The 113,127-nt window shown below is 40.3% G+C and overlaps 1 protein-coding gene across 1 annotated transcript; it reads left to right on the forward strand.

The window, feature by feature from the left end:
• Nucleotides 1–5,517: 5,517 nt before the first annotated feature.
• On the forward strand, nt 5,518–111,170 carry PCNT (pericentrin). Its single transcript, XM_075711194.1, has 52 exons — nt 5,518–5,571; nt 11,188–11,385; nt 13,368–13,418; nt 14,355–14,534; nt 15,938–16,081; nt 17,915–20,404; nt 20,490–20,582; nt 20,794–20,970; nt 22,014–22,269; nt 24,201–24,259; nt 24,436–24,610; nt 26,439–26,575; nt 27,110–27,221; nt 28,926–28,958; nt 30,396–30,660; nt 30,923–31,010; nt 32,251–32,467; nt 33,743–33,981; nt 35,908–36,383; nt 37,868–38,444; nt 39,559–39,792; nt 41,511–41,675; nt 44,440–44,586; nt 46,150–46,301; nt 47,115–47,329; nt 47,788–47,999; nt 49,485–49,647; nt 50,872–51,015; nt 60,462–60,691; nt 61,142–61,261; nt 62,762–62,989; nt 66,641–66,811; nt 67,804–67,956; nt 68,895–69,065; nt 69,334–70,452; nt 76,053–76,574; nt 77,501–77,606; nt 78,030–78,184; nt 84,890–85,087; nt 85,346–85,519; nt 86,156–86,351; nt 87,035–87,248; nt 87,959–88,109; nt 90,426–91,142; nt 91,871–92,151; nt 92,891–92,993; nt 96,293–96,457; nt 97,635–97,873; nt 98,824–98,912; nt 100,420–100,573; nt 104,087–104,214; nt 111,127–111,170. Exons 1-52 carry the CDS (start codon nt 5,518–5,520, stop codon nt 111,168–111,170), a joined length of 13,281 nt encoding a protein of 4,426 aa, XP_075567309.1.
• Nucleotides 111,171–113,127: the final 1,957 nt, after the last annotated feature.

The raw sequence follows: 113,127 nt of genomic DNA on the forward strand, positions 1-113,127 counted from the left end.
TGATAGCAACATTTATCGCACTTTTGATGTAGCCCTTCATAGGAGTTTTCATCACCAGGTAGTAACTAAAAACTCAAAAAATTAAGGAGCATAGCTGGAACTCATCCCCAGATGAGTAAAAGAGTAAAAATGCTATGGTATAACATCCTTTTGCTTACCATCTCCCAAGCAATCTGTAGGGTGCCTCCCTCTCCCAGGAAAGCCCTACCAGCATAAAAAACAGGACAACATTTATCAGGGACATCCATAAAACCAACACCAAGGCATGAGGAAGAAGCCAGGTAGCAGATACTCATTCTCAGTATCATACTTTAAGTCTAGTTCTGCTCCTAAGAGAGCAAAGTTACAATCCCTTCCTTACTTGAAGGCCATAGCAACATGCAGCTGAGTGACTGCTTGCAGCTGGAGTAGCTGATAGATGCTTGTAGGGAGCTGTGTGGGAGCAGCATGGATCACCTCCTCCAGCTGTGACCCACACTGTGTGTGCAATCTGTCCTTAAAAATACACAGGCTGGTAGTCACTGGAGACATTACAGAAACTGAGACATGGACATCCCAAAAATAGCTGTGCCGTGTCAGAGCTGGGGCTCAGCTTTCTTTGGCAGGGCTCATTTGTGAATTCTACGAGTGTCACGGCAGAACAGAAAACCCTCTCATCTGCCAGCAGTTTTACTGAGAAACAGCTCTGTGTACATTTTTGTACTTTAAAACCCCAATAGATTTCTTTTCTGTTATCTCTAACACCTTTGATCCCTTCATCTTTTGGGCAGCTGCAACAGCCTTTGACAAGGAGTTTCCTATTTATCTTAAAATTAGGCATAGTTACGTAAACTGCATAAGTATAATTTACTTAAGTGTCAGGCAAAAAAAAGGATTACATTTAGACTGTTTTAAATCTAGATTTCTGAGAAATTTATTGGAAAACTTCACATAATTTGTTATGCGAAATATATATATGACTGTTCTCCATGCACTTTTTCCATACCATTTGCAACTTACATTCCTGTATCATATTCCCATTCAGGTGTCTCTTTTCTAAGGAAGACACCTATTTAATTCATCCTCAAATAGCAGATTTTCCTTACTCATTGATCTCATAACATGGCTGGGATAGTGCAACTGCCTGCCGGACTGCTCTCATCCCCACCTCTTGGCCTCCACTATTGGCCACTCTCAGAAGGTGCTGCATCAGCTCCACCTTTGACAACACCGTGGCTGTGTGTCTGTTTATACGGCCTCATGTTTATCCTAGTTGCTTCTCTCTGTACCTTTCTAGTTCATAAACCCTTTTGTGATGTGGTGACCAGGGTTGTGGGCAGCATTTGGGCAGTGATGTAGCAAAGCAAAATGCGTTGGTGTCTCCAGACAACAGCAACAAGCCTGCTATTAGTCATTGCTGATGCTGTAGTAGCCTTTTTGAGTGATGATGAATATTGATTAGATGTTTTACCATCAACTGCTTTAATAAAGAGCCCGCTAGAAGTTAAATTTCTAGAGCCTTCACTGCAATATGAATAGGGGCTTACAAGAGAGGTTGGCAAAAAGAACCAAGTATTCCGTTAAAAATACAGCACCAGTGTTAAGCACCTGAGTTGACTATAGAGGAAAGGAAGAGAGAGAGACTTCTGCTTGATGTGAGGGGTATCCCAGAAAAAGTCTAATACTAGGTAAAAAAATGCTTTCCAGCAAATCTTCTAAGGGATCTTTCTTTTCCCACACTTATGGATGCCCTGGTCACAGTGGGATCCCTACTCTAGGGACATCTTGTAACCTGCTCATTAATGACTTGCCAGAAATCTGCCAGCCAGACACAAGAGGATCTTGCTGAAAGGGAAGATACAGTTGCAGTGAATCACAAACTAGGGATCACACATGAACATCATGATGCAAAAGAGCAAAACCAGGCAAATTTAATTGTGCAAAGGATTAACAGGAGGGTTATATGCATCTCACAGGAGATGATTATTCTGCTTTATTTAGCAGCGAAGTCAGAGTTTGCATACTGTGCCTAATATTACACAGGATGGTTTAAGAAAGTCCAGGAAAAAAAAAAGATAAAAATGGTACATTTACAAAGTGTAAGTTCTGAGGAAGACTTGGAAGAACTGTCTTTCTTCAGTTAGTAAGTAGATGGTGAGGAGAGGACAGGCTAGCAATCTTTAAATAAATGAAAAGATACAATCAAGATCAGGGTGGGGTTTTTCTGTCTGAAAAGACTGGGCAAGAAGCATTTGACTTTGTGAGGGAGAGGAAATCCTGATAAAAACAAGAAAAAATCTGAATTACACAGTAAGATAAATGATGGAACAGCTATCTAAGGAAAAACTTCCACAGAAGTTGTTTAAAAACAATATAGAAAAACAACTGTGATGAACATTGTAGGGCTGTTAGACCCCTCCTCAGATACAAGAATGGATTAGATAACCCGGTGAGGTCCATACCAGTACTACATTTCTACAATGTCTTTTATTGATTTTGATACATTATGCCCTTAATTTTAAACACGATGATTTCTAAAACACAATATAAAAAGAACCAAACAAACTGACAGACCTGGAAGTATCTGGAGACAATAAACTTTCATGCTCTGGTTCCACAGGGGCAGTCTTTATCATTTCACTCTTAGAAGAGTGTTTTAATTTATTAAAAGAGAGTTAAAAAATAAAAAAAAGAAACACACACAAAAAAATCACCAGTGGAGAAGCACATATAATTTCCTTCCAATCAACTCTCTGCTTCTACCAGTTGTAATATTGCAAATTAGCAGCTGAGAGCTCTTGTTAGGCTGCTTGGTGGTTACAAGCATTGTAAAAAAGTCCTATCTGCATTTGAAGATAAACATATGAATAAAACTTATTCTACAATTAGAGTTATTTCATGCTGTATTATTAGTTATTTCACTGTCATATAACAATGTACCTTGTTGGTTTTTACTGTTATTTCTGAAAACAGTGATCCTAGTTCGAACCAAATTATACTTACGATTAAGTCTTCTTACTTATGATTAAGTACACAATACTAATCATATACTATACTTATGGTTATTGTCTTCTTATACGACAATGGCAAACCACTAATCTCTGCAAACGCTGCTCATTTATTTGTAGATATGTTGCAGCGGCACCCCAAGTTCTCAGTAAGGTTTTGTTACCAGCCTGATCTTAGTGCAACATTATCAGTGCTACTGCTAATTTCATCACGGTATAAATGACCTCTACTGCTTTTATGGTTATGTCAGGTAGGATTGGCCCCAGCAGAAACAGAGATGATGGCCCCACTACCCTGCCTGGCTGGCTTCAGCTCCCCCACCGCAAAGCTGCACTAACAGTGCAGAACCGTAGTCCAGCTGCTGGCACGATAATTTGGGTAGTACCCAAATGGTGTTGCTGGTGTTGGCTGATAGCCAGCCAGCTGACATGCTGCCGGAGACAGGTCCCTTTCAAATATTTCCACTTGAGTCAATTAAATTATATTAGCACTAGAAATCCTGATATTTTAACAGACAGACAGGAATATAAGAAAATATAATACATGAATTGGTTATTTAAAAAAAAAAGAAAGAATTACCTATAAACCACAATCCATTAAACCAAACAAACATGGCCTACTTATTTTACATTTTTAGCTGGAGCAAGAAGTCAAAGCAGTAATTTATTTTAAACGAGATTTTTTTAAGTGACGTATCAGATTTAACAAAATGGTCATTATAAATGCCATTATATGTTATCTTTTTTCTTTTAAAAAACTTCTTTCTTCTGAGCTTACCAGTTTCCTTTTGTTTCTCAGATTACACAAGCTTTTGCACTAAGAAATTTCATAATTCAGATTTTATCTTAACATTGACTAGGGACAAACTCAGAATCCTGGCTACAGGGTCAGAGGACATGGCAGTACTACCAGGAAAAACAAATAAACAAAAAAACCCCTCAAAACAGCCAAGGGCTGATAAAGCAGGAGGTGATTAGAATTAGCATCAGGAGTCTATCCTCGCTGTCAGATCTGATGTCCCTGCATGGTTTGCTCACTGAAAATTCCACTCGTCTAAGGAAGAGCCAAACTGGTTGCAAGGCAAGCCAACGCATACTGTCCCCTTGCAGCCTCTGCAGTAGTTTAAAACTTAACCTCTACCTTGGCTCTGGACACAGACAGGCTTTCTCATGTGTAGAGAAAGCCTTGCCAACCCTGCCTTGCCCCTAGCCTTCTCAGCTTTCTCTTTGGAGCATTGAGCAAGTACTGCTCCAGTCTTTTTATTGTCTATGCTGAAATACTCACCTAGAGATAGTGTGGGAGACCAGGAGATTTGTGCAAAATGGTTTGTTCTGAGAATGTGAACATGGATGGTGGTTGACATAGACATGGGAAACCCAGACAGCACAGATGCAGTCCATGGGAGCAGCTAGCTCCAGCTCACAACCTGGATGATGCAATGTCCAAATTTGGGACAAAAGCCCATACAGAGAAGAGCCCAACTTAAAGACCAAATGCATGGAAGAGTCCAGGGCTAGAAAAGGGGTTGTCACATCATGAAAATGCTTGCCTTTCCATGTTTCTTAGAAAGAAAAAGCCAGTGTATTGCAAGAAGTTACCTCTGAACTGAGCCAAATAACAAACTTGATTAAAGCATGGGGAAGTAGAAACAAAACAGTGAGATGCAGTAAAACCGAGATGCAAAATATACACAAAAGGTGGACTAGGCATGCTGTAAAAGGTAATATTTCTACACATAAGTTTATAATCAAGCTGGACGGTCAACTCCCCTGCACCAACATTTCCCTCTCTCTCCAACGGATCCGGCTGCCAGCACCGAGACCGGTCACGGAGGGGCAGAAAAGGCAGGTGGAAGGGCAGCGCTCCCGCAGGCAGCCCCTCTTGGGAGAGGGCTAGCCTCGACCCAGGGCGGGTCGAGGGAGCCGGGGAGCCACGGTCCCACACCAGAACCCGCCCAGGCCAGCCCCTTGACGCGCCTCAGCAACGGTCGGGTCAGCTTTCCCGCGGCAGCCGCCCACCTCCTCCCATTGGCTGTCTCCCGCCCCTGGGCGGGGCCGTGGCTGGCGGCCCGTTTGAAATCGGCCATCCAGCGCAGCCCGGGCGGTCAACGGCTACCTCTCCCATTGGTGGCTGCTGGGGAGGGGCGGGCACTAGCGGCAGGGGGGCGAAGGCAGAGGGCGCGCTCCAGCTTGCGCTATCTATCCCAGGAGTCAGTTAGAGAGAGTGGGCGGGGCTATCTTAACGGCTGCTCTCAACATTGGCTGGCGAGCCTACTTAGTACGGTTATTCTCGCCAATTCCCGGAGAGCTTCCACCCTTCCTCGGGAGGGTGGGTCAGCCCCTGCTCTTTTATTGGCCAGCGCTGGCTGCTGCCGCCTCGCGGTTGGCGGTGGAGCCGAGGCGGGCGGGGAGAAAGCGCTGGGGCGGCCATGACCGAAACTTCTGTGTCCCCTCCGCTGTGATAGTTGGAGCAGCGGGTGGCGCGAGCTGGGCCCGGCTGTCACCTCCGGGACGCCGGCTTGCCCGCCGCATGGACGCAGAGGAGGAGGCGTGGAGGCGGAAACTGGAGGCCGGCAGGGCTAAGGTGAGGGCTGGGGGTCCGGGCTTGGGGCGGGGGGGGGGCCGTGCCCGCCCCGGCCTCGCCCCCGGCGCCCTGCGGTACCCCTGGCCGGGTACCGAGCGCGGGGACCTGGCGGGGGGCAGACGCCCGGAGCCGCCCGCGGTATCGCCTCTGCCCGTCCCGGATCTCTTCCCCGCGGAAGACTAGTCTGCTTGCCCTTGCATCTGCAGGTGGTTTATTGGAGAACTGGATTGGTTCGGTTTGTTTCCAGTGATGCTGCTCGCAAACACTTCATGTGCTTTGGGCAGTTATATGCCTTAAGTTAGGTGTACTTTGGTGGGACTGTGTAGGGAGTTCTTATGATGCGACTGATGTATAAAGGTAACATTCTCTTAGTAATTACTGTCTGCAACTATGTGATTAGCACTTGATATGTGTTTACTCATATAAAAACTGCTGCTTTGTTTTGGTAATGATGTTCAAGAAGCTGGTTAGAAATGTTGGATTACTTTTCTTTTAATTCAGTATTTCTGCTGTTTTTTGAGCTGTTATTGTCATATTTCCCTTCTGGGAATCTGTTGCTGAATAAGACTTGCTAGTCTGTAGCTACAGCTTTTCCCTGTTCTTACCATCCCAGTAGGACTGGAATGTAGCTACAAGGGGATAGCTGAGGCTGCACAGGGTGTTGGGAGGTTTGGACAGATCAGATCTTTCAGTGATGTACTGCAGCCTCTTCACCCCTGGTATCACTCCTAGTGATTCTCTCACAGGCATAGGGGCATGGCCCTTTCTGCAGGGGACCTGTCTGGAAACCTAGCTAGTGGGTTCAGAGGTGGCTTGGGACAGCTGTGCTGTCTGCCTCGGATCTTTTCGGCAGTCTTCTGTGTTTCTGTTGCAGCTCCCTCCTCCCAGTGCTGTGCAGAAGGCAATTAAAGAGAGCGTTATTGGGAGGGGAGCAGGGTTGTGGCTGGAGCTGCGCTGAAGCAGCTTGATGGTGGGCAGTACAGCTCCTCCATCCCTGGCCTATCCCGCCCCGGTGCTGTCATGGTTGCCACACACCCTGCTCCTGCTCAGCAGCTCCTCATCTGGTTGCCCTCACAGCCTTCATATGTGCTGTGTGGACACAATCCCCTGTTGGAGAACGATTATGTGATTAGTTTTTTGGATTAATACCAAGAGAGGAAACTTTGAGAGCAGCAGTTCTTCAGGTTGAAAAGTTACATCAGCTGTGGCAAGACTTATGTTAACATTTCTTTTGTAACCCTTCTCTAAGTGCAGTATCTGTTTATAGTTAGAAAAATGTGATAGACTTGCCTTGAATAAGTTATTAGTTCCCACCTGTTGTACAGCTGTTGTTTGCCATTTGGAAAAAAAAAAGTAGGGACTTGCATTACGTTTCAAGTTATGTGTGCAGAGCCAGTGTTGCATTTATTATTTTTTTTTAAATTATGTGCTAAATATCTCTCATCTTACCATTTAAAAAAAAATTGTTAGCAGCCCATCAATGTTGCTATTGCATGGTATCATATACCCGGTATACTGAGAGGAAAGGAAAGGGTTTAGAAAGGCAGAGATGGATGTAGTGCTTCCTCTGCTTATTAAAATGTTACAGAGATCCATTAATTAGCTAGCAGATCATGGGCACCAGACAATTTTCAGAAAACACCTGGACAAATGGAAGCAGTATCCATTGGGGCTTATTAAACACAAAGTTAGTATGTTTGGCTTTGGAAGGCAAACTTGTGAATTACAGATTCCTTAGTATGCTCACACCCAATTCTAGCATGTATGGCTGTAAGCTTGCCCTGTTTTTTGTGTCTTTACTTACATACCTGCAGTTGTAGAGCTAACTTATGGAACAGATGCATATTGGGCTAATTACTGGAATAAATGCACCTTTGGTCTTATTCAGTGTAATCCTTTGCGTGTTCTTAAGCCCATAGTAGGATACGGTCATGCTGCTGAGTAGGTGGGCTGCAGGACTGTAACTTGCTTCAGAAACTTCCTCTGGATAGCTCATGGTTTTGAAAGCTCTTATATAATAGAGCAGTAGGGAAGTGTCCCTCCTTTTTGTTCTTTTTCTTTCCTTTTTTCTTGTTTTCTTTGTGCTGCCCTCCTCATGGATATAAATGCAGTTTTGAAAGGGAGAAATAACTGTGAGCAGGTACAGTATTTCCTTCCTGTGGTGCAGGCCTACAGCAGCTTAAGGTGATCCCATCTCCAGACTAATACAGAAGTGTTCCGTGCTCATCCAGATGAGCTTCCTGAATCATCTCACAGCATCACTGCAAGGGTGCTCACAACCGCAGGGGACAGGACTGTAAGGACAGCTGTGCGTTGCTCTGTTGTAGCAACCTGACTTGTAGCAACCCATGCAGTCATGCTAACTGCAGTGTGATACTGCTTGAATCTGGAGGTGTGAACTACTGTGGGTTCTCCACCCCCCCACCCCCCCTCTTATTTTTTTGTCTTTGGCATCCTTAAATTCTAGTCTGCTAAATAATGACTTGGGAAAGGAATGTAATGGGAGTATCTTCCTCTTTAAACCCGTACTTGCATTATTCTTTTTCATATAGGAATAAAAACTCCATTATTGAAATGCATTTAAGTTATCACCTAATAAGAATGATTCCCACTGTTATATTAATTGGAAATTGTCATGATTTGGCAGCTAAGTACTGACTGTATCGGGTACTTCAGATTTCCATTTTTAATAAATGCAATATTGATAGTCAAGGTAGTAATTGAGAAACAGGACAAAACCCAAGTATTCAGTGCTGCTTTTTTCTCCTTGGTGTTTTTTTTTCCACCTCAGATTAGCTAGTATGCATGTTGGCCATCTGTGCCTGTAGTTACAGACCTGCACGTGCCATACTTCATGTGTGAGAAGTTTTTGCTGTTCCTGCATTTTACAGGGTAGGAGCTCAAAAAGGAGTGCATGTTTTCCAGGAAGTTTTCCTGCTTCATCAGTTTGAGGAAGCTCTAAAAAATGTTTCTGGGTTTTGTCTAAGAGCACTCATGCTTATGTTTACTGTATCTAGGAGGTAGACTAAGTTTTATTTGAACAATCTGTTTCTATGAGGTGCTGATGTGGTTTTCTGCTCTGTTCCATTTTCTGTGAGTATTCCTTTGGTACTGATTTCTGAAGCATGTAAGTCAAGGAGTAAATTATGTGAGAAAGAGGCTGGGGAGAGCATGGGCTGTAGTTTTCCTGTCTGCTGGCCCATGCCGCTGGTGCCAGTCAGCTTGCAATAATGTGGTGGAAGGATGTCAGTGTAGCAGTTAATTGGGGATGGGGATGACACAGGGATCACATGACCCAAAACCTGGCAGGCTTGTTCTTCTATTTCTGGGATGCTTGCATGGTGCTGGCCATACCAATTCAGAGGTGCCTTGCAGTTGCAGCTTTTAACTGACTGGTTCTGGTGAAATTAAGTTGCAGTATACTGGTACCTGCAGAAGGGCTGGGTGCTCTTCTGTGTGGAGAGCTGCTTTGGATGCTGTGATGGACAGTGCTGTGGTGTTCCTGTGGTGTGCTATGTCATGGCTAAAAGTGAAACTTTTACCTTTGCACATGCTGCTAGAAAGCAAACTGAGAATTGGGCCCTTCAAAAGGGGCTTGATGGGATCTTACTGGGATGGGGGAGGATCAGTGTTATACACTTTCTTCATATTCAGACACTACTTCATGTTGGATGACTGCCTGTGTATCTGATGATACCCTTACAATGACACTTAAATTATGTAGTTGATTAAAGGCTTTGGAAACATGGTACTGCCCTAACTAGCACTTTCCCCATCCAGTGATTCCATGAATCTGGAGCATGTTTTAACTCCAGACACTTTCATGGACCAACAAGTCCAGTAGTTCTGTAAAATTTTGGAGTAGTTGGATATTTTTGTGTGATACGTATTGTGATTTCATATGTTTAATACATATGAATGGGAAGAAATAAGTTTTGTTTCCTTTGAGCTGTGCATTTAAAAATTCATACTCATTTAGATGTTCAGTAATGGCAAGTCTTGGTATTTTAATGTCAAGTACTTGGTCTCCCTTCATGAAATCATTAACTGCTCTCTATGATGGCCAATCTCTCTGTCTTTCCTTTCTCATCTTTTCTGGTTGTTTTACTCCTGTTTTCCTTTTTTTTTTTTTCCTGCTTCAGCACCTTCCTTTACTCCATTTTTTCTGCAGGTTTCCTCTTGTTCCTTTTCCCCATATTATCAGGTTAATTAGTGCAATAGCTATTTTCGACATATTGCCATCAGTAAGTGCTAGAGTTAACACATGATTTCAGAGAATAGTATTTGTGTCTCACTACAGCTTTATTTACTGGTCTGTTCATTTTGCTTATTTTGAAAGGCAACAGGGCATCTGGCAATTTTTGTTTAATCTGCATTCAGTATTATTAAGTATGGAAACTACAGAACTAAATCTGAAAAATAAGCTATTTGTACATACACATCTTGAGTCCTGGTAAGAAACTGGTGTCTTTCTGTAAATATACCTTTTAAACAGGCTGTTCAGGGTGGCAGATGTGTAACTGTGTATCTGTTGAGTAGATAAGCAGTTGGGTAGAAGTTGCTATAATGGCATGGGTGTAAGGTGAAATGAATTTAGTTCAGTCCTTTCTCAAGTTGAATGAAAATAAACAGACAAGATTTTTCTGCAAGGTGGCTGTTTTACAGGAAAACCAAGCTGTCAAGCAGTGGATTTTCATATATATTGCAGGTAGAACTTGGCAATTATGTTTACATCCTGTCATGATTTGACTATCTATTTTATCTCATCACAAGGATATATTAACAGTGAACTTGATAACCCATGGTTGTCACATTGGAGAGGGCTTTTTCCTTCTGAGAAGGATGTCAGGATTTATGCTGTGAGGAAGACATTACTTGGAAATGCTGCCTAAACACAATACTAGACTTGAAAATACGATAATCCTTTTTAAGCTGTTTAAGGTGCTAAGGAAACTTGGGTAATAAATTCTGTCAGTGACGTTCTTTACAAGTCCCTGGTGCTTCATAGAGCTGTGATAGTCTGATAAAGTAGAGCATCTGATTCTTCAACAGAAGAAATTAAAATGACCTGGCTTAATTGATTTTCTATTTATGTGCTGTAGGCTGCTTTCTGGCTGGGAAGTTTTGCTGTATTCTCTTAAGGGGGTGACAGGGAAGGAGCATGAGGATTCACTTCTGTTAATTTTAATTTTAAAGCTTACGCTGGCAAAGATTTGTTTTAGATACATTTCTAGGGGTTATTGTTTTGCTAGTCTTGCAGAAAGACTGCTCAATTATTATTTTTTCCTAGTGATTCTAGTGTATTAACTCATTCCTTTACTAATCTGTCATGCTATAATTCTGGATTGTCATTGACGCACAAAGTTTCACTGAGTAAAATTTGATTCTTGTATTGAAATGAGTCTTTAGTACTGGTGTGAGATTTCTTGCTTAATTGCACAGTTATCCAGTATGTTCTGAGTGTGCAGAAAGTAGGAAGATAAAGCAGTTTTTCTGTAGATGTATATATTTTATCAAGATAGGATCTTTGTCACCCATGAGTGTGTTAATCTTGTGGTCCTGCTACGTTTTTCTCACTTACCTCTCCCTCTACCTCTTCCAATCTTTTCTGCACAGTTTGTTTACTTCAGACAACGAAAACCAAAAAGCGACATCACGCAGTCGCAGAAAAAGACGGCGAAGAGGAAGGGCTCGTCTGTCCACACGCATGACGTTCCAAAGGAAGAGTACGCACTAGCGGCCCAAGATGTTGGTAAGGCTATAGAGAGTAAGGCTGAAGACACCAACCTACTAGACATAACAACAGGGACAGAGGTAAATCTTAGTATTTCTTGCATTTCGCTTAACTCCATCTGCAGATAACAAATATTCCAGGTGATTGTTTTACTTAATTGGGTATTAGCTCCCTGGCACTGTCAACTAGCTGCCATTGAGAAGTAAGTAAAGTGATGTGTTTTCACTTGTAATAATTAACTCTCTTACAAAGTCATGTAAATAACTGAAAAAAACATCTCTGTTATATGGACTGGACAGCTGGTATTGTCAAGGAGCTGTCTGCTGTTAGCCTGCTAAATTGAGGTCTTTCACCTTTTGCTGCCATGAACTTTTCTTTGGGCAGACTTCTGGTTATGTGGCTGTGACCCCATGAAATGCAAATCCAGACTGAGTAGATGAGCAAAACTGTCAGGACCTTATAATGCATAGCATTGGTTTGGTTTCGTATTGCTTTGCTGGCTCACATGTGCTTAATGTTTTCTGAAAAAATATAGTCTGTTCCAGCGTGCTTTTAGTATCTGTTGTAAAGCCAGCATAGATGTTACATTGTCTGGCAAATTTGTTTAAAATGTGACTCTGCTTGTGCCTGATGTATTTCAGTATGTTTGTACTGATGACCCTCTAGAGGTAGCCTCCTAGTCATGTGAGTAAACACAGAAACATAGCTTGTGATATGGCTTGAGATTACCAGACATCTGCTAATAGATGTGCTGGTCTGCTTGAATTAAGCAGTTTCTTTCTTCAGCTCACAAGCAAGATTTTTGGTTTTATATCAGCTGTGGATCAGATAGTCATGTGATGCTTTCTCTTTCATTCTGTCTTATAATAAAAATAAGCAAAATGTTGCTTTGAAGAATTCTTTTTTATAGGAATCCAGCTTGCTTCAGAAGCAGTTGGCTAATGCTTTCACAAGCCTCAGAAGTTACAAGGCAACTCTCTGTCTACAACAAACTGTATCTGTCTTGGTCTGGGAGTTTGTTTAGAAAGTAGTTTCCCAGTGCATTTCAGCATGTTGTCTATGCAAAGATTTGTGAGTTTTGGGGAGGCAGTGCCTTCTGCATAAAAAGCAGCTCTCCGGCTTTTGGTGTGTTTTTGCAACATATAACAATAGCATCAAACTAGTGTATTTGCAAACCTGCAATAAAGGAGGATACCATTTGCATGTATTGTCCTGCTTTCTGTTGTAAGGGTATCCCTAGTGCTTTCAGGATATCCTGAACGTAATGTCAGCATTGCAAAGGCTTCTATGAAGCTACATGCCAAGCTGTCTGTACTAAGAAAAAAGCACACAGTGTTCTGTCACTCAGCCATAGCATCGTCAGAGGCATCCTTATTACATTAATATGAACTTGAATTAAAAACCAAACAAAAATCACCTACTGCTTCTGAAGAGCTTATGTCAAAAATAGCTGGTTTGTAAAGCAGATGGAATTGCTTTCTAGGTTACATGGAGAGGGCACCAGTAATCATTGGAAACTACTTTGTGCAGATTCAAAATACGGGGAGGGTTATGGGCTGCCTTTTCTAAATAGTGCTACAGTCATTTTTGTTTTGTGAATTTAGTGAGAGGTAAATATCTTTCAAGATACCAAGCTACGTTAAGCATATGCATCAGAAAATAGTACTGCTGTTGCAATTGTCTGAATGATTTTAGCATGTTTGTTACATAATCTCCTGTCAGTTAGTTACTAATATTTAGTAGTGGATTAAAGAGTGCTCAGCTGTATTTGCAAGCCTCAAAAGCAGAAGATGAAATATTGGATCTCAATGGTGAGACTTAGCCCTAAATTTTAGAGTAGATATTTGTAACAATTTTTTTTTTGCATTTATTTCATTCATTTGACCATGGTGACCAGCTGAGTTCAGCATTAAAGTCAATCTCTCTCTCACTGGTATGTTGTCTCGCAACATGGACATTTCTGGCTCATGTGCTTAAGGAGTTTCCAAAATAATTCAGCTTTTCCTCATGTATCTTTACAATGGCCACAATTTAGTGTTTGTTTTATTTGTTTACTTACCAGGGGAGTGCTGACTTGTCCAACTGGAATGTACTGAATGATGATGCAGCTGAAGTAAGTGTGAAAGAATGTGTCTTTAGTAAAAGACACTGATATATATGTGAAAGAAGAATATGATAAATGGTTACTAAAATGATTAGTTATTGAGCATTATTGTCAAATGTGATAAAAGTGATGCGATTTCACTATTTTACAGTCTAAAACAGGTACTTATCTGTAAGTACATGTACTGGCTGTGAAATTGGCTGCTAAGAAAATTGGTTTTAGTGAAATCATGGACCTTGTCCAGAGAAATTTGAATGATATTTTTAATTGAAAAGTAGTTTCATTCTTTGTTTCATACATTAAAACCAAAAAGTATTTAAAGTAAAATACAAGATACTCTCTCCTCTGTTAGGATTGTAACTGTATGGCTCCTAAGAAACCACAGGATTGATTGGAGCAGCTTCTCTCTTTGTACTTGGTTTTTTGTTTTGCTGTTAAAGGCCATAGAAACTCAGGGGATGTTGAATATTTATTTGCAATAGCTGCTTACACTTGAATTTAATGTTAAGTCAAGAACTTTACATTATTATTTTTCCTATGGGTGGACTGTTCTCCAGTCAGCACAGATGTATGTAAAAACTTTGTTTAATTTTGGTAGTATTCCCTCCCTGCCCACTTGTAAGTTGGAACGTATTTTAAATCCCAGCACGTGTCAAAATGGCACTTTGCCACAATTTGGTGTTGCGGAATCATGAGGCTCTTCTCTCTAATTTACTTTTGTGCCTTAAAGTATTATATGAAAAGATATTATCTATGAAAATTTTTTATTTGAAATTTTTAAGAATAAACAACTTGTAATTAACAAACATTCTATATAAAGTCCCAACATTTAATTACTTTTAAACTAGAATTTTCCCAGAATTTAAGCTTGAATTCAGAGTAATCACAAAACAGAAATGGTATATTGTTTTGGTGAATAAATACATTTTTGTTTCTTTTATGAAGACAGTTACAATAAATTCTGCTGCAGAATACAGTGAGCTTGATGCTAAGATGTGTCGGGTGAAACTAGCTGAGTTAGAGAACAGACTTTTGGAGAAACAGGAAGCAGTTGAAAGACTCACTGCACAGATGGACAAGCTACAGGAACAACTTACCCAGCACAGTGACTCCATGCAACTTCAGGTATGTTTCATAGAATTGGATAATGGGGCTAACACTACTTTATTTTAATCCTAAAAATATTTAGGAGGCAAAACTCAAAATAAGTATTGGTTTTTTTATTGAAAAGTACTTCACCTTGCTAACATGTGCTGCGAAAAGCAGTGCTGAGGTCTTCCATTCACCAGTGTCCAGGACTTCATATTGCTTGAATCAAGAGAGAGTAAAAATAAGTTTGAAATGCTTCTATTTTTAGAGAGTTCTTATGAAATGCATAGTTAAACTCTTCTGCTGAGAAATGGCTGGACACTTGCTATAGTTTTTATTTATAACTTTTCTTACTATTGAGGAGTGGGCCTTTATAGAGAGAACCTGCAAGAACCACTGAGGTAAGTGTAGTTAATCATACATTGAGGTAGGAGCTCAATGTAAAAACATGGGACTTACATATTTTTATAAATACTGACTTTAAAATTATATATTATATATCAAGGTCATGCTGAAAGATGGTGCAACACTCCCCTCCCCCCCTCCAAGTATTGTTCAAACTATTGAAAAGGAAGTACTTAATGACATGTCAGTGTTTCTGTGGATAGGCCTTAAAGCCACTTTTCATGGATGCATCTAGGCTCCTATTCAACTGTTCACGCAGGATGGCAGATACCACCACCCTGATGACTTTTTCCCCCAGAGATCATTCTTGCTTTTTGAATATTTGTAAACACTTGTGGCTTTTTGGTTTTGGGGTGCATTTTTTTTGTATGGGCAAATGATTAAGTAGGATAAGTTAAACTTCATTAAACTGACATGTACCTTCCCCTCCCCCAAAATAAAAAAAAAAATATTTCGAATTCCCTTTCTCTAGCATTTCTATGTAAAGGTGAATTATCAGATGCTTCTGAAGAATAGTTACTTCCCCCTTTACATGTTGGTTTTCTGCTTTTAGGACTGGGAAACAAAGACATTTCCTGTTGGTGAGAAATAAATTGAGAAGGTTAATGTGATTAACATAAAATAGGATTAATGTATCCCATATCTTTAGCTTTCTCTCTCATGGTTGAAAAGAAGAGCTGACAAATAGGAAACAATTTAGGGGGTGCTAAATATTCATTATATCCTGTAGAAAACTTGATTGCTTTTACATCAATAAGAGCTACAAAATTTTTAAGTAAAAATATTTATTTCAATACTGGTATCCTATCATTTGTTTAAAAAGTCATTTTTGATTAGGTTTGTCATCTCTTTGAGATCAGTGTAAGGTTCCTCTTTCAGCATGCCTGACATAGTGTTTGGTCCTTTGGTGCAAGTTTGTTTAAACTTAATTGTAACTATAGACTCTAACAGCTTTGCTTTAAGAAAACTTACTGGGTTCCTAATATGTTAAGAACATTTTAATTTTAAAACTGTGCTTCTTGTGATCCATGTAGGAAACTACTGTTCAAGAGCAGAATGAAGTCATCAGGAAACTAACAAGCCGCCTTCAGCAGGCGAAGAAGGATCGGGATGACCTACAAGAGGAGGCTTCGTGTGTAGCTGATCAGATCCATGATTTACAACTTCAGTTACGTCAGGTGTGCCTCTCCTCCAATTTTTGTTTCCTTACAAAGAGAGTGAGAAGAGGTTTGGAATGTGCATACTGAGCTTATTGCATAGCTCTTCATAGTTCAGTTTGCAACGCAGCAGTGAAAATTATTTCAGGGCAAGGCAGAGTTTTCTCCAGTTGCTAGTGAGAAGTCCTGGCGATATCCCTGTATTTTCCACTTACTTGCTTGTGTAATGTCTGGGAGGTCATTACACTTCTTTGTCCATCAGTTTAGCCCTTGTTAGGGAATTTTACCCAATATTGTTAGTGGTTTGGGATCTATACACAACAATCACCGTAATGATACGGGCTTACATGTTTTCCTTGCCTTTGCCAAAGAAAGCTCTGAGTATATGCGTGGGCAACTGTAACAGCTCGGCTGTTACACAGAAACTTGCTATGTTGAGGTAATGTGACTTGGCTAAAGAAGGAGGTTTAAAATAACCTGAAGATGGTTAAGACAGCTCCTGTGACACATAGGAACCTGCTTCACAGCAACAAGTTGATCATGGATCTAATCCCTGGATAATGAGATATACTTTAAAAAAAAAAAAAATTAAAATACTTTATTCTTTATTGGTGATGCTGTGTGTTCTACTGGCTATTTTCTCTGAACATCTGTATATTTGTTGTCTCAGGAGCCTTGTAGTATATGCCAAAGAGTAATATTTATGTTTACTTAGCATTTCAGGCTTGCAAGATAAGAATTGTGCTAGGAGGGATTACATGTCTTAAATGTCTGGATAAGAAGGGGGTTTAAAAAAAAAATAAAAATAAAAACTGGGAATTCCTGAAGTCTGGGGATTATCTTGAAGGTGTTGCTCATGCCCTGGAAAATAAATCTTCTGCTACATGAAATTCTGACTTTGGAAAAGAACAAAAAATACTGCTTTCTATGTACAGTTCTGACTGCTATTGACAAAATGTGCGGTAATAGTGAAAATTACTTTACAGATGATTGTTGGGATTTGCTCCATAAGCCATTGTCCTGGTTTCATCTGGGATAGAGTTAATTTTCTTCCTAGTAGCTGGCATAGTGCTGTGTTTTCGATTTAGTAGGAGAAGAATGTTGATAACACACTGATGTTTTAGTTGTTGCTAAGTACTGCTTATGCTAGTCAAGGACTTTTCAGCTTCCCATGCTCTGCCAGGTGCACAAGAAACTGGGAGGGGGCACGGCCAGAATAGTTGATCCAAACTGACCAAAGGGCTATTCCATACCATATGACGTCATGCTCAGTATATAAACTGGGGGGAGTTGGCCAGGGAGCAGCAATCACTGCTTGGGAGCTGTCTGGGTATCGGTCAGCAGGTAGTGAGCAATTGCATTGTGCATCACTTGCTTTGTGTATTATTATTATTATTATATTGTTATTATTACTACTACTATTACCATTTTACTTTATTTCAATTATTAAACTGTTCTTATCTCATGCCAGGAGCTTTTCTCACTCTTACTCTGGCGATTCTCTCCTCTATCCCATTGGGGTAGGGGGAGTGAGTGAACAACTGCATGGTGCTTAGCTGCTGGCTGGGGTTAAATCATGACAGTCCTTTTTGTTGCCCAAAATGGGGCTTGAAGGGTTTGAGATAATAACAGATTGGTTCAGAGTGTATTAAGGAATCTGTTAACGGTTGCCAGTCATGATATTAGTTCATCTGATCTGCACCATGTTCCTTTTTTTGCAGTACATGTTAAAGCTTGGTGTTGGTTTGTGCAGTGTGCTGTGCTCTGCAGTGATTAATGATATTTTGCTTGGGAGATTCCTTATTAAAACACTGACCTTGAGCATTTCATATGTAACATTTTCTTTTTAAGAACACCAAAGATAAAGAAAATCTGCTTTCCGAAATGGAAGAGGATATGAAAGATACAATGCAACAGCTGTACAAAAGCGTAGGGGAAAAAGAACAATATATTAAAAGTCTTCAGGATATACTGACATTGGAAAGATTTAGCTTGTCTGTACTACAAGATACCCTTTCTCTCCGGGACTCAGAAATAACAGAATTAAAAAATGAAATAGCTCTATCCAAAATGAAAGAATGGCAACGTACTGAAGAACTGAAAATCAGTCATGAAAAGGATATTTGCAGACAGCTGGAGAGCTTGAGGGCTGAGCTGGAGAAGTGCCACAGAAGAGAGATTGCAGAAGCCAAGCAGCTATATGAAGAAGAAATTATTTTAAAATATAAGAACGAACTTGAACAGTTAAAAAAAGAACTCCGTGCTCTAAATTCTGAAGAACACATTCAGAATTTGAATGGCATAATAATTGACTTAAATAATAGTCTTCGTGAGTCTGAAATTCATAAAGAAAATTTGAGAAGGAAACTTGAAAACCAGCAGGAAGACTTCCAGAGAGAAAAGTCTGAAATTGAGACTAGATACAAGGATTTAACTGATGGCCTTAAGTCTCAACTTTCTGATGCAGAAGAGCAGGTCAAGGAAGCCCAGCGCTATAAACAAGAAAAACAGTCCTTGAATGAAGAGATTCAGAAACTGAATTCTTTCATCCAGGAATTAAATGAAAAGCGACTTCATGAGGCTGAAAAAAGTATAGATGTAAGGCAAAAGCATGATGAAGAGATTGTCTGCAATAAAAAGCTAATAAAATCGAGGGACAACCAGATTTTACCAGAGGTGTTGCAGTTGCAGAGAGCAGAGCTTGAGGAGATGTGGAATAAACTTCATCAGTTGAGAGGTGAAGATGAGCTAGTTCATGAAAAACTAGAGTTCGAGCATGACTTGGGAGCAGACTCCTCAAGGGATCAATTAGAAGAAATTAAGAATTCAGAGATCACAGAGCGTAATGCAAGTAGTGAAGGAGATAACCTTTCTGAAGAACACTTGTCAGAACTGGGGCTTTTCAGTGGTGATGAAGGCATATTGGCTAAATATCTTATCTCCATGGAGAGACCAGAAGAGTCATATGCGTCCAGCACTTCTGAAGGTTATGCCATTGAAGAAGGTAGATGCAGTAGGTATGGATTAGACAGTAGTGTGCTTCTAGAACCCAGCAGAGATTTTATACCTCCTCCATTAAACTTTGGCCTTGATGAGGAAACGCATCCTAGTGGTTTGGCTCAAGAGACTTTTGAAGTGCCTGAGTTGGGAGCAGAGGCCTTCGTTTCATTTTTGTCAGATAGCTCCCTGCAGCAAAACAAAGTAAGTGGCCACAATGATGTGAAGGATGATGAGGCAACTTGTTTAGTAGAGACATGTGTGAAGCTAACTGAGCAGCTCCATGAGAAGGAGTCAGCCTTGAAGAAGTCTTATCAGGAGACCCAAGAATCTGTTGGAAAATGGGAAAAAGTAATGGCTGAGGTCTCTCATGTGTGTGTGGAACTGCATGAGGAATGTGAAACACGGATCCATTGTGAAAAAGAACTTCTTCAAAAAACAGAGAAGGAGAAAGAACTTGAAAACAAAATAATGTTTCTAGTAAAGCAGCAGGGTGAGTATGGAGGCCAACCCTACAGTGCTGTAGAGCCTTTAACACAAGTGTCAAAATCCTCTACCTGGCAAGAAATGGTAAAAGACCTCCACGAGGAAAGAGAAATGTTGATGGTGCAGCTGCAAACTCAGGAGCAATTAGTGAAAGATGTTCAAGAGCAGAAAACAGCTTCTGATTCTGTAACAAGTGAAGTACAGTCTCTTTTTGGACGTCAGTTAGCTGCTCAAAGGGATCAAATGCAAAGCCAGCTTGATGCTCAAAAGGCTAAAAACCAGACAATAGCAGAGGTGTTTGGTCAGAAAAGCGTATCTGAAGAGACATTGTTAAAAGAACAGGAGTTGCTCAAAGCTGAAATCAACAATAAAACCCAAAATTTAGCGCTCTTACTGAAGGAAAAAACAGCCTTAGGAAAAAGATTATCTGACATGGAGGAGGATCTAATAAAAGCAGAAGAAGCACTAGCAGAGAATGCTAGCATCATTGAGGGTCTTGAGAAAAACATACATGAACTTAATGCTGAAGTGAAAAACCTCAAAGAAATACAGGAGTGTGAAAGACTGGGATATGAGGACAGATTAAACTTCAGCAACCTAGAAATTCATAAACTTAATGCTGAAATAAAGGCAAAAAGTACTGAATACAGTGAGGAAAAAAGCCAGCTGACGGAAGAAATCACCCATTTGAAGAAGGTTTGTTTGGAGCTTGAGGCTCACTTGCAGGAGTCCTTTCAGTCTGCACAAGCTGCGCAGGAGGCACAGTCCAAGATGGTGAAACATTACAAAGAGGAAATCGATAAAATGGAAACTGAACACCTTGCTGAATTAACTAAAGTGAGTTTGACACATAAGAAAGAGGTAGGAAACCCTGATAACAGCAGAAGTCTTGGGATTTCAGAATGCTTAAGGTAGTAATTGTGTATGTTTGTATGCCTGTTTTCAGATAAAAGAACTAAATGCTGAAATAAAAGATAAAGTGGAAAACCAGCACAAGTTAGAAGAAGAAAGAAAGGTACAGATTGCTTTGATAAAAAAGGTAAATGCTATAATTGGGTTTATTTCAAAAATAAATTCATTTTGTGGTGTTTGTCATTTAAGCAGTATCAACATTTTAGAGATGCAAAAATATATTAATTGTTTTTTCCATGGTGTCTTTGATTTGGCATCAGGCGGAGGGGAGAATTCTGGCTCAATAATTTAATTGGGGGCTAACTAACCATGCTTTGACAAAAGTTCTTTCTCTGCAGGTACATGAACGAGAGCATGATCGTGAAATCTCTGAACTGATTACTAAACATGAAGAGGAAATGGAGAAGCTCCGTGCTGAACTAAATAAAGAACAGCAGCACCTGTTGGATGAACTTCGGCAGCAAATGACAGCCACACACAAAGCAGAGATTGAGCAAGCTCAGCTCCAATCACAGGTAAAATAAACACAGTAATTACTGTAGTGGCTACCTGGCTGTTACAAAGAGAAGGCTCCTTGATTTTTGTGCATACTATGTGTGCTCTTTTATGTAGTACTGCAGTTGAAGAATTAGAAGTGTTCCCTTGGTGGGTGGTAGTAGATGTTTTCTACTGGAGTTCTCCAGGATCCTCACTGCAATTATATTTTAACATTAATTCTGAAGAAAACTGGATGTTTAAATTGATGGGTTTAAAAAAAAAAAAAACCACAAAAACCTTGTCATTTTTCACATCTTGACAAGTTTAACAAAAATTAATAAAATTAATTAAAAATTAGTTTAAAAATTATAAGACATACTAAACCTCTCCCACTTTTTAATTTTCCCACTAATGTAATTAGCAATGCTTTTGTGCTAAACTTAAGTATGTAAACCTAACTTTTTTCTTCTAAATATTTACTGTGTTTTTGAACACTTCCACTAAATGCAAAGTGCAAATGGAAAGAATACATCTACTGTTAGGTCTAATTACAAGATGTTGGGGTACTGTTTAGTTTATTTAAGAATTGAAAAGTTTGGTCTGTTTTAGCTGCCATTTCTAACTGTTGGATATTCCTCACTTTTTTAATGAGGCATTGTGAATTTTATTTCCACTTTTCCAATACCACTTCAGAGTTTTGTGTTTTAAGAAATTATAACCAATAGCAAATACGAGGAATTTTTTAATAGACAGTGAAAGGTTGGGGTGAACTTGTGTTCTGCTCTCATGATATTGTAAGGAAGTGGACAGATGCAAGGCATTTGGTAGAAGATGAAGTTAAGAGACAGGTAAGGAAAGCCTTTTACTTTGCACTGAAAATGTTATGCAAATCTCATTGTAACAAAAGTCAGTTTATTTTCAGGGTTCTGTCCCTGCCATGAAGGAACACCCTCCAAGTACAGAAAGGCAAAACTTAGATGTGTTTAATAGTTGAAAGCACTTGAAACTGAAACTGGTCATGAAAAAAGTGAACACATTTCATTAGAGGGGAGGGAAACCCTCTTTTTCTTCTTCATTACAGACACTGCACAGCCTTGAATTGGAAGCTTTACGCCTAAGCTTAAATAATATGCACACCTCCCAGCTTGAGCTTACGCAGTCGAACCTGAGAAAAGAAAAGGAAACTGCCCTTGTGGAGCTACGGGAGATGCTCAATGATAAGCGTGCTCAAGAGGTAGCAATTCTGCAAAACCGTCATCAGCTGGAGTGGGAGAAGATTAAGGAACAGTGTCTGAAGGAAAAAGAAGACCTTAAGTCAAAGTATCGGCAAGAACTAGGTATTAAAATTTGGGAATAAGGGACTAGAAATTGAAACCCCATCCATAGGTTTGTTTTTTTGGGTTTGTTTTTTTTTTTTTCCCTCCACAGGTTCCTGTCTTGGTGTAGAGCTGGCCTTTTGAGTGATGGCTGGTGTTGCCTTGAATAGGGACAGCAGCTAGACTGGCATGTGCAAGAGTGCATGTCTTATATGTGAAAATGAAGTTGTCCAGACCTAAGCTTAATTTTTCTTCAACTACGTGGGTGTTTTGCTGCTACTTCTGTAAAATAGCATTATACTGAACTAGTTGCTTTCAAGAGGCATTAGACAGAGCTCTCAAAGAATTTAATTGGTGCAGAGAGTAGAGCTCTTGCTCCTTATCTTTCTTAAGGGTTTTTATTGCCCTAAGTCAGCGCTGAGTACTGTTGTGTTTATGACAAGATATGGAAATGCTTCCTGGCTTGCGCTCTCAGTGGTTTCAAAAGGAGAATAAAGGAGTTGGAAAGGAACTGAAAGGCTCAGTGAGAACCTGCAGCTGGGTGTCCTTTGAGATGTGTTTGATACAAGATTGTATTTTGACATCAGCAACGGGAAAGTTGTCCTTGATAGTACTGAAGGCCTGCTGATGGTGCTCTTGGCCTCTTTGCCTCTTCCCAGATTAGGAGACCATTTCTGACCTGTATGGTAGAGCTTGAGGAACTTCTGGAGAAAGGTGAGGCCTGCAGCAATTTGCTAAAGAAGTTTAGGAACCATTCCTTTAGTTGTCCTTCCCTGAGAGGAAGAGAATGTTGTAGGGCTGTGGTTTTTTGACCCGAGAGTAGGAAACCATTTGTTACCACCAGTAATACAGTGAACAGATGGCATGGTGGGATTTGGGAGAAGGAGGAGGTCTGGATGCAGTTCTTGAGATCAATGCTGTTTATGTGCATTTTGGCAATGTAACTTAACATGAACGTAACCACTTATGAGTGCTTGAATGTAGGGGCTGAGAAGGAGAATTTGGAATCAGATGATGCAGGAGACCTGGTGGGGAGTTGTGGATATGGTTACCTGCAGGGCTAGAGGAAAGACATGTCTCTTCAGGAAGGTGATGATTGGGAATGACCCAAGTGACTTGAGTGCTGGGACAATGTCTTGTAACTTAGATGATATTTCTTCTTCTGCTGGACCATTAGCTGGGTGGCTGGCACCATCTTAGTCTCTGAGTTTGTATTTCCCCCTGAAAGACTTGAAATAAGGTTGTAAGCTAAGGCAATGGTACTTTGAAGCTGTGAGAATGGGACTTGACAGGGTTCTTGCAGATCAAGAAAGGTGCTGAACAAGAAGTTGGAATGAATCTGGGGAGGAGCTGGGAAGGAAGAAGCCATTGGTGTCAGTGGTGATTGAGCAGATAATAGCATCTGTCTTGCAGTCTGTTTCCTAGGCATTTTTAGAAGAGATTTGGAGAGAGTTTCCTCCTTGCTGCTGCTGCCTGCTACTCTTTTGCTGTATCTCTGGAGACAGAGATGATTCAAACACTTAATAGTGATGTGCAGTGAAATACTAGCATCTAAAATGACATTGATAGGCATTTGAATTTATATCTTTAGGAATAAAGGCGGGGGGGTTAGGTTGGTTGGTTTTGGGGGTTTTTTTGTTTCTTTTTAATTTAGTATCATGCTCTCTGTATATTTAAGCACACTTTCCTTTGCTAATTAAGCTGAACTTAACCTTCAGGGTTGTCTTTGCAGTTGTAACTGCTAGATGCTTATTTTCTAAAATGGAAGTGCATTACTACGATATAGCATAGCAGCAGATTTGAACAGAACCCAGTACCTTACACTGCTGCATGCCTACCTATTTAAGCCCTGAGTTTGATGCTGAAAATGGTAATCTTATCCATATTTCTACTTGTTATTTAATTATAACATTTTATGTAAATTCATTAATAAGTAGTATTTTATTTCACAGTTGATCAGAGAAAGAAAATAGAATTGGAAATGGAAGAGACCCATGTCCAGGCGTTAGAGGTACAAATTCTGTTCTTCATACAAGAAAAAGTAAGACTCCTTTCAGTAAACTAGAGCTGGTAGAAGTCCCATGTCTACTACACATTTATTGTACAGGACAAATAAATGGAGGGGAAAAAAACCCTACTAATTTACTAAATGTGTTTGCTTTCATAATGCATGTCTTTCTCTCTTAGACTCTCAAAAGAGACTGGCAATTGGAGTCTGAGATGCATTTAAAAAGCACGTGTGAAGAGCTGTCTGAAAAGCATCACACTGAAATGGTGGAACTGCAGAAAACTCTGGAAATGGAATTAGAAAAAGTCAAAGCAGAGCTGGGTCTTCTTTCTCTTGAGAATGAACAGTATAAAAGTAAGTGCCATGGTCTGGGAAGCAGTTGTCTTTACTGAACAATGGCAAAACTAACTAAGTATTTTTAGAACCTGTATAAAAAGCAAACACAAGATATATCTGTGTACTCTAACTTAAAAATTGGGTCGATGGCATGAGACTGTCTAGAAAACAGGACATAAATGAAAAATTGTTTAAGGCCTAGTTAGCTGTGTTGCATTTTGACTTCTGCAGAATATGAGATGGACTGTGTTTACCTTCAAGCACATTAAAGGGAGGTGCTGTTTTGCTTCCAGCTGAAAACTGGCTTTGGCAGTTACTGAATTAAGCAAAATTCCAATTAATATTAATAGAGACTTCTAACAAAAAAATCGGGTTTGGACTATGAATAGTTAAAGCTTAATGGAACAGTAGCTTTTAAAATACTGTTCTGGAAGTGACATTTTTGACACTACTGTAATTGGAGTTTTCATTAACTTGAAAAATGAAATCTGGATGAGTACCTAGCCAGGTACCTCTGTTCATGTCTTTTGCTGAGGTGCAGATAGGAGATAGGACTATGAAAAGTTTGTGTAGGTCTCAAAAATCTGACATGTTTGTTGAGATGGAATCATAGAATCATTTAGGTTGGAAAAGACCTTTAAGATCATCCAGTCCAACCATTAACCTACACTACCAAGTCCACACTAAACCAATCAAGAGTAGACTAGACTAAACCATGTCCCAAAGTGCCACACCTACCCGTTTTTTGAACACTTCCAGGGATGGTGACTCCACCACCTCTCTGGGCAGCCTGTTCCAATTCTTGACCACCCTTTCCATGAAGAAATTTTTCCTACTATCCAATCTAAACCTCCCCTAGCGCAGCTTGAGCCCATTTCCTTTCATCCTATCGCTAACTACATGGGAGAAGATGGTTGACCAGCACAGTAGCGTCAGCTTTGCTGTCGGTGATGGCATAAAAAGGAGCCACGAGATGTGGTGTGCCATGAAGTGAAGAGAGATAGCTAGTTGGGTTGCCTAGCCTCTGAGGCACTATGCAGGTGAGAGACGTGGGAAATAATACTCTCTTCAAATAAATGGAAATGTAGTGTTAAGGGCACTGGATGATGCTGGCTGGCAGGCAGCAAGACCAGGTCTGAGAAGTGAAAAGTAGCCTTTTTGACCTGCCAAAGGCTGGATGCTTTCACAGTGTTTGGCTTGCCTTTGGCTGCTGTGAGGACATGTTTGTAGCAATGGCTTGTTCTTCCCAGCCTGCATTGGCTTTACTAGATTTCCCTGAACCTGTATCATTAGTCTGTTCTGTGAGGATAACATGCATCTCTTGCAGCACACTGGCTGAAATGCAGTCACTTGACTGCAGATTCTTTCTGGGCAGGTCAAGATTTGTTGGCCAAATGAGGCAGTTAGCAAGTCTACAGGGTTCAGAGTGCTCAGCATGGAGGCAGAGCATACTTGGCATGAGCTTTCCTAGTCCTTCCTGTTCTACTGCCTGCTGCTGAGTGAGGACATAGGAGAAGTTCTGTGTTTGTAGGCCATGAAGAAATTCCCTGTTCCAAGTATGTGTGCTTCTAGTTCAGGATGCTTGTTCATGTATGCAGAGAGCAGATGCTTATCCCTCTTTCACTACTGTTGGTTACCTCTTGGCTAACTGTGGGATGCAGAGAACTAGGAAGCACTGTGTGGAAATGTTTGACTTTCAAGTAATTTACTGTTCAAGTATTTTTGTGATTCCCTGTAAGCTACCATTCTAGGTAGAGACATGCATTTCTGTTTTAGTTGCACAAAAGTTGTACAGGTTACTCAGTAACCAGGATGGTGGTATAACAGAACTAATTTTTAATTTTAGTAAAATGTATAGAATTGGAGAAGCAACACCAGGTAGCCATTACAAAATTACAAGAACAGCTGCAGGCTGAACATAACCAACTCCTAGAAGATACGAAGATGAAAAGCCAAGAAAAAGAACAGAATCTTCAGAAAGAGGTAAATAAGATTTCTTTACTGGTTTCGAGTGGTTGATTACTCTCTATGTAACAAAAACTAGACTTGTTTGTATTTAGGGATTTTATTGAAAAACTAAAATGCATCTTATGAAGTAGGTGAATACTCTTGATTTTTCTGTAGTGGTTCAAAGTCTTTTGAATGCAATTGCCTTTGTGCCATTCGGTGCCGTTTCTTCCTCTGTACTTATATGCTTAATTTTCTGGTTCTTGTGTTTCATTTTTATCTAGCTAATACTTTATTTTTGCCAGTGATGATAAATATGACATCAGGAACAAATTCCTCTCTCTTAGAGGAGTGCGTCTAACAGTTAAATGCTGCTCAGTATCTCTGGTAGCCTGGGTCAGGAGCTGAGAGTCTGGTTGTCACTAAATGTTTCCACTTATTTCTGACATGCAACTGCCTGTTGCATATAAAATAAGCAATTAGAACAAAATTGTTTTAAAAAGGTTGTGGTGAGTTTTGTGGGGGTTTTCTTGTTTATTTGGTTTTTTTTTAACATGTCTTCTTCCATAGCTGGAGAAACTTCAGGTCATGCATGAAGAACTCAAGACTCGGTCACAAGAAGAAATCAGGCAGCTTTGGTCTCAGCTCGACAGTACCCAAACAAGTCGGCAAGAGCTAAGTGGTATGTTCAAAACTGATGCATTTTGAGTTTTGCCTCTTCTTCATATAGAAGTACACATTATTGACATGAAATACTTTTAATCGTGTAGCAGAAAAACACAGGTAGGTCACAGAAGGGTCAGTGAGTTGTACCCTAGTGACTGGGTGCATGATCTGTTTCTGAAGTGAGAGGCAAGTCAGTGTCAGATGACTAGTTGGTTCTGCAATGTCAAAAAGCATGGTATGGCTGTGGGGAAAAGCTCATTCCTCTTGTTTTCCTTTCCCTTCCCACTCCGTTCCTGCACCCTATAGAAAACTGTAGTGGAAGACAAACATTGTTCATTGCAATGTCAAATTAAGTATAATGTAGTTAATAAATGGAGAAAATGCTGGCTGGTGCAATAGCATACTCCTATTTGTACTCAGTATGGATGCAGGTATGAATTCAATTGAGAAAACTGTTAATTGAATAGACAGTAAAGATTACCACCTAGTTTATGACTTTGAGTGGTTTATTGTGGCTATGGTATATTTTCTTTTGTTTGGAGATAATTAAGAGATTAATCTGCTTAAAAAAAAAGAATAAGCAGAAATATTTTAAAACTGTGTGACTAGGTTATATCTTGAGGTAGAAATCACTTTTTTTCCCTTTCAGTTTTGAGGTGAGTTAAATAAAATGCTTTTTCATTGATGCTCAAAATGGAGATGCACCATCTTCTGCAAGACTTTTAATTCTTAAATACAGAAAAGCCCTGGGTTAAAGATATCTCTATTTTAAAAAAAGAATAAAAACATTCAGGTGATACTTCTGAAATCAGAATGAATGATAATGTTGTTTTCCTGTAAGGCTAAAAATAACCTCCTTTTTCCATGATAATGCTTCTGTTTAAAAAAAAAAAAACACAAATCTTCTAAGCCTAAAAGGAAAAAACAAAAAGGAAAACATTGTGCACAGCAATTCAACATGAAGAGTTTTGGTCTTTGTTTTTTTGTTTTTTTTTAATTAGTCTTATGTGTATCTGCATTAAACTTATGAAAAAGTTTTAAAGCTTGAGAGGAAAATAATGACTGGCTGAAATCTGACATGGTATGCTTTATATATCTTAAGATACCTGTTTCAAGATTTAGGTGTATTAAACAAAACAGTCAACTTTACAATGTAGTGATTGGAGATGACACACATTTTTGGTTGAAATGAAGTAGAACATGTCTCAGATGCGTGTGTGCTAACAGATGTATAACACATGAAAGAAGAAATTTTGGAAAAGTAAAAAAGCTAGAGACTGTGGCGTTAACCTTGACTATGTGTGTGTTCACCTTGTATTGAGACTGTAACATTAGGTGGCGTTCTTTGCTTCTGCTGAGGTAGTTGAAGCACATTACATTTGCCTTTTGTTTTAAATGCAATTTCAGATTTTCTAAAAAATATAACTGTAAATAGCTTTGGAAATATAACGGTTTTGTAAGGGTGTTTTTTTCTGGGTTTTTGGTCATAAATTGAATAAATAATTTTTCTATCTAGTCAGACTTTACCTTGACTTTTTCAGATCTCTGTTTTGATATTACAGAATTATAGCAGATAGCACTTTATAGTATTTGCTGGAATTCTTATATTTCCTCTCTGTAGCCCTAATCTTTATTAACCTTTCAAATGTCTTTCTGAGTATTTAATCACTCATGTTCCCATTCTTTGGGCTCTTTCTGTTTCTTCTTTATCTTGCTTGAGATGGTGAGACCAGAATGCAAGCCTGTGGTCCAGGTGAGGATATCTGTTTTAGTGTGTGAGATCTTAAAGGTGTTTTGGTTTACTTAGCTCTTCTTCACTTGAATGATCATTTGACAGTGCATTTGGATTGGTTTGAGGACGTGGTAGTAGATTCAAAACATAGCAGCTGGATGATGGGATTGCTGCTCTGATGCAAGAGTGACATGCCAGTACAAAACTTTTAAAACACTTTTCTGGGTTAATTTTGTGCTGGCAGACTTTGTTGGTTAGGCAAAACCTACCCATGCCAGATTGGACTTCCCTTGCCTATCCCATTGGTGGTGTTACTAGTCGCTGCCTGTCACTTGATTCCTCTGGTCCCTGTGCTTAGCAACTGCTCCCTTTGGAAGCAGGCTTGAGCCATGTACTTACTTCTCCTATTCATTCTGTTTGAATGTTCGTTGTGAGAATTCTTCATGCTAAGTGTGTGTTTTCTGGTTTGCTACATAAAAACACACTGTGACAATCAGCTGTGTTGCTTCCTGGGTGGCATCCTCTGTTTCCATAAATGTTTCTGAAGTTTCTCTTCTTGCATAACGTAAGCAGATGCTTTTCTCAGAGTTCTTTCTTCTTGAAATGTGGTCTGATCTCCAGTTATTCTGTGGAGATTCAGCTAACTTAAGTCATCTGGGAAGCTCAGCCATCTGGGAAGCTTTTTTACTTCCGTCTCATGACTTTTGTCCTTTTTCCCTGCTTTTTTCACTTCCTGATACGTTACTGCTTCTTTAATGGGGAAGAAAGCTCTCAGAGTTCATGAATATGCTGCAATGCTGGCCATTGCCCTCACTCCCTGAAAGGAGGGTAGCTTGATGAACAGCCTCGGTTGCTGTTTTCTACTGCATTCTACACTTTTTCCTTTTTTTTTTTTTTTTTGTTCTGGTTGGATAGTTCTTTTTAATTCAATTAATTTAGCCTCTGCTTGATGTAATGATGAATGGCCAAACAATCACTAAAGTAATCCAGAATTTATTTTATTTTTTTCTTTCTTGTGATTTTGTTTTTCTGCATAGTTTGTGCTAAAGTTCTTTTTGTTTGTTGGGTAGTTTTCCCTGGAGCAAATTGAATGTTCTTGACTAAATTATTGCTTCTGGTTGCTACAACAAGCAGGTGTGAAGATTAAACAATATTGCAGCGCTCTGCATGTCACTAGCCCAGACCTGAAGCACAAGGAAACAAGGAGGGCTAACAGTCTGCTGGTAGTTTTGATTCTTGTCATGAGGATGGTTTCTCTGAATGCAGTGTAAATGGAGAACATGGTTTTACTGTCTTTTGAGGAAGGAATGTTTCACCTTCCGGAAGTTCATTTTCTTATGTAGCTTGTGGGATGACATTTAGTGCTATCTCAACTAAAATATGGCTGATATTCACAGAATGACTTAGCCTAAAAATATGTACTTCTGAGTACTTGTGTTGGTTTTGCCTCCATTCCAGAGCTAAAAGAGCAGCTCCTGGCTCGTGCATCACGGGTGGAAGAAATAGAGCATTTAAAAGAAGAATCTGAACAGCAGTCTCGGCAAAGAAAAAGTGAGCATGAAACTGAATTGGAACAACTGAGACACTATTTTGAAAAGAAGTTAAGAGTGGCTGAAGAAAACTACAGAGAAGAATTAACTTTGCTGCATCAGAGACTGCAAGAACTGAAGGAATATTCACTGTCAGAGTTGGAAGTGAGTCAAGGTCAAGCAGGGGACGTCAGGTGATCTATTCGTTTTCCTTTCATCTCATGTTATAACAGCATGCTTCCTTTTTTTTTTTCCTAATATAAAAGGTGATGGCATCTAAATACATTGGGATTGGGCATTAGGTGGTCTGTACACAGTGACACAAGTCATGAGTGTGCAATCCTGAGCAGTTGTTACAGTTGCTCTGTGCCTACTTTCAGTACTACATCATAAGTCAGCAAGTTCATTTAACTTAATTTGTGACACATGTAACGAACTTTAAAACCCTTTTCTCAGTTCTTCTGTTGCAGTTTTTGAAGAGACTGGCGAGGAAGAGAGAAGGGATGCAATTGGTCAGCTAAATCAACAGCTGGAACAACATCAGGTAGTATTTTTGATATATTAAAGTTCTACTGTTCATTACATGACCTATATGCAAATTGATGTCTGATTCTTAGCTCTTACCAAAGAGTTGGATAATTTGAGACACTTATTAAGGCTTAATTATTTTTGACAAGTATATTGTAAATTACCAACTTTAAATAGTTCACAGACTCGCAGAACAGATGAAACATGATGTTCTGTAATTTTGTGCCCTCTGTTTGCATTATCCCATGCCTAATAAGGAGCTTATCAAAGCTTTTCCACACAAGTGCAGAATTCATGGTGTTTCTCTTCTCTATAGCTTCTGTAGTAATTGTGCCTTTTATTGCTGTCTGTTGTCTTCAAGTGGAGATGCTAATTTGATCCCTCTTCTATTTCTGCACCTATTTGCATGTACCTTGTTGTAACTTAAGGTCTTGACTTCTTTGCTCAACTTATTTGAAGCTGACTAAGAGTTTCAAAAGGGAATTTTCCTTTTTTTTTGCTTTAGATTTTTATTTTTATTTTTTAAAATAATTATAAAAATAATATTATTTTTTTAGTGAGGAAATGACAAGCAGACAAGACATACACAAGACAGCAAGAGCCCAATTTCATTAGTAAATCACGCAAAAAACATATGAGTCATAAATGAGAAATGTATATACATTGTGCCTTTTTTCTTGTTGCTATTTGTTACCTATCTGAGTATGAAACTGTATTCATAGATCACTACTTCTAAGTTCTGTGGTGTGTAGAGGTGGGTCTCTTCAGTGTTGAGAGTTCCTCTGCCCAGATGTGTGTGGGACTTCCCCTCCATTATACTTTCAAACAGCTCAAGTCTGCCTTGGGCATGGTTCCAGGGCATATCTACTTTTTTTTTTACTCAGAAGGTTCTAATATACAGATTTTTTGGAGACTATTTTGTTCTTACCCTGTGTCCCTATTCGAAGTACACTAAGACAGCACTTAAGGATATGGTTTAGTGTTAGGCTTGCAGTTAGGTTTACAGTTGGACTCCAATGACCTTAAAGGTCTTTTCCAACCTAAATGATTCTATGATTGTACTTTGAGGGGCTCCACTGCTCTAGTAGCAGATGGAGTGGCAGGAATGGAGCAAAACCAGCAGGGTTTTTGGAAACCAGATATATAAGTGTCAAGCAGGTGCATTATAGTGCAATTCATGTAGTGCTCTCGTAGAAAGATTCTCGGCATGGTTTCTTCAAAGCTGAAGATGTCTTTCTAACCCGTTTCTTATGTAGGAAGAACTTGCCTGTTTGCAGGTACAACTTAAAGAACAATACAGGCATGAATTAGATTCCTTAAGGGCTTCCCTTGCACTTCAATACAAGGAGGACCTAATGAAAATGAAGATGGATCTGTCAGAGAAATATATAACACAAATTGAGGAAATGAAAAGAAAGCATTGTTTAGAACTTGAGCAGCTCCGTGCCCAACTTTCAGAAGAACATATTAAAGGTAAGATGAGCTGACAGGCTGGGAAGTAAAATGGTAAGCTGCTTGTGTAGCGTATATTTTTCTTTAAATATTTAAAGGCTTATCTGAAGAAGTTCTCAATTTGTTATTAGTTTACTCTAAACTCTAGGGAACACTTAACACATGTTAATCTCTGGCATTGAGCACTTTGCTTTTTGACTTTTATGGGCATGTTGAGTTGCACTTCCAAAGATGTGGTGACCTGAAGTTGATTATTCTGTAGTAATTATTCTACTACAACTGTGGAGTAGTTGCTAAAAGGAGTTGATCAGGCTTCCATTCCTGCTGCCTAGAAGGGCCCTGTCAATTCCTGAATTATTATTTATTTGAAAGTTTCTTAGTGTTGTTTGCCAGCTATGTTAAATGTCTCTTGTATTTGTGTGAAATAGGTCAGTTCTCACTATTCCATAGAGCAGACCCATTTCTGTTCAGGTTAAAGTCCCTCTTATGGCTGAATTTAATGAGACTTCCTATGTGATCCTGGGTTTATGTAATTTCTTAACAGTGGCTGCTTTTCTTGGAATTGTAATTTATAGAAATATACTACCTTGTACTGGTTCAATATGAAATGCATATATTGTAATTCTTGTATCTGCAACCTCTTTCTGGGAGCACAGTATGATATGCAAACATTTGAACTCATCATCCATAACTTACAGTTAGCTGTATATATAGGAGTTAGTTGTGTGTGTGTATATATATATTAAAAAAAAAACCCACACATATAGCTATAACTATATTCCATTGTATGTTGGTTAAAAGGATCAGTACAACTTTTTTAATTTGCAGTTATATTTCTTATCTTCATTTATTTATTTTTAATACTAGGCAGTATATCAAAACTGCTTAAATTAGAATGTTTAGAGATTTGTCCCACTGCTTTTTGGGGAAATGCCTTATGTAAATAGTATGTGTAAAAGAGGAGATGAAACTTGCATAAATCTGCCATTACATTGTCCAAAAAGAAAGTCAGCTCCTGTGGCAGGACCTCCCTCCTATCAGCAACAGCCACAGGTTTCATGATCCTTCCCTGTTATTCTGTGTGTGGTGACACTGTTGAATTTGAAAGGTGGTGATAAGGTGGAACAGAGTACAAAATCATCCTGATAAGGGATTCTTGTTGGTCTGTAGTTAGTATGGCTACTTATAAACTGCACAGCTGACAATGTTCAGCTTTATTTCTGTGCATTAATAGGACCTGTTAAAAGAAAATAAATTCCAGAATGTCTTTTTGTTTGTTTGTTTTTTACTTTTCAGAAATCACCAAACTGCGCCTACAGGGTGCTCAAGATGCAGCATGTCAAGTTGAAATGGAGGTGGCTGAGCGAGTGTCTGTGCTGGAGGAAGAGCATAAAGCTAAGCTCTCTCTCCTCCACTCTGAGAAACAGCATATTGCAGAGCTTTCAGAAGAAATAAAGCATTTAAAGGAAGAGATTGCTAAACAAAAAGATTTTTCTGTGCAGAATGAAAAGCATCTGAAAGAAGAAATGGAGAAGGTAATTCATTTTACAGTATATATTTTTTGTATAGAGTTGGGCAAGCTCAGATTTATTGGGAAGGCCAAGGGAGATAGAAGCAGCCCTTATCTTTTAAATGTGCCTAGTTTAGTGATAGTAGCTTCAGCTTTAAATAAAATTGCATGGACACACACAAATATTGGAATATGAGTCTGAAGTTCAGAGCACTTTAGTGTTAAACGCTTAGTTTCTCTGCAGATGAATTTTTCTTTAAGAGCACAGATAGTGTGGGAAAGCAGGTGCTTCAAGGGTTGATCCAGTCCACCTTTTATATTGATGTGGGTCAAGCATATGTATACCACTCCAATACAGGCACGTACAGAAGGTCCTCATCCTGAACATCTCCTTGCAGCACATTGTAGCGTCCTGGCGTGAAAGTAACATGGTGCACTTGCATACTGTCATGTGGTAATGGAGAATTCAGCAGAAAGCACTGTGGCAGATAAAAAAAGCCCCTCTGCTGAATGGGTCCCATCTAAGAAATTTCTGGTGTTGATAGGACTGTCTTTTGAAGCAGAAATAACTTTGCAGACTTCTCCCCTTTTTTGAGGGGAGAAGAAAGAATCGGACAACTGATTTCTGCTTTTGCTTTGCTTTGGTGTAGCTCTTATACCTTCACTGTCAAAGTCTTAGAGCTGAAAGAATCATATCTGGCACCTTCCCGCTTACCTGTTAAATCAGCTGTCCCATCTGAGGATAAACTTAGATTCAATGTTAATTCATTGTTTTAATTTGTTCCGATATTTGAATGCTTATGAGAATTAGATGGATGAAGCTCTCATTTCTCAAGCCCTCCTTTCCTCCTTTTTTTAAAGAGAGATAGGTTTGTGTATCCTTTTCCAGACTTAAAATATGGTGGAGAAGGCCAGAGAAAACAGTTGCATACTGTTTGTAGATAACATGGAGACTCAACTGAACCTTGTGCTGGTGAAGCTTTCAGTACTGCTAGTTTACTCCTATCACCTGCAGTATCTTGTTTGTGGCACTGCTTGCTGGGTAAAAGCTAAGCATATACAGAATGCGGTGTTTGAAATGAGCCTTTGCCGCATGGTGATCCACTGTCTAGAAATACATACTTGGTTTGACTTCTGGTCTCTAACTCTCAGAAACGGAGTGAACCAATTTCCTCAACTGCCTCTCTGTTTCCCATACCCCCCACCCCCCCCATCCCGCAGGTTTTCATGGATTGTGTGTTAATCAAAATCTGGGGGGTTTGTGTTTCTTTTCTGCCTCTTCATTTAGGTTGTAGCATAAACGAATGCTTAAATATTTGTTCAAAACAAACCTTCCAAGTGAAAACTGAAGAGTACACTTCATACTGCTGCTCTTATTAGCTTTTAATTTTCTTTTAAGAGATGACCCTGTTGTTTCCTTAGTTTAGTATTCATGTGTTTACCTCTAGTGTATTTTTAGAGTCTTTTTTTTTTCCCTTTTGTCATTGAGCAATCATTTGGTGCTTTGGCTTCTGTTTTTATGCTACAGGCTTTTTATGTTGCTTTTATGCTGTTTGAGATCATGGTCTGCATATAAAATACCACCGGAATGTATAAGGAGAGGAGAGGTTTAAAAGAGATTTTTAATCATGCCCAATATAAACACCTAAGGTGCCCATAGCTTTGTAAGTTGAACTCCTGAAATGGAGAAAAGTGGCCCCAAGAGAAAACAACATGGAGTACCATATTGATTCTAGAATTTTCCCTTAATTTTTTCTTATCTTCCTTACTTGTTAATAGTATGTTGAATTCAAGTACCTATAAATTGACGTTTCAGCCTTACTTTTATTGGAAGGGTGACTTTGCTGCAAGAATTGAATCTCTCCAAGACCTTAAATGCCTGAGAATGTCCACTTCACACACTTCAGTTAGGTTTTGGTATTTTATGCATTTTTAATAACTGTGTTCACAGGTCAAATATAAAATTGCTGAGGATCACAAGAATAAATTAAGGGAAGCCAGAGAAGAAGTCCAGAAAATCGAGACTATATACAAAGAAAAAGAGAAGAAATGGAAACGTGAAAGTGAGGACCAGAGAAGCCAAGCAGAAGAGATGTTATCATTGGTGCGTATAGAACTGCAAAATAGAGCGGAATATGAGAAGCAGAATTTACAAAAGGAGTTTGAACTTCGTGAAGCTGAAATGAATCAGCTTCAAGATCACCAAGCTGCCAAAATTTTAGAATTGGAGAAGTTGGTAAAAGAGCAGCAAAACAACTTGCAGCAACTAGAGGACAGCCTTGCAAGTGCACAGGCTATGCAGAAATCTCAGGAGCAATATGACAGTGACCTGCAGGAAGCCAAAGCATGCATGGCAAAAGAAATGGAAAAGGCCACGCTTTGTCTGCAGGAAGAATGTGCACTGAAACTTATGGATGCACAAAACAAGTAAGTCCTGAGTATTTGAGCACTTTCACTTACCAGTTCAGTCATTGTTATTGTTACTTTTTCTTATTTTAAACTTAATGAGTCAGTGATGTAGGTTTGTCACTTGATGGCACCAGCTATTTATCGAACATATAATAAAATTATACAAATTCCTTTTCTGGGTTAAGTAAAGGTGGCCTGTCCACCTTGGTAAAGACCAGTAGTTGATATCTTTTGGCAGGAATTTGGATGACACGTCATGATTCTGAGCCCATTCATCCCTACATACTACCACACCCTAATGTGTCACCCTTTTGCCTAAGCTGTTGTATATGTAAAGCTTACTCTCCCAAGGAACAGTAATACTGTCCATTATGGTTTACTATAAAATTTTGCTTCATGTAAATGTATTTAATCTAGTCTAGCAAATCAAATTAAGTGTAGTCAAGTTCTGCCTGTTACAGTTAAGAATACAACACACAGCTCAAAATTGTATACTAGCCTTGGAGGAGAGGAAGTGTTACAGGACATGTAGATGGAAAAACTATCTAAATTTTTTTCAAGCGTTTTCAAACAATTCAAATGAATTTGAGCAAGTTTTGCCTGCTGAATGAAGCTTGTGTTATCCACTGAATGCTGAGGTTGACAGGCTGCATATGGTATTCTTCAGTTCTGGTTAGACATAAAGGTTGTAACTGCTCAGTTTTTTCTCCCCTTCCTACCTTCATTGTTTTTAGTGTATTAAAGGAAATATTCAAGCAACTACATGTCTGTATTTGCATGCTTTGCTTCAAACTTATCCCTTCTTTCCTCCCCAAACATACACTCATAAAACAAGATTGGGGAAATAATTACAGTAAGAAAATGCTGAAAGCAGGAACTCAGTCTTTAAATAACCAACCACTTTTTAAATATTGGTGTCTGTATCCAAAAATACTATGGTTAACGAGTACAGTAAATTACAGCATTTCAGATCCTAAATCTTCTGCATCAAGCTTTAAGCAGAGCTCGGAGAGCTGAGATGAGTTTGGAGGAGCCCCCAAGTATCCCACATACACCTCCACAGTGGTTTTATCTCAGTCTTAGCCAGATGTTTTTAGAGATGTTTCTTACCACAATTTGTTTGCTTGCAGACAACACATTCAAGATGTAGACAATGTATATACTGTGTCTTAGATGCTCCATATGGCAGTATTTTCTCAAACAGAGAATGATGTTTGTATGTTGCTCTGTATTAGTGAGTAATTTAATAGGGGTTTCAGTCTACCTAGTAATAACCAGACACTACCAAGTGACATTGCATGAACCTTTAACTATGTGGCTATGAAATCATCTTTGTGGCTTGCTTTGAATTAGTTCTCTATTTGAAACATAAAGTAACATTTGTGAAGGCTAAGTACGGCCTACTTATTTTTCTTTTCTTTTTATTATTTCAAGTATTTTTTTTTAAAAAAAACCAGTATTGTCTTGACAATATTCTCTTAACTTTCTTGGAAATAATATAGGTTTATGGAGGAGCACAAAGCCATGACTCAGAAATTCACAACTGAGCAAGAGATTCTTCTCCAAGAGCTGAAAAAGAAGCATGCTGATGAGCTGGAACTCCAAAGTCAGCAGTTACAGGAGAAGCATAAGCAGCAAATTTTCTCTCTTACAGCTGAGTTTCAGACAAAACACCAAGCTGAAATTGAGACACTTAAATCTGCACTAGAAAGTAAACAGCAGATTCAGCTGGAAGCTTGCATTGCTGAACTACAGACAAAGCATCAGGCACAAATTGGTGAGCTGGAGGCTAAACACTTATCAAATCTGGATTCCTTGGAGTCATCCTACCTATCTGAAATTCAGAATATAAGAGATGAACACAGTCAGGCTCTTGAGAAGATGCAGCTGCAGCACACAGAACAACTCCATGAAAAGGATAAAATGGATCAAGCACGCTTGGTTCAGGAAATAGAGACGTTGAAATTAAAGCATGCTGAAGAACTTCAGCTTTCCCAAAATAATTTGAAAATTGAGCTAGCTAGTGTTCATATGGAAAAACTTAAAGCCATGGCTGTTGAAGCAGAAGAAGCTCATAAGGTGAGTCAGAAAGAAAACTTGGCATAGAAGGTGAACTTTCATGGTACATCGTGTGGGATCACCTTTTCCCTTGTTCTTGGGGTGTATTTCTACAACCTCCTTTGTGCCAGCACTAACACATGTGGGCCATATTGTGAGCTGAAATAGGAAACTGAAGCTGAAAGTTAAGTCTGTCTGTCACTTCCCCACCCCGAATGTTCAGACCAATGGGTTTTCTATCTCAGTGTGTGGAAAAGGTACAAATAAAGTAAATATTTTTAACATAATTCAGACTGGAAGGGTCTCCATTTTGTGGCTCAGCTTCTCTGCCTGATGGAGTTACCAAGTAATTCTTCAGAAGTGATTAGAACAAATTCAGTGTAATTCTGTAGGTTAAGCTGTATCTCTAGGAATCCAAAGATCCTAGTGGCACAGTCTTGAGGGGAAGAATAGAAGAAAGGTATCTCATTTTGGGAGCAGGTCATGGGTGAGTGGACCTTGTCTTAGGGCCTTTAATAGAAGTCCATAGCTTTAGTTTTGATAAAGCAGAGGTGTGAGCTCTTTTAGAGTTCAGATGGGTAAAAAAAGATCCCAAGACTTCTCCAAGTCAAAGAGATAAGAAGGCTTAGCTCACTGCTAAAACTTCAGAGCCTTCCAGAGGGAGATGTGCTGTTTTTCAGACCTGTCTGTTACCATGCCTACTTCCCCAAAGTATGATTGTATGTTGTTTCTGTGCCCACAAAGGCACAGAAAGGCAAGAGGAAGGTCGTGGGGGGGGAAGGTGGGTATTTTTCTTCTGTCCTGTCTTTGCTAACTAATCTTAAATCTGCATTTTAATGGTTCTTGAGTGTAAAGAACTTCAAAAAGCAAAATGGAAGATTGTGCTGGTGGGGAGTGCTGTCACGGATAGAGGAAAAAGTAAGGTATTTGCAAGACTTTTACTAGATAGGAAAAATAACCCCATTTCAATGATATAGACAGTGTGTATACGTATGTGTGCTCATCATTCATCAGGCAATGTTGTTCGTGTTTACTTAAAAAGCTTTGATACAGCAGGACATTTGCTTTACAAATGGGTTACAAAAATATTTGTACTTACTTTTTTCCTCCCCTTTTATAATTAATGCTTACACAGGATGATTTGAACACAGCTCTTCAAAATCAAAGGAAGTTGCTGGAAGAAGAAAAACGTCTGGCCCTGGATATATTACGTGAGGAAGTGTTGCATATGGAGGAAAAGCATAGAAAAGCACTCCAAGAACTTCAGGATCTTCATGAGGCAGAAATTAAGCAACATAAGGAAGAATACTCCAGAGAGCTGGAAAAAGAATTGGGGAAACTAAAAGCACAGCATGAACATGAGCAAGAGGTCGGAATGTTGCTAATACTTAAACCCAAAATAATCCATACTTTAACATAAAGTAAATTCAGTTTTATTAACCTTAGCAGTAAGGCTGTATATCTAGGTGCTTTCTGGATTTTTTTTTTTAATAGTGCTAGTAGATAAGAGGAGACAAAGTTAACATTTTTAAGCGTTGCTTTATCTAAAAGGACTTAAAAGAATTCAGATATATGTGTTATCCTGAATAGTTTTAAGTTTAGATCCATGTTTGCAGTGCTCTCTTTACTGGGGTGGAGGGGAGAGGGAACATGGGCTTGCTTTCTTCTGAGTTCCTGCTGTATTTAATTCAAAATTTTAAAGCTGTCATTTTGGTAGAAAACTAATAGGTAATAAATTAGGTCGTTAACCATTTGTGGAAAGTAACTGCACACTTCAAGCTTTTATAAGGGAACAACCTTTACTAACATTGATTTCTTCTTTTCTTAAAGAAATTGTAGTGGTAATACTTTTCCAAATATGTTTTCTCAGTGAGGTTTGGAAATCTTCCTAGTTTCTCTTAAAGGTTTACCATTTCTTCTTGTTCAGAATGTTTATGTGTAAGCTTGATGATGTTTACTTTCACAGTGAAGGCTAAAAATTTGACCATCTACATTAACTTCTCTTTAAACATTGAAATGGAGTAAGATCTTCTATTTATTCAGTCTTTTATACAGTCTGACTTCTGTTGATGCAAGAAGCCATGAGTGATCAAGACTTTTCACTTTTCTGTATTATTAACACTCATATATTGGGAGAAGTCACAAACAAAATAAGCTTTGTCCAGCTGTAACCAAGCAACATACGTTATGTTAAAATGTAACTTACTTTTGCTTTTTCACTTACTAATTTGAAAATTGAATAGTGTGCCAAATAACTCCCTAATCACTGGTGCACCTTTGTATTACTTGGTGCACCTCCCATATAGGTTTGAGGAGATCCCCTGTGTTTTGGACTGTCAGGCCTTAGAGCTGGTAGTGGTTTCCAGCTGTCTGGAGTGCTTTGCAAACTCTCTTTGCTTTTGGAAGAATAGCTTGCCTGGGAAATTAGTTTTGTGGGAAGTTCTGATGATTACATTTTTAAGCCCTTCATCCTAGAAACAGGATTTCTCTCTATTCTGATGACTACAGTGACTCTTCTTAGAGAGGATAATAGGAAAACAAACAAACAAAAAAAACCCCAAACAAATGAATGAAAAATTGCCAAACCTTTCCCTGATATTTTTGATGGACCTCTTTGTTGTATCTGATAGGATAATTGCATTAAATATAGCTGTGTAATGTTTAATTCCATTTGAACAAGAGAATAACATATTTATTTTGAACATATTTTTGTAATTTAAGAAAATATGTTCTCCCTGTGTTTCTCTCCCCCTCTTTCTTCATTATTTCTTTGAATTTCTTTTAGGCAAATGTCTCTTGGAAAGAACAAGTAGGGAGTACTTCTTTAGTCTGACCTGATGGTCTCATGAATACAGGAGATACGTGGTACCTAATGCCCTGTTGCTTATCTGTTTTTATCAACTTGTTTTTTTGTATAGTTAGTCTGATGATAGAGAGCAGCTCTGTATGGCCTTGAGGATTGGAGACAACTATTGTGAAAATAGTCTTAAGAATTTGGCTGAGCTTGATGGTTTCATTTGGTTTGGTTTTGTTTTTTCCTTAATTATAATACTATCGCTAAAAAATTTGTTATGTACTTGTCTGCAGATGTATGCTTCTGCATCGGCCTCTGAAGTAGAAACTGTGCAGACAGTTCTTCTGGCTCAATTTGAGGAAGTAAAATTGAAGCAGCAACTTCAGTTCCAGGAAGAGATTGAGCTGCTGAAGTGTCAGTCAGAGGTACTGCTTGAACAGCAGATTGCACAGCTGAAGGTAGGGTCTGATTAAAATGAACTTCAGAGCATGCCCTGGTAATGTGTTTTTCTGAAAGAGAACAATTTGTATACATTTTTGTTCTTCAGCCATATGACTTTAAAAAGACCTTCTGAGTTAGATCTCTTCCTTGCTTCACTATGTTAGAGCTAGAAAAGCAGTATTGGAAACAATGCAGTGTTTTGTAAGCAGTTATGGTATTTACTACAGGGTTGTCTTAAAATCCTGAATTGGATGTGAAGTGGTGTCCTTCAAACAAAACCAAAAAAATCAATGGAATGTATTTGCTCTAAGCAACAGTCCTTGCACGTTCAGTTTGTCATTTGAAACTTTCTTCTTGGTGTCTGCAGAGACTGTGCCTTTGGTCTATCATCCCTTGTCTACTGTGCTTGTGTATATATGGCAAAAAACATTCAGTGTTATCTAAGCTTTTACCAAGTGTGTGATGACAGCGAGCACTTTGTGCATGAGATTTTTTGTAATTTTTTCTTAATTTCTGCTTTCATTGTTCATCATTTGAGTTCCAGACTTTCATCTTGATGAGCATCTTCAAGATGCTTATCCCTGAAAATTATCTTTGGCCTTGTGTATGATATAGTAATTGCCTATCATCTTCTGAGCCGTGTGCAAAAAAACCTTCATTGGTTAGGTGACAAGCACATATAGAGCTATTACATGAATGGAGAATACACATCCTGTGTCAGAAGAGAGAGGGAAACTCACCAACACACTGAGAGCAGTGCTTATATTCATCTTGGTGTTACCACTGTACTGAGCATGTGTTGAGCTCAACTTGTTGAGCACAAATAATTTAGATGAGGTGAACTGTATTTGCTCTGTATTTGCTTCCCTTTGGGAGATTTCAACAGATCCTTACTGTTCCTGTCAGTGCTCCAGCCTGAGGTGGGACTCTTCCGAAGAGTTGTACAAACCTCTAGGACAGGATGCTGCAGATGGTGCAGAAAATGTCTATTTTCTGCCTCTGGCCCACTGTGGAGTCCTGGTCAATCTTTGACCTCTCTCCATCTGAGGCAGGTGTCTTTTGAAACAGAGGACACAAGTGTATCCTGAAAAGCTGCTGGAGATGTTTGGCATTACTGTCCTCAACTGAACCCCAGCCATCAGTGCACAGGAATTGGGGCTGGACTGACTGTATATACACCAGAAGTGATTCCTGCTTTTCCCTCTCTTGTGCTGCCTAGGTGCTTTAGTTACTGAGTAGCATTTGGGACACCAGAAACCTCTCTCTTTGTTGAAATTTTGCCAGGGGTAATTCTACTGCTAGCACAGATGTCTGTTCGTTTGGATTTGGGGTTTGGGTTTTTTTTTTCCCTCTCATTACCTTGATGGCTGCTGTTTCGTCCCAGAAGAGATTGACTGGATCTCTTTGCATTGTCAGGCTGAGCTGCGTCATGGACTGATACAGGCTTTTACAATGAACCTTTCCCTGCCTACTTCCCCCATGCTCATTTATGGGGTTGTCTTCATGCCAGCCAGTTTTCTTGCTTTCTTCCCCTTACCTTCCCTAGCAGATTTTAGGTATTCAGAGTTCCTTTCTACAGTCTGACATACTCTTTTAGTGGATGCACTGCTTCTGAGAAGAATAGGCAGGCTGTTTCAGAGACTTAGGCCACAAGTTTACAGTACTGATCAAGGAAAGTCCTCGTATTCCTTTGTGTCTGTTCATTTGTATCTTGCTAACTGCTAAGCCCTCTGTTGTTTGAGTCTACAATTCTGGGCAAACTTGGCTCTTCTGCCTTTCTCTGCCTCGTGGATCCTGGGTAGGAGTTGGTATTGTTATTTCCCAAGTGCCAGTATTGGTCTTGATGTTGGCTATGATGACAGACCTTATGGTCTCATCAAGCAGCAGGCAGTCCTCACCTGAGGAGCTGGTGATGGATGGGTTATTCTGCTCAGTGCAAGGACTGGCTGAGTCTTACACAAAGGATCCAGGGCAGCTCAGGTGACTACATATGTTCTGCTCTGAAGTCTTACTTCATGCCTTGGGGACCATTTGTTTTCTTGACTTAACCAATATAAAAAAAGGCATCTATCACCTTGGAGTGTATTGGTTTTCATAGATCAAATTGCATGTTTGTTTTGGTTTGGTTTTTTTTTTTTTTTTCGATACTGTGATCAGGGAAGACTTATTTCCCAGTTCTGGTGTGGCAGAAACAATTACTTCCTTTTAGCTTCTTTGGGAAGGGATCCCAGGACCTTGTTTGACCTCCCTTATTTGCTGATGCAGGAGTGGGGGGATGTCTAATAATACCTTTCTTTAGAGTGCTTTAGAGCAGTCCGAGGTAAATGAGATCCAATTTAATAGCTTCTAGATCATTTAGCCATGTAAATCTTACCTAGTAGTTTTTCAGTTTGTTCTGGTAAGTCACTCCTCCTATGTGGAACTCAGTACTATGTGCATTGTACTACTTGCAGTTGCTGAAAGTGGCTTCTGTCCATATCTGTCGTGACTTGTCCATCTGTTTTCTGTTCCTCATCACTATCTCAGCAGTCTGAAATGACCCAGGTCTCAGTGAGCACATTCATACGGTTCATTTACCTACTTAACTATTTTTGAATCATAATTTGGGCATAATTTTGTTGATTAGGGGTGTTAACTGTGTAAGTTACTGCTAGTTAATCTGAGAGGTAAGGTGCGCACATTTAAAGAAAAGAAGAAACAGGCAGGGGGAGGGTTGTGGAGGTTTTTTGGGTTGGGATCCCCCCTGCCCCCTGTAAATCAAAGTATGTGTGACTTATGCAGGATGAATTTGAAGCTGAAAAAAAGACATCACTGCATGACAAGGAGCAGATGTTGATTCAGGAGAGGGAGAAGGCACAGACTGCTCACCAAAAGGAGCAGGAGATGTTATCAGCCCAGCTGCAGGAAAAAGCAGCAATAATTATCCAGGTGTGTGGAAAATATTTTAAACCTAGATTTTAAATGTGCTTCTGTGGTTGTATTTTAGCACAATGCTCTCACCTTTCTCTCTCTCTATATAGAGGGACTATATATAGTTCTTGTGATGGCTAGTTTTCAATGTGGAATGTATGATGGGCTCTGTCTCTTAGTTGGAGTGCTACAGCAGTAACATGGAAATTGAAACTGGGTATCAGCTTGAAAACTAGTCTTCAGTCATTTCTCAGGGAGATCAACAGTGCTTTATAAGAGAAAGTTGGATGTTTGCCTTTTTGTTGTCTGTGTATTGATGCCATCTGTACCTATCACATTTTTTGTCAAGAAAATAGTAGCTTTTGTTAGACCAACTGACCTATACCTCAGAGGAAGTAAGACAGACAAGTGGGAAGTTTGGATCCAGAAGTTGCAAAGATAATATTTGTTTGCCAAACAAAACAAAATTTTATGCCTTCTGTAAAGCAAATATCTAAGTTGAATCTAGGTTACCCAGAAACCTTTAGAGAGAGAGGAACAGCTTGAAAAAGGTATCTGTTTTTTAATTAGGAAGTTTAGAAATGTCAAGTTCTTTTTCAATAATTAAAATAGTAGCTTTCAGTTTTCAAAATAGAAGATAAAATGAAATAAAAGATTCACATCTTCTCTCACAATTCAGAAAGCTCTGACCAAGATGTAAATTTGGTATATGAGACTGCTGTGTTAGGCCTTTATGTTTGGTGGGAAAACTGGGAGTAACACAAAGAATTTCCCCTACGGGAAGAAATGCATATTGTTTCCTGCTCTTCATGCAGGATTTGATGAGGGGTGAGAAAGTTGGCACAGGAGCAGAATGCTTTTCTTTCTTTGCAGTTTCCTCCCAAATAGATATTTTGACTAATTTGTTGGCTTAATTATGAGACAGAGTTTCTAACAAAATAGTACCCATTTGTTTGGCAGCAAAATCCAGGGGTCATGGGTGAGTATATACATACGTATATGGTTTTTGTGTTTGGGTTTTTTTTATATATATATATATGTATGTATTTTAATGGAATGGAGGTGTCATCTGAACACATAAATATGAGAATACATTTTTCTAGAAATTGTTTTCAGGCAGAGCTTTTAAAGCAAAGAAGAAAGTTAGCTGGCACTGATGGTACTGGATCAGGTTGCTCTTCAGGTTTATGTGCTACAATGTCAAAATTTATGCTAGGACATTGCTTTGTGTCTTTGAGGCATGACAACGAAAGCAAACTAAGAACAAACTAAAGTATGATGCAAAGTTTTTACAAGCTTTTTGCATTGCTTGTATGTGCTGAGTCTGAATGCAAGTGAGGCAGCTCCCTGAAGCAAAATCAACATCAGAAAAGGAGAACTAAAAAAAAAAAACAAACCCTGATTAATTTTTAGTCCCTCTGCTGTCCTTCATTTCTAGTACTTGTAGAAGCAAATTTGCGTAACAGCAGATGATGATTGTGTGAATATATACAAAGTGAATGAAGGGTAGGATCATTGGGTGAGGTTCATAGTTTAGGTAAAATGATTGACTTTATTGCATCATTACTGTATTTTCCACAGCTGGAAAAGAAAGTGGAGTCTTTAAACTGTGAAATAGAGGAGACTAACTCTGAATTGGAGACACTCCTTCAGCGGCGGGACAGAGAAAACCAAGAAGGAGGGAATTTGGTAGCCATGTTGAGATCTGATATTGAGCAGTCCAAAGATGAAAGGTTTGTATATTTTGGGTTACATAATGCTTAGTGGTTTGGTTTTTGTTTGCTTGTTTTCTCACTTTTCAGAAAGAAATCAATAACTAGGCAAAATTAAGACAGCTCAAATTAATAGTGTAGGATGATGGTATATTGGTTTATTTGCAAGGTTTTTGAGGGGTTTTTTTAATTACTAACCTATCTTGATATGGAGAAAAAGATTTTTTTCTTCCTTTGTTTTCTTGTGGTCTGATGGAGACTTTGGTGTTTTGGGGTTTCCATTGTCTATAATCTTGGAAAAAGCTGGGAAATGGAGAAAGCTTCTTGGTCACAGAAACCTTTCAGTGAAATGTGGATTGGTTTGATATGTAATTGGGATGTGCGGATCAGAGAAGCTGTCATGCTGAGTAAGCTTCTAGAAGAATTCCATCTCTCACCTTTAAGAAACAGGCTCATTGTTTTTCTTAAAACTGTTTTCATAATTATAGTTTTTGTTGTCTACTCTGCCAGAACACCCCTAGTTATTTTGATATCACAGATGCTATAGTAGTAAAAGTGTTCTCCCTTCTAGTGCTTCCACAGATGTGGAAGCCTGAAATGCTTGTGACTGCAGTATGATCTCTCCATCTAAGTGTGGAGAAGACAAAGGTTTTTTTGCCGAGCCTGGTCTGTGAAAACAGCCTTGGATTTTTGTGAGTCATCTGAATCGTCTTCACTGATAGCTGTCAAACTATGGCAAGATATCCAGTTTAGACTGTCAGTTCAGTAGGTTTGAAGTGTCTTTTAAGTCAACTGCATGCAATTTTTGAAGCATTTGATATGTTATTGTTCTAGGAAAAAACTGCAGGAATCTTATCAGCATCTTTTGAAATTGCTTATGGAGTTGGTAAAGGCCACAATAGCTGTTGAGGACCTTATCTGTAGCAAGATTGGTCTTTGCCTTGATGACAGTCTGGCTTCTGGAGATTCTAGAGAAACTCACAGTACTGTGGAAGAAATAGGATTCACGCAGTATTTCAAAGTCAAAGAAAAACATCACCTAGAAAAAGGTGAGTACAAATCTGCATAACTGGATGTAGTCCATTCATGTTCTTGAAAAAAGGCCTTTTGATTTCCTTTTATATGGATGAGGTTCAGAAAGAGGATATCTCTTGTTGCAGTGTTTTCTGTGTCTCTTTCGAAGTTGCTCCACATTTAAGAGAATGTCTGTGTGTTCTTTCATTTTAATTCTTTTAAAAGTGCAACTACTAAAACGCTGCTGAAGAAGGCTGAATGGATTATAGGGCAGGAAAGATGAACTTGTTGTCAGGTCCTGACATATAGCACAATATTTCCAAACCTTGTGAAAGATTGTCTTGATTTATCAACATTGAGTTATTGATGTCTACAAGTTTTCACCTTGTAATACATCTTCAGGACCAAACAATGTCACTGTCTGATGTCAGTTATCTGAGTGGCCAGTTCTGTGTCATTTTTCTATGTCTTTGAATAGCTTGCTTGTTTTCAGTAGATGAGCTGCTTGATGAAACTCTCACAGAACACAACCACCTGTGTCCAGTGACTGATGAGGGGTCTGAGTTGAGCCAGTACTTATGTGAAAGTGTTTTTGTAAAGCCAGAATTGGCATGTGAAAATGAAGAAATGATACTGAAAATTGGTCATCGTTTGCGTACTGCAGTGGAGAGACTTCTGGAACTGGTTACAGAATCAACTAAACAAGTAAAACTTTTTAATCTGTGTAGATGTATAATTATATGTGAAATCTGTTTTAAGGCTTGTGTATCTAGTACCCTGTAGGATTGGCTACTAAAAAGAAACAGATTTTGTCTGAATACATGACAAGTTATCCGTATAGGAAGGCAAGTGCATCCCCTTTTTCTTACAATGAAGGTTTTGCCCTTATTTGATCATTTCTTATAAATGAGACTTCAACAACTTCTTTCTTCTTCTAGCAGATCCTGCTGGAAGGCTATAAGTTGGTTACCTTAAGTAGGTTTAAACTAGGATTTTAGATGCATTTGGTAACTTCAGGAGACCAAGAGTTAAGGGTTTTTGAGGGGGTTTTATCACACTTCACATCAGTGCTTCAACATTGATAAGGAGGTTCAAGAAAACTCAGTCCCATGTTAAAATGCGTTGGGAATATGCAGATAGCAGCAAGCAAACATCCTTGTTATTATATACTGCTTAATGGTGATAAAAGGAGCTGAACTCTATCATAAAAGAATTTGAGCGTTTCCATACTGAGTTTTGCAGTGTCTAGACGTTCAGCTTTGTGAAGAGAAGTTGTAAATCTGAGGTAGATGCCTGAGTACAGTATACATTTAGAGGATTGAATTTAGTGCTACAGTAATTAGTTTGTCGAGTAAAGAAGCCCCTAATTTAAGAGAAAATGTGAAGGGAAGGAATGTATCTGAAATTCATATTCTTGTCAGGTATTGTGTGCAACCCAGAGATAAGCATCTGTGTGAAATGTATATTCACCGTCTTAAAAAGTCCCTCCTAGCATAAGGTGCTTAAATTTGTACTTTTGGGTACTGATGCTGATTCCATTAGCATGTAGTTAACTTGTGGTTAAAGCACTTGCCCAAGCTGTGGCAGATCTAGATTCTAGGTCACCTTCATCAGCTGCATTGAAGCATACTTTGCTTATGTCAGAAATGTTCTGTCCACCAGGATAAGCTAAATACAAAATAAATGGGAGTAGGGCTGCTCCATTCCTTTCTATTTCCTCTGAAATTGAGACATTGCATGTGGGAATACAAGATACATAGTCTCAGAGAACTGGTGCCATACCTTGGAAACCTGAAGATGTATTGACTTCACTGTCTGTTAGACATGCCTGAATCTCTTGAAGAATTTAAGTGCAAGGTTGCTTTGAATTTCAAGTGGTTCAGGAATTGTCAAGCTGAGCAGTTTACCCAACAGGGAGGCGTATCTTTTTATGCACAGAAAAGAAACTTACATGCCGAAGTAAGATTTGTGGCAAAAATACAGGTGCGTGAGTACAGAGAGTCACCAAAGTGTCCAGGGGTTTTGGGTAAAGTCAACCTAGTATTAAAATGAAACTTTAGAACTTGGACCTTAATGCATAAATGTTGTAAAAAATATTAAGAGGGTTGGGTTTTGTTTAAATGTCTGTAGTATCGTTACATTGTACATGCATCCAAGATCTGATGCTAGGGGAGATTGTTTACTTTTTAGCTGGAGAAAATGCATGAAAACCATGCACAATTTGAAGAAGAATTCAGCCGCCGAAATAAGGAGGCTGCCCAAGTGGTTAGTCAGCACCAGGAACTAATGGAGTGCCTTAGCGAGGAAAGCGAAGCCAAGAATCAGCTGGCACTAGAGCTTCATAAAGCAGAAGGTAAGAAACTGAAACCAATAGGAAGAGATTTCAGTGTCATTTACTCATAGCTTATTTCTCCAAATATCTATGATATGTTTTTTGTGTCTTTTGTTGTTGATTTGCCTATCTGTAATCCATTTTCTGCCTTTCAGATTACTAAGTTACTTGAAACTTGGGTCGTCTTTTGCAAATACTACTTAACTCTCTTCATCAGAATTGCATTTCCCTGGGGCGAGCGTGATACTGCTTAGTCCTGTACTTATACCATTGACTGTGTGTGAAAAATACCATAACTTTTAAAACAGCGATTTGTGTTCCTGCATGTCTAAACATGGGAGCTTGGATTATTGAAAAGAAAATATACTCCCAGTGTAAAACAGCCCACCTGTCTGACCTTGGAAGGGTTCAGCACAAACTAGAACAATGTTTGATGGTAGTGCAGGCATAAAGAGATTCCATAAGAAGAGACAGAAAGGCTGAGGCTGTTGATCTCAATGCTATCACAGACTGCATATTGTCAGTCTAATTCCCCCTTGTGAAGATTACGCCCCCCTTGTGAAGATTATGACTTGAGGTCTTCTCCTTTATGTAGGAGAATGTTTGAGAGTTTCTGTGTCCTTCAAGTTGAGCTTCGCTCCCTAATCATGGCATCTGCTTTCCATTCCTCTTCTCAGTCGTGCTCCTTTAGGCTTACTTGGTCTTTCCAAAATCCTGTTTCCTTCCTTTCTGTGAATCATTCCTGGATTTCTTGGGCTCTGACTCTAACACTTGATCTTACTTTTTGGAGATTGTGTTTCTTTGAACTTCAGCCCCCACCAGAGGATGTGTCAGGCTATATATAGGTATATACATTCATATATACTTACATGTATATAAATACATATATCTAGGTAGGTATATACATTCCTATGTAGATATATGTATATATGTGTGTATATACATACCTATATATAGGTATACTTATATATACATTCCATATCCTACATATACGTTCTACATGGTTGGAGACATTTTGTGACATGTCAGCCTCATAAAATCTGTTAGAATACATTAACTGGTACATTGTATTCCTTAAGATACTTCAAAAAGCCTAGCTACAGTGTAAATTTAAGTCATCTTGCACATCTTCCTTTCTATGTCACCTTCCATTGTTTGCATAAAATTGTTTATTCACGTTTTCAAGCTGCTTTTTTCCAATAGGTGAATTTGCTGCTTTATTTGCATTCTGACTTGGGGTTTTAGGCATTATCGAAGGCTATGTTGCAGAAAAAGCTGCACTGGAAGAGGCCTTGAACCTGAAAGAGGAATCTGAGCGTCGCCTTGTTGTGGAGCTGGAGAGTATGCGTGAACGTTTCCAGGAGCTAACCCAGGAGCAAGCAATTCTTGGTGAGGAGTGGGTATGACACTATTAGCGGGAAAACAAAATCATCTCCAGTCAGGGCACACTGCAATGTGTTTCAGTCTTTGGTTTGATGACCTAGTGAGCAGCTCAGTCTGGTACAGAGGTTAGCAGGGTCTTCCTGTAAAAGCAGAAAATAAAATAAAGCAGCTGGTTCTTTGCTTATAAGAAGGTAGTACTGTTAGTAAAGAGTACTGGTGTAGTCTTATGCTTAGTTAGAAATGGGAAGTGTCTGAGAAAATAAAAGGCATATGTTAACTACAGGAAGTTAATTTCAACAGATAATTAGCACCTAGTTAGTAAATGAAATGCTGGTTATTTGACACTGCAGTCAAAGAGAAGAGTTGGAGCTTCAAGGCTTTTGACTGCTTCCAGGACTAAGGAGATAGCTTAATAATGATGGAAGAAGTAAAATACTCCTGGAAGATTATTTGAATTACTGAATTATGAAAAAATTATGGTAATGATGTATACTTAGTTTCATCCATAAGCTTTTCTCCTGCTCCCCAGCCTTGTCCTGTCAAAACACACACAGATGATGAGTAAGGGTGACTGTGAAAAGATTTTAATGATCATGCTCAAAGTCTGTTTAGGTTTTTAAAGGAAGGTACATGGGTTGAAAAAGCTGAATGAGGGAGAGGATAAGGTGAGGCAAGTGTCTTAAACTTATATAAAGGGTGACTCACTGCAAGCCAAAGACAGCCATTGAAATACCAAATCAAACTCAGATAATTAGGTGCAAATAAGCAGTCTACAGAAATCCTTCCCCGACTCCATCACTCCATCAGCCCCACAGAGTATGTGATACGATGTAAGCTAACTACAGGGAGCTTGTGTAGGGAAGTGGAATAGGATAAAGGGGAACTCTTCAACATGCTGGATGGAGTCTAGTAACATTCAATGAGTGGAAGTTGGTGCTGTGATAACTCACACTGCAAATGAAGGAGCACGCATTTTAACAGTGACAGTGATTTTAACAGTGATTTAATAAAGACGCTGAAGAATCTCAGTGTAATATAGCTGACTTACATGTAAGATCATTTTTTGAATCACAGAATAAAATTCAGAGTTGTTATGTGACTTGCACTATGCAGGAACTCAAGACTAACTAATGCTTGTTCTTAATGATGAATCTGTGAATCATTTGAATAGCATTATATAGTTTTGACTCCTTGAATTTGCAACCTTAATGTCATTCTAATACTTCTATAAGTGAATTTCTCTGTGTCATCTTCCAGTAGAAATTTATCATTTGGGATCACTGCCTTTCTGTTCCTGCTAATGCCAACATTATGCTACCCTCAGCTATTTCACCACAATGCCACCTTTAGCTATGTTGCATAGATCTTTAGTGTCTGAGCAGACTACATAACAGGTAGTTGTGCATAGTGCATGCTTAGGTCAGAAATAAAGACGGAAGAAACAGTTTTCTAGTTAATTTCTCCACTGTCAGTAGTAATGTAAAGACTCTAGGTTCCAGGGTATTGACCCAAATTCTGTACAATGGGTGTGTTTGGGCACAGTCTATATGTTGCAATTTTCTGTCTACTCCTTCAGGAGGCTTTCAGCCCTACTGTGTCATTTCTCTGCAACTCCTGTCTGCGTCTCACCTCTCCCCCACTACTACTTCTCTTCACTTTGCTGCTCTTCACCTGTCTTCTGACTCTTGACTCTACCATTGTCCTGCTCTTGTGTGCTGCCATCCTTCTGTGTTCTTCCTTTTAGCTCTGCACTCTACCTTTCAAATACCATCAAATGCTATCAAAACGCTCATGTTGTACATAGAATCATAGAATGGTTTGGGTTGGAAGGAACCTTTAAAGGTCAACTAGTCCAACCCTCCTGCAATGAGCAGGGACGTCTTCAACTAGAATAGAATAGGATCTTTCAGTTGGAAGGGACATACAACGATCATCTAGTCCAACTACCTGATCACTTCAGGGCTGACCAAAAGTTAAAGCATCTTACTAAGGGCATTGTCTAACTAAGCACCACGCAGCTGCTCACTCACTCCCCCTACCCCAATGGGATGGAGGAGAGAATCGCCAGAGTAAGAGTGAGAAAAACTCCTGGCATGAGATAAGAACAGTTTAATAATTGAAATAAAGGAAAATAGTAATGCTAATAGTAACAGTATAATAATGATAATAATGATATACAAAGCAAGTGATGCACAATGCAATTGCTCACTACCTGCCGACCGATACCCAGACAGTTCCCGAGCAGCGATTGCTGCTCCCCGGCCAACCCCCCCCAGTTTATATACTGAGCATGACGTCATATGGTATGGAATAGCCCTTTGGTCAGTTTGGATCAACTGTTCTGGCTGTGCCCCCTCCCAGTTTCTTGTGCACCTGGCAGAGCATGGGAAGCTGAAAAGTCCTTGACTAGCATAAGCAGTACTCAGCAACAACTAAAACCATCAGTGTGTTATCAACATTCTTCTCATCCTAAATCGAAAACACAGCACTATGCCTGCTACTAGGAAGAAAATTAACTCTATCCCAGCTGAAACCAGGACAAGGGGCTGTAATTGAAACTAAATGCATGTTGTGCTTGCTTTACAACAGTGATTATGGCCTCAAGTAATATGTCCCACAGGAAATGCAAAATAATGCCATCATATTGTTGAACACAAGTACATCTGTGTGTCATGGAAATGTATGACAGATTACAGAGTCTGTAAGTCTGTGCCAGTGGGTCCTGCTGGACTGAATCCTGCTTTGAATCCCTTGGCAGGAACTAAAAGGGGTGCTTGAGGCAATTATTCCATCTCTGGGTAAAATTGTGAAAAGAGAATATTGGTTGTCTTAGAAGATGCATAAATGACTAGCCAACAATGTTGCAACAAACTTGCATGGTTATAATGTAAAATCATTTCTATAGTAGCTCTAGTCCAATTACAGACATGGATCACCGTATGCCATCAGGAGCTTTGTGTCATAATAAAGATGAAGTGCATTTTTGCCAGATGAAAGGTAGGCACTATCTGTATTACATGTGAATTTCTAGTGATTTAGAAGATGGAATAGATCACAATGTCCTATTCTTGTCTTGTACACATCTTTGTGTTTTGATTCCTAGGAACACCTATTGCTAATGTAGCACAAAAAGAAGGTTCAGGTTTGTAATGATGAGTGTGGTTTTCTCTGGTTTGTGTTGCTGTAACACTGAGTGAATTAATTGATAGTTCTGATTTTATGTTAGCAAAGAGGAATAGTACTTCATAAATAGGCCCAAGAAATTACTGAGACTAAGAATATCTTGGCAAAAAAAAAATGTTACAACTTCTATGATGCATCAGAAACCAACTAAAACTAAGAATATTCAATTCGCTGATCAATATTTAAAGGAAAATAATGTTTTACTGCTCTTAGGCTTAAAATACATTGAGCTGTTACTTTGTGTTTGCCAGCTTCATTTTTCTTTTGAGGGGATGGAGTGGGTCATAAGCTTGCTTTGAGCTTCTAATGAAACACAGTGGGCTGTTAAGATGATTACATTAATTTAAAGGGGGGAAAAAAAGAAAAATGTTTGAGGTGATGTAAAATGGACAGCTAAAAAAAAATACAGCAAGAACTGAAGGAAGTCTAAAGGAGACTAGAGAAATGTAATTGAACGTATAGATAGATCAGAAAAAAGAAGGGGAGAGCAGAATGGTAAGGAAGGCTAGTTATGGGAGGAGAGATGAAACTGAAAACAAGCAAGAAGGATCTGTAGAGTTTTACACTGACTTTGGAAGTCTAGTGCTGAAGTAAAATTTGTAGGTGTCAAATTGAAAGAGGCATCTTTGCCCCGCCCCCAACTAAAGTGTGCATACTTAACTCCTGAGTAGCAAATATTTAAATCTGATAAATTCATAGCTGCCATGATTATGTTTCATGGCCTATTCAAAATGTAATTATCTTATCATATTTTTAGATTAATTTTATTTATATGCACATAATATTCATAGATATGTTCTCTTGCATATTCACTGTCTCTTGTTTTTAGACTTTTTCTTCTCCCCCAAAGGGTGTGAGCTGGGTAAACCAAGTCCCTCAGGTAAATAAAAAAGAATTATCTAGGTAAACTCCAGTTAGAGTTAAAAAGCTGCACTGGGCTGTCTTGCCCATTACTATATCTTTATTCCCCCTGTCCTTTCAGATCTCCCTCAAGCACTACGTTTATCTAACATATTTTTGGTAACCACCTCATTGTCCTGAAATTTGCTGCTGCCCGCTCAATGAGAGGGAATGTCTAACCTAGCTAGTTAGAGTGTATTTGGGGATTGACATTCTCCCAGTTGCTACAGCCAGCTCTTGCCAGCAGCTCATTAGAACTTGAACAGTTGCTTTTGCTGCAAGTGCTGAGCCCTAAAATTCATCCCCCTTCCCCCACCCCAGCCATCTGTAGTACTCTTCCTCTGTTTTGGAATTGTTCGTAGTATGTGGAAAATAGGATAAAAATCATATTGTTTGGAGTTGATTGGCATGGCTTATTCCTTGAAAAGCTGATGCCTCTTCCCTTTTTTGATGTGGAGTACTAATATGAGTAGAATGGCCCCGCTAATAGAATGCATTTAGAATGGAGCTTGGTATTTGCTAATGATTATCTTGGGAGCGGGGAGGAGTGGGCTGGGGCATTACCAAAGTGGAATTGCATGATTTGAATTAACATTAATAAATAGGAGGTTTGTCCCTACAAAGAACCAAACCTGTGATCTGATGATCTATCTGTTCATGTTGCTTGAAATTATATTTATACACTTGGGGAATGTGTGCTTAAAAAAAAAAAAAAAATTAAAAAATTGCTCAAACAGATTACACTTACTGAGATTGCCAAAATTTGATACCTGCTTTCTATGAAACATTTTCAATTCCACGTAAAATCTGCTAGCCTAACCACTTTCTTTCCATTAACTTGCATTTCTGTCTGAGGAGGTTACCATGACTGTTTATTTCAGTTTTATCTAATTGGTATTTTGTTCCTCAGAAAGCAATAGTGTTCCTTTTGAAGCTAAAAAGAAGCCATCAACTCATAAATGACCATGTTTCTTAGGTTATAGAAGGAAAAATTCCTGTACCTGTTTTCACAAAAGCATCAGTTCTCAGCGGGTCAGTCTACATACGTGCCCTATACCTCTGTGTACAATGTATAAGCAAACACAGTAGAGTGCTATTTTATTCCCATCTCCTGCCTGGCAAAACACAGCACTTGGTAAAAGATATTCTCTGTTGTGCAGCTATGGCTGGGTTTCAGTCTCCTAATGGAATTCAGACTGTTGTAAGCTTTTTTCTGGACTACGTGTTTCAGCCTTGGATAACTTGCTGTTTTGCATCTCATGATGGCAGGAGGCTATTATGGCTCCAAGTGGGTTGTGAGAGAAATTGCTTTGGGGAAGACTCTCTGTTGACCTGTATGCATTCTGCCAGAGCCTGAGTTGCATCCACAGCTCAGTGAACACTTGATTAGGAAAGTTAAAGCTTAGTTCATGTGATTATTTAGTACTGTGCTAGAAAAAGCAGGGAGCATGGCACGGCAATTGGACAGTTGTTATTATGTAGGCATCTGAGATTACCGCTCTTGGTAGTTGTGAGTTTGCAAAATTACTGCTTAGAGTGAAATGTAGTTGGAATGTAGTTGTGGATTATCACTCAAAGGCAGAAAGTACTTAGCAGGGCTAGAGCTTTTTGAGATATGTAGTCTGTGTGTATATCTCCAGCAGTTCCTCAAAGTCCTTTATTGATCCTGTTATTTGTACTTATCAGCGAATAGCAAACTTAAAATGGCAGGAGAAGCCCAGTGCTAGTGTACCCATGTGTAAGGGAGGGCAGGGCTCTTAACACATTGTCTGGAGTGACTGCAAAACAAAATGGTTTTTTTTTTTTTTTCCCTTCAGCTGGTGTGTGTCATGCTCTCACATTGGCAATGTACATGTATGCTATGTATCTTGAAGAATTCAAGTGTGACTGATAAGTAATTTTGTGTCCATTTCAGTTGGTTTCAAAAGCTACCATGGGTACTTAGCAAATCTGATAAATGGTTCAAGAATCTGGTACAGTTCTATATCTGCTGTTTTCTTTTGCTCAATTAACCTCTTAGTTTTATCTTGCGTATTTTAATACTGTCTTAATGCAGAGAAAGTATAGTTGCTACAGTAAGAGACCAGGGTGACTAAATCGTGGAATCACAGGGTTGCTGTGGACCTTGAGAGCTCATTTAATCCATATTTTTGTCCCAAACCAGAATCTACTTTACTTGTTTCTCTTTGTCCAGCCTCTTTAATTTCTGGAGAAAGAGACTTCACAGTCCCTGCACACTCTGTTCCATTATCCTTACTGTGGTGATATTTTCCCCAATGTTTAATGTAAATGCTATTGCATCATAGGGGCAGGCAACTCAGGAAGAGTACGGGGATCTTGTTAGGTCATGCAGGGAGGAAATTAGAAAAGCAAAAGCCCAGCAAGAACTCAATCTGGCCACTGTTATAAAAGATAATAAAAATGTTTTTATAAGTATATCAACAATAAAAAGAGAGCTGGATGTGGGGGGGACCATTGTCACCGAGGGCAAGGAAAAGGCTGAGGTACTTAATGTCTTCTTTGCCTCTGTGTTTAATAGCCAGACCAGTCATCCCCAGGGTACTCAGCCCCCTGAGCTGGAAGACAGGGACAGGGAGCAGAATGGAGCCCTCATAATCCAGGAGGAAGCAGTTAATGACCTGCTGTGCCACCTGGATGCTCACAAGTCTATGGGGCCAGATAGGATCCACCCGAGAGTACTGAGGGAGCTGGCAGAGGAGCTTGCCAAGCTGCTTTCCATCATCTATCAGCAGTCCTGGTTAACAGGGGAGGTCCCTGATGACTGGAGGCTTACCAATGTGACGCCCATCTGCAAGAAGGGCTGGAAGGAGGACCTGGGGAACTACAGGCCTGTCAGCCTGACCTTGATGCCAGGAAAGATTATGGAGTGGTTCATCTTGAGTGAACTCAACAGGCAAGTGCAGATCAACCAGGGGATCAGGCCCAGCCAGCGTGGGTTCATGAAAGGCAGGTCGTGCTTGACCAACCTGATCTCCTTTTATGACCTGGTGACCTGCCTGGTGGATGAAGGAAAGGCTGTGGACATCATTTACCTGGACTTTAGCAAAGCCTTTGACACCATCTCCCATAGCATTCTCCTTAGGAAGCTGGCAGCTCAGGGCTTGGATGGGCGTAGTCTTCGCTGGGTAAAAAACTGGTTGGGTGGCCGAGCCCAGAGAGTAGTGGTGAATGGAGTTAAGTCCAGTTGGCAGCCGGTCACGAGCGGTGTTCCCCAGGGCTCCGTTTTGGGGCCAGCCTTGTTTAATATCTTTATCAATGATCTGGATGAGGGGATTGAGTGCACCCTCAGTAAGTTTGCAGATGACACCAAGTTGGGTGGGAGTGTCGATCAGCTCGAGGAGTGTGTCCAGAGAAGGGCAACGAAGCTGATGGAGGGTCTGGAGCACAGGCCTTATGAGGAGCGGCTGAGGGAACTGGGACTGTTTAGTCTCGAGAAGAGGAGGCCGAGGGGTGACCTTATTGCTCTCTACAACTACCTGAAAAGAGGTTGTAGTGAGGTGGGTGTTGGTCTCTTCTCCCAAGTAGTTAGTGATAGGACAAGAGGAAATGGGCTCAAGCTGCGCCAGGGGAGGTTTAGATTGGATATTAGGAAAAAATTCTTCACGGAAAGAGTAGTCAAACATTGGAACAAGCTGCCCAGAGAGGTGGTGGAGTCACCATCCCTGGAAGTGTTCCAAAAACGGGTAGACGTGGCGCTCTAAGGACATGGTTTAATCTAGTCTACCCTTGATTGGTTTAGTGTGGACTTGGTAATATTAGGTTAATGGTTGGACTGGATAATCTTAAAGGTCTTTTCCAACCTAAATGATTCCATGACTCTATTCTGTGATTCTAAGCTTGTGATGTTTAGCCTCTTAAGTATGAACAAAGAAACGTTCATGTTTCTTGGCTTGTTGTGAAGAGGCTGTGGTATCACTTTTGTTTTCAAAGGTTTGTTACAGCAACTTAAAAAAATGTTAGGTCAGAAATCATGTGGATCGAGTTGATCATGCTTGGAAAAGGGAATTGTCCCATTCTGGGAACTGGGCTGGATGGCCGGTAAGTTCCTTGTTGGAATCATAGACTTACTTTTTTTCTCTATGACTGAAAACATTTAGGATGAATAATAGAATATCTGAAAAGTAAAATAATGAGCTCTTGCAGGACCTTGCTTTAAATACTAAATAGTCAGACTTCTATTTTTTTGTTCAGGATACTTTTTTAGCTATATTCACATTAAAATTGTTTTGCTCCAATGCTCACACTAGTGTCTGTTTGGGTCTCCTAAACAGTGTACTCAGTGCATCCAGCTGATTGAAAATGCAGTTTGTAGGTATAAATTAGCTCTTGATAACTTAAATAATCTTGAGCTACCTATGTTTTCACAGTTGTGGTATTTATTTTGCAGTCTGTATAGGGCAAATATGTACCATCTTTTTTGCAGGTGTTTCTTCCCTTTTTAGCCTCAGAACTGGACTAATTTTCTGTAAGCATGATTTTTCTCTGGGTTTTAATCCCCTCTCAGGTTCAGAGAAAAAAATTGGCTTCCCTTCTCATGCCAGCTAGGTTCAGGGTAGGGCTCGCCACTGATGGCCACTGAAAAGATGGACTGGGTGCTAACGCAGCAGTATCCAGGATGGCATGAGGCGGAGGAGTAATTGAGAGGCTGACCTGAGGCTGGATGTTGGAGGTCTAAGGAGGATCTCGGCATGACAGTTTGGAGGAATTGCGAATTCAGTATTGAATGGCTTGATTGGGAAGAGATTTGAAGTGGGGTGGAAGGGGTGGCAAGGATTTAGGATAGAATAGTGAAGGATGGGGCAGTTGGAAGGATGGGTGTGAGAGACTAAGTGGCTGAAAGTGCGGTATGGGGCTTAAACTTAGGGATGGAGCACATCTGAAATGGAGTGAATTTGGAGGATTGAGGGTCTTGTATGGTTTGTAAAGAGCCTCTGGGGCAAGTGGAGGGCGGAACCAAGGTTGGTAGGGCAAAGGCCGAAGGAGGGAATTTGAAGGACTCCTGGTCAGGTGAGATGGTGCTCTGTGGAATTGTGAGGTCTCCAGGGGTGAAGGTGAAAGCTTTCTATGTGCCCAGAATATAGCTCACCAGAATTTACTTTGGAATTGAGAACAGATGTCCATGTCCTCCTTTACTACATTGTACAGTAGTCTTTAACAGAGATGGCTTTCAGAGACACAATGGGCAGTCAAGTATAATGCTTCCTTTTGTCTTTTACAGACCATCTCAGGAGATTTTTCTTTAGTTTTGATGCTGTCCAAAGTAACTGAATTTAATCTCATCTTAAACTCAATTTGATTTTTGTACCCTGCACTGAAAACTTTGTTGTTATTTTTGTGTTCTTGTTCAGGTCTACTCAAGGAAGTAGAATTTTTAGCAAAGGAGAAATTAGAGCTTCAATGTCAGGCAGAAAAGGATCATTCCAACTTACTCTCTCAAATGAAAGTTTTGGAGGTGGAACTGGAAGAACAGCTGCATAGTAATCAAGACCTGGCTACACAGTTATTGGAGGTTTCTGAATTAAAACAGCAAGTTCAAGTTCTTGAAAAACAGCTTAAAAGCCAGCGGCAATTTATGGATGTAAGCAAGCTTGGTACCTTGGTTTTGGAGGTGATAAATACTCCTCCTAGTTTGTGGCTGAGACTTGGAAGATGGTTCCTAAAATGGGATACTTTTCATTTTGTTTGAAATTAACACCTTGGTATTCTAGTCTTGTAAAAGAAAAAAAAAAGGTATTTTTAAAATTCCCTTTCTGTAGTATTACAGGATAATTTTTTCCTTTTTATTAATTGCTAATTGTAGTTTGTATGTACATTGGAGTCAAAAAGGTTTGGGTTTGTTGTTTTTTTTTTTTTTTTTTCCCCTGTAATTTTAGCTGTGCTTTCAGGACTACTAAAAGGTGTTAATTATTTTTAAGTGAGCATAGTTTCTTCATCAAAACAAATGCCAAATTTTTCTTGTACTCAATATTTTAATGAAATGCAAAGTTTCTTAAGAAAAGATTTTTGTTATCTCTGGCTGGGTTTATAGGAACAAGCTATAGAAAGGGAACACGAACGTGATGATTTTCAGCAGGAAATTCAGAAACTGGAAGAACAGTTAAAACTTTCAGGAAAATCACAGACTTCAGGAGAGCCCAGAGAATATAGGGTGAGTAACATCACACTTAGTGGCCAAAGGAGTTTGTTTACTACAATTAAATACCAAATCGTATTGTCTTGGGGGACTGGCTCTTGAGAAACCTTTTTTTCAAAGTGTTTCCTTAGCTGCAGAATTGCAGCACTAGCTTTCTAGCAACATGGTGTTAAAAAACACACTTTCCATGTGTGAAGTGTCATAGTGGTGGGGATTCTGATGCCAAAATTTTATAGCATTAGAAAGTATGTGTCTTCTAAAAGATTTTTCTATACAAAAAGCTTTACTGTAAGGCCTGTGTTATGCTTAACAGCCAATTAATTGCTGATGAGGTGAGAAGGGAATAAGATATATACATAATTAAGGAAATGTATATGTGCCTGTAAGCAGTTGAAAATGTAATGTTAATCACTTTTGGTATTCTTAACTAGTCTGTGACACTCTCCATGCTCATAAATTTAACTAAATTAACTCTGTTCTTCTGTATTTTGCTAGAGGGTGTTTTTCTGCTTTAGTAGTATCTGTACAATACTTTGAAGATGTAAAGTTCTATATTAATACAAAGAATTTTTATTTTGATAATATCGAAGTGGAATTTGCATAAATTCAGACACTTATTGATGAAAAAAGCATTTATTTTGTAAAATCCCATCTTCCTTGCTCATTGGTATTGACCAAATTATTTCTCCTTTAGAAGGTTTCCCATTGCTTTCCTATTTGAGATTGTTTTCAATGTGCTTAATGACTATCCATTCTGACATAATCTGTCTGTCACACTTAGTTCTCTCCTGCCTCTGTTACGCACCAGATCTCGCAGCCTTGCCTTCACATTAATTACTGGGATGAACGAGTGACCATTTTCCTGCAGTTCTGTGCATGATTGGATCTCAGTGAGCTCAAATGCAAAATTGTTATCCTCTTCATATTTAAGCGATTTTTGGAAAAAGAATACCTGTTCTATGTTGACTACTATGAATCTCTCTGATTTGCAGGCATTGAGTATGTTACATTGCATGTTTATCTTTCAGTTCTTGGTATCTTCCTTTAAACTGGAATTCCTTGAAATAATGGGAGAGGGTTCTGAGGTTACAGAAATACATCTAATGCTATTAGTAATAATTCATGTAATCTTGGGTTTTTTAATCTTAAATAAACAAACAAAAGACCCAAGAAAAGAAAAAAAAAACAAAAAAAAACCCCACACCACAAGGCCCCTTTTGATGACCACTGGGCCTTGAGAGTATGCCTTCATCCAGTGCTTTGCTACAATACTGCAAATATTAAGAGAGAGTAATCAACTGTGTATTTAAGAGCTGCTGCATTTGCAAGACAAGATTTCAGAAAGTTGTTACTTTTTCATCCTTTCTGTCCAAATCTGGTTTTACTTTAATCTGGGATTTTAGCACAGTTTAGTCCATAGTAAAACTCCACCTGCTTTGCCATGAAAATACTCTTGCTTCCAACTGGAAGTTTGTTATATTATCTGAATATCTGTATAATGTGATTTCTGTATAGGTAGATTCTTTGCAAGCAGAAATAAAAGAGAAGATAGATGATTACAACAAGCTGTTATTAGAAAAGGAGCAAAACCACCAAGAAATTACAGCTCGTGATAAAGAGATAGAAAAACTGGTGGCACAGATACGAGAACTGGAGCACAGCGGTACTGAAGTCTCAAAGACTGTACACTACTTGGAACAACAACTGCAAAAAATGAAGAAAGTGGAAACCGAACTAAAACAAGTAATTTTAAAGTACTTATTTAAATGGGAGTGACATTATGCAGACAGTGTCATCAATGACTTGTGTTAGTGTTATTTGAGACTATCTCTGGCACCTAGTGGTGAGTTAAACTGTTGTATTAATGGCAGGTATTGCAGCCACAGTGTTAAACTCTGGTTTTATGAACTACAAGCCTAGTTACTATAGAGACTGCTTTTTGACAGTTGTCATGTTTGCATGGATCAGAGCTGCTCTTTTGCTTCTCTGGAAATTCCTGAGAAGATAGGGTTACTGAATTAAACATTGTGGGCCTTCAATAAATAACTGTGTTCAATATCATATTATCTTAATTGGTAGCTCTTTTTGCTATGTGCTTTTGGAGCCAGATCTGTTTGCCATACTCTAAAATTGTTAGTGCTTTGTTGCTACTGCAGATTGAATAACAGCTTAGAATTAAGAATTACATTCCATTTAGCAAAAGTATTTGTCTTTTACCAAACATCCGAGTAACCTTTTCTACTTTCTTAAACTAAACTTTTTGGTTTCCTCCCAGCAATTTTCCTTGGTTAAGTATTGTTGGTGTGTCTGTCAAGTTTGAAGATTTGACAATGGCATGATCTAAACTAAATTTATTAGTTTAATTGCTGATTCTGTAAATATTTGCTTCCATTTTTTTTTTCATTTTAAAAATATTGAACGAAACAGTCTTTTGCTTTAGCTTCAGCTAATGTGATATAGACTAGCCAGTCTTAGTTTATTAGGTACTATTATTCCTATCTATTTGGCACTTGTGGGATTGCATCTGGAGAAGTGCTTGGTTTTAGATTCCCATGTACAAGAAACACATTGGCATACTGGAACATGTCTAGCAAAGGACCATCAAGATGGTCATGGGGCTGGAGCAAATGATTTTTGATGAGAGGCTGAGAGAATAGGGTTTGTTTAGCTTTGTGGAGATCTTATTGTTGCCTACAATCACATAATATGAGGTTATAGAGAAGATGGAATAAGCCTTGGAGGTGCACAGTGGAAGGATGCAGCAAGGGAAATTCCAATTAAATGGTAGGGGGAAGCAGTCATACTGGGGGCAGCCAAATGTTGAAAATGGGGCTCAAGTGGCAGTGGTGTCTCTGACTTGGAGATGTTCAGAATTCAGTTGGCTGAGGCCGTAAGCAGAAGTTTGTTCTGGTTTGAGTCAGAGGTTGGACCAGAGAGCTCTAGAGACCCTCCCTTAAGCTATTCTGTGTTTTTATCCAAACATACAAAAGCCATGACCATTAGCTTTGTCTGGCTTGCCTTGGAGTGGATGGAGACTCTGATACTGCTGTTGGCAAGTTGCTCTTGTCTCTGAAATCTTAGCTTTCTGTTAAACAGGCTTTCTTTATCCATAAATTCAAAATATTCTTTTAGCTTTCTTAAATACCCTAAATAAGCCAAATTGAGACTTTTTTCTTTGTTACAAGAAACTAATTCATCGGCTTTAAACAAGCTATTTGCCAGCTGTAATTGAAGCAATTTCAAGCAGTAAGTAAGTGCCAACGAAGCTCTAAGAATGATTGCATGTCATGAAATTTTTCTGTAAAAATACACTTGATGTGAATGGCAGTTACGGATTTTTATTGTCCCCCAAATTCCAACATATGAAAAATGTAGGTATTGCAGATAATGGAGACTAGCGCTTTAAGAAACAGGTCTGGAAAGAGTAATTTTGAATATGGAATCGTGTCTTTTTGTAAAGAATACTGACTAAACTCACAGCTATCAGATCTATTTATCCTGTTGTCATGTACATGGAGCAGGTCTTTGGTTTTCCCTGGCACCATTCCTTTCAGTTGTTCAGGTTGTTGATATGCAACATTGACACTTCTGGTTAGGGTTGTGCTGGGAGGATTGCTCGTCCTTTGGCTTGAGGTCTTGAAAGTGGGGGTCATTTAGGGAGCCTGCTATCCTATGGATTTTGGTATCATAGAAAAAAGACACCGCATTAGACTGCATCTGCATGGCCATCCAGAAGAAGGTTTTACAGTGAAGGTGCATTACATAAAGCTCTGATTTTTTCCTGGGTTGCCTCTGGCTTCTGCTGGGTCACTGTAGCAACCTCAGAACATAGCAACTGGAGAATGCTAGGAGAAGCTTAATTCTTGTATGCAGAGACGTGCTGACACCATGAGCTAAGGCACACTTGCAGCTCTGCTGTCCAGTAAATGAGGAACATCTGAGGTAAGGCAGCCCAGTTCTGCAGGAATCTGGATTTGAACATTGTTACTGGAGGTTTTTCGTCAGTGATCAAGATGAGCTTTAAAATGGTGTGGGTAACATCAACATTTTAGTTAGGCTTTTAGTTGCTTGGGTTTCATTGTTATGTGTGTCCTTTCATGTACAGCAGCAGGACACCTGAGGGGCTGGTTAATATCACAGGTTTCTTGTGATAGCAAGAACAGTTTTAATTTTTCTCTTCAGGACAAACAAAAATATTGCTGCGGTAGGTGCTTTCCTACCCAAAAAAAGTGCAGTTGATACTGTCATATTTATTACATTTGTTTTTTATCCTGCCAGTGATAATAGGTGTGAATGACACAGCTTTGTACGCTAAAAGGCTGTCTCCCCTATAATTTCCTCTTGTGTGCTGTGTGTGCCTGGACTGCCCCCAGAGCTGGCCAGAAAGCCAGTGGGGACTGGCTGGGGCTAGTGGGTGGAAATCAGATGGCCTATTTAGTATGGACATGAACTGTTTTAAATACCTGTTCTTGGGCATGCTGTTTTGATACTGTGATACAGTGTTAACTTTGCAATTTATTTTTTATTTTTTAATTGATGCTTCTTTCATTTTAAGATCAGAAGGTGCTCTCCATGTACTGTAGGTCTTAGTTCTTTTTGATTAGAGAAAAGATGGTCAAATACTACATAATTTTTTGGCAAATCATACGATGAGTCTAAAATAACTCTTCTGTTAGAGGTATGTGTATTGAGCTATGGGCACAATAAGTGCTGAACAGCAGAGGCTGTTACTGCCTTAGGTTTCTTGCCCAGCTTTCCTTTATTGTATTAAATACAGATATGTATGCCTGTTTGGATGACTTCCCAAGTGAAGCTTTCCTCCTTGGACTGTCCCAGCTCCTGAGAAGGACTGTGAGAGAAAGAGGACCAAAGGAGAAGTTTTTAAAATACATAAATAAAACTATGGTAGCTTGACACACCACAGATCTGACAGAAACTTAGTGCTGGTGCTTCACATTCTGACTTAACATGATGTATTAGTAGGTTTTTGACCCAAAACACTCCGTCTCTTAAATTAAAATAAGACTCCACCTCTTAAATTTAGCTTGGCAAATATATGGTATCATAATAAATTTGGAAATGGCTACAAGAACAAGATGTTTAGGTTATTAAATATATAAAATACTGTGTAATTGAGAAAGTATAATATATCACTGAATGCTAAATTTTCAGTTGTTAAACGTGGGTTAGAAAAAAATAAAGGGGTAAAAACTTAAGTGAGCTAAAAATATTCAGTTGTTTTGAATTCCTATTCCTTTATAGGCTATTGGGATTATGTACTTTTCTTGTACTGGGGTTTGTCAGGGATGATGAAGTATTTTGGCAGGATTGTTGTGGTTAAGTGGGTGTGTATATTGAAAACAATTAATTCTAACATTAAAAAATATTTTGCAGGATAAAGAGGCATTGCAACAGCAACAGTACAATAACCTGATTCAGATCTCCGCCCTACAGTCTAAATTGGATGAAGCGAGGCACAGAGTACCGGCAGACAGCAGTTCTGCCCCAGTTCTGAAGGAGCAGTTACAAGCAGAGCAGGAGGCGCTTCAGATGAAAGAGAGAGAGGCAAGAGTTTTGGTAGGGTCCTGTAGACTTCCAAGTCACTCAAGTAATTGCAGAAACACTTTGTGCAAAGTTCTAACTGGTAATTTAAACCATTCAAAAACCCAGTGACTAATGGTATAGTAAATATGCCTTCTTACCCAGTATTCTCTATGCTTTGGTGTTAACTAACCTTCCTTTTCCTTGCTTTGTTCTGTTTTGTCATCCCCCTGTCTATCCATCTCCCTTCCCACTGGAAACTGTCTTGTGATGATTCACATCAGCTTTGAGACTGATCAATATCTGTTGTAAACTGATTTTCCTTTCCTTCCAAAGTTGAAGTGGAGTGGAAGGTAGATATATTTTTGTTTGATTTTGAGAGAGAGTGATAATTCCTTTAAGAACAGAAAGGACAATTACCCATAGTGGCGTCATCTGACCTTCTCTATCTGAGCCAGAGAATGTTAGCAATGAGTTCTTGTGGCAGGCTAAGCTGAAATGCGTTGTGATTCATCACATTTACAACTTTTATTGGATTTACTCTCACAGATACATACACACCCCCCCCCTCCCCGCCCCGTATGTTTGTGTAATATTGCATAATTATTATAGTATCAGTAGTGTACAAACATACAGTCCAGTTTAGGATGTGCAAAGAACAACAATATGGGTGATCATCCAGTTAATTGTACACCATTGTTTCAAGAGCAGTAGGATGATAAATACTAATGTCTTAGAGATGGAAGTTCCATGTCTCTATGAAGTCTGACTTCATGAGCCACTAAGCCTTTTTCATTATCAGTACTTTGGTTTGGCAGCTGAGGAGGTGGAACACTAGCTTCTTACTCTTTTTATGTCTCAGGTATTTTATTAATGCAAACTAATTAGAGTTTAAATTATGGAATTTACTGAAGTTACTTGCTCTCAGTAAATAAGGTGATGAATGAAGTTTTCTCTTTTCTGCTTAAATAAGAAGACCTAATTGAAAGAACTATGCATTTTCTTCTTTTTTTTAGATTGCAAGCTTGTTAGACCAACTAGAACAATATAAAGATAACTTGAGCAGTAAAAATGAGGAGATATTGCAGCTGAACTTGCAGTTAGAGGTGCAAAAAAAACTTAGCACTTCCAGCATCAGCCAGTTGCAGTTAGAGAACGCACACTTGAAGGTAGGTTTCCTTAGCTTTAGTGTGTACCAGCTAAAACTTCAGAGACCTCCTTTCTTGAGTGTTGTGGTCTTAGAATCATAGAATGCTTTGGGTTGGAAGGGACCTTTAGAGATCATCTAGCCCAACCCCCCTGCAGTGAGCAGGGACAGCTTTAACTAGATCAGGTTGCTCAGAGCCCCATCCAGCCTGACCTTGAACATTTCTAGGGATGGGGCCTCCAACTACCTCTCTGGGCAACCTGTTCCAGTGCTTCACCACCCTTATTGTAAAAACTTTCTTCCTCATATCCAGTGTAAATCTATTCTTCTTTAGTTTAAAACCATTACTCATTGTCCTGTCACAACAGGCCTTGCTAAAAAGATTGTCCCCATCCTTCCTATAGGCCCCCTTTAAGTACTGAAAGGCTGCAATAAGGTCTTCTTGCAGAATGAAGGTCTTAATTTTGTGATGTTATAAACGGATACTTAGTTTGTTTCTCTTGTCAAGGCAATACTGCATTACTGTTACAAGGCTAATGCTGGTTATTGTAGAACAAAAAGCCCCCAGTACTCTAGATTCATGCTTATGGCATTATCTTCTACAGTCATTTGATTTAAATAAAAAGCTTAGCTTTTTTCTAGCCCTGACAGATTATGAACTACAGTGTAGTCATTTAGCAAACACTACACAATTTTGTGTGCATTCCTGACCTCTACAGCCACAGCAAATGTTACAAGTTGGCAAACTGGTTGGTTGTCAGTCTGGCAACTAGAGTGTTTGTCTCTTACCCTTGAAAGTTGAGAAAAGTTGTGGCAGTCTAATCCAGTGGTACCAAATTAGCTGTAGTTGTGTTCTTGAGTTCTTTGACATTATAGTAAGGAGGAGAATGTTTTGTTCTGCCATTAGGTTGGGAGAGAATGTAAGTGCTTTCTAATGAGATTGCTGGTTTTTCTGACCAGGAGGATCTAACAAAACTTCATGTGAAGCAAAATCAGAACCTGGGTATTAGTGATTCCTCAGCTTTGCCATTCCCACAAGCACTACTTAAAGAAAAGAATCAAGAAATCGATCACTTGAATGAACAGATGAAGAGGCTTCAGCACGAGCTAGAGAATACTTTGGAGAATAAAGTAAGAGTACTTACTATAAGTTCATTGCTTGATTTTTGAGGGAAGCAAGGGGTACAGAATCTTATTGTAATTGAAATCTATTTGATAATTCCCTTAGGAAAGTAGTGAGTATTCTGAGTAGCTAGCAGCTGAAGTGTGCAATTCTTCCTGCTGTTAAATGTGTGATTTAACACCTGCGTGATTCAGAAGAAAAACATAATTTAAACTCTATGTGCAATAGTAACTCTGCCTACGTACAGTACTATTCAGACCTTATCCTTTTGCTCAGGTTGTGGAAGACCAAAAATCTGAAATTGAGGAACTAAGATCACTTGTTGAGCACCTTCGCGGCGACCAGGAAAGGCTGCGTAAGGACAAAGATGAAGAGGTAGAGCAACTCCATGGAGTAATTGAGAAGCTTCAAAAAGAGCTGGCAGAATTTGGACCGGTATGTCATGAAGTTAGTGACAACCAAGATGATCTCTATCAACTTGCATTGGGAAAGCCAGTGGAAAACCTTCAGAATGAGTTGAAGGGACTGGTAGATTGTCAGAGTGATACTGATCCAAACAGAAGAAACGCATTGCTACTCTCCAAAGTGAGAGAACTTCAGGAGGAACTAGAGCTTGTCTCAACTGCTAGAGAAGGTCTGCAGCAGCAACTGGAAGAGAAGGAATCGCAGTTCAAAATGGAAGTGGAAATTTTGGAGAAAAAATGCCAAAAATTACGAGAGTCATCAGAGCAGCACATTGCAGAGCTGACCTCTCTGAGAAAACAGTATGATGCGCTTCAGGAAGAGTACAGCCTTTTCCGAACACATTTTTCTCAGAGAGAGGTTGAAGCAAGGATGACTACTTCTTGCATTCAAGAACTTGAAGATACTGTGAGAGAAAGGGAAGCACATATTCTAGAGAAAGATCTGCAAATGAAGGCAATGGCAAATCAAAGAGAAGCTGATACAAGCAAGTTGCAGTACTTAACAAAAAAGGCAGTAGAGCTTCAAACCCTGTTGGAAAAGAAAGATGCGGGTCAGGCTCACGATGTTTGTAGTCTTCAGTTAGAAGTTTCTAGACTTGATTTCCAGGTGCAAGCACTGAATCAGAAAGAAGTAGCTTATCAGAGAGAAATCAATGAACTGCAAGGCAGCACTGCAAAACTGAAAGATCAAATTGAGGCATATGTGGAAGAGCTTGAAGCCTTACGACTGGCAAGAGGTGAACTTACTTCGCAGTTGGAGTCGTACAAGCCAAAGGAGCAACGTGATCATGAAGAGACTAACCTTCTCAAGCCGTTCTGCTGGAAAGAAAAAAAAGGCAAAACCCTTAAAAAAGGAATGGAGGAATTGAAAGAACTGGAAGCAAATGTTGATCAGTCATTTTCAGTACTGGCTTCCCCTACTGATAAACTGGTATGTGATTTGTTTCTTAAAAGTATTATTTGATTTTTAAAAATAAAAAAAAATTTTGTGTGTCAGATACAGTCCTATAGTTTATCCTTTTCAGTGCTGTAAGAAAGGGTGAAGGTGAATACTGTGGCATAAAAATGGCTGTGGTGAGTCAGTTGAAGGGTCTGTTTATCTTTGTGTAGTTTCTCCTGTAGTGGCTAGATGTAGGTGCCTGGAAGGTCTAAGAACAGGGCAAGGATGCATGGAAAACTAATCCAGTCAGTTTTTCTGAGCTGGATATGGTTTTGGGCATGGATCCTAAGGTATGTATAGGGTGTAGGTGGCAAGGTGTTGGCATTAGGGGAGCTGCAGGGGGGCCTCTGTGAAGACAGGCTGGGGCTGCTTCATGCTGGGCACAGCTGGTTCCACCACAGGACACAGCCAAGCCTGTCAGCCATGTGCATGGCATCACTGAGAAAACATATTTAAGAAAGGGCAAAACACTGCACAGCTGGTGAGGAGTTGGGGGGGAGCAGGGGGGAGAAGTGTGAGATACATCCCATGGAAGAGCCCATGCTGGAGCAGATATCCACACTGCAGGGGAGGAGGTAGAGGAGTTTGGAATGAAGGAGTGAAATTGAGCCTGGGGAAAAAGAGGGGTGGGTGCTGTTTCAATATCTGTTTCTTGCCATCCAACTCTATTTTTAGTGGCAATAAATAAAATAAATTTTCCCCAAGTCAAGTCTGTTTTGCCTGTGAGAGTAGTTAGTAGGTGATAACCCTGTCTTTATCTCCACCTACAAGCTCTTTCCATCTTATTTCCTCCCTGTGATCTGCTGAGGAGGGAGCAAGAGAGCAGCTGGGTGGGCATCTGGCAGCCAGCCAAGGTCAACCCACCCCAAGCTACTAGGACAATGTTTGCCATGCTTAGCGGCTGTCTTGGAGAACTACTTGAAAATACTTTGTCATGTATCATATTTTTTTAGAAATCTTTATTTACTGTGACTCTTTCTCGTATTTACCTTCAATCTTTTCTAGAACCATTTGCTCCAGATAACCTAATCTGAACTTTTATTAAATTACTCAATTTTGGAAAGCAGTAGGACCCAGATGACCTGTTTTTCAGAGACTGTAGTTGTCTGTCATATACCAACTTACTGTTTTTTAAGGCTGGCTTACAGATGTGATAAGTGTTAGTAAGAGGACTTAATATGAAAAGAGTTTCTGAGTGCATAGGAAAGTAAAAAAATTAGGTGTCAGGTTTATGTGGATTTTGCGGGTCTGGACCGGCAGTATGATATGGGTATAAAAATTCAGGGTGATTGACTTATACTGTACTACTTGCCCCTTTGTAGTGGGAAGGGAAGATGGCTTTTTAGCATGAAGTAGAATTATTGGATTTCCAAGTTAGGCAAAATAACTGAGCTTTAATATTGGTATCACTAATGGTAGAAACCTACTTGCAGAGTTACCTTGATGTTACAGAATGTTTTGTATTACTTTGCCATTTTGCTTTGTAGCCCAGCCATCACAACAGGATGCAGTTCTTTGTTTTAAAACATACTCGGTAATAACAATGGGCTTTCATTAAGCTTTCGTCTATTATCTTTGAGCTACACTGATGTATTTAGGATGTATCTTACTTAAATTTTACTTGAATGCCATCTCTCCTTATTTAAAGAAATGTTAGGATAATTACCGTGTAAAATCACTTATGTTTATTTTTTAAGCAGAAATGACAACTGTAGCTATGCAAAACGTGATTGATAATGGTGTTTGTATTTATATTTGCTTAGGAGTTCTAGTTCGGATCAGTGTCATTTGCCTAGGTGATACTGTACATTCAGGGTCTGTTTCAGAAATCCCCCAGAAAAAGGAATCAGGTGGGAATAGTATTGAATGACCTATGCAGAATGACGTACATCAGACCACTGAATGTGTGTATACAGGCAGCATCAGAGCTTAGCCACCTGACTTCCAGCGTAGTGATCTACTGGACCATTTTGCTTATACAGATAGCGATTGTTAGCTCTCTGTTTAAAGAACATAAATAACTGCCATAACCAAATACGCTATGTACCAGATTTACTGTCTGTATTTTTTATCTGTCTCTATAGGTCTCTTTCAGGTTGTAATAGCCACTTAGTAGTAGCAGTAACTCATGAAGGTCAGTTTTCAGCTTTCTGGTGGAAATCACATGCAGCAACACTGTCTTTCTCTTGTCCAGAATAAAGAGTACAGCTGCTTGATCTCAGCTTAGTAATGATTATTTGTTAAAAGCTTATATTACCAGAATATGCTGTGTGAGTTCCAGCCAACTGCATTATTTATGTTGTTTTTCATGTAAAATACATATGCAGTGTGAGGTGCATGCACAACTTCAAAATCATAATTATTGTAGATACAATTTGAGAATGTCTGGAAAATACACAATCTATATGAATATGGAAATAGCTCACGTAAAAAATATTTTTCCTTTGAACACAATGCAGGGAGAGTTAAAGGCTACAAACACTTCACAGAATGAAAAGAATTTAATTGTGAAGGTGGCATCTCATAAAGAAGAACTTAATTCTGAATTAGGTTCAGCAAAAAAGGAGTTAGGATTCAGTGAAGAGAGAACTGGTAAAATTTTGAAGGATATAAAGGTATGCTGGAATTCTGGGGGCAGTTAAATTATTTGAAAATCACTTTTCAAATAGAACCTTAGATTCTGAAATGTTTAAGTTCATGTATATATGTCAGTATATGTATTTCCATGTTTAAGTGCTAAAATGCTAAAAGTTTTAAAGTAGGCTGAGGGAGGAGGATCATCAAAGTTGGAGAATATATTGAATCAAAGTAAACTACTGTGTCTTCAAGCATTCATTACAATAGACCTTCTCCTATGGATCTAGCTCATGCCAGTATAAGGAAAAGTACAGTGTTTGGTTTAGAGTATCAAGTATCTGAGCAAGATAGTGACCATGAGCCTGAGAGCTGGCAAAGGGGAAAAATAACAGTATTTGTGTACTTCTGTTGTGGTATGGATTAGCTAAATGCCATTATACAGGACATCTTCAGAGGAAAAGAAGTGACTGCTGCTTGGAGTACCAAGATGAAAAACCCACATGAGATTAAGCAGCTCTTTACTTAACCCTGAATAGTGAGTGAGAGTTGGTTCAAATTGTTAATACTGGAGAGCCTTTGTGTAATAGTGAACATAACACAAACAAATGCAGCATTTCTAAGAGACCCCCTCTGGAGCAAAGAAACCCCCTATGGTTATTCTTGGGTTCAAAAATGGGAACAATGTGAAAATTAGGAAATGTATTAAAATGAAAGCTGGAGGAGCATCTAAAAGGGTAAAGTACTTGCAGCTAGCACTAGACTTAAAACAGGCTAGGACTCATCAGCTAAGATGGATGAGTAGCACAAAAGGATTAAGGTGACGGTCTAAAATGGGAGAGAGAACAATTATTCACTGTATCTTACAATGTAAGAGGTATGGAGGATGAAATGAAATTTGCATGGTGGAAGGTTTAAAATAAACTAAAAGAAGTATCTTTTCAAACAGTGCATCATTTAGACTCTTAGCCACAGTATCTAAGAGGTCAAAAGCATAATTTTGTCTCAAAATGAAGGAAAAATCAACCAAGAACTGTCAAACAGAAAGATGTTGACTGCGTATGCGGCCTGGGATGTGTAGAACTTGGAGAGCAGGGAGCTGGGCAGGCATGCTTGGGGAGGTACCACGTTGCAAGAACAGGGCAAAGCTCTGCTGTCTGGCAGTGTTCCTTTGCAGAAAGAGTGTTCTAGTCCTGTTAAACCTTCCTTGGGATGATGACAGTAAAACAGAGAGGGAACCACAGAACCAGGGATCCAAAAATTCCTGATTTGAAGAGAGGAGAGAAGGGGGCAGGGGGAGAAGGCAGCAAGAAGAGAAAACAGACCCCTCTTAAAGCAGTGGGTGGGCCACCTTGGAAGGGGGCTTTGAGAGGATTCAGTGCTTGGGGCACTGAAGATGAAAAGTGTGGAGGGAGCAAGGCAGTTAGACCTTCTGCATAAGCTGTGGAGGCATTAGAAGAGAAACTGCAGCTTGGCATGCTCAATATATGTTCTGGAGTCTTCCTTCTTGCCACAGAAGAGGCACAGCCTTTGCTGTGAGCACACCTGTGCCTACTTTTCCATTAGGAGTTTCTATATTAATGACATCAGTAAGCCCTGGAATTACAGCAAGTTGGGCACTAGCCTTAGGGTTCCTTAATCACTTGGTGATGGCAAGTCCTACTGCACTGGATCCCTGAGGTTATAAGAATGAGGGTAAAGGTATTTTCATGATGCGTTTCAGAGATGTTCCATTTGGATGTCAGCCTACAGGTGAAGTGAGTAACAGGTTTAGAGGCTGAAAGACAGGAAGGTTTGACTTGACTTGTGGAGCAAGCAATGGGACTTGCTGGAGCAGTGGCTCTGCAACAGCAGACTTCCCATGGTGTCTGACACACCTGCTTGTTGAAAAGAGCATTAAGGTCATAGAAAAAGAAAAATAACTTCAAGAGGCCTTGGGAAGGGAAGAAAGCTCTTTATAGCAATGCTGACTAAATGAGAGCCCTTGTAGCAGGGATGTATCTACATACTCTATGGCACGGTATTGACATTATTCAGATGTCTCTGCAGTTTGAAGGTAGAAGTCTAGCCTTGGCCTGGTCAGTGACCATGCCCTCACACTATGGGAAAGATGCTGGAAAGGTTCTGTGGCTGTTCTGATACCCAAGCTCTCGGCCAGTTATGTGCAAGAATCATAAGAACTGAGGAAGATGGACACCTATTGTGTCTGCTAGCTGTGTTTCCCTGTTGGCCTCTGTCAGAGATGGTGGTTCATTAGAAAGACTTTGGTCTGACCTAGTGTGCCTGTTTTGATGGAGTCAAAGTTTGAGAAATGGTCTGCAGTGTTGCTGATCAGCAGAGACCTAAGTTTGTTGTTTGATGCTTGGAAAAATTAAAAAAAAAAAAAAAAAAAATAGGTAGAGAACCCCTGTGGGAACAGGATGCTAAAAGGTGCAAGTATGGCCTTACCAAAATTTAGGATATAGTGTGTTGGTGTGTATGGCTGCTGTGTGTCTCACATGATGGGACATGTGAATCCTTGTTGCTGTTCCCTCCAGTGACTAGTAGTAGATGGTCGACAGTTTCTTCTGCACTGAAATGGCAGGCATAGGAACTGCCTGTAGAATTCTTAACCATTTTTTCCTGGTGCACTGGGTCAGGAATTAGGCCTTAAGATAGTTCAGGAGATTTGTCCACTTAGGAAAGCATCAGGTTTTGATTTGTATTTATTTGAAAGTAGGAAGATTATCTACACAGCTACAAAGAATACCCTTTTTTCCTGATTGATACAAAAGTCAGCTCTGCAGAATTGGACAGATTTTTTTTTTTTTTCTCTTATTGATGATACGCTTGTTAAAAAGCCTGGTTGGCTGGCATATAAAATGTACTAAACTGCTGGACCATTTTTACATAAAACCTGAGAATAATAAAAGATACGACTATTAAATTTGAGGAGATATTTTTAAATGCATGTTTTTCAGTTTGTAAAATCATATTTAAATCCCATTAAACAATTAATACGTGTTATTTCATTGTAGGAAAAAGATGAAGTTACGTTTAACTTGACGACTCGCAACATAAATCCAAAAACTCAGATTAAGCAATCACAGGAAGATATCTTGGCTCAGGAATTGGCTGTGATCAACAGCTCAGAAGAGGAGCAAAATTTGAAAAAGATTTGCCAGCAAATGTTGGAAATTCATCAGACTCCTGATTCCCCAGAACACAATTTGAACATAGGCAAAGACACTTCGAAAGACTTCCAGAATTTCATTGCAGGTATGGCTTCATGGGGCTCGCCTGAGATTGTGAGAAAGCAAGATACAAGGGAACTTCAACCAGTGCTTCATCTGACACCCTTTTCGGAAGTTGAAAGCACAGATTTTGAAATTATGCAGACCAGGTCATCCATGCAAGAAGATCATTCTGTATTCCTGGGATATTCAAACCTGTATGAAAATGGCAGTGAGGAAGCAGCAGTGGGAGTAGATAGAAAATCTCCAGCTTTCTCTGAAAGTACCTACTCTGTTGATGATGACCAAGATACGGAGAAGATTTCGGTAAGTGATATTTCATGTCTGATTTGATTCTAATTAAACAAGACTGCTCAGCTCTGTCCCTCTTGGATCATTGTTGAGCCATTGGCTCCAAGCAGTAGAAACTTACACACTGAGAGGGGTAGGCCCAGTAATGTTAATGTTCTGGACATATGATTGTTAGTTCCTCTTGCTGTCAGACAGTGGAGCAAATTCTGGCCTGTATCAAAACAGTGTTTACTGCTGCTTCTAATAATTGAAAACACTCTTCTAAAACCTAAAATTGATCAATAAGCTGCTTACAGCAGGCTTTGTGTCCTGCAGATCTATACGCTGCTGATGTGGTGTTAGTCAAAATATGGGTATTGATCTTGTGCTCTCAGATTTGTTGAGAGGACTCTTCAAATCCTGGTAGTTTTGCAGTGACGCTGCATGGAAGTAATGGATAAATTTGTGATAATACTTCATGGGCAAGTAATTGAGCTAAAACCTGAAAAACTTTTTTGCTACCATGGCAGCAAAACCAGTTCTCCACTTATGAGTATCTGTCATTGAGTGTTAGAAGAGACTGTTTCAAAATTGGAGAACAGAGGTTTTTCTTTTTAATGGAAATATTTTATATATTTGTGTCTGTATCATTTCACAGGAAGATAAAGTCTGTACTTCAGATATTTGATTTCTGGTTGTATATTTTTGTGCCTTGCTGTTGAGGGGCAATTAATCATAAATACATCTCTGTTTCTTAAGACTATTGAGAGGGGGAAAAAAATTAGATGGAATGGGTTCCAAAAGACCACAGACATTGCATTCATTGTGGTATTTGCCATCTCTAACACTATGATCGAGCTGGCATTTGCTAAAATCTGCATTAGTAACAAAGTTGTTATAAATGCAGAAAACTCTACAGCTGGATTCAGAAAACTAAATTAATGTGAAAAATTATTTCCAAGCAGATGAGAGAAGCTGATAATCTAACTTTAACCTCTTCTGATTTACAAGATGATGTAAGATCAAGAGCATCTGTCATAGATGCAATGAGCGATGGATATGGCAGCAGTAAGTTTAACTTTGTAGATTCCTTTCACCTTTTGTCAACTTCAGTATAAAAATATTATAATGTTTTCTTTCTTCCATTTCCTTTTACTGTCGATCTTTTATTTGAAAGCTATGCCTTTGTCAGGTGGTTCTTCGTTTAGAAAGAGTTGTGTATTTGCGCTAGTGGAAGTCTGCTTTTACCTTTTCATCTTTACATACTGAAAAGGAGGCATGGGGTTTTAGTGAGTCCTGACTTAACTAAAACACTTTCTCTGGTGCTAAAGGCAACTTGCAACCTTTTTACTTGCTTAAGTTAGTTGATATCTCGCCCTGCATTCATACTAGCAGAAGAAATCATGGTTATTTTGCAAGCAGTTATGCTGGTGTCAAGTTCTTTTCATCTTTATAACACTTGTGGGGGCGGGGGGCTGTCTCTTTCTTCAGATACCAGCTCAAATTTGGCAGCTAAACTAAAGCAGGAGTTACAAATGTCAGACCACATAGATCCTAGTTTCACGGCTTATCTGCAGTACCGTGGAACGTTTCCAGATGTTATGGAATCAATGAGAGAAAAGGAGATACTCTCACCGCAGCTCAAGGTAATATATGATTAATATAAACATACTAGCAAATTAAAACTGAAACAGCGAAAATTAAATGCTAACATAAAGTAGAGTTAGCTGCTACCTTTACACTGTAAACTGTCTGTAATGGTTTAATCTTCAAGTTGATTATGGTTCTTGAGTCATTTTTGCATCTTTCGTGTGACAGATTTACTGACACTTGTCTTGCTTGTGCTTGCTAGAATTTAAAAAGTTTTGCTAGGACAGCACGAGTGATGTTCCAGAATGTGGCAGTACAAGGAATGACTGATCTGATTTATGGGTTTGTCTTGGAGGCTTTACAGAAAGCTGTTTCATAAGTAAGCATAGCTAGCTGACATCATGCTCCCCTGCCTCTTCTTCTTCTGATATGATACAGAGCTGTGGAAACGCCACTGTGAGGTGTGGAGGGATCTTTCAGAGTCAGTTCAAGGAGCATGAAGAATGTACAGAAGACTGAGCAGTGATTGCTTAGTCTAGTCAGTAAGGCAAGTTAAAGAAAGTATATGCCTGGGACTCTTTGGTTTGGTGCTGTAGCTGAATAAGCTCTCAGCCATTCCAGGAACTCCAGCTGGTAAAAGGGAGAAATTCAGTGCTCCAAATAATCTGTGGCTGTGGATGTCATAAAGGCTGTGGATGTCATCTACCTGGACTTTAGCAAAGCCTTTGACACCATCTCCCATAGCATTCTCCTTGGGAAGCTGGCAGCTCAGGGCTTGGATGGGCGTATTCTTCGCTGGGTAAAAAACTGGTTGGGTGGCCGAGCCCAGAGAGTAGTGGTGAATGGAGTTAAGTCCAGTTGGCAGCCGGTCACGAGCGGTGTTCCCCAGGGCTCCGTTTTGGGGCCAGCCTTGTTTAATATCTTTATCGACGATCTGGATGAGGGGATTGAGTGCACCCTCAGTAAGTTTGCAGATGACACCAAGTTGGGCGGGAGTGTTGATCTCTGCTTGAGGGTAGGATGGCCCTGCAGAGGGACCTGGACAGGCTGGATTGATGGGCCGAGGCCAACTGTATGAGGTTTAACAAGGCCAAGTGCCGGGTCCTACACCTGGGTCACAACAACCCCATGCAATGCTACAGGCTTGGGGAACAGTGGCTGGAAAGCTGCCTGGCTGAAAAGGACCTGGGGGTGTTGGTAGACAGCCGGCTGAACATGAGCCAGCAGTGTGCCCAGGTGGCCAAGAAGGCCAACAGCATCCTGGCTTGTATCAGGTATAGTGTGGCCAGCAGGAGCAGGGAGGTGATTGTCCCCCTGTACTTGGCGCTGGTGAGGCCGCACCTGGAATACTGTGTCCAGTTTTGGGCCCCTCAATACAAGAAAGACATTGAGGTGCTGGAGCGTGTCCAGAGAAGGGCAACGAAGCTGGTGAAGGGTCTGGAGCACAGGTCATATGAGGAGCGGCTGAGGGAACTGGGGTTGTTTAGCCTAGAGAAGAGGAGGCTGAGGGGAGACCTTATCGCTCTCTACAACTACCTGAAAGGAGGTTGTAGTGAGGTGGGTGTTGGGCTCTTCTCCCAAGTAGTTAGCGATAGGACGAAAGGAAATGGGCTCAAGCTGCGCCAGGGGAGGTTTAGATTGGATAGTAGGAAAAATTTCTTCACGGAAAGGGTGGTCAAGAATTGGAACAGGCTGCCCAGAGAGGTGGTGGAGTCACCATCCCTGGAAGTGTTCAAAACACGGGTAGGCGTAGCACTTGGGGACATGGTTTAGTCTAGTCTACCCTTGATTGGTTTAGTGTGGACTTGGTAGTGTAGGTTAATGGTTGGACTGGATGATCTTAAAGGCCTTTTCCAACCTAAACGATTCTATGATTCTATCTTATCTGTGAGGCTGGTGAGAAATGGGTAAGTGCAGTAGGCTACAAGGAGTTCAGATACTTGAAGAAACTTGAGTAGTAAGAAACTAGAAGATATACCCTTCCTAGAAAGTGAATGCTGCCTCCTAAAATGTTTCACAGATTCTTTCAGTGTGCTCAGCAAAATGAAGGAACATTTGTGCAATGAAGGAGGGCTGTGCAAGGGGAAGGTAAGCCTGAATTGAAACTCAAGCGGACTGACACAAGTGACTTACAACATGAAGGAGACTGGGTCTTTATCTCTGGTCAGGGCAGAAGGAAGAACCTTCCCCTGTCCCCTGACATGCCCCTTCATAACAGACATGATCCTCTGGGGCTGGAGAATGAAGAGCACATTGAGTAACTGACATGATCCAGGAAAAGCCAGCCATGCGAAGTTGATGCAACCACCCACTTGCATTAGAACCAGTGCCACCATAAAAGCATGTAAAGTATTAGTAACTGGAGATTCCTTACTGAGAGGCACTGAAGCACTCATTTGCTGTCCAGACAGTTTCTTTAGAGAAGTTTGCTGCCTACCAGGAGCTTGTATTCATGACATCGTGGAGACGCTGCCAAGCCTGGTGAACGCTACAGATCATCATCAACCCCTACTGTTCCATGTAGGGTCTAACAATACTGTAAAGAGGCAACTTGGAACCATCAAAAGAGACTGTATGTCCCTTGGATTAGTGTTAAAAGGATTGGGAGCACAGGTGGTATTCTCCTAATCCTCCCAGTCAGAGGAAGGGGTCCAGGATGGAGGACACAAACAGGTGAAAGCCTGGCTGTGTAGCGGGGGCTGTACTAAAGGTTTTGGTTTCTGTGATCATGGGTCTACCTTTGAGAAGCTGGAGCTGATGGCATTCGCCTGACCAAGTGGGACAAGAATGTCTTCACCAATATGCTGGCCAGACCTATAAGGAGAGCTTTAAATTAGACTTTGTGGGAGAAGGGGATGGAGTTTTGAGCAACAGACAAGAGCCAGGGGTGGCTGATGTGTTAGGAACTAACAGGGAAACACCTGAATACCTCGAAGGAACTGGGGCTTGTTTCTCCAAAAAGGTGACACAGTCAACAGCCCAAGTGCAGTGCCTCTATACCAGTGCACATAGCATGGGTAACAAACAGGAGGAGTTGGAAGTCACTGTGCAGCTAGAAAGCTATGATCTAATTGCTGTCACTGTTCAGAAGAGATCAGTCAAGGAAGGAGAGTCAGCAGGGTTTCTCTCTGTCTTTTTTTTTTAAAAAAAAAAACACAAAACAAGGATTGATTTGTACAGATATGTCTTTGAAAAACAGAGTAGAGTCAGGACCCTGAATTTTAGGAGAGCAAGCTTTCAGTTGTTCAAGGAATTTGTGGATGGGACTCCCTGGGAAACTGCCCTCAGGGATAAAGGAGCAGAACAGAGCTGGCAGCTATTTAAGAACACCTTTCTTAGAGCACCAGAGCTTTTGATTCCTGTGTGTAAGAAATCAAGCAAGGAAGGCAGGAGACAAGCATGGCTGAGTAAAGACACCCTGGTCAAACTAAAGTGTAAAAAGGAAGTGCACAGGCAGTGGAACCAGTGATATGTAATCTGGGAAGAACATAGGGATACTGCCTGGATGTGTAGGGATGGGATCAGGAAAGCTGAGGCACAGTTGGAGGGGAATTTGGCAAGGAATGTGAGGAAGAATAAGAATTGCTTCTACAAGTACATTGGACAGAAAAGGAAGATTCAAGAAAATGTGTGTGTATACACACACACATGATAAATAAGACAGGAGAACTGGTGACAATCAATAAGCCTGAGGTGCTCAGTGACTTTTTTTGCCAAGTTTTCACTGGCAATCACTCTTCTCACGTCTTAAGTCCCTGAACCTCAAGGCAGGGACTGGAGGAATGAAGTCCCTCCCACTGTAAGAAAAGTTCAGGTTCCAGACCACCTGAGGAACCTAGACATACACAAGTCCATGGGACCTGAAGAGATGAATCCTAGAGTCCTGAGGGAATTGGCATAGTTGCTAAGCCGCTCTCCATTCACATTTTTGAAAAGTTATGGCAGTCGGATGAAGTCCCCAGTGACTGGAGAAAAGGGAAACATCACACCCATTATTAAAAAGGGTAATAAGGAGGACCCTGGGAACTACAGACCTTTCAGCCTCACCTCAGTGCCCAGTAAACAGATCCTCCTGGAAAACAGGAAGGTCATTAGATAAAGCCAACATGGCTTCACCTAAGGCAAATAATGCCTGACTGATCTGGTGGCCTTCTACAATGGAGTGACTGTTTTGGTGGACAAGGGAAGAGCAAGTGATATCATCTGCCTGGGCTTCTGTAAGGCCTTTGATATGGTCCCCCACAACATTCTTGCTTCTAAATTGGAGAGAGATGGATTTGATGGATGGACTGTTAGATGGATAAGGAGTTGGCTGGATGGCCGTGTCCAAAGAGTTACAGTCATAGAATCATAGAATCGTTTAGGTTGGAAAAGACCTTTAAGATCATCCAGTCCAACCATTAACGTAATATTACAAAGTCCATACTAAACCAATTAAGGGTAGACTAGACTAAACCATGTCCCCAAGTGCTATGCCTACCCTTTTTTTGAACGCTTCCAGGGATAGTGACTCCACCACCTCTCTGGGCAGCCTGTTCCAATGTTTGACTACTCTTTCCGTGAAGAATTTTTTCCTAATATCCAATCTAAACCTCCCCTGGCGCAGCTTGAGCCCATTTCCTCTTGTCCTATCACTAACTACTTGGGAGAAGAGACCAACACCCACCTCGCTAGAACCTCCTTTCAGGTAGTTGTAGAGAGCAATAAGGTCTCCCCTCAGCCTCCTCTTCTCCAGGCTAAACAACCCCAGTTCCATCAGCCACTCCTCATAAGGCCTGTGCTCTGGACCCTTCACCAGCTTCGTTGCCCTTCTCTGGACACGCTCCAGCACCTCAATGTCTTTCTTGTATTGAGGGACCCAAAACTGTCTGGGTGATGAATGGATTAAAAGCACCCCTGCAGAGAAAGACTTCGGGATACCGGTGGATGAAAAATTGGACATGAGCCTGCACTGTGCACTTGCAGCCCAGAAAGCCAGCCATATCCTGGGCCACATCAAAGGAAGCGTGGCCAGCAGGTCAAGGGAGGTGATTCTCCCCCTCTACTCCACTCTTGTGAGACCCTACATCCAGCTCTGGGGTCCACAGCACAAGAAAGATGGGGACCTGTTGGAGTGGGTCCAGAGGAAGGCCACAAAAATGATCAGAGAGCTGGAACACTTCTCCTGTGGAGAGAGGCTGAGAGATTTGGGATTGTTTAGCCTAGAGAAGACTCGGAGGAGACCTTATTGCAGCCTTTCAGTACTTAAAGGGGGCTCATAAGAAAGATGGGGACAGACTTTTTAGCAGGGCCTGTTGCGATAGGACAAGGGATGATGGCTTTAAACTAAAAGAGGGTAGATTCAGAGTACATATTAAGGAAGAAATTTTTTAGAATGAGGGTTGTGAAACACTGGAACAGGTTGCCCAGAGAAGCTGTGCATGCGCCATCCCTGAAATTGTTCAAAATTAGGCTGGACAAGGCTTTGAGCTACCTGATCTAATGAAAGATGTCCCCATGCCTGTGGCCAGGGGGGTTGGACTAGCTGACCTTTAAAGGTCCCTTCCAGCCCAAACCATTCTGAGTCTGTATCTAAAAATGTAATAATTCTCAAAGAGCATAGTTTCATAGACATCATGGAAGAGGTGAATTTTATTTTATCATAAGAAATGGAGAATTTTTTAATTTAGTTTCTTTCATGGATCATCAATCTAGACTTTATGCACTCAGATCTCACAGACAGTATTCCAGTACTGAATGTTTAGTTTGAACACTTTGGTGTGCTTCTGTTGTTAATGTTTACTAAAGGTTTTCATTGTTTAGCATTGGTTCTTGAAGTAATCACTATTTTGATTCTCGTGACAGAAAAGCAACTCAAGTTGCAGTGTTGACTGCACTTGACTGCACAGTTAAGTCATTGAAAAAAGTGCAAAGAAAGAATATCAAGAATTAAAGAAAAGTACTCTGTGGTGGTGTTAAAGTGAGTAGCAATGAGGAACAGCTCCACATCAAGGCTGGGATATTTCACATGAGATATATGTAGGAAAGGACTTAAATCTCCAGTGACCTTCCTTGAAAAGAGACCAGGAAACATCTGTGCATGATGTAATAGTTTTTGAACAGGGAATTTATTTAACAGAGATTATTTTGCCTGACGATGTCAGAGGAAACTATTTTCACTGTGTAAATTATTAAGACTGATTATTTTGGGAGATGTTATTTGTATATAATCTGCTAAATTAAGCCAAGGTTGTCTAAATACGTAGTTCAGTTTTCTGGCATCACTGGGGTTTAGTAACATGGCTTCAGACTTGATAGAAAATTTATTCCCAGGAAAGTTAGCTAAATAGTTAAGAAACAACAAAGATAAAGTACAGTCCTTTGGCTTAATTGCGTATTAGCGTGTTGATGTACATAGCAATAAGATGCACTGGCCAAGGCTGTCATTTGTACTTTAACATTGTGAATACAGTATTTAAGAATACAGTGACCACTGTATTCTTAAATATTGACCTTAGTTGTTAGGAGATAAAAATTCTCTGGTAACTGTTGGCTCACTCTATATGTGTATGTGTATTCTTAGTTTATTAAGCATACCAAGTAGCAGTGCAGACCTGTGTGCCTTTATGTGTATCACAGCCTTGGATAGCCTTCTTATTTTTGTTGTCTAGTGCTATCTCATCCTACTCTTACACTGTTGGGATGCTGATGCCTGTTTCTTAATACGATGCATTATCGTTTGGTGTGGTGTTTTTTTGTGGTTTTTTTTTTTCCCTTCTCAGACTGTGCTGAAGATGGTATGTGAGGAGAGCTGCAAAATACTGGGTTTGTCAGAACGTCCCTTTGGTTTTAGGGAGCTGAAAAATGTTCATCAGACTAGAACAGCGATGGAGGGTTGGCAGAAGGAGGGCTTAGCCTTGCTGGATGCTATACAGTCGCTGAAAGATTACCTTAGCAAGGTGGCAGATAGAGGAGACAAGGTATGACAATAAAAATATCCTTTAAAGCAAGGTATCAAGTTTTATAAATACATATAAAAACGTATATTGTTATGTAGTCTGTGTGTGTATATATATCTATGAGGAGCACGGGACTTTTCTGAGATTTGAACAGGCCTTTTTGAACACCTTTGGTCTGCTTATCTGTCAGGTAGGTATACTCTTACACAGTAGTAATATGAAAGACTGGCTTAGAGATTGAGAGATGCCTTTTTAAAAAAAAAAAAAAAAATTTAACAGGAACATTCAGGTATTGCTGCTGACTGGAGAGGAGAACTCCTGCAAGCAGTACAGAGCATGTTTGAGAAGGAGAGAAATGTGTTGCAAATTGACTTGAAGTCTCACTTCTCCAGTCCTGGGTCTGGTGATGATGGTTCATTAGTGGAAAAACTGGAGTATATCATGAAACAACAAGTAAGAAAACCTCTTAAAGTGTTATGGTCATAAATCACTTCTCTATTCCCCTGTATTTTTTTATGGTTTTTACATTTTTATTACTTATGTTGTTAAATCTTAGCTTGTGCATTAATCCTGATTGCGTGGGATCAGTAGGCTTTTATAGTCTATGTTTTGGTACCATTTTTGTCAAACTTTGTATATTGTGTTACAAAGCCTATTGAGTATTTTAGCTGGCATCCAGAAAGATAGTGATAGTGAGAAGGAAATATTTGATAAAAAGGAATGAGGGTAAGAATTCTATCTAGAGCTTCACAGACTTCTCTTGCAAAGGGTATATATTAAGCTAACTCCAAATCTGTTTGGGATTTTTTTTTCCTGATAATATCTAGTTTTTAAGTTCAGACCAGATGGTTTGTAGTAACTATTATGTATAAACTATTATTAGTAACTATTATTCTATTTGGAAGCTAGTGAAGTGAGGTTTTCCTTCGTTACTTGATGTTAATGCAAAATGTTAATATGAAGCATGAACTTAGTCATTTGAAGTTGCCTCTGTATAAAACTTCTAGTGCAAGGGTTTCTCTACGGTTTATTCTTGTAGAAAATACGGGAATAGCCTTGTAGATTTAATAGGACTTGGTTTGTTTTCAGGAGGAACAGAGGCAGATGGTTGTAGAGCACCTTTTCTCCTCAGACCGGAATAGCTTACTCTCTGAAATACAAGACCTCCGAGCTCAGCTACGCATGACGCATCTTCAGAACCAGGAGAAGCTACAGCAGTTACAGGAAACCCTTACCAATGCAGAAGATCATAGGAGCAAACAAGAACACCACCTTCGGAGGAAAGGTAGTAATTGCCAAGTTCTTGTTATCTAGTCTTCTGTGTCAATTCTTTCCTCCTTTAGTTTCTATCTAGAAGATAAAAGGCAAAAAAAGATTGTTTTGCAAAGAAGCAGGTGCTGTACAATTCTTCAGTTTTATGAATGCACTCAGGTTTCCTGCAATTTTAGCAGAGGAAGGAATTATTACTTCTTTCTAATATTAGTAGTTAAGAAAAAGCTGTGAAAAGCAAAGAGAACCTTTAAAATAACCCAAAGCAATAGAACTGAAGGGTGACTCTTTGTTAAATAGTATGTACATGTAGAAAACCTACCAAGGATAGTAAAAATACCCTTGCTGTTTTTCAGGACATTCTTATATATACATGTTTGCTAGTAAAAGGATGGGTTTGCTTAATGAGGTTTAGAATCCATTAGTAACAGGTTTCTGACAGTATATCACAGTAGCTCTCATTGTCTCGCCCAGCTTTCATGTTCTCACTTTGCGGGGTTCACTAGCAGCAGAGCTATAGAATGTATGTGCATCTTTCTGCTGATTCATACCATGTTTGAAAAGAAACTAATTCTCCAGACAAGAACACTTTAATACAGCTGATTCCCCCCCCCCCGCCGCCCAGTTTGAACCAGTGTAACTGATAACACTGCCAAGTTCTCTGTAATACAAATAACTGTTAACATTTTCTTATCCTAGTTGAATTACTAGAATATAAGCTTCAGCAGGAAAAATCTATTGTAAGTGACTTGCACAGCACCCTCTCTGAGGAGCAGAAGAGAGCCTCTGAAACATGTGATCTCTTGAATCAAGAAAAAGCAGCCCTGAAATCAGAGCTTTATGAAAGTAAGCAAGAGAATGAAAGGCTGCAGAAATCCCTAGAAGAGCTTCAGAGGGAAATAAACCAGTTACGGTGAGAAGTAGATTTATTCATTTATTTTATTTATCAACAGACCTGGAAGAGGTTTATACTCACTGGATCCACAAATGGCTTAGCACTTGGAAACACAAGGAGGAAAACTTAACCTCTCTCACTTTTCATAGATATGTTCATTTTTCTTTACTAACCGCTTAATTTTATTTATTCTGCAATTCAAATTTGCATATTTAGCTTCTCTGTAGCCTTGACTGAGAAGGTTGTGGAAACAAGTGCATGTTGTATGGGTGTATTGAAAGTCAACAGACTAGATCCCTGTATCCCTGATGTACCCCACTCCTGCACCTTTTGTCTTAGTCTTTCCCTTGGTACTTCTGTTTGCCTGTCATCTGGTGTATCTTTGGTTTTTTTTCTCCACTCCCTCCCCTTATTCCTAGTGTCTGCCAATGTTTTTCATTCCTCTCACAGGACAAGAGTTTGCTCTGCCAGGATAGATAACGTGTCCCTATCTCTTAATTGTTACTAAATAGTGCAATTCTAGCTTTGCTTGCAGGGAGGCAAATGTTTTCAAATGCTAAATAGCTGTGACTTGAAAACTGACCCTCTTTAGAAAGAGCAGAAGCCATCTTAAAGAAACAAGGCAATAGACCAACCCACAAAAAGTAACCCAAAACGTCTTTCGTGAATTGCTGGTGAAGGATGTTCTGTTCTGAACATAGATAGAAATGTCATTTTGAACTTTGCAGTTTTGAATTGGAAAAAAATGAAAAGGATTTGACAGCTGCACTTGAAGACTTGCAGACTGAATATCTGAAGGAAACGGAGCTACGAGATTTGTTTGAGGAACAACAGCTTCAGCATAAGAAAGCAGAAGATGAAAAGACAAAGGCCTTGGAGGTAATGCCGTACATCTCAATGCTTCAGTTCAGCTCCCTTGGTGCATGAAGTTAACTAACAGGTTATTTTTGCAGTCTTTTTCCATCCAATGTTTTTTGTTTAATAACTGTTTAAAAACTTCTACTGAATGTGCATAGCATCTTTTTTGTTTTCACAGAATTAAAGCTTTCAGCTACCCTCCTTAAGTGCACATGAAGAAATAAGCAGTTGTATGCTTCCTCCCTCATCCCCCGCCTCCCCACATCTTCTTTGTGTTTTGGAGCATTATGCTTTTACATTCTTGGGACCAGTTTTGTACTGCCCCTTGCTGTGTAGGGAGATCCAGATTCTACAATTGCGTAACTGCACCCTTTATTCCAGAGCAAATGTGCTGTGAAGATGTGATGTGTATGATCAGCTGAGATTATAAAGAAAACCACCCAATGATACATATGCTTGGCAGAGAGTAACTGGAGCCTTTCTAATATAACATGTATTTCTGGAGGTTAACCACATCTTTCTTTGTTTCCTTTCTTCTAAATTGAACAGAAAGCAAATGAACAGCTTTCTCTCATAGTGTGATAGCAATGACTCAGTTCTTGTAAAAGGCCTCCAGTGTCTGGAAAAGGAAGATGATTTAACATAAACCTTTTTTTAAACTTAAAAACCAAAATCAAACTATCAGATAATGCCAAAATAATCCTAGTCAAATGTCCTACGTAAGGGAACACAATTCTGATTTTATTTCCTTGTAGTCTGGCCTCTCACATCGTCTTTCTGGTCGATGTTTAGGTTTGTGGGTGATTTTTTGTTTGTTTGAGATTTTTGTTACTACTTGCATGGTAAGACTGATACAAAATTCGTGGATACTATTCTTCAAAGTCCAAACCTCTCCGTAGGAGGAAATGGAGTATTCAGAAAGTTCCCGAAACAAAACTCAATAGCAATAAAGTTACTATTAAGCAGGCATCCTTTATTACAGCACTGGGGATCATTCCACCATGAATGCTCCAACGATTTGGCAAACTTCCAAAGATTATATACTATAAAGTCATACATATTCATAGGATTTCTGAGAATTCATCTACATAAACATGAGATTTCCTGGAACTCATTAACATATGCAAATGTCCAACCCGCATGCGTAGTCGTCCTCTTTCGTGGTCTTTGGGGGTCCTCCGGTGGTCTCCGATAGTCTTCCTCACTTGTCTGCTAGTTGAACTTTGGGCCTCCTTTGTCCATATATGGTCACTGAATTAGCTCATCAGTCCTTTGGCCTTGGAATGTTACAAAACCAGTTCCTTGAGTGCTCATCTCAAGGCACAGGTGTCCTGAGTCTATGTTATCAGTGCTGTACACAGCAAGCCTAAGGAGCTTAAGATCTATTTTAATTGTGCCAGACAAGGAGTCACATTCTTTGAAATATCTGTCCTATTTATCTACTCTGCTTCAGCAAATAACTAAAACTATCTGAATCAGGTATTGTCAGAGGTTTAGCCCTTTCAGGACATGATGATAACATCCTCTATCTTGTAATAAGACTGCTCATGCAGGGAAGACAGGGACCATATTTGCCAAGGCAGAGACAAGTGTGCATTGCCACAGGTGTAGTTGTACAACAGATTAAACCATTCACAGTTCACATTGCTGCAGTCTTGCATTCCCAAATCCTCCCTTGAAGCCACAGGATGGAAAGCTGATGCCATGTAGCATCTGACCTGGCTTTCTACAAGATCAGGGGAGAGGTGGTGCTGGCTGGGGTGTAGGGCAGACCCCCCCGCTAGGATGATATCATTGCTAGCTCTGACTGTCTGCAAGTGCCCTGGGACTGCAGGTTCAGTCACTCTCCTTCCTTCTGAAGAAAGGCTGGCTCCCAGAATGGACCTAGGGATGAATTATTTTTATCAGTCTGTACCGTGTGCTTTAAACAGGCTGTAAAATTCAGAGGTTTTACATATACTTGTACTGCTTAGATTTTTGGTTCTTTTTAAATCAACATGGGTTATTTCTGCTTCAGATGCCACTTATTAAGGTGATTGATGTAAAGAATAGTGATTTCCTAATGAGGGTCTTACTAATTGAAGAAAAAATATTGTACTGGAAGATATTTTAACATTACAGTCTTTGGTTATGTTGCTAATAAGCATGCTTCTGGCACTTGTAATTAGAAAATTAAACTTGTAATTTTAAATTAAAGTCTTTTATACCTGAACTACTCTAGGTCAGTCTTGAATTTCTTCCTGGATAAAACAGGAGGTTGAAAATTGCTGAATGCCGGCCTGCCCCACAAATGAGTGTTTGTGCTGGACTATTAATATGTGCTTCCCTTTTGAACAGGAGCTGCAGGCTGCCTTGGAGTTGCAGTCGGTGCAGAGTAGCCAGCTGGCTGTGTCCCTAGAGCACGAGCAAACAGTAAATGATAATCTCCGCAGGGAACTTCAGATCGAGCACTCCCGCTGTGAAGCGTTGCTGTCCCAGGAACAGACCAAACTCTCAGAGCTACAGAGAAATTTGGATGCTGAGAAAAATCGTTCACTGGAGCTCCTGAATTCCTTGAATCACGAACAAGTTTTGACAGAACAGTTGAGCATGAGAGTGAAAGAAGGTGCTTCTTGTCAGCACAGAGAGTCACTGCTGGAACAAGCCTTTGTTCAAGAGCTCCAAGCCCAGCTGGAAGAAGAGAGGTCCCGAACTATGGAGCTAGCTGCTATTATTGAGAAAATGCACCAGAAGGCCATTTGTTCCAAAAGGCAGCTAGAGGCCGAAGTACAGATGTGCTGCGAAGAAACCCAGAAGGAGAGAGAGGTCAGTGAGAAATTGCGAGCTACGCTGGAATCTCTTCAGGGTCAAAAGCAAGAAGTAATCCGTTCCTTAGAGGCCCAGAAGGAAAGAGAGGAGAAGCTGAAAGCTGACTGGGAACAATTGCAGTCGCTATTCAAGATGATGAAAGAGCAAGATAAAAACAAGAAAGAGGAGAGTGAGAGAGAGCGAAGACAGCGGCAACAAACAGAGCTAGAGAAACAGAAGGACTGGCAGAGAGATCAAGAGAGACTGGTGAGAATACCTCTGCAAGTCTTGCCTTACATTGAAATAGCCACAAACTGGGATTTAACCCTGTGGATGGTGTTCTTTAATGGAAATGTTTCCTTCCCGTAAACAAAGCACTCTCTGAAAAATGCATTAGATGAGTTCTTTTCCTGCATTTCTCAAATGCATCTGCTTTCAGGGGTTTGTGTCTGGATTTGTTGTTGACAGAAGTTGATCTTTACATCTTTGCCTATGCTGGGAATTGCTAGTTGTTAACAGATGGAGAAGAATATGTCTTAGACACAAGATGGAACCGAACTAGGTTTCATGTCATTGCCCTTATTTTGAGTTAGGCTCCTAATTATGGTTTGCGATAGTACAGATTTCACCCTTCTTGTTTCTCAGCTCCTTCACTTTCATTAGAGGAGGAGGGAGGCTTTGCAGGCTCTTTTGAGACTTGTCCGTCACCATGTCTGGAAATGGGTAGAGAAAATGCCCACTCCGGAGTCATTAAATGGCTTGCTGTTGGCCCTGGAAGGTAGTACTGTAAGCCTTCCCCTAAAAGTGGTCTGTGAGTTAAGGAACTCTGAGATGGATATGCTAGTTAGGTGTGATGCTTTTATTTGCAGTCTCTATGTTTGTGTATAAAAAAACAAAACCAAAAAAACACTGATATGTGTGTATGTGTATATACATATGTGTGTGTATGCATATGTATAAGAAGCAATTAACAACTACTAATTCTGTTCAAATAGCAAAACTTGGAACGGCAACACCAGAAGGATGAAGAAAGAATTAAAGAGCTGCAGGAAATACTGGCAATATTAGAAGAAAGAGAAAGAAATCTCCCATCTCCAAACTGTCAGCAAGAACTGTTGTGTACCTTAAACAAAGATCAAAATGCCAAACAGGCTATGACAAAACAAACTGAAAAATTGCATTTGCAGCAGCAGCAACAACAGCTAGAGAAGATAAGACAGCAGTTACTTTTTGTAGCTGTGCACCTGAATGAGTTCATACATAAAACTGTAGAAAAGTGAGTAGTTGTTCATAAAATAGTTTTCTTTCCATCCTGGTTCTGAACTTGTGTGGGTCATGGCTGAGAGCCCTGTGCTGAAGGCAGTGAGCAGCGTATCTACTTACAAGACTTAAACCTTGTGTGAAACCATAGTTTCATGGTGGCAGCAGACTCCTGGTTTGTCATCCCACTGCAGCCATTTCCATTAGAAGCTTGTGTGCCTGCATTTGAACTAGGTCTGTGAAGTGACCCTGCTTAAAAAGAACAACTCCAAAAAAAACTCTACTGGAAAGAGTCATTTGGTAGTTTGGCAACTGCAGCAGTCTGATTAGAGAGCAATCAAGAAAACAGGTTAATCAGCACATCTGCAGGTTTAGAATGGGAAACTCCCTTTAGCATGGCAGGGAAAGGCTAGGGGTCAGGAATGATGACCAAGTTGCAGTAATTTCTTACTACTTTGGCAGCGGAGTAAAGTATTAGTGACATTTTGCTGCAGCCTGAATTTGCATGATATAATTTCAGACTGGTATAAAATACAGACTTCTGAACAAATCCTTATGCAGCACTATTTAGAAATTCTCTTTAAAAATTAACAAAACTTGCTCATTTCTTTGTGTATTCATAGTATTTTGTGTAATGAATAGTGCATAAGTACAGTGTCAAAACATAAAGATCATCCAGTGGGGAGAAGGAATCAAATGTATGTTGACATTACTACAAATCAACCTGATACTGAAAAAGTATTTCTGTTTAACAGAACAGTTAATGATTGCTCTGTATCAAATGATGAAGCTGTAGCCTCTTTACTGCAGACATTAAAGGAACTAGAATCAGATTTATTGTCTCCTCCTGCATCTCAGGTAAGGAAAACAGCATATTTGTTGATTATGAGTAAGTTGTTCTGTATTCTTTGGGTTGCAGTGCACATGTAAGTTGATTGATTGATTATTTCCCCCCCCTCTCCTTTTTTGGTAAAACATTCTGAGGAAAATTGTGTTTTTCCTTGGGGATGGAAAAAAGATGTACTCTTGTACTCACACTGTCATTATGTTAACGTATTTTAGTATCAGACTCTTGCTTTTGTTGTATTGCAGAGTCTGCTTCTGGCGGCATTTTTTTTCCTAGATATGTAATATATCCAAGGATACCAAACCCTGGGATGTGTTGCTGCTGCTTCCATATGCAGCCAGAGACAGTTGTTTTTCAGCAAACTGTCAAGTAATTTTCAAAAAGCACAATAGGGTTTGTCATCTCAGGAGGGGTGTTTTGACTGATGTTTGCAGTATTGCAAATATGTTATACAAGCCCAGGGACTATCAAAGACTGAGCTCAGGTCTATTTATACAAAATACATAACTTTTAGCTTCCATCTTATTCACCAGATAACTTTGCCCTATCATTTATATCTTTCTCTTGTAATAAAGAAAGAGATCCTCAACCACATTGCAGCCCTTTCAGCCAGAATTTGGGGATTTAGGGCTACCTAACAGTCTTGGCTCTGTTCGATTCAGCCTCTCTACTCCCTCACCTGCTTGATAGCAGATCCCCAGAAAACACACGTTTGAGGAGTTCAGACTGGTACCTGAAGAGGCTTTTGTAACTTTGTTTTTTCTGATGTGCTCTGTAATACGACTCTGATGTATGACAAGCTGGCTAGGCATGGTGCAAGCTCTCCCTGTGTCTAACTGCTTACAAAATACAAGAAATATTTTCCTTCTGTTGCCTGTGCAACCACTTAGGTGGTTGCCAAATAGATCATCTCCAGCGTTCAAGACGGGGGTGTAACCTCTTCTCAAAGTGTTCATGGCGTTATTTTGGTTAAGCCTTCCTCTCACAAAGCTTTAGAGCCCTCTGCTGTGGAAAAAATGCTTGGGGAGCCTATGAGGGCGAACCAGACAGCCTTATGGCTCTATTTACACCTGACTTAGCAGAACTCCTTCCAGAGCTGAGCTGTTTTTCTGGCTCAACTCTCTCCATGTTATTACTCTACTGGAAAAGAAAAAATAGTTTGGATTGTTTGTTTTTCCTCTGATGCCATTAGATCTTCTGCTTAGAAACTCTGTTGCAAATGCTTCTGATAACTTCTAGGTTTTCCAGGCTCTCATCACCATCTATTAGCAGGCCTCTTAACATTAAGCCAGTGAATGCCATGCAGAATAGCAGTCCTTTCTCCTGTTGGACCAGACTTTGCAATTGCCTCCTTAATGGGACTATGACCACACTAAGATAAAGGGACTCAAGTTTTCTGACTTGTTTTGCTTAAAAGAAGTGTTTAGTGGAACACTCTAAAGACATATGCCTTTCTATAGCTTAGAGAGCAAAAACTCTACCTTGATATCCTTTCCTCTGTGGGCACAAATGGTCCCTCTTCTCTGCCCTCTTTTCAGGCTTTGATTTTTTTCTAGAATCACCTTTTGTTTCAGTCTCCTCCCTGAATTTCTCCTTCCTTTAAGGTACTGAGCCACGTGCTCTGGAGACCAAAGGAATTTACTGCTGTCACTTCCTTCAGTTGTGATAAATTGGGGACTATTAGACAGGGAAACTGGCAAAATGCCAGAATGAAAAATCTGTGCCAAAATGAGTACGGAGTCAACTGGTCAATCAAATGTCAACTGGTGCAGTAGAAATCAAGTGCATGGATGAATCATGTAGAACTCCTTCAGATACTACAAGTATCTGTTACTGCCTTCAAACTGAGCTTTTGTAGGTCTAAAATGCCTAGGATGGTGGGACTGTAGTCCTTACTGGGATGCTTGCTGAGGAGGCCAATATAAAGCAGCTTCCCTCCACTTCGGTACAATACAGATGGGTTTTGTTTCCCATGTTTGAACTATTTTTAATAATACTTATCTGAAGTGTGTTTTGTATCTGAAGTCCTTATCTCTATCCTTGTTCTCAAAATGCTCTTCTGTCCAATCTCTCTGTGTGATAGGGCACAACCATGCCAGTGAAAGCCGTATGTAGGGAAGTGCATGCTTTAGTTTACCTGACTTCACTGTAAAAACCCTGAAATTGTATAGAACATCTGTGAATTGGATAAGTACAGGACATGAGTTTAACTTGGACAGAAATAAATACCTAATTTCAAAACAATACTGAAGGTAGTATTAGATTCTTGAAGCACTTTTTCTAACACTGAGAAGCGGAGAGCCTTTGCTTTCAGAAATTTTAAAGAAGTTGCAAAGTCAAAAGGGAGGGAAGTGGATTATGTGCCATGAAGGTACAGATAGCGTTGGAATACCCATTTGTTGCTGTATATATTGCAGGCAGTAAAAACACTTAGATGGCTGTGCTTTATTAGACTTTATTATATAAGATTTTTTGCTTGTCAAATTGTGCTCTTCATAGAAGACAAATGTAAATGGCACGTGTTGGTGTATTAAGGTATTCATAAGAAAATACTCCTGAAAAAGTTCAAACTCCTAATAAGTTGTACTAAAATAAGTTCCTAGGAATAATTGGGGTCAGTTGTGTGTACTGGCTGCTCTAATGTACAGGTTTTATTTCAAGGGATAAAAAAATTAACTGCCTCAAAAAATATCTTTTGTTTCTCTGTGGTCTGCTGCATCATGCACTGATGTAACTGTTGACCATTAAATTGATAGTCGATACGAAGAGGGTTATGAAGGCAGAACTTCCACAAAAAATTGGACCTGGAGTTGTGGGTCTCATTCCTACAAGAGATGACTTACCACAAAACTGAATTTCTCAGAATTGAATGTGATTTTTCAGAATTTACTTCTGTAGATGCCTCACAACATGTTTTTGTGCACGTATATGCACAGACAACTTTCTTCACAGTTTCAGTGCTGCCTGTGGATGTGGAAGAAAGCCAGATGATTTGTTTCTATTTCCAAGTGTTTGGGAGACTGTTGTTTTTAAAGGGAATAGGATTCCTGTAAAGCTGATCAGACGTATCTGTGGAGAAGGGGTAGCTTGATTAACAATTAATTTGATACTTCTTAAGAAGGGCTGCTTGTGTGTTTCAGTTTCCCATCCTACCATTTAACACCTGAATGCTATTGCTGATTTTTAGGCTCGTTATTTTTATATTTTAGTTTGTCCATAAAGTTAGGTTATTATTCAGTTTGAGATGTTTGGATGTGGAAGTAATGTGCAAAAACCATCACGGCTTACTTCCTTTGGGTTTCTTTTTTAGATCAGATGTATGGATGATACTGACTCTGTTCAAGAACTGGAAAGAGATGCTTGGGAGCGAGAGAGAAACATTTTGCAGAATGCACTGAAACAGGCTGAATCAGAACTGGCTAAAGTGACCATTGAAACGGAAAACAAACTAGTGGTAGAAACGTCCAGTCCTAAGGTAAAATGATTGCGATGGCCAGCAAATGGGCTGTCTGGGGCTTGATGAGTGAGCAATGCCATTAGCATGTCATTTAAACCTTTGGCACTTGGTTTGCTTAATTCTGTTATTTTTTATAAATATGATAAAACTTGCTGTTGCAGAGGAGCCAGGAAATGCACAGCTCAGATTTCTGTGGATATAAGTATCTGTCAGATGATGGCATTTAACTTACACTTACTGCTGTAATCTTTTTCAGTTGCTATTTTAAAAAGTGATTTTATAGATGAACAGTTTTATAAACTGCATATTAAATTAGGAACACTTTCCTCATAAGTCCCTCATCAGAAAAGTTCCTTTGTAACTTTCTTGGTGTTAGACAGGAACTTGCAGCAAAAGTAACCTAGCTCTTTGGAATCTCTTTCTACTCTTTTAAGAGAGGGAGATTCAGATTTCTTGTCTAAGCATGAAAATATCAAACATCCATTATTTTTAAATTTTCCCCTTAATCTTAAATACTTTTTATTCTTCCGAGACATTTGATTGTAATCGTCAGATGGGCACTTATCCCAACATGCTTTCTAGTTAATATTTCTTTAAAGCAGATGTTGTTTTCTGTGTTAAAGAGTTAAACTGTTTAGAGTTTCGGGTATGACAATTTTGCTTTGAAGCATTCAGGACATTTAAGGCAGTCTGACACTCCAAACTTGGGTGCTTTTTAGCTATGTACAGAATTGTTCCAGCTTCCCTTGTGTCTGCAGTGTGGACGTTCAACATGAAGACAACTTGGTGTGCAAAAAACCAGCCACAAACAACCAGTAACCATGCCAAAATTTTCTAGCCTAGGCAAGACTTCATAGACATACAGAAATTCAGCAGACTTGGTACAAGCCTCCATGTATGGTGTCCAAACTGCCAGAGTGCAATACCGCTACTTTGCACCAAAACTGGCCGAGTCACAGAGTCTGTATGCAAATGCTTGCTCAAAATTTCACTTTAGAGGTAAATGTACACTGCTTCCATACTTCATAATTATTAAATAGCTTTCAACAATTTTGTAAAGCAAAATAGGTTTTAGATACCCATGCACAGCCAAGTTGTGGGAGATATTGCTGGAAAAAGCGACCAACTCTTCTGAGCTTTGTGTAGCTAAATCTTAACAGATTGGATTTTTTTTTTCCTTTTTTTCTTTCTCCAGTTGCAGAGATTATATAGGAAGTACCTTAGAGCAGAGAGCTTTAGAAAAGCTCTAGTTTATCAGAAGAAATACCTCTTGCTGCTTCTTGGTGGATTTCAGGACTGTGAGCAAGCAACCCTCTCTCTAATAGCACGTATGGGAATCTACCCCTCACCTGTGGACCTGCAGCTTTCTGGGTCACGTTCCCGTCCTTTTACCAAGTTCAGATGTGCAGTCAGGGCAATCATCGCAGTATCAAGGTAAAGCCAAAGCGCTCACTGTCTCTCATACATGGTGTTTTCTTGGAAATTTTAAAAATTGATAAGGTTTATTGTACATTAATATTAAGCAAAAGCTATCTCCAAAACTAGTTCAAACATGACTTGTTAGCTCTAACTTTGGCCAACCTGCTATTTCAGAGTCAGCACTAAGTTGGATGTGTACTAAGCTAAAGGTTTATAAAAGCTGCATCTATCTTGAGAGATACCGAGCTGCAATATATTTGAGAATCAGTGCACAACAGTGACAAACTGATGTCTTTTCGGGTCTGATCATTATCTGTTTGGACTCACTGGATAGTCCGTTTTGTGTCAGAATGTGATCAGTTCATCAGTAATGGTTTTCCTCTCTTGAATCCACTCGCCTGTGTTTCATTGGGTATGATTCTATCATACTCTGTCACTTACTATCAAATGGATTTTGTTAGCTGCGCTCGGGACAGTATGCCACCTCATAATGGCTTTTGAGTCTATTTCATGAAAAAAATAGTTTTAAATGTAATAGGTGGTTACTTCTGAGACACTTCCTTGTCTAGTAAAAATGATTACTAGCAAGTTTAAGACTTCCAGGAGATGGTACAGAATGTCTTTGATGTGGATGCTATAATGATAGCAATATCAAAGGATGTAGGAATAGTGACCTCCAAACTTCTCCTCTGAGGCAGGAAGAGCTGCCGCAGAACTCTCTGGAAATTAGGGACAGAGTGGAGGAGCAGTGCCAAAACAAGCAAACCTTTCCAACAGTTAGAGGATTGTTGCAGAGTAGAATGGGATAAGCCTTCCTTCTAAAGACTGAAGCTGAAGAATTCTCTCTCCACTCCTGCAAGGATTGTTACTCATGTTGTTTAATATGTTTCATGCTAACAAAGAGTTTAGTATTCATTGTATTTTTGCTTATTTTTAATGATTGTACAAATTTATTTGTTACTAAGGTTAAAGTTTCTGGTGAGAAAGTGGAAGAAAGTTAGCAGGAAGAGCGCACAGGGTGAAACCATTTCTCACAGTATAGGAGGTAATACAGGTAAGCATTTTGGACAAGTACACTGTTAGAATTTCTCTTTAGTGATGTGTTTCATTTAAAAACAAAAAAATATGCACAGAAGTGGCAAAATCTGTTTATATGTTAACACAAATGTGTTTATCTGTTTCCTGAATACAATGATTGTGAGTTTACAAGGACATTGTAAGAAATTACAATTGAAAACTTTCAGAATTCATAATTTACAACAACAGCAAGCTCCTCCTCTTCTCCCTTTATTGCAACTGCTCAAGCTGCAAAACTGAGTCCTGTGTTCATAAAACTCATCAGAGAATTATGTTTTGTACTGTTTGAAGCTACCTGTAACGGAAATTAGTGTCATGAGTTATTAATAAGGCAAGGACAAATACTGCTGTAATAGTATTAAAATGGGTACATGCGGCAACAAAGTAAGTCTTAGAAGTTGTGTACTTGCTAGTGTTACCAGAGGTGAAAAAGGGTTTTAAGTGGTTCTAGAGGTTCGGAAGAGACTTAATCCGATGCAGATATCCCGTAACTATTTTCTCTGGAGTTTATTAAGTGCTATCAAAGATAACAAAGTGGAGTGGATGGATAGGTGGTCTGATGCAGTTTAGTAAGAACTGTGTTCCTTTGAGTTACTTATGGATGTGTTTGTAAGAATTCAAACAAACATCTCAATGCAGTACCCAATATTATGGAACTGTCCCATTTTATGTCATTTTCCATTACTTGTGGCTTTTCAACACTAAACAAAATTGGGATGAAATAGTGCATTTTTCATTACCCGGTACTACATAATTTTCACTGTTTCTAAGTTGCTGGAAATACTTATTTAAAAACAAACAAACAAACAAAAACCCCACCAAGTTCCTACATAAAACCACTGTGGTGTGGTGCCTATGAAACTTGAATCCTGAAATGGATGCTGAACTTTCTACCTTACAACAAAATAGCATCTTGGCAGCCTCATTAAAAAATATTTGATTCCTTTTTGTGATTTAAAGGACTTATCTGAAGGGGTTTTTCTTCTTTAATGGAAACAACACCTCACCCTTACCACCTCACAACCTTCACCAAACCAAACAAAAAAAAAAATCTCTTCCTTTCTCTGCTGCCTCTAGAGTCAGAGAGTGTAAGTCAACAGTAGCATATAGTTAAGGCAAACAACAAGAATTAAAATTTCTTGAAAAAATATGTTGCTCATATCAACCATTGGAATGTCCCCTGTGTGGATGTAGCAACAGCTGATGAAAAAGCAAGTCTGGAGAAAGAAAACAGTGCAAGTTCTCCATTTGCAGGAAGCAATTGTTTGACATTAAAATGTCACACTTCTGTTAAATCTGGTTAAAACAAACAAAAAACAAACCAAAAAAGCAGTTAGCTGTAGAAAGTGTATTTTAGCTGCATTTAAAACCAAACACAATTGTACTTTGCTGTAATTCTTGTGGGTTTTATTGGTTAGGTTTATAATGGCCTGTTTCGAATGGTTCCCACTGCATATTTTTTAACTGTTACATATGTAATACAGCCTCTGGTGCTAGAACAGAAATTCTGAAAGAGCAGCAGCCCCCAGCTGTTCCTCTCTGCTCTCCCCCTACCCGGGACACTGGGCTTCATCACCGAACCAGTTCTGCAAGATTTGTGAGCCACTCCCCCAGATCCTCTTACTGCTTACACAACAGGTCAGTCTGCAGTCTCTTGCCTATGTCTAATCACCCTGATGGACAGTCTTTCATTAAAAAGTAACCACTTATTGGAGCAGGTACTTGAACAAGAAGAGGAATTTGTTTTCTTAGATCTGGTAAATAAAACATTTATTTCTTTCAAGATGCTACAGGAGAAGATGACTTCTCATTTGCTTTAAGCACGTCTGACATTCTTGGGGTGAGAGCATTCCTAGTGGTGTTCCCCAATTTAATTTGGAGATGCTACAAGATTTACAATGGCTATGTCTGTTAGCCTTCTTTAAGGGGTAATTCTTGTTGTCTTTGCCATCCAAGCTGGAGACTAATTTCTGAGGGTCCTGTGGAAGCAGCTCCCTTACCATATGACAGTGCTGCATTAGTATTACCTGCCTTCAGACTCTCTGCATACACACAGAATGGGAGGTGGAGAACTTGAGTGGTGTGTACTGTTGCGGTTTTTCATTAATTATGGCCAGTTCTGCACAGACAATACTACCCCAGCTATTGGCTGCTGGGTTGGATGTCACAGGTGACATTCTGCACAGTGCTGCTAAGAAAATGCCTGAGCTGCAAGCTGTGTGCTTGAGTTGGAGGAAGGTGGCCTTCTGTCATTATGGGCCTTCCCATTCTGGGAGCAGAATGGAGCCCTCATAGTCCAGGAGGAAGCAGTTAATGACCTGCTATGCCACCTGGACACTCACAAGTCTATGGGGCCAGATGGGATCCACCTGAGAGTACTGAGGGAGCTGGCAGAGGAGCTTGCCAAGCCACTCTCCATCACCTATCAGCAGTCCTGGTTAACAGGGGAGGTCCCTGATGACTGGAGGCTTGCCAATGTGACAGCCATCTACAAGAAGGGCTGGAAGGAGGACCCGGGAAACTACAGGCCTGTCAGCCTGACCTCAGTGCCGGGAAAGATTATGGAGAGGTTCATCTTGAGTGAACTCAACAGGCAAGTGCAGATCAACCAGGGGATCAGGCCGAGCCAGCATGGGTTCATGAAAGGCAGGTCGTGCTTGACCAACATGATCTCCTTCTATGACCTGGTGACCTGCCTGGTGGATGAAGGAAAGGCTGTGGACATCATCTACCTAGACTTTAGCAAAGCCTTTGACACCATCTCCCATAGCATTCTCCTTAGGAAGCTGGCAGCTCATGGCTTGGACAGGCGTAGTCTTCGCTGGGTAAAAAACTGGTTGGGTGGCCGAGCCCAGAGAGTAGTGGTGAATGGAGTTAAGTCCAGTTGGCAGCCGGTCACGGGCGGTGTTCCCCAGGGCTCCGTTTTGGGGCCAGCCTTGTTTAATATCTTTATCAACGATCTGGATGAGGGGATTGAGTGCACCCTCAGTAAGTTTGCAGATGACACCAAGTTGGGCAGGAGTGTTGATCTGCTTGAGGGTAGGATGGCCCTGCAGAGGGACCTGGACAGGCTGGACCAATGGGCTGAGGCCAACTGTATGAGGTTTAACAAGGCCAAGTGCCAGGTCCTACACCTGGGTCACAACAACCCCATGCAATGCTACAGGCTTGGGGAAGAGTAGCTGGAAAGCTGCCTGGCTGAAAAGGACCTGGGGGTGTTGGTAGACAGCCGGCTGAACATGAGCCAGCAGTGTGCCCAGGTGGCCAAGAAGGCTAACAGCATCCTGGCTTGTGTCAGGAATAGTGTGGCCAGCAGGAGCAGGGAGGTGATTGTTCCCCTGTACTCCGCACTGGTGAGGCCGCACCTGGAATACTGTGTCCAGTTTTGGGCCCCTCAATACAAGAAAGACATTGAGGTGCTGGAGCGTGTCCAGAGAAGGGCAACGAAGCTGGTGAAGGGTCTGGAGCACAGGTCTTATGAGGAGCAGCTGAGGGAACTGGGGTTGTTTAGCCTGGAGAAGAGGAGGCTGAGGGGAGACCTTATCGCTCTCTACAACTACCTGAAAGGAGGTTGTAGTGAGGTGGGTGTTGGGCTCTTCTCCCAAGTAGTTAGCGATAGGACGAAAGGAAATGGGCTCAAGCTGCGCTAGGGGAGGTTTAGATTGGATAGTAGGAAAAATTTCTTCACGGAAAGGGTGGTCAAGAATTGGAACAGGCTGCCCAGAGAGGTGGTGGAGTCACCATCCCTGGAAGTGTTCAAAACACGGGTAGGCGTAGCACTTGGGGACATGGTTTAGTCTAGTCTACCCTTAATTGGTTTAGTATGGACTTCGTAATATTACGTTAATGGTTGGACTGGATGATCTTAAAGGTCTTTTCCAACCTAAACGATTCTATGATTCCCAGGCTCTCCCGGGACCCAAAGTAACCTCAGGCATTGCATAGTCCATTACTGGGTGTAGTGTCTCCTCTCCCAAGCCACTCCTCATATGTGGCTTCCTCCTTAAAATAGGTATTTGCAGGAGTTCATGTGGAAGGTAGCTGTTTTCAGTCCCATTGGCTTGGAACATGTTGTTTGTTTCTTAACCTCCTCGCTACATTAGAAACTTCAACCAGCAGGCAAGAATGTTCTGCATAAAGAAAAAAAAAGAGTAGCAAGAAGTAGCTGTGGTGATCTAGAGGTACACAGACACAGCAGATGCTCCAAATTATTTTAGGTTTTTTAACACTGCTGACTGATTTGGGGGACAGGACGGTGCTTGTCACGAAGGACAGGTAGCATTCTGGTTTGCATAGAATTTAGCAAAACACCTTGGAGAGTTAGAGACCTGCAAGCATTTCTCAAAAGACTTAATTCTACCCCACCATCTTCCTCTGTCATGGCACATATGTGGGTCTGACAGCCAGAAACAGTAGCTGGTAGCTTGCTTATCAAGAAAAGTAATCTGTATTGTATGGAACAAGGATATTAATAACAGTAGGCCCTCTCTGATTACTCAGTATGACTGGGTTAAGTCTAATATGGATCCGAGACAGGTTAAATTATGCCTGTTGCTGCTTTTGTTTCCTGGCAAAGCTATACAGAAGGAAGGGGACTACCTTCCGCTAATAGAAAGGTGCAGCTGGAAGGAATAAATTCTAACTCCAAACAGGAGCGTGTTTGCACAGTGTCCCCTCCAATGTATATTTCTGCTAATATTTGAAACTTGTTGTTAATGTCCAGAAAGGAAACACAGTGTACCATCTAAATGGTCCCCCAGTCTTGTCCCTCAAGATAGCATTTTACCTGCTGAGCAGGAAAGTACACACCTGGATGCAGCATGCTCCTTTTCAGCCCTCTGCAGAAGCGGGTCTTTTCTGACTTGGCCATTTGGACTTCCCTCTGACTGCAGCTTTCTTACCTGAGAGACTTTGTGTTGCGTATCAGTAGAGATTCATAGATACTCCAGGTTTTATCAAAACATTATTTCTTTTCAGTCCCCTGTATACAAAGATGTCCAGTCTATATTGTTTTATATGTAATTTTTTTGGTGGTGGTGGTTTTTACTGTTCTAGTTTGCTTTGCACTGAATTACTGCCTATATGAATGTAACTTTATTGTATTTGAGAGTATAGCATGAGAAGAAGAAAATAATTTGTTTTCCTTTTAAGATTGCATCCATCCACAAGTTCAGCTTCAGAAAAGTCACTTGTGCCTACTCAGGATCCTGAACGATCGCTAACAGAATACATCCATCGCTTAGAGGTTATCCAGCAAAGACTAGGGGGTGCGCATCCAGGTAAGAACCAGCTTGTTACCCCTCACCACTGCCAGCAGTCGGGGCTGCTTTTTGCAAGGTTCTTCCTACATATTGCCTATAATACTTAAAGCATGTAAAAAGCATCATTTTAATGAACATTTTGAATTATTGGGGGGGAGGGGAGGAAGAGAAAAAATTAAGTAAGTCTCTGAAATGAAACCTTTTTGTGAATCTAAAACTAGTCCAAGTGTGGCATTTCTCAAAATAAGTTCTTAGTGAAATTCTTCAGAGATAAGGCTGAATAATGTGATTTTCCCCCCAACGTTATCAAGTCTAAACAAGCAAGTGTTGCAGTTTACATAGAATCATAGAATGCTTTGGGTTGGAAGGGACCTTGAGAGATCATCGAGCCCAACCCCCCTGCAGTAAGCAGGGATTGAACCTGTGAACTTGGCATTATTAGCACCATGCTCTAACCAGCTGAGAAGTTGTGTATAGAGTTAATTTGCTTTAAAGTCAAAGAGAACCATTGTAATAGCTGAACAGGGCTTTGTCTACGGCACAAACTATAATACTTCTCTCATTTATTGCTTCCTTATATTCCACAGCAGATTAAAAAAAACCTTTGAGGCTGGTGAAAACAGCTATCTGGTTCTAAGATTGATCAAAGAGCACCCAAAGGATTGTAGTGGCACTTATCTTTGCTGTTAAAAACACTTCCACCTAATTTCTAGACTGAATTTACTTAGTTTAATCTTCTAGTTGCTTGCTCTTGTTATATATTAGTTATATCACAGAAATTCCTTGTCCCAAGGAAGAACTTATAAACTGTCATCATGTCATCCTCAAATCATCTCCTATCAAGGTATGATTAGATGCGTTCTCCAATGTTGTGTTATTTTTGAGACTTATGTCTAAACCTCCTCCTTTATATTAGTATCTCTGGATTGCAAACAGAGCTGGACCTCTGGCTGCAGTGTCACTTGTGCTAGACCAAATACAAAGATAACTTGTTCCTTGTTTATACATGTAACCATCATGTTGCAGGGGCAGCCTCCTGCTGCCTGCCTTCCCCACCACAGGGCAGCAACATAAATTAAACAGCAACATAATACTTGCAATACCCACACACATGCACGTGGATCCTGATCACACGGCCTGTGCCATGGCTATGCCAGGTGAAGTCATGCTCCTGCACACCGATCCCAGCAGGTGACTGGGGGAGGGCACTCATGTTAGATCAAATCACCGATAGGGATGGAATCATGATGACCACAGTCCACATCAGGGTGTAACACATAGCTTCATCCTATACCCAGGGAGAAGCACAAAGCTCCAGTGCTGCCTCTGGTGTGGAGGCTCCTGAGGAGCCTGCTGACAGTTACTCCTCCAGGGTCTCTGGAGTATCTTCCCCAAAGCTTGCTTCACCCATCCAGGTTTACATTCCTAGTTTCCTGGTCTGAGCTAATATGGGCCACCAGGTCGGATAATGCCATTGATGTTTTCATCCAACCCTTATCACTTTCATCTGCTATTGCTGGTTCCTTCCCCATGTTACTTCTGGCTGCTTGTCCCTACAATCAGTTTACTTCGCCATATGACTTTTGAGTCACTATGGTCCTTGATTTCTAGGCAAGCACTGATTACTTCCACCAACCACCACCCTTGGCTCCCCGTAATTTCAGCCAAAAGCTGGAAAGATTATCAGGTAGATGTTTGGCAGCTGGCACTATGGGAGGGCCATGTGGATTCCTTCACACATTGCACATACACATCTTACATACTTCTTTCACTAAGCATAACTGTTGTCAACTGCTGTTTCCCAGGCAGGCTTGACTCCTGTAATTGTCCTTCAGCCTTTGCCCAAAGATGTGTGGCTTTATATTGGTTGTGCCAAGATAAGAAAAATATTTGATCATATCCAGAAAATCTCTGCCAGTCACCAGTACTCTTACTGATGGCCACTCTTCCAGTCTTTATCATCAGCACATCATCTCTGTGGTGATTTTTATTGGAGAAGGGGTGGGGATTCAGTCACTTATCACAGCATTTAAATAGTGACTCTTGGCCCTGCAGTCACTGCAGATGCTGATTCAAATCACATCTACCGCACTGGCTCCTCAGCAGTACCAGGTTTGAACATTTAATCTACATTGTAGAGGTGCTGTATTGTTCTCATTCAGTTTCCCCACAATTTATAAAAGGCATTATAAATAGTGACTACTGACTTCACTGCTTTTGGAAAAATAATGATTCTTAAGTTAACTTCTGAGGCAAATTTTTTATGATTACATATTGCATTCCTAACACATTTTTAGTGATAACTTTGAAAAATTGAACTTTAAAATTACGTGTTTCTCTAGAAAGAGAGGATCTTGGCTTTGTCAGCATTCACAGGAGCCTGGAATAGCTGGACAACAGCTCTGAGGAAAGTCTAAAATACTGCCTGTTTTTCTGGCACTCTGGAGTGATCTAATATAAAAAAAAAAGTTTAAAAAACAAATGGAAAAGGCTACCTTTGCTTACAAATCCTAGTCTTGCTAATATCACTAAAGTCAACAGCTACAGTGACATTTCCTTATGGGAACTTCAACATTGTTCTCAGCAGGATTTTACCTAGAAACCTTAGTACCGTGACCTTGTGCATTTTTTCTGTTTCTTTCCCAAAATAGTGCAATTGTTTATGGCAGATATAGATAGGAAAATTTTAGAATTGAAAACTGACAGCATTTCGTAAAAATAAGGTATTTTTCTTTATGCTAAGTGTGGAATAAGTATTCCACAACTGGGACACCATTTATAGCAATTTTGTGGAAAATGTGTATCACTTTTGTGACTTTCATGTTGCCAGAATGATGATGATAGGAATTACAAACTGATGTTGCAACCTTCAGAACAGTGCTGTGAGCAAAATGATTTCCCAGTTTCTAATGAACTTTAAAATACATACTCAGTGACAAGATCTTGTCCAGCAACAGAATGCATATTGAATCATCTCGAGAGTGTTAGAGTTCATAGAATCATAGAATGCATTGGGTTGGAAGGGACCCTTAGAGATCATCTAGCCCAACCTCCCCTGCAGTGAGCAGGGACAGCTTTAACTAGATCAGGTTGCTCAGAGCCCCATCCAACCTGACCTTGAATGTTTACTGGGATGGGGCCTCCACCACCTCTCTGGGCAACCTGTTCCAGTGCTTGACCACCCTCACTGTAAAAATTTTCTTCCTCATATCCAGTCTAAATCTATCCTCCTTTAGTTTAAAACCATTATTCCTTGTCCTGTCACAACAGGCCTTGCTAAAAAGATTGTCCCCATCCTTCCTATAGGCCCCCTTTAAGTACTGAAAGGCCGCAATAAGGTCTCCCCGCAGCCTTCTCTTCTCCAGGCTGAACAACCCCAGCTCTCTCAGCCTGTCCTCGTAGGAGAGGTGCTCCAGCCCTCAGATGGTTTTTGTGGCCCTCCTCTGGACCCGCTCCAACAGGTCCATGTCCTCCTTGTGCTGAGGGCTCAAGAGCTGGACACAGTACTCCAGGTGAGGTCTCAGCAGAGCAGAATAGAGGGGCAAAATCACCCCCCTCGACCTGCTGGCCACACTTCTTTTGATGCAGCCCAGGATACCGTTGGCAAACACACATTGTTGGCTCATGTCCAGCCTTTCATCTACCAGTACCCCCAAGTCCTTCTCCGCAGGGCTGCTCTCAATCTCTTCATCCCCCAGCCTGTACTGATACCGGGGGTTGCCCCGTCCCAGGTGCAGGACCTTGCACTTGGCCTTGTTGAACCTCATGAGGTTCACACAGGCGCACCTCTCCAGCTTGTCCAGGTCCCTTTGGATGACATCTTGTCCTTCTGGCGTGTCAACCGCACCACTCACCTTGGTGTCGCCTGCAAACTTGCTGAGGGTGCACTCAATCGCACTGTCTATGTCACTGATGAAGATATTAAACAGCACTGGTCCCAGTACGGACCCCTGAGGGACCCCACTTGTCACCAGTCTCCATTTGGACATCAAGCCATTGACCACTACCCTCTGGATGCAACCATTCAAACAATTCCTTATGCACCGAACAGTCTACCCATCAAATCTATATCTCTCCAATTTAGAGAGAAGGATGTTGTGGGGGACTGTGTTGAAGGCTTTACAGAAGTCCAAATAGGTGCCATGCATTGCTTTTCCCTTGTCCACTGATGCAGTCACTCCTTCACAGAAAGCCACTAGGTTGGTCAGGCAGGACTTGCCCTTGGTGAAGCCGTGCTGGCTGTCTCAAATCACCTCCCTGTCCTCCATGTGCTTGAGCATATCTTCTAGGAGGATCTGTTTCATGATCTTCCCAGGCACAGAGGTGGGGCTGACAGGTCGATAGTTCCCAGGGTCCTCCTGTCTTCCCTTTTTAAAAATGGGCACAACATTTCCCTTCTTCCTGTCACCAGGGACTTCACCGGACTGCCATGACTTTTCGAATATCGTGGAGAGTGGCTTGGCAACTACATCAGCCAATTCCCTCAGGACTCTGGGATGCATCTCATCAGGTCCCATAGACTTGTGTACATTCAGGTTCCTCAGGTGGTCTCGAACCTGATCTTCCCTTACAGTGGGAGGGACTTTACCCCCCTGGTCCCCATCTTGTGGTCCACTGACTCGGGAGGGGTGAGGAGAGGGGTTGCCGGTGAAGACCGAGGCAAAGAAGTTGTTGAGTACCTCAACCTTCTCCTCGTCCGTTGATGCAAGTTTGCCTTTTTTGTTCATCAAGGGGGGTGCGCTTTCTTTAACCTTCCTTTTCTGGTTGACATACCTGTAGAAGCCCTTCTTGTTATTCTTTACCTCCCTTGCCAACTTCAGCTCCATCCTCGCCTTGGCCTTCCTGACCTCCTCCCTACACAACCGGGCCGTTTCCCTGTACTCTTCCCAGGACACCTGTTCCTGCTTCCGCTGCCTGTGCAGTTCCCTCTTGCTCTTTAGTCTGAGCAGCATGTCTTGACTCAGCCATGCTGGTCTCTTCCCTTCCTTGCCTGATTTTTTACACCTCGCGACTGAGAGCTCTTGTGCTCTATGGAAGGTGTCCTTAAAGACCTGCCAGCTCTGTTCCGTTCCCCTGTCCCTGAGGACCGTTTCCCAGGGGTCCTTCTGACTAACTCCTTGGAGAGCTGGAAGTTTGCTCTCCTAAAATTTAGGGTCCTGACTATACTCCTCGCTTTTCCCATATCCCTCAGGAGTGTGAACTCCACCAATGCGTGATCACTGCAGCCCAGGCTGCCTCCAGTCGTGATGTCACCGATGAGCTCACTTGCATTGGTGACCATCAGATCCAGTATTGCATCCCCTCGGGTAGGGGTGTCTATTACCTGGCTTAGGAAGTTATCCCCAATGCATTCTAGGAATCTCCTGGATTGCCTACAGCTCCCCGTATTGCTTTTACAGCAAATGTCAGGGTGGTTGAAGTCCCCCAGCAGGACAAGAGTCTGCAAGCGCAAAGCCTCCTGGAGCTGGAGGAAGAAGGCTTCGTCAGTAGGCTCCCCTTGATCAGGCGGCCTGTAGTAGACACCAACCACAAGGTTCCCTTTGTTGCCTCTGTCTCTGATTCTTACCCATAAGCTTTCGACATGCTCGTGGCTATTCTTCAGGGACAGCTCTTCACTCTATCGATTTCTTTATGTAGAGGGCAACGCCTCTTCCCCTCCTTCCTCACCTGTCCCTTCTGAACAGCGGGTAGCCATCAATAGCCACATTCCAGTCATGGGATTCAGCCCACCAAGTTTCAGTTATGGCAAGCAGGTCATAGCTATCTAGCAGCACAGTAGCTTCCAACTCCTCCTGTTTGTTCCCCATGCTGTGTGCCTTTTTCTAGAGGCATTTCACCTGGGCTGTTGGCCGTGTCGCCTTCTTAGTGGAACATCCCTTATTTCCCTTGAGGTGTTTCACAGAGGTTTCCTTGTTGGCTTCTACTACCTCAGGAGCCCCCAGCTCATCTCTGCAAGACTTCAACTGTGCTGCAGCATCCCCAGCACGCCTCTTGGCAGCAGGTTGAGGGCTTATAGTAGCACCCCGTCCCTCTAACCATTGTGTACCATCCCACAGCTTGTCACAGGCAAGCCTGATATGTTCCCCCTCCCCCTTCACATCTAGTTTAAAGCCCTGTCAACGAGCCCCGCGAGCTTCTGAGCAAAGACCCTCTTTCCCCTTTGAGAAAGGTGGGTCCCATTTGTCGCCAGCAAGCGTGGTGCCGTGTAGGCCATCCTATTGTCAAAAAACCCAAAGTTGTGATGGTGGCCCCAGCCACGGAGCCATGTATTAATAGATTGGGTCTGCCTGTTCCTTCCAATGTCACTTCCCACAACTGGAAGGAGGGAGGAAAAAATAACCTGTGCCCCAGATTCCCTCACTAACCGTCCCAAAGCCCTGAAGTCTCTTTTAATCACTCTTGGGCTGCGCACTGCAACTTTGTCACCACCCACATGGAAGAGCAGTAATGGGTAGTAGTCCGAGGGCCGTACCAGGCTGGGAAGTCTCCTAGTGATATCTGACCCAGGCTCCTGGGAGGCAGCAGACTTCCCTATGAGGAGGGTCTGCCTGGCATTTTGGACCCTCCATTCGCCTCAGAAGGGAGTCTCCTACAACTATGACCCGTCTTTTCTTCCTTGTGGAGGTGGTAGTAATATGGGGGTAGGTCTTTGTGGTCTTGGCAACTCCTCTGGTATAGATCCATCAGTTGAACTGAGCAACCCTGTTGCTGTGTGTAAAGTAGGCCTGCGATTGAGCACTGGTCTTAGTGTGGCAGATGTGAGCTTTCAAACTTCGTTTTGTATTGTTCCTAGGTGGCTCATGAAAATGGTGATTGCTTTCAGTGTAGCTCATATGAAGCACATTGAGGAAATTACATGCTGGTAACTGCACCCTGTTGCTCCATAACACATGCAGTTTTCTAATATTCATTTGTTTTATTTAAATTTAGGACAAGTTCCAGGCCCACCTTGCCAGAGAAACATGAAAAAGTGATGAGAATGCTTCTGAAATCTGTACTGCGACCCCCCCAAGTTATGGCTTCCTTCTGAGTTGGTGCATACTGAGTGGAGGCACTTGCGACCTCTTGCGCAACTGAATAAAGGGCAGTGCTTTTGCGTCAGATTTTTATATGACTCTTTTTATTATATTTTAGTACTTTAAGAGGAAATTACTTTTCACTAAGAACAGTGTTTTACATTCTCATGTGAAATTACTGCTAAGTTAACAGCTGAAGTGTGCCTGCATCACTGTATTGTAAGTTGCAAAAAGTCTCTTTAGTGTTTATTTTTCTATAGTGTATAGCTGGATTCCTTGTAAAAAAAAAAAGTTATTAAAATGGCATTTTATTAGTGAATTCTTACACTGTATGGTTATTTGTTTCCACCTTACCTATTTACTTTTTTTGCTGTTCCTAAATTGTTTGGGTTTTAATATTTCTGCAGGATCATTCTGACTAATGGAAGAGCTAAAATACTCTCCCAAATATCAAAGATACATGTAGCCTTCTGTGAATTTAGGGTTTGCTCTTCTGGTTTTAAAATAAATAAGTCCTCCCTCCCTCCCTCAGTCTTCCTCATCATATTCCAATTCAGTGTCAAGCCCTACTGCTCCTTGAGCTCTTCTGTGACTGAGCTATGCATGCATGCATGATATATTTGGTCTGACTGAATTCATGTAATATAATTAATCTGTGCCTGCTTGGGAAGTCAAATGAGTGTTAGATTTACCTCCAGTGTGACCTTCACCTATCAGACTGATCTTTCCAGCCATGAACTTGACTTAGTATCAGAGCTCTCCTTCCAGTTTCCTCTTGTTTTCCCTCTGGTGCAGTAGTGCATATGGGGGTACCTGATTCTTCCACCTCCCACGACCACCACAACTGAGCAGAGCTTTGAGGGGAAATTGCCTCAGTGTTCAGCGTACGGTACTTCCATGCAGTACAGGACGTCTGCCCTTGTCTGTGCTGCAGGTGTGTCGCAAATCCTGATTTAGGATCCTGCCGACTATGCCAATTTGTCACGAATGGGTGATTTAGAATGCTTAAGGCATCACTGTCAAAGGTATTAGCAAAAGTGGGTTTAATATTATGTTGTAAAAGTGTGACTTAACGAAGTTCGATGGCAAGGTTCACTATTAATTACTGCATGAAAAAACATACAAAGGAAAATTGAGTTACACTCAAGTTAGAATGATTCACAGAGAGACTGGGGATGCAAAGATTAAGGAGGACCCTCCCATTGAGTCACGAGGTTCAGAGTAGACCCCCTTGCTTTCTAAACTGATGGAGCTTAAGTGTGGCTAAGGTCCAATCTTAGTCTCAGACTTGGTCAGCGGTTTTGGTCTAAGGGATTGTATATGCAAAGCTTATGTAATGTTTCATTAGTATCAATTCAGCATGCAATCAAAGCTGCCAAGAAAAAAATCAAAGTTACCATACTACAAGATTATGCGTGATACCAGTCACTTACCTGTTGCTTGTAGTAGGTATCGATTGCTTATCTGTCATTGGTAGAAGGTCTCTCTGTCTTAAGGAGCAACCTTGAGAGGTGTCCCAGCTCAAGGGGATATCACTGCCATGCAGCCATGTTGCCTAGCAGGGAGAGTTCAAAGAAGGTTCACTTAGGCTGTCATAGGATAAAGTGGTTGGCTTGTAGTCAAATCACGTACGATGGAAAAGGTATACAGGAGACTCCTTGTACCTACAACTTCCTTTGTTCCTTGATAAATGAGTCTTGGAAAAGCCAACTGCTATTCATGTGTTAATTGCATGGTCCATGTTCCAAGCTCATATGCATTGATGCTCACTGTGGTGCTCTGCTCCTTTGTGTTTTCAGAGAACAGATTGAAATACGAGGAGTTCACAGCCCAGCTACAGCTTGGGCCTTTATCTCTTCCGGAGCCTGCACCAAACCACCACCAGTCTGGTCAAGGGGTCGAGCGCGTCCGTCAC

This window comes from Pelecanus crispus, chromosome 5, assembly GCF_030463565.1.
Source record: "Pelecanus crispus isolate bPelCri1 chromosome 5, bPelCri1.pri, whole genome shotgun sequence".
Classification (NCBI taxonomy): Eukaryota; Metazoa; Chordata; class Aves; order Pelecaniformes; family Pelecanidae; genus Pelecanus; species Pelecanus crispus.

Bases quoted from the DNA above. Each gene is read 5' to 3' on its own strand.
- PCNT (XM_075711194.1), top strand. From the start codon at position 5,518: ATGGACGCAGAGGAGGAGGCGTGGAGGCGGAAACTGGAGGCCGGCAGG. The intron at 49,648-50,871 runs GTAAGAAACTGA...TTGGGGTTTTAG, and splicing joins AGAGCTTCATAAAGCAGAAG to GCATTATCGAAGGCTATGTT. The intron at 86,352-87,034 runs GTAGTAATTGCC...TTCTTATCCTAG, and splicing joins ACACCACCTTCGGAGGAAAG to TTGAATTACTAGAATATAAG.